The sequence below is a fragment of the Echeneis naucrates genome, chromosome 11 (genome assembly GCF_900963305.1).
Source record: "Echeneis naucrates chromosome 11, fEcheNa1.1, whole genome shotgun sequence".
Taxonomy (NCBI): domain Eukaryota; kingdom Metazoa; phylum Chordata; class Actinopteri; order Carangiformes; family Echeneidae; genus Echeneis; species Echeneis naucrates.
Window position 1 is genome coordinate 2,686,942 of NC_042521.1, and position 121,896 is coordinate 2,808,837.

Here is a 121,896-nt window from a genome sequence, read left to right on the forward strand (position 1 = left end):
AAAGCCTTTTCTGTCCCTCTTCACTCTTTTCTGAGGCGCATCCCGCAGACAGGGATCCACCCGTGACATGTGTTTGGTTCTCCTCCCCAAAGTCCGAGGCTGCAGGTAAATGAATGGAAATCCTATCAGTCAGGGACGTGGACACACTCACTGACACACACACAGACTCACACAGACACACACAGGCAGGTCAATGGGATTTCACCCTGGTCTTGAGTCGCGGGGTAAGCACACGTGGTCCAAAATCCGCCGCCCATCTGAACCCCGCATGGAGGAGGACAGACGCGTTGTATGAGCCATTGATCCCTTTAATACACCGATAATTCCCAATCAATAAATGGCTCAAACCATAATCACTTCATTGCTTTGCGCGTTTGGCCACATTTCTTCGGCACCAGGTTGATCATTTCTTACAAACCCTTCACTCTCTTTAAATTCAGCCTCAACTTCTCATTTAGTCGAATTCATTTTAAATGTCAGAATAGAATGAAATTATTGAAAATGTGTTTATTATTATAATAATAATAATTATTATTATTATTATTATATGTCCTTTAACGTCAGGCCTTCAGTTCTGCTGTTTTAGGGAACTTATTCTTTCACCCACGACGATCACTCAAAGTTTAATAGGCATGAAAGGGAGAATAAAAACTAAGATGATCAAAATAATTTCAATGCACTTTAATTATATTATCATCTTACATTTTGACAGTAGTTTGATTGTCGTGGAATCAATGGATCATGCAGAAACCAGCAGCAGCTGTTCTTTACGTTTCACTGACATATCAGGAAAAACCACATTATGATCAATTATCTACAGCAGCGTATTTTTATTCTAGTTTAGTGTAAATTCATGAGCTCTCTGAAGTCTGCTGATACGTCAAAGAAACACAATAATGCCCTTTTTCTTTTCTTTTGGAGCCATCGTGTTTTAAATTCTCACAAGTGTCTTAAAATGGTAATTTGAATGAATTAATATTTGAATGAATATTTTTCGTTTTGGATTTAAAAATTGTGCATACTTTTGTCAAATTTAAAGAAATTGTAAGAAGTACAATCTATATTCTACAAATTTAAATATGTTTGCTTATATGCAAATAAGCCACAGCGACCCAAAAGTGATAGTTTTTGTTTTCAGTAATTATAATGAATGACCTAAAACAATACTAATGCACACAGCAGCTATTCAGTCTGCAGGTATTTCAATTTCTATCATAAAGTTTTGATGTATGCATTTGATGTAAATGGCCTGATATCGACAGGCTGGAAGAAATGAAACAAACTAGATTTGTCACTTAAAAATATTCAAAATCTGGGAGAAAAATATTTTATAAAAAGCAGGAAAGTGAGTTTTAACGAAATCAAGTGTATGAATAAATTATCGAAACGAGATAAAAAAATATCCCGGAATGAAAGAAAAACAAAAATGATCTTCACATTTATGACAGCCTGTTTAGTTTCTTCTTTTTTTCTTTTTTTTTTTGCATGAATGAAAATGTAATTAAATGATATGCTATATATGTATATATATGTGTGTGTGTGTGTGTGTGTGTGTGTGTGTGTATAATATTATTTTAGGAATAAAATTTGAGACTGAAAATGATGCCACGATAAGAATATTTCTTCGAGTGGCAAAACTGAAAATGACCAAAGATCTCAAATGTCCATTTGTCATCGATCGATTTTCCATCCAAACCCCGACGGCTTGATTTCCATTTGAATTGATGAATAACAATAATAATAATGATAATAATAATAACCATGATATCCTGAGAGCAGGTGTTCCCTGGTGCTCACAACCATTTCCACAGCTTCCCAGATCAAATGATAAACGTTTTGTTGTCGTTTTAATATTGAGACATTATAACCTAAAACGGATTTTTGATTCTAGGGCCTCTAGATTTAGTTTTAATGTCTTAAAACGAAAAGAGGGGAAAATGCTGCAAGTGCATCTAATGTATGAATTTTAATTAAGAAACAAACAACATAATGATCGTATAATTGAATGATTGGAGCAGAACGCGATCATTCCCCGTGAAGATGTCACCTTATTGTTTGTTGGCGGTTTTGTTGCAGACTTTCGGCGTTTTTTGTGGCGCGTCTGCTTCTGCGACCCCAGCGCCGTGACCCCGGGGTCAAAGGTCAGCCGGCCACTCCGACATTAACGGACCGGACTGGGTTTTTAACTACAACCTCCCAGTTCAGCCCCCTTTATACTGAACCGACAGGAAACTTCATCGTTAGTTAGTTTTTTTTTTTATTAGTTTTTTTTATTTTTAGCTCTTATTAATCAGACGTTCACTTCCGGGAGAGGGACGGCGTCAGAAGTGCACGCGGCACGCGCCGTTGCTAAGCGACCCAGACGTCTGTCTAATATGTCGGAAGTGTTAGCGAACTGCGGCCAGTTCCTCTTATTTATTTATTTTGTTTATTGTTACTATTTTATCACAAAAACGACCAAGAAGTGCGGAAGAGCCGAGACTAAAAGCGCTTTGTCATCTCCGGTGTCAACTTGGTTAAGAAAATCAACACGTAAGTAAGCTAACAGCGGCCATTTTGTGAAGAATCACGCCGTCCAGGTGAAGTTATGCTAGTTTAGCTGCAGCCTGTAACAGTTATACTAAACGATGCTCTGTCGCTGTAAAACTGACTGAAATGCTAAGTTCACAGGTACAAGCCTAAACAAACAAACCCAGTCACTGGGAATTTCTAACTTTCCAGCTAACTTTAACAATCAATGCGCTAACATAATGTAATACAGTTTGCTGTTGGAAGGTTAAATTGAAGAAACACAATTTCATCATCTATAGTTTACATCACAGCAGGTTTCCTGTCCATGTATTTTCATTACTGTGCAATTCTTTCTAAATTATTGTTAAACCTGACCTTCTTTTTGATGATTGTATACATGACATTTTGGTATATCGGTTCAGTTTGCATGGCATGGAAGTTACATGGTCTCCAAAGCTGGCCATTTTCATTGATAATATATAAATGCGTGTCATAAGCTCAAGAAAATAATATTATCATCAATGAAAGAGTTGTGTAGTTGTGAAAATATTCAGCAGCAGTAAAGTTGTTTGTCAGTAGGATTCTTAATAATAGCTTCTCCATTGCTCCGTGGAAAATAAGGATCACGGCTGTCTAGTGACTGATAAGGAGGAAAAAAGCCCCTCATATACAGCACTGCTCCCACCCCCTGCTTCGCTGTACCTCAGTGAAACTCGGAAACAGCAAATGAATTCTTTCTAAATTTACTGCTAACTTCTGTAAATATAGTTTTCATTTCTTCTTGACAATTCATCAAATTGAAATTAAATGTGTTTAAACTGTTCACATTCAAATACAAAGAAAAAATAAGCAGAGGGCAGATAAATGACAAATCTGAAATAATTTCAATCCATGTGAGTAACTCCTACATAGCTGCCAGCTAATGTCAAATTTATGAACCTCAAAATGATTAACCACAATCATATTAGCCATCGCATATCGATTCTTGTTATTGCATGTATTGACATCTATGTAAACTTCACAATAGTCGGCATTTGAGCATTGCTCCTCAATAAATAGTGGAAATCAAGCTTAGGAGGTCAGGGAAACAGTAGCTCACTCAGATTGATTTCCAATAATCTGGTCATTGCCTGTCTGATCCACAGGATGCAGGCGACGGGGAATTGTCGGCTCATGTCCCGATGGTGTTGCCGTGGTGACTGGTGCGGAGATAATAGCGTTAATGAGATATTAACCTCGACTACAGAAGAAGACAGGAAGTGATGAGCTTTTGTGGCAAAGACTAAAGACGGGATTCAACAGCGGATGACCTCGCCGTGGTCAATATTGTTTTGTTATTCAACAACGGTAACAAGCAGCATGACCCTGTCCCTCTGAAACCAAGGAGGTAAATCCAATTTCTTGTATAGACACACACACACACACACACACACACACACGTTCAACCACATATGTTAAGACACACGTTTATTGCCATTAAAGCACACACATCACAAACACACACAATTTGAAAAAATATATAGGTGCACAGATGCACATGTGACTATACGCTTCTCCAAACAGATGCACATAAGCAGACAGAGATGTTTGGATGGCTGGCTCATTGTCCAGCTGGTTAGGATGCAAGCGGGAGAATATGCCCCGCTGGTCAAAGGTCAATTTCATCCCAGACGCCTGACCTCATCCGCCAAAGGTTGACCTCTCAGGGCCAGGACTGTGTGTTTGTGTTTGTGTGTGTGTGTGTGTGTGTGTGTGTGTGTGTGTGTGTGTGTAAGTGAGAGAGTGAAGAGAAGGAAGGAAACATTTTGTGCAAGACAAGGTGAAGAGACAAGTGAAATATCATATCAGTTGTTTTAATTTTAAAAATGGTTTGTGGGGGTTTAGCAAAGGGCAGACGACAGCAGGTGGGAGGAGCTTAAGATCGTAATAATTTTAATTTAAGAGAACTTCAATTTACTGTGTGTTAATTGTGTCATTACACATTTTTGTACCAAATGTGGTATTATAATCACACAGTCAAATTAAGACGCAATTTTTTAAAAATCTCCAACCCCTTGAAAGCAGGAGATGTGGGGACAAAAACCTTAACACCTAAATGTGGATTAAATAAAGATAGAAAAATTACAAAGATCAAACAAAATACAAGCTGAGCCAAACTGGCCAGAAGAGAACAACATATTGATGGGTAGTTGTAGGTTTTCTGTGAACAGCCTTCTGATCCTTTTTGCTGTCCCCTTGCCATAATTCCATTCCTCTTTTACTTTTTCCTCTCTCCTTCTGCTCGACTCTTCCTCCGTCTCTTCATCTCTTTGTGGCTTTCAGATGCATTATCACCTAACCTTGACTTGTGACCCCCTGTAGCACTGCAAGTACACATGTGCACACACACACACACACCCCCACCCACAAAGTCACACGAATGCACATTCAGGCATAACACACACAGGCTTACAGACTAGTACTGTGAAACGGTGCACATTCAAGTGAACATCCTGACACACGTTGCTGCCAGTTCTTCAACATGCAAAAAACATTTTTGTCATGAAGGAGTTTTGTGTCTTTTCATACTAACTCCAGAAAATGAGCCTTAAGATTAAATTTTGCATGATCACTGGAAATAATTTTCAAAGTTAAAGACAGCAAATGTCCACTATAATTTTTAAAGGGATTTCCTCCGATATTGTATGTCAAAAATCATTCAGTATGTTTAAATGCAAGCCTAGGCTCAGTTTTTCTGAACAATCAGAATGAGAAGTGTATAGAAGAAGAATATAGCTTTATATAAGCCAAATAACAGCAACAGCATTTGAGTCTTGAATGGTGGCCTACGGACAACACGAGAAAGCTTTTGATATTTTTTGTTTTTCTCTTCTATGAATTTTCCTTTGAATGCATGTAGTTTCAGATTATCCTCAAAGGAAAAAAAGCACTGTAGTTTGGACCAGTAGGTGAAAATTCAAAAAAGTCACTTAAAAGACTGAAGTAATTCAGGCTGCTTATTGACGTTACATTGACAAAGCCAGTGAATTAGTTTTAAAGCCAATTGTAGTCATCTGAGAACTGCCTTACTTCACTTATAATCTTACCAAAAACAATTACAGTAAATGTGTTTTCTTGTTTCACTGTTAGCATATTTGTGCTGTTTGTATATAATCTTTTCCTTGGGTGGCACTGGCTTTCTCGCATTTAACTCATTGCGTAATTAATTTTTTTAATGTCTGAATTCTCTGTTTAAAGTGAATGATTTTATATTTAAAAAGACATATAGTCCAAACATGTTCTGCACTACTCTATGTACAATCCCATACAATTCTTCACATTTTATAGATGGCAAAATTACAGTTACCTGACTGCATCTGTCAGTCAGTTATCACATATAAAGAAAATGATTTGTAAGAGTGTAAGAGCTGACTTCTTGCTCACAACCTGCTGAGTGGTGAACAAGTGAGCGATTTTTAACTTATCTTTTATTTAGTCTGTAAAAATCAAAATTCTTTCCTTTCCCTCTTTCATTGTGAATGAAAACTCTGACCACACAGATCAAGCCATGTCAATGGCCATCCTGAAAGAGAGGAAAGAGGAATTAAGTTCAAGGTTTCCACTTATTCTAACATTTTTTTTACAATGTTTTTACTCTTACTTGTGTTTGCAGCAAATAACTACAATCAAACCATAGTGCCAGAAAGCAGCCTCCTCCCGTGTATCTCAGAGTCCTTGCACACCAATCTCGTCATCCCAGAGGTTGAAAGATGAAGGTGAGTAGTTGGATGGAGGAGGAGGAAGGCAGAGGAGGGAATGGAGGATGAAAGCGGGGTGGAAATACGCCTGGCCGAGCACTTGTGTTTCCATCCCTCCCCATCACCCCTCCTCTCCTCCCCAAAAAACATTCTTTTCCTTCTTCCAGCTCTCGTTCACCCCCTAATCCCTTGCTGCTCCACTGCATATGTTTCCTAATCCGGAGTGTGTGTGGGAGGCCCCTGAACCTACCCCTCCCCACCCACTCACCCACCCATGCCTTTCTCTTGGCGACTATAGTTCTCTAACCTGCCTCCATTCCTCGTTCCTTTAGCCCGAGACACTCTCTCTGTCTTTCTGTCTGCAGCTCTTATCGTCAGACATCAGCGTGGAGGAGCCTGTCCCCACCCATCGCCGTCGTGTCTACACCCACTGATACTGTACTCGGTTTTGCGTTTTCTCTCACCACTTCCCCTCTTTTTAGCCAATCGTCTTTAAAATGATTCACAATTATATTTGGAAATGCATATATATATACAAAAATGGCAGAATCTGCACTACTCACCCAAATAATAACCCAAAAAAACTGTTGCCCTAAACTTCTATAGTGAAAGGATTATGAGGACTCTAATTATCAGATAAAAATGATTCCTATGCTTTCCTTTTCTTTGTGTGCCTTATTTTTGTGGGATATCAAATTAGTGTACCCACCCTTCTTCTCAACGCTTATTTTCCACTAGTTTCTTTGCTGCTCATTCATCCTTTTTTCCTCTAGCTGTCTTATTTTCTCTCAGGTGATTTTGTTCTCTCTCTTCTCCCTCATTTCAGTTGCAGTTGTAACACACACACACACACTGAGGCTTTTTGTCCAGCTTCTTCCCTTGCTTTACCCCATTACTGAATACTATTCCTGGACCCTTTTGTGGAGCCTTGTATAGGCACATGCCAAGTCAAGTTATTTCAGAGCAGTTTCAATGGAATTACCTCCCAAAATAATCTCCTTTTGCTCCCAAGAAAAAGTTGAAAAGGACAGAATAATAGAAGAGAACAATGTAAAATGAACCAGCACCCTTGACACAGTATAAGCTTGTAGTTCCACACTCGAGGAACATGAGAATATGAAAAGATCAGAGAGTCTACATGTTAACGAAGAAGCAAGGATTCCAGATATGAATTGTGGATAAAAGCAGAGGTGTAGTTCAGGGTAGAGCCACCTAAGCTCAGTTCACCCAGGTTTTTATGTAGAGATTACTCTCCTTTTTATTCTCCTTTTTAAATTTGTGCTGCATTGAACTGTTAGAGAGGTCTCATAGTGTCACACCAGGCACAGAACCATTTCATAAGATCACAGTTCATATTTGTCAGCACTTGTTTACTTGATAGCTTTTAACAACACTAACATCACAATTGAGGTATGGAGAGATAGAGACTTGAGTGGAATACATTGAAATTTCTGGTTCACCAAATTTTAGGGCTATTAGTAGCATGGAGGTCAAGGGTCAAAGTAGCAGCACCCACATAATACATGTAATGAAACTGAGTGATGGCTGTTTCGAATGATCCCTAAATAAACTGTGACAGCAGTACAGGGGTCAGTGCTTGTTGTGTCTCTTCTGAATGAAGCTACAATTCAAGTATGTTTTCATTCAGTCTTTGAGATGTTTCTCCAGAATTACAAGTACAAACTAAGAAAAAGTCAAACAAACTCTTTATAATGCATCTTTGTTTCTTTCACAAAACTGTTCTCTGTTATCTTGACTGTTACTTCATCGTAATGAAGACTTGCTTTTGTTGTTTCTTTGTTTTTTATTGTATTAGTTATAAACTAAATAATTTGGGGGAGCATCATCGTAGTTGATTGATGGATTTTCTACTGATTTAGTCATTTGTTCATGATAGTTGTATGGACGAGTGAAAAAAACTATTTTTTATGCTTTCAACTGAACAGTAAGACAGTTGTTTATGTCTTTATAAGCATCCATACTGTCCAGGTCTCCATGAGTGTACATTTATCCACAGTATATGTGTATGCTCAAGCATGTGTGTGCGCAATCCGCAACTATTCTTAGTGTGAGTTCACATGTGAGGAAGCGTGTGAGCCACCTGCAGGTCTTTATACATGTTTCCAAAGTGTGTGTGTTCATCAATACATATCCACGTGTGTGAGTGTGTGTCAGTGCCAAGTGTCATATCGATAGGTTAATAGCTGTGGTGTCAGATTCAGTAACTCTCTGATTAGTTGACAGTTCACTAATCCACACACCATCTTGAATTATTGGCCCGGCCCATTGATTTCCAGCCTGCCAGCCAAGCCAGGAGGAACTCAGGGGTCGTAAGAGAGCCTGCTGCTATTGATTGGCCCCAGATCAACCCCACCAACAGCTCCCCATAATGCACACACACACACACACACACACACTCCACACCAAGGCGCAGTCCTATGGCATGCAGCCCGATCATACCTTTAGATTGTTCCCTTCTGTTTGTACGGCTCTCTTCTTGCTACCTGTCCACCTTCTCACTTTCTAAGTGTGCCATTGGGTATATTTGTGTCATGTTGTAGTGTCGTCTCCATCAGTCATTTTTTAGAGAGAAATGCTTTTATTGACAGATTTTATGAGTTGCAGGAGGAATCTAACAAAACTGCCTCCATGGCTCCCTCTCCTTCGTCACCTGCTCTGCCCCGCTGCCAATTCTTTCACATCCTTTAATCTCTGTCAGCTCATTAAAGTGATACTTCACCCAAAATCTTTTGGGTATTGAAAACTTTCACCCTGTGCTGACTTGAAAGGTTGCTGCAAAACATTTGTTCCTTACAGAGAGAGCAGAGTGGGTTTAAATCACTGGCGTCAGTGGACTCAGGTGGTGTCAGGCTTCAAAGAGGAGAGAATTATATATTGTCATTATTTGAATTTAATGTCAGTCATAAGAATTCTGACTGGTAAGTCAGTTTTTACAGCCAAAAGATAGAAAAGTAGGATAAGGACAAGCTGGTCTCATGGTGGTCTGATCAGCCTTAGCCCCAAGAGGTAACATGGTGCTACTACCACATGGGTAGTGTAAAGACAAGGTGGAGCATTAAAATGTGTTGCATCAGGTCTCAATGAAAGCCAGATGCTTTGATGGATTGATCTGTGATGATGAAAACTGACTTTTGGGATGCGCAATATACCCATTCAGGAAGGATTGTGAGCACTGCTAAATGCTTCTTGGTGGACTCCCAACTGATTCTCTTTTTTCAGAGTTGTCCAAAGGGAAAGACCAGCCCAGATTATTGAGTGTGGGAAATACTAATGATCCCTGCCTGTCTGTTGCTGGACAGCGGCAGAAGAGGAGGCAAGCACCAAGACTCCTGTTTGATTTTGGTTCTCTCAGAGAATCAGCATGCAGGCATTTGGAGTGAGTCAGTGTGACCTATTGAACGTACTTCAGAAGAGTGGGTTTCCCTCTCTGAGTGGCTGTCAGTCCATGTGATCCCAACTAACTTAATGATGAGTGGGACAAAATAAATAAGGATCCGTGTTGGCTTGTCTTGGGGTCAACTGGCGAACCCACCATGTTTTGACTGCAAAGAAATTGATTGATGCCTGATTAACTGAATCTCATTTTAAACACAAAGCTGCAATAACCCTTGACGAGTCCATTTGATTAAAATCAATTTATTTCTAGTTTTTAATAGTGGCTCTGTACATTTCTCTCTGAATTTTATTCCTTGATCCTGGGACAAAAATGTCTTGGTCTTGAATGCAATGAAAACGTGATACTTGTCATACCTTTTACAAAGTGTTTTTAATTCACACCTAAACATCACTGTTACCTTCAGCTCCGTCTTCCCACCACCCGCTCCTATTTCTACACTCTCTTTTTCTTCCTTCCCTGTACTCCGTCCATCTCTCCTCAGCCTCTGTGTAAGCAATGGGGTGGGTGGGATGTGGAGGGGGGTTGTTAAACATTTTTCTTCCTTCTTAATTGTTTTGACTTGTGCCATTGGCATCCCGATTAGGCCCCATTGATTTCCCACTGCTAAGTGCATTGATTTCTACATTTCTCATTGATCCCCGCTTCTAAATCTGCCCCCCCCCCCATATACACACACACACACACACACACGCACAAACACACACGCACACGCACACAGTGTCTGTCTCTTTCTCTCTGTGAATACTACACAGGCTGAGCATGAACATGAGTGTGTGTGTCTCGGTATCGGTATATTTGTGTGTATGAGCAAGTGAGTGAAAGACGGAGAGAGATGTCGAGAGCAAAAAGATATTTAAGAGGCTAGTCGATGGTGTTTATGTTGCACAGAAGACAGGATTTTATCAAGTTTGTGTAAATAAACTGCACACATCAGAAAGGGTGTGTGTGTTTTGTCTTTCCATGGTGTCATGGACAAATTTTAGTTTTAAAAACAATCACTTGACACTTTTGGCTGTTTGAGGGTTAAGACGATTTTAGGGTTACCGTTAAAATCAGCTTTTCGCTTCCTGTCAGTTGTGGAGGTTAAGATCAGAATAAGAGGCGCAGGGATGAATTGAGGGAAAGAGACGTCAACACAACTACAGAGCAGTATGTGTCTGGCTTTCATTCATTGTTTGAAAAAGGTTTGATACAGACTAGCAGGTCAGAAAGAAACTCCTGATGGATTTTTACATGGATATACTTAAAATCTATTTTTTGTATTATGTATTTCATTGGAAAAATTAGATGCTCTTGCTTTAGAAATTTATTAAGTATGAATATTAAACTGGAGATGCATAAACTACTACTTCAGCAGCAAAATACTTCTGTTGGACGGCGTTTAAAATACCTTTTACCTATTTTTGTGGTATTTCTTGAAGCTACTTTATGTCATAGTGTTATTCTTGTGCACACACACAGCATTCCTCTTGATCATATTCCATGGTGTCCAGGAGCACGGGGTATGATCTTCTCAGTGTTTAAGGCTCTCATCTCCCCCCAACGTCTGCTACAGACACACACATAAGCACACACGCACACCTACACACTCAGGCGGCATGGGCTGGAAAGCCCCATCCATGTCATTGGCATTACCTCAAGCCTTGATGCTGCATTTGTGCTATGCTAAGCTGTTTGGGCCCCTCAGTGCACATGAACCAAAAGTGTGTGTATATCTGTGCATGTGTGTACTTTTAGTGCGTTCATGAATATTACGATGTTATTGCATGTATGTGAATATCTGGCACTGCTCTGTGATTTCTTGGATGCTACGGTGTGTTTTCATGTGTGTGCTTTTAAGCTTTTACATATATATCTTAGTTTGTGTGTATGTGTGCAGGATTGTGTGTGAACCTGATAGCAGGAATGACAGCATAAAGTGGTTATTGCAAACTGCACCCCTCCTCACCTCACTGCTGCCCTGCGTTTTACATTTTAAATCCATTACAACCAATCCAGGATGAAGTAGGATGCCGAACATGTGTGAAATGTGAACACTGAGAAGCTCACAGGAGGAAAAATATCTTCAAAGTCGGAATAAAATTATGCGTGGAACAAAAGAGAATATACATGAAAAAATCCCAGCCTATGAAGATAAGAACACGAGACATCCAGTAGGCTGGGGGGGCGCGGGGGGGGGGGTCATATTCACAAACACATTTTCACACTAACCGCGATTTCCAGCACATTCAAAGTCGACACGAGCTCATGAGCTGTAAGCAAAAGCATTGATCTGCCTCAATGATCGTATCAAGGTGGCGTATCGACAGCATCGTGTTTTACTCTTTTCTGTGTTTGTCCTCTGTGGCCTTAAGAGGAATAATGGATATGTAGGAGAAGTATTGGCAGGGCCCAGACCGGCCTATTGACAATCTGTCAGCATTGATTACTTAGTCAGGCTGCGAGAGCAAAGGCAGAGAGACATAGATAAAGAATGAGAGTGATGGAGAGAGAGAGATGCTGAAAATAGATAAAATGTCAGAAGCCAAAACTAATGTGTGTTCAGGGGTGTGTGTGTGTGTTTATTAGTCAGCCTTTCAAGAATGATTGTCTCTGCTTATGTGTGTGCAGGTGTGTGTGTCTGTGTTTGTTTATATTAATCCATGTAACACTGTAGCTATAATTCTCTGCTTCTGTGTGTGTGTGTGTGTGTGTGTGTGTGAGTGTGAGAGTGTGTTTGGCTGTGTGAATATTTTATAGTGTTTATTAAACCCCATGTTACAACAGGGTAATTATTCTTCCCTTTCATTTGCTATCTCTTGGTGTGTGTGTGTGTGTGTGTGTGTGCACGGTTACAGTGGTAGCAGAGGGGAAGGCAGTGATATAATTGTAAGTTGGTATTGATTGGCCCCCTCTTGTTATTGATGAGGGAGAATTTAATTCAACCAACTCGTTTGTCAACATGACACTGCCATTTAACAATGAACTCTCTCACACACACACACACACACACGCACACACACACACACAGCAGACAGATAGAGAGTAATAATCCAACTCTGGAACAGACTTTTTGCGGGGAAAAGAATGCAGATATTTCCATTTATTCTTTAAACAGAAAACCTTAAAGTCTTTTGACAAATAATTGTCAAATCCTGCCTGAAAAAGGAATGGGACATTAAGCATGTAGACTTTAGATGGAGACGGAGTGGACTGTGTCTCCTTACAAACCATAAATGAAGCAGCTGATTATCAATATTGTATAATTGTGTTTGAACCCCGTTGTGTTGGGCATTGAAGTTTAGTTCTGAGTTCAGAAACAACAGGTTTGCTTTGCAATGGGCAGAATGTATTTCAGCTTCCTGGCACACTGCTGTGTGTCTCCTTATGTGTGTGTCTGTGTGTGACTGATCAGAAGTCCACTATGGCCTATAAGTCCACAATGTCAGACAAAGCAGCCACGCAGCAGGTTGCAGAGTAGTTATAAAAGGACAGGTATTACAGAAGGGAAAAAGAACATATTGCTATTGATGAGGCCCGGCGTGCGCCATATTTTTCACCTCTCCTTCAAATCCACACACACCTCCCACCCCTCCTGCGATGGACGCACAAAACACACTATATTCTACAAGAAATAATTGCTTTTGTCTGGAAGGAGTTTGGATCGGGGCTCCTCTGCGCTCGCCTTCTTCTGGTGAGGGGGGCTCTTGAGGGACAACCGGTCGCTTCATTATATGGCTTCTCCTCTCCCTCCTCCTCCTTCTGTTGCCTTTTGGACACACGGATGTCATCTCTCAATGGGAAGTGGGCTTTTTTTTTTTTTTTTTTAATTTCACGGGGGACCTTCTTTTGTGATGTGACGTGTGTCCATGCATAGATGACATCAAAAGCTGTTGCAATTAACGGAAACACTGGGAGGGGATTAGGAGGAAGGATGAGGACTGTGTTAGGTGTCACAATAGCAGCAGTAATAACCAGAAGTAATACAAATTGAACTTGTAAAAGTGTCTGTAGTATCAGAGGAGCAGTAGTAGTTTTAAGTACTACTGCTGCAGTGGAAGCAGTCACAATATCAGGGCTTTTTAGTTGTAGTTGTTACGAGATTTGTAGCAGTCGTAGTAGTGGAAGATGGAGCAATGGAAATATATGTTTTTAAATCTAATATGATATGAATGATTACAAAGGGCAATAGGGTTAGATTCAGTAGTAATAGTATCAGTACTAATACAAATGTAGCCTACGGCAGCCATAGTAACAGTAGTACATCACTATATGTAATGGTACAAATTAAACTTTAAAAAGTAGTGTCAGTGGGAGCAGCATCAAGAATTAGACTGGAAGGTGTTGTACTTAAAGCATCTGATCACACACGGACAGTAACATGACTTATGTTAACACTAAGAGCATGTAGTAGTTGCTGTTGCAGTATCGGTGTACAAGAAACAATAGTAGGAGGAGTGAAAGAGGGGTCACTGCATTAACCGGAGAGGCCCCTGTAGCAGGGCCGCAGTGCACTGCAAAGAATAGTTCAGTGGCAACATCGGTGATTATATGAGTCTTTTTATGGAAGTCAGCAGCAGCAACAGTAGAGAGCCGTCTGTGATGCCACCAGCTGCAGCAGGACTGCTGGTACACAGAACAGCAGCTATAAAGTCTCTAATGTTTGATCCATAGAGCAGATAGTTTATGTTTGGCGCTTTCTTTCGCACCCTTCATTCACATTAGCATTTGCAAAGAGCCCGAGGCCTTTCCACGTATGAGGGCCATAATTGATCGATAACTTATTAACAGCTCAGTCCCACCTCGAAGTGTATACGGAGAGGGAGAGGGAGATGTGTGTGGTTTGGTCGATTTTCTTTTATTGACTGCGATATTTAGCGCATAGATTTTTCTATTTAAAAAATCCATGTTGGCGATAATCTGGAGTGTGAATGCACAGCGAGCTCCGGGCGGCGCGTCCTGCAGCCGGGCGGTGCACACCACAGTGAGGATGTGAGCAGAGGAGAGAGGTGATGGCCGGGAGGCACCTTTCCTCGGACTCACACTTACACTAACAGAACAACAGCTAAAGCGTTCTCACGTACGCAATTTAGATTCAGCTCGACCGACATTTTACGCACATTTTACGCACGCACGTGGCCTTCCCGAGCCCAAAATAATTATTTATTTAACACTCTGCAGGCTTTGATTATTCATCTCTGTTTGAGGGGAAAAAAAAAAAACATTGGTTGAGTGCTGCAGGTGACCTTGCTTAGGCCAAACCCACATAGATCTATACGAGAGAGGGGGTGAGGGGGGGAGGGAGCCACATGCTGAAATATACATCAAAGGTTCCCCCCTTTGAATCCATGTCCGCACATTGTGAAGAGCTGATCGATTTCTTGGAGACCGACGATGATGTGATTATTGGCTTCATTATAATGAAGTAATCAGAAGATCAATTGGCTGGATCTGCACCGGTCTTGTTCGGGATTATAGTGGTCAAAAAGAGAGCGAGAAACTGTATGTGTGAGGAAGTGTGTGAGGGGTGGAGGGGGCTATATTTTAACATGCTGGAAAGTCAGCATCTTGGAGAATAAATCATCACATCAGGTGGAATCAATTTAAATACTAGTCTATTCTGCCCAACATATGAAAATAGCTTTTACATTTAGGTTCACGTCAATATGAGCTGGAGGCTTCCCAGACAAGAATCAAAAAGTGCCGCAAAGATTCAAACCCCGCCGGAGGACGGGAAAAGTGCTAAGTGGGGTCGTGTGTGCTTTTAAGCACCTATGTTTATGTATGTGTGTAGCCTGTGTGTGTGTTGGGGTGATGGGGGTAGAGAGAGAAAGGGGGGGCAGAGAGGGGAGGGAAGGGAAAAGGGGTTAAAAAAAAAACCGGGGGGTTGGGTATCTGTGTCTGTCTCCCCAGTCGGAGCTCTTCGCCGTGCCAGAGTGCGTTCAGGCAGCGCGGCGTCGGACCGAAAACACCGGGGCTCTCAAAATAAACTGAGGGGACTCGGAAAGGAGCGCACACACACGGAGGATACTCGGAGAGAGAGGGGATACACACCGGCGGATGGCGGAGCGGAGCCAAAGAAAAGACACTCCAGCGTAAAAGGAAAGGGGCATCGCTTCCCCCCTCCCGTTTTTTCTTGATTTCGCATCATTGGAGAAGGAAACCAGAGGACAGGTGCACTTATTGATATGGATTTATTCATTTATTTATCTATCGATTTGGCTTTAATTAGTGACCCGAGGTAGAGAAAGAGAGAGAGAGACAGCGAGGGGAGGAGAGGGAGGAGCGAAAGTCAGACAGGAGGTGCCTGCGTAGCCTTACTTTATTATTTGATTATTTCTATCTATTACCAAATAATGGTTTTGCGTTTTATTATTGTGTCGCTTTGTGTGCATGTATTCTTCAGCAGACCAGCCAGCTACTAACCAAATCTTTTCGAGAATCAGAAAGAGGCAACTCCAGCATCACAAGGACAGTTTTTCCTATTTTTCCATACCGCGGATTCACCGGTGGACAGTGTGAGACTTTTCATGACACCGCAGGAGGACAAATCTGTCTTTCCCAACCTAAACCAAAGCAAAGCCGACCCGGAGAGGAAAGACACACACTGCGAACCACCGCGATCTTTACGCACAGCTGCCTGGACACAATAAATGGAGTGTAATTGTTTCTGTGTTACATCCAGCGGAGAGCAGCTGAGAAGGGAGCACCAACTGCAGTAGCTTCACATGGGTGCAACATAACAGATAACAGATATTATCCATTTGCCCAGTCACCTGCAGTCCGTATTAGCCTGCATGGATCATCACCGGTACCTTTAATTTATCTCTTCCAAAGCAAAACAGTCGCCTGTGCGCGCCCAGCTGTGTGCAGCGTGTGTGTGCCGGACGAGTTGACTCCGAAAAGACACGAGTAAGAGGACCCCGTTATCCATCTGAGTCCCAGGGCTTTAGACCCCCCCCCCCAAAAAAAAATAAATAAATAAAACAGAAATGTGAATCCGGAAGAAAAAGCCAAACAGCGATCCTCCGTTCTCCAAACCATCGTCCTCACCAACGGCTGTCCATAAACCTGGAAAGCAAACGAAGAAAGGCAAAAGAACGACGGGCAAGAGAGGAAGAAAAGTGAGACTAAAATAAAGCAAAGACAAAAAACAAACAAACAACGACCCCCAGGTCGACAGAGGACCATGTTTGTCCCCCTGCCGGTCCCCTTCGTCTTTCAGAGAACAGCGTCCGACTTCAGCGCCTGGAGACTCAAGTCCTCGCTGGCTCCGCGGTCCAGCCCCGGTAAGGCGCCGTTCACCTCCTCTCTCAGCACTGTGCACCAACACCAAGAATAAACCCGTTCATTAGCTTCACACCTGTCTCAAGCTGCAATCCATCACTCACAAAACCAGTAATTTCCTAATTTCATTCTCACCTTAAATTTGACTTAAAAACTAAAAGAGACGGCGTCCTTAGATCGGCCACTTTTTCCGACTTTCACCTTATGGAGCCGAGCATTACTTTCAATATGTGAATTTAAATTTAAATTTGCCATGTTATATAATAGCTTATGAAATCTAAAGATGTATTTTGTTGGGGAAAAATTGCCAAGGACTCAAAGTAGTTTTACCTTTCATGAAAATTCAAACTCCCTCCTCTTCTGAAGTAGTAATTATTTCCCTGTTTCTGAGCTGCCTGAAATTGAAGGAAAATTTGAACAGTGAATATCTTGTTCCAGAGCTGCATAGCATGTGCTTTCTTTCTTTTTTCTTTTTCTTATCCCCCACTCTTGTCTTTAACTCTGTATCTCTCTAAAAACATAATTGTGGATTTGTTACGCAAATAATACAGAGTTGAACTAGAATACTTACATGCATATAAATCCAAAATCTATAACGCACCTAAAATAGGATGCATGAATATATGACTAATGAGCATCCATCACAGTCTCATCCTCATCTTTTGCTCTTTCATTCATGGCAATCCATCCATCCATCCATCTCAAGCTCCATCCCATCTGTCTCCTCTCTCCTGTCTCCTCACTCCTCTCTTCTCAGTCTTTTCAGTCTTTCTCTGCCAGGTTAGGGGGGAATATTCATTGGCATTTATTGATTGGAGGGTATTGATCTCTGACAGGGGCCACATTGGGAAAACAGGAGGATCAAATCGGCTGAGGGAGAAACTTTGGCTACACAGGAGATGATCTGAGAAGAAAATAGAGTAACAAATTCTGCCAGAGCTAAATTCAAATGCTTGTCAGAATATTTTTTACTTATTTTTTTTTTTTTACTTTTTAAAAATGCCCTGGTTCTGTAATCTTCCTCTATTTGGTTTATCTCCGGAGGGACTTGCAGCTGGCTTGTCAATCAATAGTTACTTACGATAATGACCTTATCATGCACCATATGCTACACATTAATACCTCATGATCACCATAATATTGCTTTAGTGACTTGCTAAATGTGATCAATAATAGTATGGCAGTTTTTTCATCTCCTGTAGTATTACTATAATGTTGCTGTCATACCATTAAGGGCTGTGATATTCAAGCACCACAAATTAATCATAGTTATTACAAATGCCTTGGTAAAAGATTTATTTGTGTATACAAATTTAAATTTTTTGGAAGGCCCAATATGTTAAATTATCCTTCAAAAAAAAAAAAAAAAAAAAACGACAGAATGGGGAAAAAACATTCCAATTTGTTCTTTCCCTGCTGTGGTTATCATCAGAGGTCAAAGTTCAGTTCAGTTTCAGATAACTAATTTCACTGGTTTCTGCTTGTTTCACCACCTGTGGAGGTTTTAAAACTTCGCTATGTGTTGGTCGGTGATTGGACATAAACTGTGTGTGTGTGTGTGTGCTGAAGTGTGTGAACATATCCGAGCGGGTCTCCTAGAGGATGATGGTGCTGGTGGCTCCCCCCGTCCCCATCTCCACTGCCTTAATCCATTCAGGCGGAAATTTCAAATGACAGATGGGGGGGTAGGTGTGTATGGCGAGCTGTGCCGGGCCGTGCAGGGGTAATTCAGACTATCACCTTAAGCAGGTGTCAGGAGGAGAAAAACGGTTGAGGTTTTAATGAGAGCTGGTTCTGGTGGCTTTGACAGGCAACATATAACCGCTGGCCTCTGTTTGGGGGGGTCACTTTCTCTCTTGGTCCTTTAAGAAAATAAACTGAGAGACATGGTGAGAGAACAAGGTGAAGATGTAGAGACAGCGGGCAAGAGTGCATGAATGAGTGATTCAATAAATGCATAAATTAATAATAAAAGAACGACAAGGTTAAAGTATCAGTTAGAAAATTAACAGGTTGAAAGAATTAGTCAACTGAATGAACAGAAGCAAAAGGGAAAAAACACGACTACTGAATCACTCAACTGATCTTAAAAAGTAAATATCCATAAAAAAGCCAATGCCTTAATAATGAAGCATATGAATAGAATAATGATGCAATAAACAATCAATCTTTTAAATAAAAATGCAGTCTAAAGGATAAATAAATAAACATGATTGTGTGGATGAAGAAAGAAAGAAGTAAAATCATTTAACAAACAGATAAATAGGTGAAAAATCAAAGGGAATGTATGAAGGGCCGAATGAGCCAGCAGGTGTTGGCTGTCTCCCTCATGTTTTTCCTCATGTGAGAAAATGAACGTGCCAAAGTGCCTCTATGAGCTGTTTTCATTTTTTTATTTAAGAGTGTTGGTGTGATAAGCATCCAGTACACATGAGAGAAATAAACGAAGAGCAGAGGCCAACACTCATCTCTCCTTTTACCTTCTGTTTTTTTACCCTCTTTTCTCCGTCTTTCATCCTTAATCTCTTGAGAGAAAGAAAACTGGGGATTCGCTGTTTCCCTCTCTTTCTCTTTTTCATTTCTCTGAAGTATTCACTTGACACGAAAGCCTTTTCAGTAAAATGCAAACTCTCCTCTCTCTCGCTCCCTCCCTCCTCCCTCTCTCTGTATCGTTCCCTATGGTCAGAGAGGTTGTTGAATTGGATTTGCCTGGTGTGGTTCGGCTGGGCCCCATAAGCCACTTTAGCTAAGTCTGTTACCCACAATTCTCTGTCCCTCTCTGATCTGCGCCTTTGACCAAGGTGTGCATCAATACGATTACCTGCACCTGTAAGTGTGTGTGTGTGTGTGTTTGTGTGTGTGTGCGCACACACCTGGGTGTGTTTGCATTAGTGTGGGCAAAGACGGGGTGTCAAAAGTCTGAGATGAGGTGAGTGAGGTTCAGTGGAGAGGGAGAGGGAGAGATAGGTCCTAAACAGCAGACGCTAGCAGACAGTGGCTCTATAGTGGATCTAAACTGGGGGCTTATGGGTTTTTTGTCAGCTCGACTTTTAACACTACAGTGTTGAGACAGCTGGCCTCAGCTCAGCTGGGCCTAAGACACTTCACCACAGTAAATGCTATTCAAACAGTCAGATAACACTTTTTTCTTACACATTTCATCTTTTCATGTTGTTGTTTAATAACATCTCCACCTTTCCCAGCACTTATTAACACTGAAGAAAGCAGGTCAGGTAGTGTGTGTGTGTGTGTGTGTGTATATGTTTTTGGTTTTTTACACACACACACAACTTAAGCACTGTTGGGGAATGTCTCACCACATTAAGAAATTCAAGAAATTCTAGCTTGTTGGTACAAAGGCGAGGGGGAGTAAAGGCAACTAATGGCCAGAATCAAAAGTCTTCAAACCAGTAGCCATAAATGATGCATTCCACAGTTGCATTTGCAAAGAATACTGGATGTATTTTTTTTTTATTTTTATAACGCTAACGCTAACACAGACACTCTTGACTGAGAGAACCCAAATGTGAACATTTAAATATCTCACACTGTTGAGCAAAAAGGAGAACGGGGATGAAAATGAGTTTGCAGCAGGAAGAACAGAAAGGGAAGGATAATACTTAATATCTCACTCTCATTTGTTCATAAGTGTGCCATCTCCTTGAATTTTATCTTGTTTACTCATCATTAATACACATTTCGGTCATTGCTGATGAGCGGAAGCTGATATGTCTCAGCTCAATCTCAGCATCACAGCTTAGCCACAAAGACTCAAAAAGCCTGTCTTCTGTGCAGCTCAGAGATCTGACTAGACAGTCTCCCCTGCAGTGTGGTTTTCAGAGGGCAGGCAGGGCAGAGAGGGACCTGTAGCTGCCGCTGCTCTGTCCCTGCTCTGCACCATAACAAAGGAAATCTAAATGCTCTTTTATTTTATGTACAGTGCTGTAAAATCCTCCAGGGCCACTGTGGCCCATATAAAACTGAGAGCTATCAAATTCACAGAGAGAAGGCACATGTCGGGATTGAGAGGCATGGTTTATTTATGTTGGTCACTCCAAGAGGCCTCTTATCCCAGCTTTAGTTATTCAGCAGTGTTGGTTTTACTCTCCAGTCAAACCTGTTTGTTCTACTGCCTGCTCTTCTTCTTAGTTTATTTTTATGCACAGTAGTAAAACATTAGTATGAAAAGTCAAGGTGGCACAAGGGCCAACAAAATAAAGCGTAAAAATGTTTTTTGAAGTTTATTTATATATATACATCAAAGGAAAACAAACAAAAGTAAAGATCTCAACTTAAATTAAAATGAAAGGCAATGATATTCTTGTCAGTCCTGTTTTATTCTGTTATTTAACTGTTGTGTGGGAAACTTTTTTTTTTTTTTTTTTTGCAGAGTTCAAAGCACAGACCTTCAGTTCTGTGTGCGCACACATTCACACACATATAGACACACACAAAGTGCTGCTTGCTGCTCGATAACTACCTCCTCTCACAACCAGGATCCTCACCACGCAGTACCCAGTAGGGGGTTATGGTGTCTGGGCTGCACCAAACTGGGCCTAGGCGAAGGCCCCTGTGACTGGATTAATTGGCTTTGTCTGTGTGTGTCTGTGTGTTTGTGTATGTAGGTGTGTGTTGTGTGCAAGTATGTATAGGCAAGAATTTGTGTTTGAGCAGGGAAGGTCAGAGAATGCGCTCACATTAGAGCAGTATTTCTTTGTATCTGTGCTGATGTGGATGTATGTGCAGCAGGTCAGTGTGTTTCTGAAAAAGCATCTGACTAAAAGTACATGAAAGAGAAGAAGTCTCCACGAGAAGAACGTGTCTGTGGCTGTGGCTGCAGCAGTGTGCTGTTTGAGTTTATGAAGAGAGCAAACGGATGCGTTTTTGCTTTTTTGTGTGTATATATATATATGTATATGTGTGTGTGTGTGTGTGTGTGTGTGTGTGTGAGAGAGAGGACAGGGGATGTAGGGGAGGGGTCGGGGTGTAACTGGCCCTATGTGTTAGCAGGTAGACGATTCAATAATTGCACGTTGAGGTCGGTTATGGATCTTCCTGGCAAGCGTGGTTTATCTGGAAACCACAAGCTTCTCATAGCTGCCCATTGTGTGAGTGGTTTTAACCTTCCACCGCTATTGATTAGCCAGCATTGACTACTCTCCCGCCACCCTATTTGTGTGTGTGTGTGTGTGTGTGTGTGTGTGTGTTTACGTGAGAGTTTGTGGTTGCAACATGTGTGGGTGGATTGGACGTGTGCGGTGACATGAACGATTGCTGCAGATGTGTAGGAATGCAAGGAAGTGTGTGCATATTAGGAGTCCCGCTTCTGTGTTTGTGTGTGTGTGCGTGTGTGTATGGATCAGATTTTAAAGGGGGCAGCGTTGTCGGTAAGTCCCAGTGCTAACGTGATTGCGAATGACAAAGCGTCCAGGCAGGTTTGTTAGCTCCATAATGGGGAATCAATAGACACAACACAGATGTCAATACAACATGCTTTATTACGTTAAGCTGCTTCACCCCCACCATAGGCTCTACACACACACACACACACACACAGAAACTCTATCTGAGCATGTATCTGCTCTGTATTGGCTGTCTGAAGGAGATGAATTATGCAGATGTCACACACGTAAACGTACACACTGATTGTAAACCAGTTTGTTGATGCTGCTACCTCAACAAACATTTACACAGACACTTTACACCTGCAGTAATTATTTATGCAGCTCACCTTCACATGCATCAATACTTTTTATACAGTCTATGTCATGTTTCAGTGTTATGTTTTTAAGAAAGTAACATTTTTATTTTATGTCTCCTTGAAGTGTACAGCTTATATAATATTTTTTGGAATATTTTTTTATTTAAATCTTTATTTAGATTTTCAAAATTGAGTTGACCACTATATGATGTACTTTATTCCAAAGCATAAAACAAGTCAGTTCTTATACATAAGAGAAAAACCTGGAAACAAATTTGTCTTGTTCACGACATTGTGTGGCATGCCTCTCTGTAATACAGTTCTCAGAGTTCATTTCACAGAGAAAAATTGTTAGAGACAGTTATTCAGTTTATTTCCTGATGTTTATGATAACTCCAAGGAAGTTAATTTAAGATAATTATAATTTGCGAAAAAGAAGCAGTGAAAGCATCATGTTCTCTGGTCAGCAGATATTTTCCTGGAAATAAAATGACATGATTTCAGAAGTACATTTTAATGCCTTCATGCTCAGCTTCTGTCTGTATTTGACATATTTGTGGCAAGGTAACCATAAATGTTTTGTTGTTTTTCCACTCTCATCCTCCATACATGCACAACAGCAGTGAGCGCACATACACACACACACACACACACACACACACACACACACACACAAACAAACACATGCAGACCTTTTGTCTTTGTTGCACATAGATGATAATAGTCATTTCACTTCACAGACACTACCTGCTGTGCAGATGTGAAATAAAAATCCTCCCTCACACTCATGTTCAACCAAATATGGCCACCTGAACTCTGCTTCCCCTCTGCTGAGGGTATGTTGCTCCATTCCACCAACTCAAACTGTCATTGTTACTGTAGAAACATTCATAGGCCATTAGACACACATATAGAAGGAAAGGAATCAAGGTAAACACTATCCTCCTCCCCAACACACACACACTCCTCCTCCATTGGACAGTCATCTTCGTCGTGTGCTCTTGATGGTCACAAAGACCATTAAGGGCTAAATTGGCTGTACTCAGGCTATATTTGACTGCCCTGTGTGTCTCGCTGTCTTTGGGTATGTAATCAGCAATCATATGCTGGTGTGTGTTTCTGTCCATTTGTGAGTACATTTCCAGCATGTCTGTGCATGTAAACACAGGCACCTATGTGCTTACTGAGTACTTATTTCTGGTGTTTGTGGAAAATTGGTATGTCCCCTGATGGTTTGTCTCAGTACTTGTGTGTATGTGTATACAGGGCAGCGTCCATTTTACACTCCCGCTAAATAATGAATCCTGGGCACAGCAGGGGACCTTTTTGGTTTAACACCAATGCACACCCCTAATCGAACGCACTCAGCGTGTGCTGCCCCTTTGTCCGACAAGGCGTCCCTGATATGCTCTCTCCTCAGCGCACATAAATGCCATAAAGAGCCCCGTGCCTATTCATTCATCTCATAGCTCAAGTTCCTTCTCTTCACGCTCCCCTTTGTCTCTCCTTTCACTCTTTGCCTCACTCTAATTCCTAAGTCTTGGCCCAGCTGGCCACCGGGCGGTTTAGGCCCGGAGGAAGAGAAGGTGGAAAGAAAGAGGGAACATGAGGGCGAGAGTGAAAGAAAGGCCTGGAGTGAATGTTCTGGGGTCGAGGCTGCTGCTCACCTCCTAATTAAGCTGTGTAATTTGGTACCAAAGGAATCAGTGGTGTGAGTGTGTGTGGGTGTTAGAGGTAGATTGAACATATGAATGCTGTTATTAGCCCGAGTTAAATGCTGAAGTGTCTTCATTCAAACTGTAAGTTTAGTGACTGTGAAAATGAAACTCATTGAACCTGTTTAGCAGCTTTAGAGTGAAGACATCACAGATTAAAACACTTAACTTTCCATGTTTGTTGTTTGACTCCACTCGACTTTAAACCCGCTGCGTTTCACAGTCACTGAATAATAATGATAATCTTCTTGTGCTGCTGGCCTCCGATCCAGATCACCGGCGGTCTGTACGTGTGAAAGTGTTTTTGTTTCTGCACCATTTTGCTGCCACGATAACAAACCAGCTAACACACTAATGGGAAGGTGCTGTATTTTCCTCTGAGTAGGGGGAGTTTTTAAGGAAATGCGCAGTTCCTTCTAATGTGAGCTTATTTTGTTTATTTTTTCCAGCAGCCAAACTATTGTCATTATAATCAGAATGAGTTGTGTTTTCAAAGACACACGGGAAACCAAGTGTGTGTGTGTGTGTGTGTGTGTGTGTGTGTGTGTGTGTGTGTGTGTGTGTGTGTGTGCTGATCTGCTCACTTATGTCCATCACTGCCAGCTGCTGGTGTGTGTAATACAGAGGTGCTGGTCTTTTGTATGAACCTGAAGGCAGTGATCTTGTTCCCCTTGCTTGCATGAATAGAGAGAACAGGGCTTAGGAACGGCTTCTGTCCTCCTTCACAGGTCTCTGACATAATGAAGCCAGTGTGCGATCTGGCACAACACATTTGTGTGAGTGCGAGTAAGCTTGATACACACGTCTGCCATCTCAAAGCTGTAGGGCTTTTTTTTTTTTTTTTTTTGTATAAAGATTAAAATGACACAGCTGTGGATAACCAGAACGGTGTGTGTCCTGTGAGTGTGTGTTTTTCCATGTCAGTGTGTCTGAGTACACTTTCCCCTCTGAGTGTTTGCATGTTTATGTACGCAACTGTAATGTAATCTCACCACTCGCAGCACCGCGAGGACATTTTATGCTTGCCAACATAGTTTGTATCAAATAAACCACACACTGAGAGGAAACACTTGTCCTTTGTGTGGCCCTTTTGCATGTCTGCAACTATGTTCGTGTGTGTGTGTATGTGTGTGTTCCTAAGCAATGAGTCTCTAAAGCTAACAATGTGTTCCTTCCCATCGCTGATACATTTAGCTAATAAAGTCGGATGACAAAAGTGGGGTTAGTTAGATTGGATTCTACCTCTTTTGTCTCCCCTCTCCAACCGTCCGTCCCCTTGGCTGGTGGTCAGCACTGTTTTGGGGGGAAGAGGGGAGATTTAGACCCCCCAATTTAATTTAGCGGACAGGGGTTATGGTAATGAATGTGTGGGGAGAGAGAAGGGGGTGTGTGAGGAGAGGGGAAGTATGGAATCGGAAGGAGGGGTAGGGGTTCCTATTTACCTCAGGAACACCATGTCCTTCCTCTCTTTCCTCCCCCCACAATCCCTCCGTCCCTTCAGTCTTATTGAGGGAGCACTGGTGACTGTGAAGGGTTTTTAGTGAAAAACGTAATATCATGCAGGATGGGGGGGGGGGGGTCTGTATATATGCACAAAGAAAGAAGTAAAGTGACAACAATAGGGGATGGAAGGAGAAAGGAGGGTAGGGGGTGGACAGGCACTGGGTCCAGCCTTTTTTAATAAATCTGAGTGCTCTGGTTAGTGCTTCAATCTGCTATACTCAACTAACCCCCTACCCACATTACACACAAACACACTTTCAAATACATACATGCACTTAGTCTCTGTGACTCATTTTCACCTACATACGCCGTCACCAGACTACAAGCTCAAGGGCTTTGGGGTGCTTTCAGCGACCAGTTGTAATATTATTTAGAATTTCTTTTTTCTTCCTCTTTAGCTTTAGTTTTATCTTTGTTGATTATCTTCTTAGACAGCTTCTGCTGTCAAAACAATGCGTTAAAGGTAAAAAGTGTTATTCGAGATGCAAAATTACAAGAATCATGAAAACAGAGCAGGGCATGGGAGTGAGCTGTTTCCCACAAGTGCCTGGATGGGCTGGATGTCTGACATCTACTGCAGATGGATTCCAGTTTGGAGGCTTTTTGACTGCCCCGTAAGTTAAAACAAGCAAAAACAGCTGTTGTACATCACGTTTCTGTGTAAATTGAGTTGTTTGAAGGTTTTGTTTTCTTATTTGCCATAGATAATTGGCTCAATACAGATGGCATGATGTCAGGTAAATACATCTCCTGCAGCTACAGCGGAGTGTAATAGCATGAATCTTTCTGCTGTCTGAAACATGAACAGTCAATATCAGGTGCTCTGTTGGAAAGAGCAAAAGCTTCTTTGTACAACAGCTACAGGGAGAAACTATTGAAGAGTCCTCTATGTGAAGTCAAAAAACTTTTTCTTTTATTTTTACATACAATATTTAGGTCATTCTGGACTGAACTGCTGTCACTGCCTTTTTCACTGTTGCTGCTATGAAACATAAAACTGACCAACATATTGCTGATTTAAGGAGCAGTCAAAGAAAGGTGTGAAGTTTACACCACTTTATCAAAACCACAACCCCCGTTAGTCACATCTCAGCTGTCTGATATTTAGGAGTGTAAACAGTATTAGAGAGATGTTGTAAATGAAGTGAACCTAAAGTAGCTCACATGTGCAGCTGCTTGCTCTGTTTGGTGGGATACCTGTTCGACCATATCTGCTCTACAGCTCTTAAACGATAGATGAAAATATAATGGGAATATGGTGGCCGTCTGGTTTGGAAGGTAACCTAGCAACCAAAAGGTTACTGGTTCAATCTGGGCTTCCGACATTATAACAATACTTAAAGTTTATGAACAGCTTCAGAGCCGGAGAAGCCAACCTACATGACATGCTTTATTTCTAACATGTCCAACCTATCTGGAAAGAAGAAGCAGGAAAATCAAACTGAAAAAGATCAGAAAGAAATTATCAAAAACAAAACCCACATAGGAGAAACAAATATATTTTTGATGAAGATGTTGTTTTGTTAGTATGAAAAAAGAGACAGATTTGAAGAGTAAGCTCCAGAGCTGTAGTGTGTAGCTGCTTTTCCAGGAACTGTGCATGATTTAAAGCATCTTAGCCCAATCGTACAGGCCAGACATACTCACCAGCAGTTTTGAACACATAATCGTCTTCACACTCTGTGGCTCCAATCTTTCCTACATACACTACACACACATTTACTACATCAGATAACGGACGGAAAAAACTCCTTTTTCTTTACCCTTTTTCCCTCCTCCCAGCCTTTCTCCTTATCGCTGCCCCCTCCTCTTTTCTTTTTTATCCCCTTTTATTATCCTCTGCTTTTTTCCTTCAGCGGAGGAGTGCTCAGTCCAGAAATGAAATTAATCTGTTGTCCTTCCTCCCTCCTGCTCCTCTTCTTCCTCCCTGCTTTCCCTCCTCCTCCCGCATCTCAATCTCTTTCTCTCTTTGCTCTGTGGGGAGGATTGGACTCGTCACTTTAACCTCTTCATATTGGATATGAATCTGTTAGCCCGCCTGGCCCTCTCTCTAACACTCCCTCCGTCAATCCACATAGTTCATGCGCACACAGGGAGGTGCATGTCCGCAAATACACGCACAAAGGCACTGTCACACATATTTACACACATGCATGCACGCGCACATGCAAGCACTGTGGTGAACATAAGCAGTCACAGACACTAGACTCACATTTATATCATTTCACACGGGTATCTAAACAAATCTTTTGTCAAATCCCAATCCTCACACACAAACATAAACGAACGCACACACATTGACATCTCTGACAAACTATCCTCCGGCGGGTTTCTCCCGGTGCTTCAATCAAAGCCATTGATATGAATCTGAGCTGTTTTCTCCATGCTGGCAGCAGCAGCAGCAATATAGCAGCTGTACTTTTTAGCAACTGCACATCTTTCATCAGGACCTGTGCCTGGAAAATAGCTGTTTACTGCCATGCCCACCCCCTCTTTTATTCCTGCCACTTCTACATAGAGACAGGCGATATTGCTGGATTTTAGCTGTGGCCTTGGCTGAACCACCCTGCCTTATTAGTGGGGATATCGAATGAATAAGAGAGGCTTCATACTTCATATGAAAAAGGGGAGGCAGTGAGATGTGGGGCGGGTAGGGAAGCAGAAATGGGGGATGAGGGAGAGAAATGTGGGGAGTGAGCGAGGTTCTTCTTAATGGTTCCCCCTAGGGGTTTTAGCGGCTGTGTGAGCTGGTGCAGCCACATACAGTCATAGCAGTGAAATGGGACAGGTGAAGATCCTCTCCCTCCTCCTCCTCCTCCTCCTCCTATCTGAAGAGTGGTATGAATATGGTAAATCCGCTGTCCGCTTGGCGGCATGATTCTCTCCCAGAAAATGGGCCTGTGTCTGTATCCCTCGGGGGTATAAGCTAAGGAGATTCTGCATTTAGGCCCAGCACTCACTCCCTTTCTGCTCTCTGGGGGTTTGAAAGGGCCTCAGCCTGGCCCAATCCTCCTATCTATCTCACTGCCGCAGCAGCAGCAGCAGTGATAGGACACAACACAACAGCTCAGCTTAAACATGGTGGCTGGAGCTACACGGCTATCGCTATCTGGCTGCATGGCTTTTACACTCAGACACACACTAACACACACACACAGACCAGACACACGTAAAAAGTCTCTATCCATGTCAGTGTCTCACAGACTGAGTGAGGTACATTTAGCTAGTGTTCGCCCGAGGCGGTGAGGGATCACCGATGACCATCGTCATGTTCTGTTACACACACACACAGACACACACATACACAGCGTTGTTTTGTGATACCAGCTCTGCAGCTCTAAGTCTTGTCGGGGTCAGGGAACATGGTTGGATGGCAACTCATTCAGAGAGTCCGTCAGTCAACCATTACTGGAGAAGACAAAGCATTGCGTTTATTTGCTCTTTCTTGGCCTCCACAGTGGAGCTGGAAAATACTGACCCAAACATCCAGCATAATATTCATGACTCAGTACTTGGGTGTCAGTAATCATAGCTTATGGATAAGATTATTGGCTCTTTTGCACCATATTAAATCCAAACTGTGTATGAGTAATATGATCTCTGAGGGAGGAAAAAGATTAATAAAGTTTTATGGTCAAACATCTCATCACTTCAGCTTAACTGTAAAGCGGTCTGTGAGACTGGAAAAAGACAACACTGGAGCTGTATAATAATTATAATAACCACAATCCTGTAAAGTCATTACATCATGATAGCTCCATTAAAGTGATATATTTCCTCCTTGTACTCGACAGGTAATTAAGTTTTTCATGCAATATACAGCCTGTGTGTAAATCTTAATAACCCAGGCTTGTAAAATTAAACATTTATTAGGGTCAGGCTGAGGAGGGAGAGATATTTGGTATCTTGCCCAACGACACATGACCCACCAAAGGAATCAATCCCGTGAACTCCCAGATGAGGACAGTTTCACGAATCAACTGACAAATTCTAGGAGAAGGTGGAAATACAATGTGAACTGAATTCCACTGAAAAAGTGGAAAGCATTACTGGAAAATTAAAATAGATGTTTGTATACCTTGAAGTGTAAAGTATTTTTACGATGATTGAGCACCACGCAGGCTAATTTAATATAATTTGATAATGAACTAAGGATTCTCATTCGTCAGTTTTCCCTGTGTCCATCACAAATGTTGGCATTTGATTTTAGGCATGATAAAATATTGATGCTAATGACCTCAGTGTGTTCATTCATGTGAGTTGAGACCTGAGTGTGTGTATGTTTGTGTGCTTTCAAAAGAAATGGGCCGAAGTGTGCGTCCGAATGTTTTTGTCCTTCAGCTATGGCACATGTGAGCTTAAGTGTGTTTGCACAGTGCATCTGCCTGTGTGTGTGTGTGTGTGTGTGTGTCCATGCATAAATGTGTTTATGTGTGTTCATTTCCCAGCCCCCCACTCTCCCTCCTTTTTCCTGTTGGGGGGGGGCAGCAGGGGTCCGAGCGCCCAGTGCCCCGTGTCATCCAAAACCCCCTCCTCATCCCCTTTGTCTGCTTGTCGGTTGGGGAGCGGTCTGTGTGGGACCCGGGGAAGCGGGGGGTTGACCTTTACCCTTAACCCCGTAACCCCACCCCTCCCCTCTCCGTTGCTGCCGCGATTCATATGCAAGCGACCCATCACCCGCCTATTCTTCTCTTTCATCTGTCCACGCCTGGTCAGGCTGTTGTGTCACGTCTCAAGTTCAAGTCCCGGGACGGACCAGGCCATCCCGGGCCAGGCCAGGCCATAACAGACCAGACCTGGTAGCCAGCAGGGATCGGGGGAGGGAGGGGGAAGCAGTGTTTGGCTGCTCATTTTTTATCGGTGGTCAGTGAGAGATGGGGGCCCGGTGTTTGGGAGACGGGCCGGGGTCATATGCTGGGGTCAGCTTCTCTCTGACAAAAATGTGTACATATATATAATCTGTTATGGATCATCATCAGTCCAGCGTTTAACAGATCAGGTATTTAAAGGTGATATTGGCAAAACATAAACAAAACATAAACTGAATTTTCATGTATAATTTCTCCTCTTTATGTTTTAATTTTAATATTAGGGAGATTTCATGACTCTGTATATATAAAACTACTTACACCTGCCAGTATTCAGTTAGTTTAGTTTTATTTATTTTTAAAGTTACTCTGTGTAGGAGGCAGGGTCATGGTTCATTAAAACCAGTGCAGCAGTTTACCTTTCCAAATCCTAAATTGCTCACTTTTTGTCCGGAGGCTCCATTGTAGCTGTCAAGGGGCCTGCTGTGGGGGTAGCTGCTGCGGTCTCAGGGTCAGGGTCAGGGTCAAGGTGGGTGGGGCCCAGGTCAGCTAGCCAGACGAACGCACAGACGCTGGACTTGACATTGAGTGGATGAGTGGATTAACAGGATTGGGAGGATCCTTGTGTTTAAGTGTATTGTCATTGTAAAAGGCTTGAAAGTGATGGTTTTGGTGTGTAAGGGTTTTCTGGGAGGGTACTAAAAATTAATGTCCGTTATCCTGCTCTTGTTTTGGCCACAGGAGGTGACTAAATCTTTTATGAGTGTGGAGCTTGGAATTAATGATATCCTCACTATTATGATTTTTGTTGAGTAGACAAATGTGTAGTTTTCAGTTTTAAAGCAGTGAGAACTTAAAATATATTCCCACACACATCGACAGGCATGAGACAAAACCAACAGAAAGTGTCTTAATGGGATGAAGCTCTAATGATCCAAGTCTTTTCTGTAAAAGATGCTCTTTCTAATGGAAACACAGTGTATGATTCCCTGCTTTGTCATTTTGATGAAACCGTTGGGTGACCCCTCACGCTCTTCGTGTGTGGACATTGTTGTCCTGGAAGAGAACACTCATGTCAGTGTCAGAAAAACTTTGTATTGATCGGCAGTAACTCTCTTCCCTTCCAAGTCGAAAACCCAAACCACACCAACAACTCACGGCTTGTTCTGTCATACACCAGCACGCGTGTGGAGTGTATGCTGTGTGACCAAACCACTTTTGTCCACGACTGTAGATCAGTGCATCTGGTTATGACACCACTGAACTTTCAAACGTGCACCCATCCCTGTAATGAGAGGTTATGCACTGCAACCTTCCTATAATATCAGTTTTTATATAATTGTGGATCGGCTGCTCTTGCTGACGTAGTCAGGGCTGACATTTTCAGTCTCCTGTGGAAGATTTGCTCTCCCAGTTTTCTTTACCTTTCTCACTAAAGCACAACCATCATGGTTGAGTGTCAGCCACATTTTCCAGCCCTGATATTTTTCACATTGATCCAAATGCATATGTCATTTTGATCACCGGCCAACTGAGCATCTTTGTGACTGAGGCTCCCGCCATCCCTGCCCCAGCAACGATCTTTTCAAAGTCATCCATCTCTCCCTCCTTACACAAAATCATCTACTGGACCTGCTCAGTATTTTCATACATGCAGGGCACCTGTGTGGGAGTATCTGCATTTGTTAGTTTTCGCCATTTTTTTTTTTTTTTTAATTCTGTTTTTTTCCCGCTTTTATTTATTTTTTTTTTTGTCAATCCGTCTGTACACACACACACACACACACACACACACACACACACACACATACACACAGAGTCCTGTCCTTCAAATTGTGGTGAATGAATGCGACGAATGAACCATCTACTGACAATAACTATGCTTTCATTAAACTGAGAAATACCCTCCATTGTCCCTGTGCAACACTGCCTGCATACAGAGGGTGAACTGCGATGAATAAACACCCATTGAGTGTGAAGTAATAAAAAAAGAAATCTTGCCATTGTTCACTAAACATTCCACAAGCATTATCCAAATATGTTCTGTGTTTTTTTGGTTTTTTTTTCTCATGGAAAAGTAGCATTCCTTGAGGAGATGCACAGCTTCACAAAGTCCAAGGATACATTAAGAGGGAAGCCAATTTTTTCAGGCATCTGACATTTAACCTGCTGCTTGTGTTGTGGCATTCTTACTGATAATGGGCTGGAGTTTGTTTTGAAAGAATCCGATTGACAGTTGATTGAGCTGGCCTGAAGGTTATGTAGCAAATGGAGAATGACTTGCCCTCTAAGAGCCAGCTGGTAATGGTTGTTGTGAGACATAGGTAGTCACCGTACAGGCAAACATGATGCTTTTCTTATTTTTCAAATGATTGTATACGGTGTGCAGAGGATACAGAATCACTTTGACAGTAAAAATTAACAGACAAATACGACTTTATTTTCTAAGCAGGGTAAGTTGTGCTTGCCTTTCTGTGTGTAGTTTGTGCCCAAAGTTTTCAGTGTGTTGTCTGATACCTGTACCTAAAGGCACAGCTGGTGAGTCTACATTTAACACAGCAATGAGCCATTATTGGACACACACTGATAATCAAAGGTCAAACCTGAGTAGAAACATTGATCCGCTACGAGCTTGTCTGAATTACTTTGATTAGGTTTGTCACATTTTCTGCTGGAAATCTACACTTCCTGGTTTGCTTGTTTGACTGAGGTATGTCTGTGTCTAGTGCTTTTTCTCTCCATGTTTCTGTGTGCTGTAAATGAGTTCATTGGTGAAAAACCAAGCATAAGGACAGAAAGAAGTGCTCTCTCTCTTCAGTGAAAGCGCTTTTATTCACAAATTGTAATCGCACATCTGCTGAACTATTCCCTCAAAAATACACACTGTGTATGAACACTTCAACAATATAGGCTGTGTTAAAACTCAGCGACCAAAATCATGACCCATATCCTCGTGAAAAATACCCACATGCTGTCAAAAGATTTTGAGAAAAAAAAAAATTGATTCACTGCATTGTTAGATAGTGACACCAACATTACAATTGTCACATTTCTTAACTCCATCATGGGAATTTATAAAAGCTCTGTTATTTGGTAAATTGTACAGATTCTTTTTGACATATGCTTGATGTGAGGTATCATTTTTTTCTCCCACAATTGCTCTTTTTCTGCACTGTTTTAGCATTATCTTTATCTTTCCTCATCCTACACTGCCTGGGTGCAGATGTAGCTGATGGTTGGTGAGATTACAGGTTACAGTTATTTTGGAAGCACATATGTCACATATATGCAGTCAACTGGTGGTTTGAACTGATTGGGACACAGGAGGCAAAGAGGGTTCAGTTTATGTATTTGAAAAAATTGCACTGTTGCCTAGCGAAATCCATGTAACTGGTAATTTCGCCATTTTCCCTTTTTCGCTTGCTTGAACTGAAAGTTTGTTGTTTCTAAGTGAGATATATGAACCACCCGAACACCTGACATTACATTTTCACCCATCAGAAAATCTTTCTCTGATCCTGAAAATCACGCTTTTTGCAAAAACAGTTTTTTCCCCAACAACGATGATATGCAGTCAGCTCTGACAGAAGCATGCAACCTGTCATTGATGGCAATTGCCCCTTTCTTCTTGTGTCCCTGAGTGGTGAAATTACTATGTTCTAAGTTGACAGTTTTCTCTCCTCAGTACCATATTTTTTACCTTCATATCGATAAAATTACACTCAAAACATGTTATTATTTTCTTGAATATGTATACAATAAAAGAAAATACCTATTGGTTGAAACATGATTCTATGATTCCAGCTTATGTGGGAAAAAATCGCCAGAAGAAAAAAAAAAATGCATTTATTGTGTCTTCCTCACTTCACTCAACATTAGCCAGCATCAAATGTAGTGGTCACCAGTGGCTACTCTCAGGCTTAATAACAATCTGAAAAACAGGAAAAATTCAATAGGGCTCTGCTGCAGCTGTAGTTGAAGGTAAGACAGCGTGAAACGGCTCTCTGCTTTTACAACCAGAATTTGTGATACAGATGAAAAGACAAATTTCCTATGGTGGTTCAACGAAGTAATGATCAACTACTGTCTGTCAGGGCTTTTTAATGAGCTAATGACTTAATAAGACACTGCAAAGTTTGCCTCAAATATTGGCTTCCATTTCAAATCCCTCCACACACACACACACACACACACACACACACACATACATACATACATACATATCACTTCATCCACACCTGCTTCCTGACTTTTGACTACCCCCCATCCTTCCCTCAGGAAAAAAAAATTAGGGAAAGAAAAAAGGCGAGAGAGGAAAGGTGGTGGGTGGATTTGGTGAAAGGACAGAGGGAGAGCATTGGTCAGAGAATAAAGAAAGTGAGAGAGGGAGAAAGGGAAGACGGGATCAGAAGAGGTGGAGAGAAAGAGATGGCTCAAAGAATAAAAGGAGAGGAGGTGAAGATGAGTACTGAGAGAGAGAGAGAGAGAGAGAGAAAGAGGGAGAGAGGGCGGGTGGGCGACAGACAGACAGACAGGGAGGCATTAAAATTCATGGCTTTTTTTATTTTCCGTGCTGAAAATCAATACTGTCTACTATGGATGAGGTGAGATGTGGACAACAGCGGTTGCTGGCCAAAGCAGGAGGGGGGGAGAGAGAGAGAGAGAGAGAGAGAGAGAGATGGGTGGGGGGGGGTGTGGGGGGGGGTGTCGTCAATATTAGCAGTGACACAGCCACTGCAGGCCAAGGTAGTGTTGGAGAGGAGAGGAGCCATTGGGGGGATGGGTGGTGTATATAAATATATATATGTGTGTGTGTGTGTGATGGGGGGTAGGGTAAGGTTCATTACGTCTGACCAGCAGAGCTTTTGGCCAACGCAGCAGCAGCAGGTCTTTTGTCCGAGAGTCCAGACACACACACACACACACACACACACACACACACACAGATGGACTGATGGATATTATCCCTCTTTCCCATTGTAATTTACAACGCCCTCAGAAGCTCCATCATTTAGGCGATGGTGTGTTTGACTAATGTCTGGCAGATGTTCTAACGCTACACGCCAACTATTGTCACAGGGCCAGGGTCAGTTCTTGTCTAATTCAGGAAATGGAGATTCTTCTGCACTCAAAAACTATAAATCTTCCACCATGAAAAGGCTCATCCCCTTTAGGCTCTGTGGTTATTACATTAGTTTCATTTTAAAGTTTTACTGCATGCAGAGGACACCAAGCCTGTACTGTGCATGTCAACCCTCAGAACAATGTGGAGTGCATGAATTTTGTCTTTTATTTGAGTCAGAGAAAGGCAGGAAATGCAGAAAGGCTGTACTGTAGAGCCTTCTTTAGTTTGAATTATATTTTTTCTGTAATCTGTTTTATCCATTATGATGTTTGTGGAGCAGCTGAGCACCACAGAGATGAGTGGATTCTCAAGGGCTTTTTGGCTTTTTAGACAATGAAGTGTGCATACTATGTCTTAATGTCTTCTGAGTTTAGTATTCATACCACAGAATGGAAAATCGGCAGAACACCACAAAGATGGCCTTCTTTTTGGGGGAAGCCTGGGATGGCAGAACGAGACCCAGGTTCAATACCCCTTCAATGTATGATGATGTGTTAGAGGTGGCCAGGTTTAATTGTTGCCAAACAAACTTAGATTTGCAATAACTCACCCAATGAATTGTCCAGCAGTTACAGAGCAGCATTATCATTCATATGGATGTTATTTTTCAGAAGAAACACACAGTATTCTGTCTCTGAGCTCAGCTTTAGGTCTCGCCAACCCCTGACAGCAATATGTGACTCTGGAGCAGCTAAATTCTCCACTATGTCCAGCTCTACCTGTGCCTGTCTGCTGTTAGATGCTTGATGTAGAGCAGTTTCATCAGAGCACTAAAAACAGCTGCCTGCTGTTTAACAGCTTTGAAAACTGATATCGCACCCGATCCCAACGCAAGCTTGTTATGTCGGCCGTTTTCAGCAGCGACCTCATCACCATTTACTCTGTCTGAAAGGTCCCATGGAAACTCAGACTCTGTACTTCTGTGAAGACCCATGATTTGGTCTTTTTTTTTATATATATATAATGAAAGCCTTAAACTGAAGTGATTTTTAAAGAATAGGTGCTGTTTTTTTTACCCATCAGAAAGATATTTTCATGTAATATCTTTTATTGACTCTATGCCCACTATTAAAGCATAAGTCATAGAGCTAAAGTTTATGCCAACCCCTCATGAGCAGGATTACATTTTGGTGTTAATTTAAGACTCTTAAAAGAAAGGAAAACAAAGACAAATTCACTTCCTGCTTGTGTCATTTTCCATCAGTAAATTATTCTTGGATATATCAACTGAGTAGCTGAATTAACACTAAATTTCCTTCAAATTCTGCAACATCTTGGAAATGATCAGATATAATGACTAGTGGGTTTTTTTGTGTATTTGAATTCCTAGAGTTCTTTTCTTACAGTTTATATAAATATCAGAGTTCTGGCAGTTGTTCATTTATGTTATGATATGGTATGTGCAGAGCTTTATTGTATGTTTGTGTATGCACTAATGTAATGATGTATTTTAAGGACTAAGCAAACATTTCACTGAGGACTTTTCTGTATCTCTGGCAGTGTTGTATCTTGCATGTCAAGATAAAACTCAGCTTCCTATCAGGCAGAGAGAGACAGGAAGACAGAAAGGCGCTCACCAAAGAGTGAGCGTTTTGACGTGGACGTGATGCCCATATGACAGCCGCCACTATCGCTCAACAAACTTGTAAATTTAACAGCAAGATGAAAGTTGTGAAAACATTGGTAATCTTTTCCTCCGGTCTCCAGAGATGTTCATATATGAAGGTTAATATTATGTTGTGGTAATTCGCCGCTTGTCGAAGTTGTTTTGAACTTGCTGCGTGTTGTCACCCATCAAACCATCGGAAGGCCGCTGTCTCTTTCCCCTTATACACAGACAGTGTTTCTTGAGACCCGGGGCTCGTGGTTACTATGGGGATGAGGGAGGAGAGAGAGTTGGAGAGAGTGAGGTAGAGAGAGGCAGGCCATGGTTTTGAGGTGTAAAGCGTCATAAATAATGGAGGCTGCACCTCACATTGAAATGCAAAGGCTGGAGCTCAGGCCTGAGCAGGGGTAATGCTGGCTTTTTGAAATTTATTTTTCATAAGCGTGATCCCAGCACCCCCAATCACGCGCACACACAAACACACACACACACACTCTCACACACCCTTCCTTATATCCAAGGCAACTCTGAGTCATCCTCCAACCCCCCCCCGAAATCCCATACAGAAAACATACTTTAACATACACTTGCATCCCAAATTTCATCAAGTCTGCCAGACTAGATTGTACTTTATTGAATTCAGTTATTCATCAAATGCACGTCAGAAGCCATATCAAAGTGAGTCTAGTTACTGAGGTATCCTCATATCAATAGATCAGAGTATTTCATCTTTCTCCTCAGCAGAATGAAAATGTGATGCAGTAATAACATATCTGCATATCGTTTATGTGGGAGCAGTATTAAAATGTCTGAGTTGTGGGAATTAATTTTAGTTTATGACTTTTTGAGTTGAAGGTAATATTTGTTTTTTCCTGGTCACATTTCAACTCTGTGTGTTTCAGAGAAAGAAAGAGGATCGAGAACAGGTGTGCATTTACGTGTGTGTGCGTGAGCACGCGCACAAAGCTCTGTGTTGCATTGTGTCCACAGCAACATGCCAACATCAGCTGAAGAAAAAGGAGCCAGACATTCCGCCAGAATGTGGATGAGACTCCTAACTATATATGACTGACTGAGGCTACTCATATGTAGTGTGTTTGTGTGTGTGTGCGCGCGGAGAGAGGGAAGCAGGAAAGAGAGATATGGTCACCACAGTGGTTTTCACAGCAACATGCTGTTATCGGTTCCAGTCATGTCTTTAAAGGATTGTGGTAAGTGGAGCATGTAGATAGGGATTTTACACAAATGCAGCATCCCTGATTAGACATTATTCTTGATGCATAACGGAAAGCTTTCTTCAACTTCCCCTCCTAATCACTGCCGTTGGATGCGTGTTGAATGAATGAATAATATTTGCAATTTAGGATTTTAAAACCAACAAAATTTTCATTCATTCAACTTTTGTCAGAAAGGGTTCAGTAAAGTGTGAAATTTTGGAGTTAAAGATGTTATTTCCGCTGTCACTGTTGGCAGAAATACTGAGAAAAACACAGTATAACTGTATGCTGGTTCTACTTATCACACCTTCTGCTTCAGCTCCAGTCAGTCAGTCTTTTACTGCTCGACTGTACAATATTTAGTGTAGACCACAAATGTCTAAAAAAGCTTTTAAATAATAAATCATTACCCCAAGTTTTAGAGTTTAAATCAGCAAAATCAAAGACCAAAGATTAGGAATTGACGTCATTGATCAAGCATACTCTCCCCAGTATGTGTTTCTACTTCACTTCTAAAAACATAAAGTTTTTTTTTTTTTTTTTTTGGGATGGTGTATTAGTGTTTTTGCCTGCAGGGGAAGAACTTAAGCTTTTGTCCTAAAGCTCACCTCTTACATCCATAAACCGTTAGAAGCTGATTTGGGTATTAAATACCAATTAAAGTGAAACGCCTCCAGAACCTCAGGACAAACGACACCTCACTCATTGGGTCGACAGAAAAATACAAAGGCGGGGCTTGAATCAGCGCAGTCCCCAGCAAAGCCCTGTAACTGTTGTGGAGACGTCTCTTGTAACTTTCAGTGAATCTAAACAGACAAGGCCTCATGTGAAAGATGTTACAACATATTGTTACGTACACACCTGAATCTGTTTTCTTTATTTATGTATGTTTATACTTAAAACTTGATAAGATGGATGATTTTCATGCAAATTTGCCAAAAAGTTTTCAGTGAATGCCAAGGTGATATTATGTGATAGAGAAACGTATTATTTTCGTAACTTGTAGTGAAAGCATGAGAGCCAGCAGCTGAAATTAGAAAAATATAACTCAAACCGCTTCATTTTCTCTCACACAAACACACACACACACACACACACACACACACACACACACTGCTTGGAAACTCTAACCTGTGCCATGTTTTCCACCTGCCTCTGTCGTGTCTCTCCACACCATCTGTGTTAAGAAGCTTTCAGGGAGGTGTGCAACTATTCTGTATAATCAACATAGCAATCAGCACCGCTCTCCCCTGACTCCTACACACACACACACACACACACACACACACACACAGATCGTTGAGGCTAGCTGGCGTCAGGCCAGGGCATCAATAAAGCCAGTGTGCGTTTGAGAGGCATTTAAGGGCCATTTCGTCCCAGACCTACAATCCTCCATACTGCTCACTACAGCACCTTGGTGACCATCAGGCTGACCCTGTGGAAGGAGAGATATCAGGTGAGAAAAGTGGAGGGAAGAGGGGGAGAGGCAGGACTGAGAGTGGAATCGTGAATGAAAGCGGGATAGTGAAGGAAAGTAATTATGTGCAGACTCTAGTTTGTGTTGCGCTCTGAAGATATTATTCAACCAGCTGAAAGGTTGGAAGAATAAAAAGTACACAAGGTCATATACGTTTCCTTTAGCAGGATTTGACTCCCAGTTTGCCATTTCAGTTCTGCTTTCTCTCTTTTGTTTTTTTGACAAAGAGTTACAGTAGACTACAGCGGGGCCCGTTGACCCAGGACTGAATGCCGATGGTTCCTTTTCACAATGAAGACAAAAGCTATATGTGACTGAGCTTTCTGTCCAAAGAGAAAGGGGCTTTTATGAAACCGGTCCTGACTTTAGACCTGAAAGCAAAAATGTCAAAGTTGAATGTTTTGACCACAAGAAGTTAATGAGCTGTGAACCAATGAACAGAACATTTTCACAGAGGCACAAACACACGGCCTGTCCTGTCTATGATACGGTTTGAACTGAGCAGCTCATAAAGAGGCTCCATATCTGGAGGTATCTCAGATCTTGTATTGATATTTCATGTAACATACAACATATATTTTCAGCTGCAATGACCTTTATACGGGCACTTTTTAAATACCGATAAAGTCTGAAACGTGTTCAGGTGTCTCTTTGATCCAGATGTGTTTTTCTGGTATGCAAATGTAACGTGCACAAACACTTAACGCAGCTTATAACCCTGGACGTGGCTTCCTTTCACCACGGAGCGTCTGAGAATGATGTTAGTCACATACAACCAAACAACTGTCCTTGTTCCATCGCTCTGCTCATTCATCTCTTTCTTTGCCTTAGCCTCCACCCCCCTCCTCTCCTCTAGCATCCTTCCATCCTGCTCCGGACCTTGTCCTCGTCACTCTCCTGCCTCCTTGAATACATCTATCCACATCTGTACCGGATCTGTGTACTTATTGATCGCCTTCAAATGCTAAGTCATCAAATACCATTTCCATTAATACTTTTACCATCGTTGGTTAAATTCATCGACCTCCTCCTCCTCCTCCCACGCTCAGATTTCATGCCAGTCATCTCTTCCTCTTCCATCTCTCAATGTGCCCTCATCTTACTGTAATTCATTTTCTTTCTTTTTTTTGGTCCACTTATAATGTTCCACTTTCCATTCACTTTTTCATCTGTTGAGTCTTTCTTCAAACTCTCCACATCTCGTCTATCTCCCACTATCCCTCTTTCCTCTGCCCTACATCCCTTCCTCCCTCCCTCCTTATTGATCCAGCCATAGTTTTCTGTCTTCCCTGTGCTGGCTGGCTGGCTTTAATCAATATAGATAATTGTCTGCTTTCTCTTCATGCCAAACACGCTGTGTTTTTTCTCAATGAATCCAGGTCTTTCCCCTACGCAACCCGCCTGCCCCTCCTCCCTTTCCTCCACACGGGAATCCCTCCATTAATGACGGGAGATAACCTGCTTTCCTTACCGATTTTTTTTTTTTTTTCCCTCCCCCTTCCCCCGATTCCTCTCCCCCCATTCGTTCCCTTGTTCATCGATTACCGTGAGATATCGCCCCGCATGCCCCCGTCAACAAATGTAAACACAGCAGGCCATGCGGCTCGCCTGCGAGTACAAACACTGGCTGATATACAAATATTCAGATCCACAAATGTACACTAAGTTAGACCAACATGGTCAGGTAGCCACCAGAGAAAATGTCATATGACATTTGATCCAAACGTGGCCCTTTGGTTTGAGAATATGTCTTTCAACATAAGAGCAACTGAAATAGTTTTACAAATATCATCACTTACTGCAATCCATGTTTTCATTAACTGATACAGAACAACAGATTGATAACAGGTACCAAAACAAAAAACAGACATTTATGTTTTAAAGCTACAGAAAATCACTATAATCTTTGCTTTACACTTAAATTAGACCAAATTTTGGTTTTCTGTTGTGGTTATTACAGCAAATGTAGCATTTCCCACTTTACAGAGATGCTCAGGGAATGTGGGCATTGGTACAATGTACAATGGTGTAATTACAGGAAGCTCAGCAAAAATATTTATCTTTAAATTTTAGAGGGTGCATTAAATACAATGATTGTGTTTGTGCTCTGCCGCGGCCTCTGAGGAGCAGCACACAACACAGACGTAAAATGTTCAACTGGGAAACATCCTTTTAAAATTCCTTCCTCCTTAAACTTTTGTATTTTGAGAAATATTTTTGGAGTTGTGGCTTCACCAAAAGCAAACCACACTGAGCTGGGTGTTACATACAGATTACACACTACTGAAATTTTTATTAGCTGTGCAGTATTATTCTGCTAGTTTAAAAAGGCTTGTCTGCTTGGACTTTCATGATTTGAGCCCTAAATAATGTCAAACTTATACAGGCAGGCTGTAATTAATACGCTCAGTTTTAGAGGTGATGACTAAATGTTATTGTAGCTTTGGTGGATTTACTTTGTAGTGCTTTGGAATTACATTGCACCATACAAAGAACAGGTTTTAATGGATTGTTGTATTGGTATTAATGTTAGTAGAATACAAGAAAAACTTTTGATTTAATTCATTGTACACCTTTATTTATCACAGTCAGATGAACGCATTGCCTCGTTTAAAACCAAACCAACTCCTGTAAAGGCCAAATGGCGCCTCATTTGGCTGACTGGATTTTAAAACACTGACGGTTCTGTGACTCATTTTTTTCCACAGGTAGATGTGCCTTCCCAATTTAGAACTCAGGACCTGAAAAGATAATTCATGAGTCTTCTTTCTGTTCCCACTCCCCTGCCTGCGCGGATATTAGCACACCAGGCCCACACATGAAGGCAAACATCAGACATGTACACAATGAGACCGCTCACTAGCAGCATGCGGTCCTGGCATTCACGCAATTAGACTCTATAGGGGGGTATGGCAAAGCCACGCTGTAATTACATATCTCTATATGAAGCTGAGTGGGGAGGGGACGTGGGACACACAGGCTAGCATGCACTATGTACCGTGCCGCTTTGTGACCCTTGCTGCCGCGTTGAAAACGCGACTCACAATCGATCACGTTTCATCAGAATGAATAGAAAGGTGCACACAGAATATATATTGTACAAATTGGAAGTCATGGTATGCAGGGTCACATAAAATTGAACAGCTGTACACAAATAAACATACGTAGACGTAGACGTTTACGGGCAAAAGTAGCAATGCAGACTTAATTTCAGTCACATCTTTTTGTCCCAGGAGAATGGGATGAACACAGTAAGAAAAGAATGCACAGGACACAACCAATGCCGTGACATATAACGAGATCTGTACCAACGCCAACAACAAGATTGTGTAAAAGCAACGCCATGAAGGCCAGTGTGTGTTCTGTCGGGGTCTAATGTACATTCTATCCACAAATTGGAATTTTTGCAGGGAGATATTTTGGAAATTTTGTATTCTGACTCTGAATTTTTCTTCCTTTTCTTCATTTGGTAAAATTCTTCGGGAATCAAAACCTTCAAGCAGCAATTTACAAAATGTAACCAAAGTTTAGCACCTTCCTTATCTCACCTCTCCTCCTCGCTCTGCTTTGTAACTTTAGTCAACACTGAGACACTGACTCTAACCACAGCGTTTCGGCCATTTTGAGCTTGTTGTGTACGAGCGTGTATGTGTGTGTTTATATGTGTACTCGTGTTGTGCCTTGTGTGAAAGTGTTCTGGTGCAGAGAGAATGGACCCTTATCCAATTTGTACTGGTCAGTAGTGTGAAATGGTGGTAGGTCAGTCAGCCAGGCAGTGTGTGTTTGTGTGTGTCTGTGTGTGTGTGTTTATAAATAAATATATATACATATGTGTGTGTGATGTGTGTGTCTGTCTGAGAGTGGTCTTAGTTGCACATAACACTGATGGTCCAGCATGTGCCAGCAGGCTTTCATCTACAGTGAAGAAAGACCAATGGGTGTGCGCACACACACACGCACAAGTGGATAAAAAAGACATGATTATTGTACAAACAATAAAGGCACATAGTGTAAGGCATAATATTATAGTGAAAAATATAATGGCGTCATGCTGGCATCCCTGTTGTGAGTTACCGGCTAAATGCACACACACATTCCATCCATGAAAAAAATACACTTTTCCATTAAATTGGTTGTTATTATGTAGTCTACCCCCTATGGATCTGATCCATACAATGACACACACACACCAATTCTCGCTATGGTTGTTACAATTATCTCTGCTCTGGAAGGCTGTAATTGTGCATCTCTGTGTGTGTCTGTGTGTAGTGCACGTTTGTTACCTTAACCTCACTGATGTGATTATTTTCAGTCTCTCTCTCTCTTTTTTTATCTCACCTTTTTTTTTTTTTCTGAATTATCAGAGCAGCTTTACAGAATTTCAAACTCTCTGTTTTGAAATTTATTTTCTTAAGTATGGAAAGATAAAATCCCTCATAAAATAGTGGAAGAGTTTTGATGAAAAATGTTTATTTCAATCAACTGAAAGAAACAACCTTGATACACTCCCTTTTTTTTATCTCTTAACAGGAGTTAAAGTGATACTTGCATTTAAAATTTTCTTTGAAAATAAATTTGAAGCCCAACACTTCAGAGAAACATTTCTGATCCATCCGAACGCTGCGGAAAAAGCTCCTGATTAAAACCGTGGTCAAACAGCAGGGCAGCAGGTGATTTGCAGCTTCAGTAAAAGGTTGACCAGTGCACATACAGACTCATATAACACACACTCTCTTGATGACTTGCAGTGGCTTAGCAACACCGCAGCCATTGTCTGCATCTCTAATTGTGTGTGTTTCTATATATGTGTATGTTTGTGTGTCCATGTGTCATTTGGTGAGTGAACATAAGTGGGTCTGGGGCGGTCTGTTGATGGAAGGAGTGTAAAAATAGAGAGATAACAGCCACTCTGGAGCAAAAGAGTTGAGGAGGGGTGAGGGTCAGAGCACGGTGGCCTTGAGCACCCATTCTTCCCTCCAGTCGTCCATTCGTCCATCTCTCTCTATTTCTATCTGCCCCCCCCCTCTCCGTGGCTGGCTCGGTGATTCGTTCAGCCCACCTCAACAAAATGGAGTTTGTTAAGTGGAAGGCAGCGACGGCGGCCTGGAGGCTACAGAAGCAGACAGGCGACTAGAAAGTTGTGAGGCTTGAATCCGGGGTCGGGTGTGGAAGCCTTTAAGGAAAACATTTGTTACATTTTTCTAGTAATCTGCACTGATTGTGCTGTTTGCGCGTGGTCACAGAGAAAGGAGGCCATTTGGTCCCTGTACATTATGAAATCAGCATCCACCACACAAGATAATTCAACTAATATGTTCTTTGTTTCTCTCTGGGTGTCTGCATCCTTTTTATATCTATCACTGTCTGAGAAAAAAATGCAATTTCCTCTGTACTTGTGTCAGTAGATGCAACCGAAACCTCGTGGCACTTGTGTCGAGTTGAACAAGGTTCTTATCGTCTAAGGCTTCTCCCTGACCAGCTGCAGGCTCGACTCTCTCGCCTTTTTATATCACTCCGCACAAAACATCAGCCAAGCAAATGCATGTAAATGATTCCTCAATTTTTTTGGAGTCCAGGTTGAGTGCTAGTTGAAGTTAGAGATGTGAGTTACTGTACATACAGGAATCAAAGAGATTCCCATGTTTCCTAGCTGACCCTCTGCCCCTAGGAATGCTGAGACTGGCTCCTGGGTGCACAGCAGGGAGGCAGGGGGACCGCTAACCTTCCCTCTCTGGAACCCCCCTCTCATCGCTGACTCCATCCCAACCCTGCGGCCCTCAGGGTGATTTTAGAACCTGCATCCCCAACCCAACTTATCCTTAAATTTGGAATCTGCCCGGAGCGTCCTTATCCCAGCCTGCTGGAACTGAGGACAGTCACGCTCCCAGATTAGGGATTTCTGATGCAACTCTGCTCAGGACAGCAGCTCAGCCCTGCAGCCTGGGATTGTGTTTTGACGTCTGTGTGTGTCTATTTGTGTACCTGTGAGCTGCACGGACATATAAGTATATGTGAGTATTGCTGCTCCCAGCAAGTGTGTCTCACCTCCACTTGTGTGTGTTTGGGTGAAAAGCCTTTTGCAAGAGAGACCATGTTTTCATTCCCTCTCATTTAAAGACTGTTCTCACCGGGCTCTCTGTGTAGCGGTTGTGTTGATGTTGCATGCAGGTAAAAATAAAAGCCGCCACGTTTCATCTCTCAAAACAACAGAAGGAGGCCGCAATTTTGAAAATGAGAGAAAAAGAAGGAGCAGTAGAAGGAGAGAAGAGGCAAGGGGTATGTTTGGCAGGTGGGGCGAAGCAGGGGCAGTAGGCAGAAGTCGTCGGCCTGTGCGAAAGGGCCTCCAGTGTGCGTGGGTCTGGCTACCCCCTCTGCGGGGCCCCGATCGATACAAACTCAGAGCAATAAAGCTTTCCCCCTGTCATCCCCGCAGAATACAAAGCAGAGCGGGGAAGGGAGTGGGGGGTGGGCGGAGGGAGGGGAGCTGTTCCGCTAGCCACACCAATTTCCTAACCCCCTTTTTCACCTCCCTCTTCTTCTTTTTCTCTCCCCCATTCCCAACCTTAACCACAATCCACCTCAACCGCCACCTTTCCTTTAACTCCCAGTGCCCCCTTTCCCTCCTTCTCTTCTTCTTCTTCATCTCTTCTTTCTCCCTCCTTAGCTGCCTGTATTTTATAATTAATGCTGTTTGAATAAATACACTTAATAATTCATTGTTGTTATTTAAGGAGAGATTGATGGATTGACTGAGAGAAAGTGTAAGAGAGAAACAGAGCAAAGATCAGATCTGGGGAAAGGTGAGGAAAGGACGCAGAGAGGAAACAAATGCGGTGCTGTATGATGATAGAGAGAGAGGGGTTTAAATAGAGGGGGGTAGGTGCTGGTAACAGAGAACAGGGATGGGGTGGCGGCCGTAGACGAAGGGGGGAAGGGTGTAGAGGTATTACACTGAGCGAGAGATGGATGTGTCGATGGAAAGGAGCTCCGTGCTCGAGAGGTGGGAGAATAAGGAAGGGACGAGGTGGGGCAGGGGGATATTTAACGGGACAGGAAAGGAGAGGACAGGAAGGGGTAAAGAGGTCAAATAAGCGCTCTGTTTAATTGGGAGCCAATTTAAGTCGGGTCCAATCGATAAACCTGTAAACCTAACTATCTAACGGCTCGCAGCACCCACCGTAGATCACCGGGCGTCCGTGGCCGAAGGAGAGGACGGCGGGCTGCTTTCAACACACCTCATTCACTCATTCGTTTGTTTGCACTTGTAGAGCTTGACTAAACAAATTTAGCATTTTGCTGTTTCCTGCGGAGAAAAGGCAATGACACCATGACGAAATACGAGCAGGGATTTTATTTTTTGTCTTTGTTCTCGTTTTTTTCCGTGGATTTGTAGGCTTTATTTTTTCAGACACAGCACTGGGATTTTCTCTCTGAACCCAAATAGTCTGAACATTAATATCCCTGCAGTCGCATGACAAGCTCATAACTCCAAATTGAAGGATAATATGATCTTCTATGGGCGGAGAAAATTCTGCCATCCCTGGACTCATGAGATCCTTTCAGCCTCCATCGGATAAATGGTGATGGTCAAGCCGAAAAGGAGGCTGCAAGATTTTGACTCGGAATCACTAGTGAAACATCTTTACCACATATAGGAATAAAAACCAGTTCATTTTTATTATTTTATCATAATTGTTTGATACAAATATGTCCGAAAAAAAAATTATCAACATCAAAGGAATTAGTAAGAATTTTCAAATTTAGTCTGATTGGAGACAGAACAACAAACTTCTCTCGAATTTATCAAAGTAAAGTATTATTAGTGTGAAGTCTTTTACCCAGATATACATTGCGGTGAGAACACGCGTAGAACATACAGTGACAACACGTCCAGATTAGTCCGGTACATTTCACGATCCTCTGAGGCTTTTGTTGGACCTTTTCTTTCTTTCTTTTTCAAAGCGCCGTCTCATTTTTTGGTCATCTTTCTGTCCACCCCATCAGTTCATTTTGTCATTGACTCTGCTCCACACAATCTTCCCCCTCCCTCTTCATCCAATCACTCACACACACCATCAAGGCGAGGCTGTGTGTCTTTGTTAGTCCAATTGTCACTATCCTTTCCTTCCTGCTATTTCCTGTGAGGATGCTCTGTCACACCACAGTTCATTCTGCACCTTACATGCCCATTTTGTTTCTTTTATTTTCCAGTTCATTCTTTGTCTGTTTTCACTCAGTGTCTTCAGTTTTTCTCTCTCATTGTCGTTATCACCCATGTTCTAAATTTCTCTTTCCTTTTTTTTTTTTGTATCTTTGCTCATTTATTTCCTTTCCAGCTAAGCGCTGTTCCTCACTAGCTGTCCCAGCATCCCGCCACTCATCCATTCACTCTCTCCTGTTCTTTCTATCCACACTTGCCATTTTTTCTTTTCTTTTTTTTTTTCGTGAGGTCCCCCCCCACCCGTGTCTGATTCTCGTTTTCAGCACACCTCGTTATTTTTTCCACCATCAGCCATTATCCCCACATTTCTACATTTTTTGTTGGCTGTTTGTCATTTCATGTTTCATCTTCTTTTCTCATTTGTTTTTGGTTCCTCCTTTAATGTTTCGTCCCTACTGTCCCATCACCTTCCTTCTTGCGTTCTCTCCTTCACCCCCCATGGTGTCTTTACTTCCCTTGTTTCCTCTCTTTGAAACCATCCCTGTCATGTCTCTTGAAGTCTACCGTTATCCCCCCAAAATTCACCAAATTTAAAGCATATTTTTTGCTCATTTGTTTCCATCCAAGACACTGGAAAAAGGAAGTAACGCACAGTGGCCATTTCCTTCTTCCCCCTGTCCTACCTCCATTTATTTCTCCGTTTCCATCCCTCCATCCCTGCATTGTGTTCCTTGGGGAGGGCAGTAATAATGGTGGAGAGAAGGAGAGAGGGAGGGCAGTGCGATTATTGTCTTGTCGGGAGTCAGAGGAATCGATCGGCACAGAAATATGTGGTGCGAGAAAGAGGTACTGTATCGGATATAATAAACACTCTAGAGACATATTTGGAAGGCGTTTGCCTTCGTGCACGTTCACGTAAGCTCATGAACACACATGCGTGCAGAAAGACACACACTCATGTAATCACTCTCTGTCTCTGACTCACATTTGTAGACGAGGTACATGGATTCAGTACTTCTCCATTTGTGCATAAACTCACAGGAACACTGGCCGACATGAATCACAGAAGAATCATTGTCTACAAACGTTACTCATTCACTCTCAAGAGGCAGTTAGAATGCAGCCTCCTCTGAATAAAAATGCGTAAAAACCATTCACTTGTGAAAGTATCAGCTCTGAGTATTATCCAGCAGAAGAGTGTTGGTAAAACCAGAGTCGGCATGCTGAAATGCACAAGGCCCTTTTTGGAATAAGGAAGTTGTAGTACCTGAATATAATTAAGATTTTTGTCCTGACGTACAGCTGTAACCATGAAACATGTGATAAGTGATATTTCACTTTCAACGCCCTGTTGAAAGTGAAATATCCTGATCCATCCTCTCCTCTGCCGCCACTGAAACTGAAACACGTGCTCTTTGTTAATTCATGGGAAACGTGACTTCACTGTTTTCTTATCAGATAACGATGATGTGAAATTTAACCCCCTCGGCCCCTCAAAAAAAAAAAGAAAAAAGAAAAAAAAGGGCAGACTAATACTTGAATTGTGCTTTTTAAAGTGTAAACATGAGAGGACACATTAGCATGCAGCACTTTGTTTGCCTTACGCTGAAGCCTCAGCTACAGGCAGGGAAACATGTTTATTCTTAATGATTAACACTCTCACAGGTACACACACAAACATGTGAGCAGCAGGCATGCTCACACATACACTTGTGCACACATGTGGATACACACACACACACACAGTGATCTTTCATTGCTGTTGCTTGGCAACGGGTCTGTGTGTCCTGTGCTAGCAGAGCGCTGTCCAGTGGTGTCATGACCGCTGCTGCTGACCACTACTGAAGGGGAGAGAGGGAGGGAGGTGGAGCTGTGGCGAGGATGGAGGGACGAAGTGAGAGACAGATAAAGGCACGGAGGTAGACTGGTCCACAGACACCGTCTATTTTTGGTGGATGTGTAATGGCAGAACTTGCTAAATAGTACACAATAAAATATGTATTAAATGGATGAAATGAAATAATACACAGCAGAGGAAAAATGATACAAAGAAAACTAACCTTGCCACTTGGGGATCAATGTGCTTTTTTCCTCCTTTATTTTCTAGCTGCGAGTCCAAGTATAAGAAGAACTGAAGAAAGTTCAATTGACAGGGTGAACACTCGCTCTTGGCATAGCCACCCTCACCGAGTCTGCTGACCTTCAACATCACATTTGTCAGTTTCAGGTTTCCCAGAAAGTTCAACAAATGAAAATTATTTCTGCTGCTGTTTTTTTTAGATCGGGTCAGCAAATATTTGCATAGAACCCAGATTTATTGAAAGAAGGAGGAAGGAGTCAAAACGCCACAGACGATAAAGCCTAGAGCAGACAGATTAAATGACTGAGTTTGGAGAAAGAAGAGGGAGATGAGATGTTTGAGATCACGTTTGGCAGAGAGAGAGAAAGGTGAGGATGGAGGAATTAAGGGAGGGAAAACAGGTAGAAGGGTTTAGATAGCTTGGAGAGAAGTTCAAGTGAGATGACCACATTATAGCTAAGGGCGAAGAGGAAGAGAGGAAATGGGAGAGATCAGAATAAATCAAGGATGGACCGAGTGGAGGACAAAGAGAGGTGGGAGGTGAGGGACAATGTGCAGGTGGAGGGATACTAATAGGATGTGTGAAACTGGAGCTCCGGTTCTGTTACACCACATGTCAAGTCAGGCTGCAAAGAAAACTAGCACACTGAAGCTAACTCGTTAGCTTCCCCTGTCAACACCACAAACATAATCAGCTCCTTCAAATTTTCTGTGTTTTCACAGCCAAATATGTTCAACAACAACCCAAAAACACTTGGTTTATATTGGAAAGTGGCTGGCGAATATGTGTGCATCCCAGCAGTGTGTTTCTCTGCTGCAGGACTTATTAAACCAGGGTCGGACTTGAAATGGATCATTTTTCAGTAGGGGTGAAGGCGTAGGCAGCCAAGAGCAGATAATGGAGTTCTTCAACTGAAGGAAAAATCTCCAGGACTCAAATGAGGATCAGCAGTCTTATTTTCAAATTGAGGATGTTGTGGATTCAGTCAGCCACATCAATATCCAGCAACATGTGAATCCTGTTAATAGAGGCCATTACAGGAGAATAAAAAGAGGAGAACAATCAGGAGGGGATGCCATTTATTCTATAGTCTAATTCCTCATTTCCAGGATATTCAATGCTGGTACAGTCTACAGTCAAATTTCTGAAGTAGAATATATTCTTGTTGAATACATCCAAATATTTCCAGAGCTCTTTTTTTCAGGCAGACTAATGATTGTTAGATGGAAATGTAACGCACATCGTCCTTTTCTCAGATGTGTTGAAGCGAATGTTGAATTTCAACCAGCAGAGAAAGAGATGTGGTGACCTTGCTGCACTGAGTGTGACCAGTTCAGATACTGAAGACGTCAAACGCTGTGTGTTAATTAGGTTCACGTTAGCTTTCTATATTTATATTTTGTTGTCAGAAACGTTTCTTATGAGACTCGATGAAAAACTAGCTGCTTTTTTTATTGTAATGTTCTCAACCTGTATCTCAACTTTCTCAGAAGTTCTGCCAAGTGTATTTGACTAAAGGTCATTTTGGAGGTTTAATTGTCATTTCAGAAACAAATATCTTTTCCTCCATAGTCACTGCAGCTTTTTGGCTTCATCAAAGATCTTATAATGGACCAACTTATTATAGTTCAGTGTGTCCTGTCCCTCTGAGGCAGATTAGAGCAACTATTATTGGCTTTTTCATTCAATCTACTGAATTAATAATGGAGAAAAATAATCAGCAGATTGTATCATAATATTTATGATATGATATCATACATGATACAGCACCTTAGAAAATAAGATTTAAATTATGGAATAACTTCTGTCTTATATATTATATATATATTTTATTTATTTATTTATTTATTTATTTATAAATCTTTATCACTTATTTTAACAGCTAATTTTAAAGATCTTCTCATCAAATCAGATGCAGATTTGCTGGTTGACACTGTGTGCTTGTTTTGTAGCAAATGTGACAGGGGACAGGTGGAAAAGGCAGGCAGCTTTTGTGTGTGTGTGTGTGTGTGAGGTAACCAAGACCATGTGCCTGACCTTTGACATCCACACGCCAAACAGCGCTGGCAACCCCCCTTAAACACACACACACACACACACACACACATAAACCCACGCGCCGTCTGTCACCGGCCTCTGACAGGCGTGACCGTGGTGGGGAGGGGGGTCAAAAAGGGGGAAGAGTGAAGGGGAGGGGGTGAGTTTAGGACCCCTCCAGCCATTCTATCCCCCTGCCCCCCCCTCTCTCTCACTCATTCCCCCCTTTTCTAATTCCCTGACAGTGACCCTGCACCCCCACACCTCTCCCCTAACACACACACACAGGCAGGCAGGCTGGTCATGTCAACCCCAGAAGACAGATACATCATCTGCCCAGTGGCCTCTTTGCCTCTCTCTCTCTCCCTCTCTCTATGCTATTAGCACTGATAGGATGAGTAAAAAAAAAAAAAAAGGGGGGGGGGGCTGCCTTGCAATGAAGCGGCTGCTGTCAAACTGCCCCCGGGGCAGAGGAGTGTGTTGGGACAGTAGCCACTGTAACTTGCAAAAACATTTCACAGGAAAGCAGCTTGGTAAAATTCAAGGATTGTCATATTTACTGTGTCACCCAGTGTCGTGAAGGGAAATGTGGACTCACAATGTGTGTGTGTGTGTGTGTGTGTGTGTGAGCTTGGTCTAAAACCTGATCAGGGAAAATAACATTTAATGTGTTCTGGACATCTGTGACATTTGGGGTTTGGTGTGTTTGATTTGTTAGCATATATGAGATGGCTGGGATGGATGGGGGGTGGGGGTTAAAAGGCCCCATGGCCAGAGGGGTTAGGGGCAGTTGAGGCATTAAGGGGAAAGGAGGCAGGTGGGGGTGGAATGATAAAATGATTTTATGGGGTCCCTCTCTTCATATGCTGAGAGGATGAAGGAGCCTAGAATAATAACAAGGACGTGTGTGTGTATGTGTGTGTGTGTGTGCGCGCACTGAGGTGGTAATTTTGTTTGTTAATCTTAATCAGTGTACTGATTAAAATACCAATGACAGTAGTAACTGTAGTAACAGACGCAGTATGAACAATATTTCAGTAGTACGACTGACAGTCGTACTGACACTCGTACTGACTGAACTACTGACCGTGTCACTGACCGTAGCAGCACTGGTTGCAGTTGTCGGTGTAATGTTGGTGTGTGTGTTTCGAGTACAATCAGTGGCAGTGGTACGGGGATGAGTCGTAGTAATATTTTCTTGATGCACTTTGTATTTTAGCTGGATGTTTAGATCTGTATAAAAACTGTTTAGTTAATTCAGAATATGGATTTAAGCTCATTCCTGGAGATTCATAAATCTTCAGGTGTTTTTCTGTGTTTGTGTCCAAATATTGAAAGAATAATTGTGATAATGTGGTGCTGAAGGTCAAAGGAGTGAACTGTACCTTAAAGAAAGGAGACTCAAATGTAGTTAATGCCATTTTAAATTTATACAGACATTTTATTGGCCTGATTTATGAATAACACAGCTGAGAGGTTTATGTTTCCATGAATAGTTTTGAGGTTTGATTTATGTATCCGCCTGTCAATTTACTTATTTCCAAATGTTCACACCTCTGAATTATCCCTCTTTGACCAGTGACAACCAAAGACGCCCTTTCTGATGAATTGTTACCGTCCTCAGTATTTCCAAGAACGTGCTGCCACCATCTGGTTTCATCACGTAACTGCAAAGTTGCTCCTGAAAGGACAGGCCCTGAGAAATGTGTATCTTCCTTTAATTACATTCACATTGTCAAATTTTGACTATTGCATTTTGACGCCAGTGAATAAAAAAAAGACAATAAGACTAAAGTATTTACACATTTATTCATCGGTCAACATCGGACAACAAATCAAATGGACGAATGAGAGCTCACACATCAGCTGTTCTTACGTCCGTAACTGTGGAGATTAATTACATTGGAAGATAAAGCTGACAATATAATGAAGAAAAGAAGTTCTAACATAAGTCCTCGTTTTATTTTTCCTTCACACTACCTTTTTTATATAATTTATCTTCTCCTATTGCAGGGTTTGTTTTTTTCTGTCTCCTGCTCATTCATGCCCACCTCCTTCCTTCCTCCCTTCCCTCCTCTCATCACACCTCGAACTTGTCTGTGACCCTGATGATGAGATTACAGCTCACAGAAACAACACTCACACACACTCGCACAACACATTCACTCACATAAGGCTTGTATATAATTTCCAATAAGCCTTTCTCTTTGTTTGTTTTCAAGCATTTGTTATTTTCTTGTTCTACAAGATAAAACTTAAAATATGGACTCTGTGTGTGTTTCTATAAAGGAGGCAGTGGACAGTAGGACAGAAACTGGAGGAAGAAGAGGAGCAGGGTAGCAGATTTTGGCTCTGTGTTATGCAGTGTACTTTGATTATTTCCACACTTCAGCCCCCTGTCAGACACATGAAGCTCGTGTCAAAGACAGAATGTTCTCGCTGTGTCTCTATCGACACATCCTCCTCTCTGGATGAGCCGCTGCCACAGATTAACCGTTTATTGCAGAAGTCCTGGGCAGGAGAGGAAAGATTTATAAAAGCAGACAGACAGATTTTAAGAGCACAGAGCACGGGGTGAAGAAGGGTTTTATCCAAGATGGCGGCAGCGGCGGTGGTGCTGAGTAATGTCTGGTGCTCAGGTAAGCACTTCCTCTGGCGTTGCTCCTCCCGAACCAATTACTCCTGAAATACCCAGAAGTCTGCACAAACAGGCGGTTCAGTGGGGGTAGTTTGGATAATATCTGCCGCGCCGACCCCTGGGTGAATAGAGTTTACATCTAAACAACTAAATTAGAGCACAGTATCATCAGTTTTGGTGCACAAGGGCAAAGTTTCTGCTTAGCGACTGTTTGCAGGGGAAGTTAAATGAAAACAGGATGAAATCATCAGCAGGGGTAATTTTTTAAAGTCATCATTGTCTCAGCTGCTCTGCTGTGTCCACCCAACAGGAACATTTTTATTTCAAAAGCGTTCAATAACAAGGCTATCACTGAGCAGCAGCCACTTCATATTTTCAGTAACAGAAATTGATTCAAATGATTTGTCGGCGTCAGACCAAAATTTTTGCTTTAAATTCGTCGTCTTTCTGACAGCGTTGCTCCCTTCTGACTTTTGACCTGCAAAACAGGAAGCTGCTGACCTCTCGTTCAGGACGTTTGTATCATTTATGTGTTGCGTAGCTGCCTGGTAGAATAACACAGGGGAGAGATGCTACTTGTTTCGGTTGAACCAACATTATGCACCTTTAAAAAAAAAAAAAAAAAAAAGTGAGGGTTTTTTTTTTTTTTTTGTATAACACAAGAGCAGGAAATGTGTCACTTGGGTCAGTTTTCTTTTTTTCAGAGAGAAAAACATTTTAGACCAGGTGTACTGCAACATCTCCAACGCATACAAAGCCAGCCCTTTGCCTCATCTGGGTCTCTCCGACCATCTGTCCCTCTCCTTCATCCCTGCGTACAAACCACTGATCTGTAGACAAAAAACAGCTACAAAGACAGTCAAAGTCTGGACTGAGGAAGCCACCGCAGCCCTGCAAGACTGCTTTGAGGTCACAGATTGGGGAGTTTTTGCAGAGGGGACAGACCTGAATGGCCACACATCTGCAGTACTGGACTACATCAGCTTTTGTACTGAGAATGTGACAGAGAGCAAAACTGTTAAAGTGTTCCCCAACCAGAAACCGTGGCTCAACAGTGAAGTGAAGACCCTGCTCAAAGCACGTGACACTGCTTTTAGATCTGGGGATCCACAAAGCTACAAAGATGCACGGAAGAATCTGCGGAGAGGAATTATAAAGGCCAAGCGCAGTTACCAGCAGCGCATAGAGGCCCACTTTTACAGCAACAACTCCAGAGGCATGTGGCAGGGGATTAAGACACTGACTGGCTACAATAACAACACAACAGCCACAATCTCATCAGACAGCACCCTCCCAGATACACTGAACCAGTTCTTCGCTCGCTTCGACCGTCACAGCGAGAACTCAGACACCCTCCCTGTCCCACCAACCAACAAAGACCTGCTCCAGCTGCAGCCACACCAGGTCAGGGCCACCCTGCGCAGAGTCAACGTGAGGAAAGCACCCGGCCCAGATGGTGTCCCCGGGCGCGTACTCAAGGCCTGCGCGGACCAGCTCGCAGAGGTATTCACCACCATCTTCAACCTCTCGCTTCTGCAGTCTGTGGTTCCTGCCTGCCTCAAATCAGCCACCATTGTTCCTATACCAAAGAGGAACACAGTGAACTGCCTGAACGACTACCGCCCGGTTGCTCTCACCCCCATCATCACTAAATGTTTTGAGAGACTTATACTCCCCTTCATCAGATCTGCCATCCCTGCTGACCTCGACCAACATCAGTTTGCATACAGAGCAAACAGGTCGACAGAGGATGCGGTCATAATGGCGACCCACACAGCCCTCACTCACCTGGACCAGAGCAACACCTACGTGAGGATGCTGTTTGTGGACTTCAGCTCAGCATTTAATACAGTTATCCCCCAGAAACTAGTTATGAAACTGAGCAACTTGGGCATCGGCAGTTCACTGTGTGCATGGTTATTGGACTTCCTCAGAAACAGACCCCAACGTGTCAGGATGGGAGATCGCACCTCTTCCACGCTCATCCTGAACACTGGAACACCACAGGGGTGTGTCCTCAGCCCTCTCCTATTCTCACTCTTCACCCACGACTGCTCCCACATCCACCCCACAAACACCATTGTTAAGTTCGCGGACGACACCACCATTGTAGGACTGATTAAGAATAACAATGAGTCAGCCTACAGGGAGGAGGTCAAACACTTGACGGACTGGTGTTCCAATAACAACCTGGTCCTCAACACAGCCAAAACCAAGGAAATCATTTTGGATTTCAGGAAATCCAAAAAGACGGTGCTCCCCACCCTCTCCATTAAAGGAGAGGAGGTTGAGAGGGTGGAGAGCTTCAAGTTCCTTGGAGTACATATATCGGCCGACCTCACCTGGGCCGTCCACACTTCGTACCAGGTGAGGAAAGCCCACCAGCGTCTTTACTTCCTCAGGAAGCTAAAGCAGGCTCACCTCCCCCGCCCCCTGCTGGTTAACTTTTACAGGGCATCCATCGAGTCCATCCTGACCTACTGCTGTACAGTGTGGTCCACCAGCTGCACAGCCAAGGACAGGAAGGACCTGCAGCGGGTGGCGAGGACGGCGGAGACAATTATTGGGACCACACTTCCCCCCCTCAGAGACACTTACGCTGGCCGACTGAAAAAGAAGGCCAGAAACATCAGCACAGATCCCTTACACCCCGGTTATCCCCTATTCTGCCCCCTCCCCCATGGAAAGAGATACCGCTCTCTCAAAGCCAGAACTACAAGACTCATTAACAGCTTCTTCCCCCAGGCCGTCAAAGCCATCACCCCACCCCCACCCCCACCCAAAGACTGACAATGGCCACACTCACTACCAAGTGCAATATCCCTTCCCCCCCAAAGACACCTACCTGCTGTAAATAATGACATTGCCATAATGTAAACTCTTTTGCACTACAGTATACACTGTTTCCCGTATTTATCATACCCATTCCCATATTTATCATAACCATTCCCGTATTTATCATACCTTGGAAATACTTATTTTATATTTTATATTTTATATTTTATATTGTTTTTATTGAGATATCGCGCTTTTGTGTTTTTCTTGTTTTTCTTTCTCGCTGCCATGTGGAGCTGCTAAGCATATTTTCACAGTTAATGTTGGTGACAATGTGAACAGTGACAATAAAGGATTCTAATTCTAATTTTCACACATTAAAGACGAATAGAGACAAAAATTCCAGTATATTGTTGCTAAAAATATAAAATTTGATCTGAGCTGTAGTTTTTTTAAAATCAAAATTCTTCCTTCTGTTTAGCTGTTTTAACAAAATTAAAAATGCTGAAATAATCAGATATGAAACAAATACAGGGCACCGCAAATTCATTTTACATACAAATATTATATAGCAAGTTATGGTAATCAAATAATTTATTTGAGCATTTTAAGTATTTAAATATTTGAATCAGAAAGGTCTAAACATGACCACAGTTTCATATTATTAATTAATACCATTATTATTTTTCATATAACATTTATCCTTTTCATGAGTAATCACATCTTTCCTGTACCTCAGTAACCTCAGTCACACCTTCCTGGTGCATGAAACAGATAAATGTGCAGAGAAAAGTGTGTGTTAACTGCGGATTTGAACCAACAACCCTCCGTTTCTCTGATATGACGCTGATGGTCTGATGTGTATCTGCGTGTGTTTCCTGCAGATATCAGGATGTCTAAAGCAGCAGAGGAGGAGAAGCCTGGGGCTGACTATCCAGGGGACAGTTCAGGTACACACATTTACACACACACTCACAAGACTTTACTGACATGTCTAATCCTGCTCAATGAAGTTTCCTTTGATATTTCAATGGGTGAGTATTTGACCTAGGATGAGCATGAATAAATAAATTCCGCACACACACACACACACACAGAGCAGTCTAAAAATGAGTTCATGTGTTTTTTTGTGTGTTTCAGATTCTGACAGAAACAGCCCTGATGATCAGGTTGGTTTCAGGATTCATTCTGAATTCTCATTTTTTATTTTATTCAGTCTGTGGAGACAGCGACTCTGGTGACTTAGTGACTTAGTGAGATTAGATTTTACATTTATTAATTATTACAATATATTTAATAAATCTGTTAAAGCAGCAGCACCTGTATCGATATCTAATGTTAATGTTAATGTTAAACTCATCTGTTTAATATTGACATTTGAGCTTCCCGTTCCACACAGCAGTCATGTTTCTGGAAAAGTAGAAACCTCCCATCTTCCCAGTGTTTTCAGGTGGATCTCCAGTTTTGTTAGAAATGTGACTAAGACTGCTTATGTTGGCAGTAACTGTGTTGCATTGTGAAATTTCTGGTTACAGTTTCTTCTGATGTGTACAATATTTTTTAAATAATTTCATCTTTTGATTTGTCTGTTTTGATGTAGGTCCAGCAAATGAAGACCAGCCCCTTCAGCCTCTCCCCGACACCGGCTGGTAACAAGGTGTGACACCTCTTTAAAGACTGTTTTCCTTTATGTTTCATTTTATTTCATGTTTTTAAAATCTAACAGCAACAACAAACAACAATTTTACCTGAAAACATTCTTGTGCGTTTTGTCCGTGTCACAGCATGTACTGATTTGTTGTGTATGAATTTACATGTGTGGGCATGAATGAATCCAGCTGCCGTTTACAGGTGAAACTCTTGAAGGCGCCATCCAACATGTGGATCAGGTGACCTTGTCCACACCCACCAAGGTGCCTAGAGCACTGTGGGAAAAGGCAGGCGGTCAAAAGGATGCAGTAACAGTGAGTGATAGGCGTAAAGGTGTACCACAGTACAGAGGTGATGGATGGGTAATAACAGGGCTGTGAGCAGGTAACGACAGCTAGAGGTCAGAGGTCAGCAGCTTTGGAATTTTTCTGACACCGTGAAAACGAGGAGGACACTTCCTTCTGGTCAGATGACCGGCAAACACTTCAGCCTGTGAATCGAGGGTAAGCAGTGAGGCAGAGAGAGAAGCTGAAGTTCACAGCATCGAACAAAGAGAAACAAAAGCAGCTTCTTTTCATGCTTCTAGATTTTTAGAAGTCTGTTCTTGAACTTCTCTTTAAAACCATGAATGTTTGTGAGAATGTGAGTGTTTGAAAACACACAGCTACTGAGAAAGACAGAACAGTTCTTACATGATATTTTCATTCGGTGAAGCAAAAAGACGTGGCAGAAATCAGGTTTGATTGGTTTTCATGTGTACTCACACGGTTAGTGTTTTAAGACTACCTCCTCCAGTTTTCATTCATTAAATTAATCATTTGGAACAGACCAAGACATTAACAAAAAGAGGGGGCTTATTTTAAGGATTTAAACCTCCGCAGTCTGAATTATCTAATTTCTAATTACAACATTTTCTTTTCAGCATTTTGTTTGAGCAGTAAGCCAGACCTACAACAGCAGATTATAGCACTTATCATCTGTGTGTTTGTGTGAATATGATGCCGAATGTTGCCTCCCTGGATTAATGCAGTTTGAGCAAACGACTTCTGCTCATAGAAAATTTCTGTCTTTCTGGTTTAGGGAAAGAGCGAAGAGAGCTCTGAGATGACCCATAGCACTGTTCCTGTTCCTCCAGCACCTCCCTCCCAACAACAGCAGCAACAGACCCAACACCACCACACACAGCTGATGTTGGCCGGTAGTCAGTTAGCAGGGGTAAGAAACTCCAACACACACTCACAGTAAGCCATATGAACAGAAATGATGGTGTTGTGCGATTGTTGGATTTGAACCTCCTTTTGTGTCGATATCACTGCTATGATTCAGATAATAAGAAGCTTTGGAAATAAAAATTCTGGGTACAAAACAACACAACTCTTCCTCATAATAAAATCTGTCATTCAGATAATTTAATGAACAGCTCTGAAATGAATGAAGTTTAGAGTTAAATAAGCAGCTCCAAACATGCCTCAGCATGAACATTTGTTTAGTTCATGTGACCTCCCTGTCGTCTGTGAGAAAAAGTTCTTGTGAAAGTACAGTGCTGCCTTGAAGAACAAGAAAACACGTGCAAAATGTGTGTTAAGTGACCCAGAATACTGTAATTGCATTTGGGTGGAATACCTAAGCTGAAGATTCCTGAAGCTAAATGGGGGGCTTTTCTTTGCTGTCTTGCTCTGGCATGCTTTTACTGACAGAGAACAGATTCACCTCCACCGTTAATCCTTGAGGGTAACTGACGCCACCACTTCTGTTTGTTTTATTCTTTCTCCTCTCGTGCTTCATTTCCTCCATCCCTTTTTCCGTGGAATGTTTACATCTTCATGTTTTCGATCATCGTCCTCGTTGTCACCACCTCATCGTCCCCTCACTGTCCCCCAGCTCGCCGCTCTCCTCCCGGCCCAGCAGCAGCTGCTCCTCCAGCAGGCACAGGCTCAGCTCCTGGCAGCCGCCGTTCAGCAGTCCAACGCCGCCCACGCTGCTCACGCCGCCCACGCCGCCGCGCAGCAACAGGCCAACCAGCAGCAGCAGCAGAACCAATCACAGTCCCAGCAGCAACAGCAGCAGCAGCAACAGCCAATCAAACAGGAGCAAACGGTGCAAGCCCCGCCTCCACCACCACAGCTGGCTTTGTCGCAGCCAATCCAGCTCACCGCGCAGGTATGAGCACCCAGCACTTTAATCAGTCTGTCCCACTTATTCATTTTACTTTGAAAATTAAAGAATATAAAAAAACACACTACATTTAATATCCACAGACGTATTTCTGCTTATTGAACCTCATCTTCTGTATCCCAGAGATGTTTCCCAAATTACACTTTACACTGTGAAGATTCACACATTAAGATCATCATTTACAATTTACAATTTTTTGCATTTTCATACAATCATGACAGATTTTGTCGCATTCCTTTTATTGTTGTCGTAAACCTCAATAGTGAAACTTAAAGAGAAGGCAAAACAGTAGATGATGGATGGACAGTAAACTGGCCTTGTGTTATTTCTCATCTCTGGCTGTCAGTTTGTGATAATGTTTGATAAAGACCAAACCTCCTTATTCAACTGTGTTTTGTGTTCCAGGACATCCAGCAGTTGTTGCAGCTCCAGCAGCTGGTCTTGATGCCGGGCCATCCTCTCCAGTCTCCAGCCCAGTTTCTCCTGTCTCAGCCAGCACAGACACAGCAGCCGCAGCAAGGTGAGGAAATGAAGCAAACTAATAGCTATCACCTCCTTCTTATAACCAGACAGCAGCTAAATGACCAGTCAGGCACAATGAAACAGAACTTCTGTATTTTGGCAGAATATAATGTAGCTCTGTATTTTATTTTTCTATTTTTTGGTTGATTGATTGGTTTTTAATTTCACAGGTTTGCTCTCAACACCAAATCTGATCCAGCTACCTCAGCAAAGCCCAGGAGGACTACTGACAACACCGCCTCGCCTGGGACTTCAAGCACAGGTAGGACACGTGTGTGTGTGTGTGTGTTTAGTCCATTAGATGATAATCCCAAAGCTCACAGGATCACATTTCTACTTCTTCTATATGTCCTCTATAGTCAACTAAACACTTAAAAAAAAAAATCCTGCTGTTTAGAATAAATATTGTATAATTTGTCAAAACAGACACAGAAGTTTCTCAGTTATTTGTTTCACATGTAGTCACTGCCCAGTTTATTTCTGTTCCTAGAAAAGAGAAAACATACAGTATTTTCAGCGGCAGATTGTCCAACCAATACGTCCAGGACTGCGTCACGTTCGTTTATTTATTTGTCCTCCTGACGTTACAGAGGGAGAAGAGCAGTGATGTGGTCGGTGGAAGCAGCGGCGCCAGTGGCTCTATAGTTGCGACTGGCAGCAGCGGCGTCGGTGTTGTAACGTCAGTAGGAGCCACCTCTGCGTCCAGTAGTGCCATGGCTTCCTCACTGAGCTCCACCTTGACCCCCGGAGGCCACGGGGGCCACATGGGGGAGGAGCCAAGCGATCTGGAGGAGCTGGAGCAATTCGCTCGCACTTTCAAACAGCGGCGCATCAAGCTGGGATTCACACAGGTACAACACAGAGATAAACGGCCACAGGAGCGTGCGTGACTTTGTGCTCCTGACACCTTTTTGTGTATGTCCATCAGGGAGATGTCGGCGTGGCTATGGGCAAACTGTACGGCAACGATTTCAGCCAGACCACCATCTCCCGCTTTGAAGCTCTCAACCTGAGCTTTAAGAACATGTGCAAGCTGAAACCACTGCTGGAGAAGTGGCTGAGTGATGCAGGTGTGCACCTGGAAATGTTCAGTGTCCTTTACTCAGCTGTCAACACTGGTCTGTCATCAAGACTGAGATCTTTTTAAACAAAGCATCGCACATCATAACGCTCTGCTCCCTGCAATGATTCGTTCTGCAGGAGAGAAAATATTAACTATAGAGTTTAAAATCCTCCTTCAAATATTTATCACTATTATTCATTTACATCCATTTTGTTAGCAATTCTCAGATTTGCTGTGTAATGTAATCAAAATAATTTTTAAAAGTTAACATCACCATCATAAGTGGACAAACTGGGATTGCTGCTTGTCTTCATGTCTCTCTCCCTCACTCTGACAGAAACCATGGCGGTGGACAGCATGCTACCGAGCCCTTCCTCTATCTCCTCCCCAATGTTGGGGATCGAAGGGCTGCCCGGCCGACGCAGGAAGAAACGCACCAGCATTGAGACCAACGTGCGAGTGGTCTTAGAGCGCAACTTCAGCACGGTAGGAGGCTGTCGTGTCTACGAGCTGAATGGCTGTCTCTGTCGGCCTGCGCAGGGAAGCTGGCACACACCTGAAATACCATGGCTGTCAAAAAATCAACTCAGAACTCTGGCCAAGATCAGATCAGTGTGGGAAATTAAAACACATGCAGTAAAAAGTTTAGAGGCACTGAAAGCTGAACTGAAGTATATTAATGGGCATTTTATTAGGTACATTTGTGGTTGAATTAAAAAATGTGGTTTTCCATTGTATTCAGTTCTCCCTGCTCACATATTAATGAAGCTATGAAGGGTATGGTACACTGGTTATTATATGACATTGTTTTTATAAATTATTTTCTTTATTTAACTTTTTTTTTTATGATCAGCAATATTCTCCATCATCGAGGCCGATTGTCGCCTCATTTTTTATGAAGTAATGTGTTTTTGTGAGGAATAGCTTCGTTAACAGGCAGTCTGGTTTTCCCCCTCAGAACCAGAAGCCTACCTCGGAAGAGATCCTGCTGTTGGCGGAGCAGCTGAACATGGAGAAGGAGGTGATTCGTGTTTGGTTCTGTAACCGGCGGCAGAAAGAGAAACGCATCAACCCCTCCAGCAGCACCACCCCCCCCCTGCCCAGCCAAACCTCGCCTGTTGTGACGCACAAAGCTCCCTGCTACAGCCCGCACATGGTACGGTCCACCACGAGTCCACTAACTCTTCCCCACTTCACTGCTTTTTTTTGTCTGGTTGTAATTTCAGAGGTTGACCTGATATTTGTTTCCTAATTTCTTCCCCGACTCTCTCACCAGATTTCAAGTCAGGGTCTGTCCCAGGTCACCACCAGCCTCAGCACAACAGGTGAGCTGTAATTACTGTTTGCGCCTGTGTAGGGTTTGGTCAATGAATTATTAAAGGCTGGAGCAGAGCTTCTCAGTTGTGTTTTTGCCCAACGGTCGGTCACAGGATGATTAAACTGGCCCTGACATTATTTGGAGGAAGTTGATATTTCTGTTTTGTCAGAGCTCTTCGCTCGTTTGATGAAACACTTAAAAAAATGAAAACTTAAGAAATGATTTCTGTAAGAGAGAGACTGAAATAGAAAACAATGATGTTTTGTTGACAACAACATGGAAGCACCAGTCCCATCTTGAGTTGTTTACCTCCATGAGTCATGAGTCTTCCTTGTGATTTATGGGCCTTGACTACAATGTGAGCTATCCCAGGTTTCACGATATGATAGATGGCCTGACAGGTAACAAACACAGCTGGAAATTTATTGGCCCGTTGAGCCGAGGCTAATACTTTTCAGTCGCAAACTTCTCCCCCTAGTCTGAAGTTGAATGGAGTCAAAGAAGACACTCAGAAAGGTCAGGCTCTTTGCTGTTGATGAACGGTGTCACCAAAGTGGTGACTTCGTAATAACGCTGTAATTCATCTGCCAACAAACTTACTACATGGCATCAATATCACTCCTCTCCTTCCTCTCCAGCCCCCAGTCCGTCACCTTCAGCACCCTGCCCCGTGACTCCCGTGAGTTCAGCTGCAGTTGGCTCCACCTCTTCTTCTGTGACCCCGCCTCCTCATAGCACAGCCAGCCCCATCCCTCCCAGCCTCGGGGGTCATGGGCTCAACACTGGGTGAGCATAACGATCCATTAACATTCACGGACACATCGTTTATCTTCAGGGTGGAATGTACTGGACTGCTTACAGTTCATTAATTAAAAATATGAAGTGATCATGAAGAGAATAATCGGTTGCAGCCCTGAACATATTTACTGTATCTATATACATTTTATTCCAAAATGAAAAATCTGATCTCTCTCCTGTCTCTTCTATACTGAAGGGTTTTTTGTTTTGTGTCTGTTTGAGAGATTCTGAGTGTGAGGTGTATTTAAATGAGCCCAACCTCTTCAGCTCAACATATTTAGCTGTATTCACCTGTTCCATTGAAATTCCACATGTTCACACAGACAAAAAGAAAATAATGTTATGAGTCATAAAACTTTTAGTTATAACCAAGTTCAAAATCACAAATGCAACACAAGACAGCAACATCTGACACAGTCTGTGTCACTGAGAAATTAGTTTATGTTGATTAATCTGAGTGTGTGTGCGTGTTTGAATTTGCGGTCAATCCACATTTCAGGAACACAATGATGGGAGTAAGCACAGGGATGAACCAGGCTCTCATTGGCAACAATCCCCTGGCTACCATGCAAGGTGTGTGTGCATGAGTGCATGTATGTGTTGGTGCATGCAGGCCGTCCCCTCCAGCTCACCGCGTCTTCATGAGTCTGTATTTCTAAAGACCGCTTCCCATTTCACCCCTCATCCATTCTTGACCAAAATTAATTTTCCTTGCAAAGCCTCAGAGGACAACAGTAGCCAACAGCCAGCCCGGCGCACACTCTTCCACCTCAGCACAAACTTTTTGAATCACTCAGAATGATGAAAGATTCAATTTGAGTCTCATACAATGGCCTGCTATTATCACAAACTGACAAGAGGCCCTTATGGCAAAGCTTAGGAGGCCAAGTAGCTTACAGTAAACAGTTGAACAGACACAATCCCCTCCCTCTCAATATACCAAGGCCTGTTGGCTAAATAACTAGTTTCCACTCAAAATTCCCCTTTTTGAAAGAGATGATCTCCTGCCAAATCAATTAAGCATCACAAATAAGCTCATCTTTGAATTTGTCATGTGCTCCAACTCCCTATAGCGCCGATTCAGACCTTCCTCTATTCTCCTGCTCTGTTCAGCGTCATTCAGAGCCGGCCTCCTCGGGGCCATGCGCTGATGAGAAGGATACACTCTGTTATGGAAACTGCAGCTCAGGCACCGGCAGCTCTGATAGAGTTATGAGCTGAAGGAAGAAGAAAGAGGAGGCTCGATGAAAAGAGGGGCTTTAGATGAAGTGGTGATGAGAGAGGATTGCTGCTTTGATTCCCTCTGGGCCCACACGCTCTATGAATGTTTACTCACGCTGCTATAACGCAGCAGTGTTAGCTGTGACACCGAGGATCAGAAGTCAGCAGGTGTCACCGCCTGCTCGTCTCATGGTGGTGAGCTCCATTCAGAGTATCATGTAGTAATTAAAACGGCAACAGTTAGCCAGTTAATAGATAATTCAGTCAACTTTTTTTCCATAAATGAAAATAAGAAATAAAATAAGAATAATTTTATAGATTACCGAATTAAGGCATTAAGTGAGAAAATAACCAGCGTTGATGAACTAATAACACCAATAATTGTGTGATGTAGTTATCAGTCTATAGAACAGCTTTAAACAAGTGCTGAACATATTAAAACTACATTTAAAGTTGCTGAATGTTTTTTCCTGAACAGTGAGTCCACCTGCGGTCAATTTAAATTGCCGTATTTTTATTTGGTCATACATTGTTACATCAACATGTTCATGAGTCAGTTTGTCTGTGTATTTGTGTGAATGTGTATACAATGTGAACACACACCTCCATCTTCAGCCGCTGCTCGCTGTCATTTGTCTCCTTGCATAAACATTTCAGGTTAAATGTTTGGTATTATTGAGCGTTTTCTGATATTTGTTCAATTGCTTTGATTTAAGTGAAGTAATCTTTAAATTTCTACATCGACTATAAAACCTGTTTCTCTGCCCTTTATTTCTTATTTATATAACATATACAAACACTTACCTCTGCAGTCGCTCACCATCCAGGTCTGAAATGTGACTGACCTCTTTTTATTTCCTGTGTTTTTTCATCCACCACCTGCTTTCATTCATATTTTGTCCCCATATTTTCCTCCTCCTTTAATGACTCTCTCCATGTTTCTTCTAACCTCCTCCTCTGACGGTCTCCATTTTCTACTCTGCCCTCCTCATCCTCTTCACTGCCACCACATCTACATTTGTCCCGTTCTTTCTTTTTCCCTTTCTTCGGTCTCTTCATCACTTTGTCACTTTGTCCTCTACTTTCTCCATTTTTATACTTTTTTTTCTCTTGTTCTGTTTTCCTGTCACTTTTTTGTGTCTTTCTTTTCCTCTCATCTTCATCTTCCCCTCCTCCTCCTCCTCCTTGTTTCTTCCTGACCCCCCCCATCATCGTCTTCATGTCCTTCCTGCCCATCCCCGTTTCTGCTCTTCCCCACCAGCCCTGGCAGCCAGCAGTGGTCAGTTGCCCATCTCCAGTCTTGAGGGGGGAGCGGGTCACATGCTTCTGGGCAGTCCCGGGGGTCCCGCTGTCCCCCCTTCCCTCCGCCCCTCCCTCTTCCTCAACCGGCCCACCCTCCTCCCCATGGTGACCGGCTCCATGGTGACAGCCTCCACGCCTGCCATGGGGCTGGTCAGCAACAGCGGCGGCGGCCCGCGGCCTTCCTTCGCCCAGTCTCAGCTGCCCGGTGCCAGCGACCTTATGAGCCCGACCTCGTGCCCCGAGGAATCCGCCTCTCCCTGTTCAAGTCCCACCTCTTTCTGTTCCTTCAGTGAAGCCTCGCCGCCACCCCTGGGAGGGGCCATGGCCGAGTGATCCCTGATTGACAGCCAAAGTATCCTATCAGAGGAGAACAAGGAGGAGGATAAGGAGCAAACAGAGTGTTAAAGGAGCTTTAAAAATTTAAACTTACAACCTCGCCTTTCAACCAAAGCCATCTCTCTGTCTGATCCATATCTGCTTCATCTCTCTCGGTCTCCCCACTGAAGTCTTCTGAAGCCAAAAATATACACAGATGAATGAGGGGAGGAAGCCAAGAGAGGGAAAGTATGGAGAGGATAGAGAGAACTGCAGAACGGAGAGGAGAAATTTTAAACCAAATAATGATCTACCGCTGGAGAGGTGCACTGAGGAGTGTTTTTGCTTGGCATCGGGGAACGAGCACCATGCTTTTTATCGGCTGGACAAAAAAAAAAAAACTAAACTTGATGAGGGCAGGGATGAGAACTAAAATGTTTGTGAGAGATGGGAGGCAAAAAGAAAGGACTTGTCTAACAAGCTCAGAAGGTCAGGGAGGTGGCTGCAACCAAATTTAAAAAAAAAAAAAGAAAGAAAAGATGCTAGAGGAGAAACACACACCTACAAAGAGGAAAACCAAAATCTCCAAATACCAAAAACTCAATACCAAAAAGAAAAAGACAAAAAAAAAAAAAAAAAAAACAATAACCGGAGAGAAAAGCTTTAGTTAAAAAAGACTTTTACATTCTGATCTGTCCAGGATCAGTTCAGTAGTTCAACCTACATCATGCCAAACATTTTCCATTTCGCTTTAGATTTCTGTCATTTTTATTTTAGGTTAAAAATACATTTATTTTTCTATTATTTTGTATTAATGGTTGGTTATGAGATACATACAGTTTAATGTTTTACAGCTGATCCCACATGCAGGGTGTTTTCCTACCTCTCTCCTTACAGCGTTACCATGATGAATCTACCTTTCATTACAACACAGTGTTTGTTTTATTCATCCTGGAGTTGCAGGCGGGTGGAGTTTACTACTGTAATTACTATTGCATCAAGCAAGGTGCCAATCCATACACACTGCAGTATAAATACAACTCTCCTGTGAATGAATGCGCTCTCTGGAATCATTAAGTCCAACTATGTGGCAAAATCCACCCCTCTGAAATATGAATAGGATAAAACCAACTGTAGATGTTGGAAAATCCCATTAACTCCAAGACTGTTCAAACTTAAAACGACTATATTGGTAATTTGTAGTGAGTTTAGCTGTTAATGTCAACTTAAAAGCGTCACAGTGAATTTTTAGGATTATTAATGGTTTAATTTTTAGTTTGGAAAAAGCAGGATTGTCATCATCAGTACCGCCATATTGATATTCACATTTTATCGTTCGTGGGCGCTCAAACCAAAGTACACGTGCTGAACAGTGTTCATCCAGCTTACCGAGGATACACACACACCACAGACAGACGTGGACAAACGGTCTCTGGAGGGGTTTTTTGGGGGGGTTTTTGCCGTTATTTGCCTTCTTTTATTTATCATCACCCCATACCATCGTCATGCCATTTTCCAGACTGCTCATCCACCACCAGACAGTCACTCTTCGATACCAAAGCATCGCCTCTGGCAGCGTTGTCTCTGGATTCGCCCGGGAGACGAGTGTCCAGACAAAACCTCAGCAGTGTCAAAGGGAAAAGAACACACATACACACTCTACAAGCATTAGAACGAGTCCAAACCCAAAAAAAAAAAAGAACAAAAGAAAGAGGTGAAGCACCGGCGTTCCCCTTACTGCCCCCAAACCCCTGCCCTCCATCCCTCCCTCCCATCTGCCCCTCTCCTTTGTCTCCAAAGATCAGATCAAAGGGCCAAAAGAAAAGAGAAGAAGAAGAAAAGGAGGAGAAGTGGTCAGGAGCAGAGGAGCCAAAGGTTTGAAAAGCTGCAGGGGAAAGAAAGAGGAGGAGGAGGAGAAGTAAAAGGAGGAAGAGGAGCAGGAGGAGGTACGCTCAGAGCAGCGGACCAAAAAACCAAAAAGTAACCCAAAACCAAAAGCTACTACTACTGCTACTAGTAATGTATGAGTGACTGAACTGTAACTAAACCAAATACAAACAAAGAGGGGGAGGACCAGGGGAGAAAAGGGGGAGTAAGGCCCTGTCTGTCTGTGCGTCTTTAACTGTGATTGCTGTTCTTGTATCGACAGACGGAAATCGTTTCCTCCCTCCCTCTGCCGGAAACCTCGGCTTTGTTCTCACTTTGTTTTTCCTGGATGGATAAAATATGGAATAACCTCAACAAACTGACTTTGAGAATATATATATTTTTGTTTTTGCTTTCCATAGTGTGTCTGTTAATGATGTATGGATTTGTCTCATTGCTTTCTAGTTATTATGCGGCGTGAAGGAGGGAGGGGAGGGGGCGGGCGGGGAGGCTGTGGGCAGTTTTCATATCTTCTTGTCTCTTCGGTTGTGCTCTGGGTTTTATTTTTGTTTACATTTGGAATTAACTGTGAAAATGTAGCTTTCAAGACAAAAAAAAATTGTTTTAGTTGATCCAGAATGTCGTGAAAAAGCCAAAACTGAAAACCAAAAGCAAAACTTTTTAGACATTACAACCATACCAAATAGAACAACCAAACCAATGCACAAGACGAACGAGTGGCTCAGCTGAAGGGTGTGTGTGAGTGTGTGTGTGAGTGTGTGAGTGTGTGTATGAGCATGTGTTGGTATAAAGATAACTCTCTTGCATACAAACCAAACCGTGAAACACACGACGCGCTCTGTCTGTCACAGTGAGCAAAACAAAATCAGCTGATTGTCCTTTTTCTCCTGCACCTGTTTTCACACAGTTTCATCATTTACTCAGATTAAACACCTCGCATTTTGATTTGTAGTTAATAGAAAGACACCAGACGATTAAGTGTGATGGCTGTGACAGAAGAAAGAGGAGAAAACAGGCCCAGGGTGGAAACACACAGGCTTCAGCGTTGATGTAAACAGAAACAGGTACTGAAGGCAACCAGAGGAAGATGACATGGGGAGGGAAGGCTGGGGGGGAGGGGGAGGGGGTGGGGGGGCGTCAGAGACGGCTTAAAGGCTCTTAGCACCCACTTTTAGAGGGAATGTATCCGTTAGTTCTCATAGCTTTTGTAGGGGGAAATAATATATGTTCAACAGCTCTTACTTGTTGCTGATGTATAAAAAGGCTGGGACGATTATCCTCCACGAAGACGACTGAAGACGATGACTTGATCTAAGAACCAAAAGCTTTAAAACTCTTTATCTCTCACGGGCTCTTTGTTGGGAAAAAAAAGTATTTGTATTTATTGTAAGGGAGATGTGTGGTCTTTCTGGGGATGGGAAAAATGGTCCGTTTGTATTTTATGAACTTCTTTGTCTCTCACGTTGTTTATTTATTGGTTCCTTATTTATGTATTTATTGGATTCTATTTAAGTCTTTGTAATAGTTTGTCAGGGGTTGTTGTGAGGCTTGTTTTTGCAGAGAAGGGTGTTCTTGAGATCAAGACAAGAAGAGAAGATGCCAAACGAATGTTTCAAAGCAAAACCAAACTTTTGTGACCCGAGACAGAGAGAGAGAGAGAGAGCAGGGAAACTGTGACAGAGGAAAAGTACATTTAGGAGTTAGCTTTGGTGAAATCGTCTCTTAATTCCCAAAAATCACAGAACTTGGAGTGTTTGAGACTGTTTTATAATCTCCAGCCTGTCGGGTTTTCAAAAACGCTTTTCTAATATTTCATTTCTCCTTTTGGATCAGCTGGTGTCATCACAGCTTTTCATCACTAGCTCGAGCTTAGCGCAGCTCTAACAGAGAGATTAATACAGACGACAAGGTTGGCCCACACAAACTAGCTCTGACAGACAGATTGTTTAAGAAGAATGTGGACATTTTAAAATCTGAACTTTAACTCACAGTGACGTCAGAACGCAGGTTATCTTCATCAGATTTCATTCTAAACTCACAACAAACAGTGTATCACAGTTTATATACCGTACTCAGATCTGCACCCAATAATCTGAAATGGCAAAATGAAAACATGTTTTAGAAAGCTTTCAAAACCGAACTCTCTCATTTCCAAAAGTATTCAGACCTTTAATTCAGTTTTGTTTTTTTTTTTTTTTTTGTAGCAATTACAGCTTACAGTCTTGGTGGGTACGTCTGTGTTTGTGAAAATACATCCCATTCTTCCTGGCAGATCCTCGCTGGCTCTGGATGGGAAGCATCTGTGAACGGCCATTTTCAGGTCTCTCCAGCCACAGAAGCTCTTTCATTCTGGGCTGCGTTCATTTCACAATCATTGAGGCCTTTAGAGGCTTTTTTAAAGTCCCGTCCAGATCTACGCCTCATTGGTTTTATCACAGTCCCTTGGACCTCGTGTCTGGATTTTTGTGTGAATTGTGGGACCTTAACATAAGTCAATGCGCAACCACTCGCATTCTGGTACATCTCAAGGAGGATTAAAATCAATTAAAGCAGGATCTGAATACTTTCTTAATGAGGGAGTTCAGTTCTTCATTTTTCATACATTTGAAAGCGTTTCTTAAAAACAGTTTTCACTTTGTCATTAAATCTACAACTCAGTAAAACTTACAAAGAGTGAATGGCCTCAAGCTGCCACATCACCTGGCCACGGAAACCAACAAGCTGCTAAAGTTTTAAGTTTTTGATGATGCCACTGAATCCCTTTTCTAGTTTCTAATGCGCCTGCTGAGGAAGAATAAACACAGGGAACGGATGAGTTGTAGAGAAGCTGCTGCAGACCGAACATCACTTTGACCCAGCTCAGTTTCAAACACTCCAAACTGGTTAAACTGCTTTAGATGGCCTGATTCACTGTTTTTGCTGTGTGTTTTAGTTTCAATGCAACATTTCTGTTACATTCAGTGACTTTCCTCTGCTCTCTGAAAAGCTTTCCAACTCCCTCTGTCCCCCTTCAGGACGAGGGCTTTCACTCATACCTCTGATGCTCTGATGAAAACCAAATAGATATTCAAGCTTTAATGACAAAAGAAAGGAATTGAAGAAAAGATGTGACTTGTCTGAACTCAGGAGTGAGGGATGTGAAACTGGCCCTGGCAAGTTTGATGACGGGAAAACTAAGGTTTTCATAAAGCAGATGTTCTTGTGGCTTTAACCTGCAGGACACACCGCCATGTCTGCTCGTCACTGTGTGGACATCAGGCTGTGTTTTGTCGAGGGAGGTGTGTGTGTGTGTATTCAACACTGCTGTTGGACACAAACATTTTAACTCCAGGTTTAGTGTTTCTACTCAAAAAGACAAAGACACACGCGCTAGGCTACGTTTTTAGTGTTTTGCTTAACTCCCGCGGTGTTAAAAATCCACCGGCGAGCTAAAAAAGTGCATGGATGTCAAACTACAGGAAAAACTAAATTTATATTTTTGAGATTTTAGTTGTTTCTTGTTTCTTTTGGTTGGTTGTTTGTTGTTGTTGCTCCGACAGCAGTGCATCTCTGACTATATGTGTGCCTGTGGAGTCGGACTCAGCTGTGGTGGGCAGAGAATGATACCAAAGTTAAAACTACCACAGTGAGACACTACACTGCAAACAGACACACACACAGACACACACACTTACAGTGATTCCATGTGTATATAAACATTCAGGATTCTTGTTAGGGACTGTAACTGATAAAATAAAGGATATCCAGCGCCTGACGTTAATATGAAAACACTGTCAGATAATAAGAGCACTTCAGGCCTTGACAGTTTTTTTACTGTAGTACTTCTGTGGCTGTGAATGTTAATTTTACTACTCTGCTCAACTTTCCAAGTCCCCGTGAAATATAAGAGACTCTTTTTTTGGCCTTGAGAATACAAAATGTAATAACTAATAACAGATAGAGTGGGAAAAAAATGAGAAAATACCTTTAGTTGATATTGTTTGCCCCGTATTAATGTTAATTTATTTAGGAGAAATTTAAAAGAAGTTTTTTTTTTTCTTTCTATTTTTTCTACAATGCAGCTTAAATCCAAAGGTTAAGAGGACAGCAAAGATAGATTTTACTGCTAAAGAAAAAAAAACCTCAATAGTGAAAACCAAAGAGTTCCACTGTTTGTTCTCACCTTGATTTTCTTTTTTATCCGCATTTTACAACTCCCACGTTTTTATGATGGCTCCAAAAGTGTTCTTTACTGCAGCTGGATGATGATGATGATGATGATGATGATGGTAATGAACATAAAAGATGAAACAAACACTGCTCTGTAAAATTAAATATCTGTTTTGTTTTTGTTTTTTTGGTCCTTTTTCTGTTTTGAATTATGCTTACAATATGCTGTTTTTTGACCTCGAGGCTCTCTCTGTCTGAGTTGATTCTATAACTTGATTCTGTTGGAAACGTTTGGGTTTGAAACTGTTCTCTACTGTCCCTTAACTCATCGCTATCTGTGTGCCTGTTGTTTTGGGGGCCAGGGAAACGGGGACAAAACAAACCTGTAAGTGTTAGGAATAAAGTGCGAATTTAGACCAAAGTCACCTCCCCTGTCTTTGTCCGTGTTGTTTATTATTGATCATCTATTTTACTGCTGTTTTTGAAAGCAGACGGTTTTGAATAAAGGTTAAAATGCATGTTTAAAACACGAGTTAAAGCTGAAGGAGGACGTTGATCGATCTGATCACATGGAGGATAAGTTGTGACAAACCTGCACTTTAACCATGATGATGTCTGGACCAGAGAGCCGGCTCACTTGTTAACGGTGCAGATTAAACATATCGTGTTTAATTTTTGCTCTTTAGGTTGTTTTTTCTGCAACTGCCAACTCCTGAAGAACGACGTGTCCATCTCTGTGTTTCAGATTCAGCCCAGACGATGAGACGGGAGAGGCCGACACCCAAACACAGGACTTTTTGTCAGTAAATGGTAAATATGTTTGTATGATTTTCAGGTGTTTTCTGATTATTCTCAATCGAGAAGAATAACCCTGAAACTTCTTCAGCTAGGAAGGCAGAAAGATGGAGGAGAGACATTTTCAACACAAGACGAGCAGCACAAAAACCACGAAACAGGATGGGGACCAGGTTTGACAGATTTGCTGCTGTGAGAAGGTACGTCTGAGGTACTGTTGTTTGGTAAACAGACTGAAGCTGCACCAAGAAGAGTAAAAGGACTGATTTGTGCCGATAAAGCCACAGAGAATAATCATTTAAAAGTGAGAGACAACATTTAAAAACTTTCAGTTCTTGGTTTCGGTTTTCCCGCCCACTTCTTCATTGTTTTACTGTTTTCTAATCATTTCCCATCAACCTGGTTTCCACCATCAGGAGGCTGCTGTTTCTGAAACCAAAATGTCCCCCAGAATGACAATGAATTGAAATTATGATCAGCTGACCTTTTTTCATCATAACGACAACAATAAAAAAAAAAACATGGTCTCAGACACACAACTATGACTGTCGGTCTGACCTCTGACCTTTTCACTGCAACATTAAATGATAACAACTCTGCCACTTAACTGTCAACACATAAATATTAACGTTGGAACGACACTCGTTCTTCTCAGAGTTTTACAGCTTTTGTCATTCAACCATAAATTGAACACAGATGTAAAAGGACAGACAACAGTTCACTCAGACGTTCACATCTGTGTGGTGATGTTATATCAGGGTTGTATTTCCGCTGCACCGGGCCACAAAAAACCTACTACGCACCACTTTGGGGAATAACGGCACTACAAACTCAGAAAATACAGAACATACAACACACTCAGAGGCACAGACACATGAAGAAGCTCCTGAAATTAAAAATCTGATCACAGGAAAGAAACATTGTTGAGACTTTCAGTGACAGGACAAGATGAGGAGGTGTCTTTAAAAGAAGCTGAATATTCCCAGTTATATAAATATTCTCTCCAGCCAGAGTGACTGAAGAGTGACTCTTTTCTATTTCCTCTGGAAAATCAATATGTTCAAGTTTTTGTCAAACAGCGTCAGCAGATTTGTGTTGGAACAAGTTTTCACTAATATCTTTATGAGTCAGAAAATATCATATTTCACTCTCACACACGTTTGTCCTCTCGTGTTTTTCTTCTGTGAGGAGCTGCTGACAGCAGGATTTTATTTAATTTTTTTAAGCACGTGCACTTTTGCTTTATGTCCTTGCACTTGCACGTTCAGTGGCGCCATCAGAGAGAGGAGGCCCTAAATCATTCAGGGGGCCCAGGACAGGGGCCCTGCAGCCTACCAGGGGGTATCGATATTTAATGTGTTCGAGCTCTTGTTGAGCTCAGGGGGCAGGATGCACACATGCACAACTTATGGCTGCCCAGAAGCACCACAGTCCTCCACACAGCACAAGCTGGAGCTCAGAAGTCTGTTGTTGCTGTTGATCGAACTTGTTTTTACTCCCAGACTAACTAAGACCTTTTCTCAGCCAGTTTTTACTCCCCTCCACCTCCTCCTCCTTTTTTTTTTTTTTATGAGCTGGCTCCAGAGTCGTTCGCTGGTTTTTAATGTCACAGATCAGCCAAACCAGAATCCACACTGCTCCTCCCATCTCCAGGAAAGCAGACCAGTGCATCCAAGTCCACATCGAAATAACTTCTGGCTAAAAGAGACCATCGTCTCCACAGGGCTGAGATAGAGGATCAGATTTGTTACTTCCATCTGCACCAACAAAGTAACGCACTGTCTCATCTCAGAACTGCTGTTTACTTTGTGGCAAAATCAAGAATCAGTCCAGCTGTTTTGGTTTGTAATCTCAGAGAGCTTTTTGTGTCTGATCCTTTTGGTGAACGCCTGACACCTCAGATGTTTTGCGCTGTACAGTATTTAGTTTGACTGCGTCCCAGTCATATGAAACGTTTCCTGCCATCGGCTGCCAGCTGCGGCGAGATAAAAGGCAGAATGGCAGATACAAGGCTTCTCTGTGAGGCCGGCTCCCTCATGGACAGATCTCATGAAATAATGATACTGCTATTGGTTCTGGGTGGCCTGGACTCTGTGTGTTTCCAGTCATTCCCAGTCTCCCTTCTGGGAATGAACAAGTTCTAACCCACAGGTCCCCAAAGAGTGAAGGAAGAAGCGAAGCCTCCCTCTTTCTCTCTCTGTCTCTGACACACAAACACGTCCAAACTCGGTCTTCACTCTCCACGCTGTGTAAACCGTGAATGAACCTCTATGTTTGCTCCTTCACACACTCAGCGAGCCAAATGTTTGGAAATGAAATACCAGGTGTGAAATCAGCACATCTGACCACAGCACTGACATTGAGCGGCAGAAACGACCACAGCGACCGTTTCCACATTTCAACAATTAAAAAAAACTGTAATTAAATAAATAAATAATAAGAGACTATCATTGGCCTCGTCGGAAAATTTACAACAAATTTCAAAGTAGATTTGAGAATAAACAAATAAAATAATTCTGTAAGATGAGATTCAAAATAGTCATAGTAAAATCATTTAAAAATAGTTTAACTGGTTGAATTGAAAAAAAGTTTTTAAGCTTAGTTTTTGTCATCTGAAAGTTCTCATTTTAACATCTTAAAAATATTCATTCAAAATTCTCACAGTTTTATCAGAAGTTTATTAGAATTATTTCCATTTTTATGTCACATTTAGAGCTTTAACGTCCAGTCTGATCTTTATAAATGACTCTTAAATCTAAATGTGAACGGGCAGTCGATCAGGCCTGATGAGTTCAGGAGCAGTTCAATCTACAAACCACTAGGTGACGCTGTCTTACTATCAAACAGATCAATACTTCATCAGGCCCATGAAGGTGTCACCTGAGCGTGTCCTCTCCTGAGAGAGTGTTGTTTTTCTGTCGACTCTGCTCCGGCTGGAGGTGAAGTAGAAGAGGCGACGCACTGATTGTTTTCAGACCAAACCTCAGCTGAGACAGTGCTTCTGCTTCCTGTCTTCAGATTGAAGATGTGGCTGGCTCGCTCGCTGTTGTGTGATTCATGTAAATGAGTCTTCGCCCTCACTGGAACGGGACGGTCATTGCAGCATTGCTGTGTTTTGCTGCCCTTCACATGTAAATTCTGTCTCTGCAGTTAAACTATAACTGGTTCAAACATGTCACACTGGTTTGAGTTGCTTTGAATAAATATTAAAATTTCTGGGTAAACAGTTCTGGCTCCACACCCTCAGGACCCGAGACTGTTGATTTCTATTTGCCTGCTCGATTAAGTTTATTTATTCAGGTAACTCACATTTTTTGTGCTTCATTTGAATCCTCGGTTGATTGTTGACTCTTTGGGAAGCTGTGTGGTTGTTGGGTCGTATGTATCACCTTCAGTATTTTAGAGAATGAGCTCCTTTTCTTCAGTGAAAATACCAACTCGTTAATTTTAATAAAAGCCCTGAATTCAAAGCCAGTGACAAATAGTAGAATTTGAAGTCTAAGTGATGATGTTGGAGCTGGTGTTAGGTACTGCTGCTTTTTTTGATTTGATCTTTATACATCTATTGAGAGAAAACTTCAGTATTTCCCTCTGAAAAGTGGAGCAGAGGCACAAAGTATTGCGTTTCCCCCTCCGGTCCATTTGGATGTTATCTCAGATCAAGTTTCAGACGTTACAGAAAACTCTTCTTCTGCAGTTCAGACGGGGGTTTTCCCCTGCTCACTGTCAGGATGGATAAACTGGGTGTGGCCCGTCCTCCTCGTCGCCCCCCCAGCCTTCGTGTCTCTGCTTCGGAGCACATGGCTACAGGCCTAGCATGTGAACGACAACACATCTGCTTCTGACGTCCGGCTGTCTCTGTGAGGTTCTCTCATCCAGACACCTCCAGACACAACGTCCTCTGGTAACCGCGGTGATGCAGACAGTCGCGCCGTAGCTATAGAAACAAAACTGTATGGGCCGGGTGTGTGGTAGGTGGCCGGCTGCTCGCGGTTGGTTGGTTGGCGCGCCGTCAGGCTGGCTAATCACCGCAGCCCCGGTGTGATGTCTGTTGCCATCACACTGCTGGCATCAGCCAAAAAAGAGCGGGACTCCTGCATACTGCTGAGCCTATAGGCCACTTCGCTCCCCGCCAACCCCGGCGGCCCAGCCAAACCTACACAAACACAGTGCCAGCCAATCTCAACCCGTCTCAGACAAACTCAGTCTCAATCCAAACCCATCCAAGCGTAGCTGTGTGCAGCCAAGCCCACCACACTCCACCCTGATATTTTATCCTGGAGACGTCGCTCAGCCAGCGCTCTCCTCCAGAGCAACAGTGGAAGGAATCATCGTAATTGTCGATGGCAGGACGGTCTTGTGGGTAGAGGGAGCGTCTCGCAGCTCAAAGGTCACACACTTGATCATATCGACAACCAATTTGTCTGTCAGTCTGCTGTCAGAGTGTTTCATCGGGAATCGAAACCACAAACCACTCAGTCTGAGTTACTGTGGGTAAAATAGCAGCTGCAAGCCACAACCATAAGTCGCAAATTATTTCTAATCATTCAAATACAAATAACTTGAGAATCCTAGAAGGGTTTTGTTTTTGAGAAGAAGGAAAATTTCTCTGTGATGCAATTTTTCACTCTTATTTCTGAAAATTTCGTGGAAGAGGAACTGCTGAATGGGGAAGCACATGACACTCTGTCAAAACCAAACTAGAAAAATACTGAATTCATTCAGCCACAGCAGAAGAATCGCTGTCATTTGTCCTCAAGGTACACAAAAGTGTCGACATACAGCAGGCCTCGCGTGCCTGTTAGCAGAAGACAGCAGACTACACACATCAGACTTAACGTATACATTCTATCCAACAAGGCTGCTGAATCTCAGATGTTTTCCTGTCAGCGAGACGCAGAAAAGGAAGTGGGACAGGAGTGACGAAGACCAGGATCAGAGGGGGGAAAGGAGAAGACGTAGAAATGGAAGTGACAGAGGAGAGGAAAGGGGGGAGAACGAAAGTGAGACGCCGAGCGCCGATCCGCAAAGAAGAACAACAAACCGTCCCCAAATAAGAAAGCTAGAAAATTAGAGATGAGATTTGCAGCAGGAAAAACACACAAGCGAGTTCCACACTCCTGTCGTTTCACATCCAAACCACAGACATTTAGATCAACGCTGAACCAAATCTGAGCACCTGGTTAGTGTTTTCGTTGGCCTGTCGCTGAGCTAGCGCCGTCAACTTTCTCATGCTTTTCTGTCCCTGCTGTCAACAGACAGTAAAGTCGTATGAAAGAAGCACTGTGAGGAAAAGAGCCTGTTAGCATTGCTATCAATGCTAAATAAAATTTTACATTTAATGCAGTTAGCTGAGTCTGATTTACAGTCAGTCCTGGGCTTCGTTCAGCATCCGGCCTGGAGGCTGTTGAGGAAGCATTTCACCTCAAAATACATTTAACACTCACACAAATCTGCTGCTATTTTTTGTTCAGCTTCCTGATTACTGGATTTTTTATTTTAAATCTCCATTTATATCCCTGTTTAGTTCCTGTGTGGTGATCACTTACTAAGTCTTATTAATCCATTAGCCTGCAAAGAACTTTAGTTTGCAAAAATTAGTGTTAAATCAACTTTTCATTTCAAAACTACATATAAAAAACATTAACATTTAGATAAACACACATTAAAACTGTAATGATCCATGTGTGACCCCTGGGAGGCCAAAGAGTTTTAACAAGGTAGAAAACATTTGTCTCTTTACACAAACACAAAACAACACTATCACAACCACTGAGTGAAGGGCCCATTGTAAATAAAAGCAACAAGTGTTGTTCCCTGTTTGATGGTTGTAGCCGTGACAACCTCACGTCACCGTATATACAACTCTCCAGTACTTTTGTCATTTTAGCTTTAAGTTTCTTGCCGTAACTGACTTTGGCAGATTTTGTAGTAAATACAGAAACACTGTGTGAAACTGTGTCCGCAACAGGAAGTGCAGAGTGAATTAATCAGGACTGGTCAGGATCCAGAATCCCAAAGGAGTCTGTGGAGGCCAAAATGAGCTGAGATCCCAGTGAGATGGGACTTCTCTTCTCTTTTAGTGTCCCAAAGGGAACCGGTGGAGCTTTAAAAAGAAGCTCCTGCCGAAGTGTGTTTATTAAAATGTGTAACGAGCCACCTGAGTCAGCTCGACATGTTCAGACATGCTCCCTGGGGACGGGAGAGAGGCATTCTGGGAAATGTAGGGCAGAGACAGCAGGCCTTCCTTCAACATACATGCTGAGTGTTTCTATACTGACGGAGCTGACGGAGCAGTCTGAGCATTCAGGGAGTGAATGTAATCTGGGAGGAAGCGGCTCACTGTGCCAATTGGAAAAGGAAGAGGGAGTTCCTCCAAGACAGACAGAGCGGCCTGTTAACAGCAACACTGAGCTCCATATAGACTGACACCGTTCCTCACATACCTTCAGCTCCACCTCCACCAACACCTTCAGCTCTCCCACACTCCCCCTCCCTCTCCCTCCTTTTTTTCCATCTTGCCAACTCACACTTATCCCCAATGTCTTTGTTTCCCTAACTCATGTTGTTCCTCTCTCCCCCTCTCTCTTCCCCCTCTCTCCCCCCTCTCCCCCTCTCTCTCCTCTCTCTCCCTCTCTCTCCCTCTCTCTCCCTCTCTCCCTCTCTCTCTCTCTCTCTCCCCCTCTCTCCCTCTCTCTCTTCCTCTCTCTCCCTCTCTCTCCCCCACTCTCTCTCTCCTCTCTCCCCTCTCTCTCCCTCCCCTCTCCCCCTCCCTCTCTCTCCCCCCTCTCTCCCTCTCCCTCTCTCTCTCCCTCCTCTCCCTCCTCTCTCTCTCCCCTCTCTCTCCCTCTCTCTCCCTCTCTCTTCCCCCCTCTCTCTCCCTCTCTCCCCCCCTCTCTCTCCCCCTCTCTCTCCCCCAATCCTCCATTACAGACTTGGCTCATGGCCTCAAATAGGTCAAATATAACTCTCACATTCCTCTCTGCAGTCACTCTTCCTCTCCAAGGACTGAATGTGGCCTCACGCTATCTCTGCCCACATTAAAGGATTACTGACTGCGATCCCACCGTCTCTCTGCAGAGGAGAGTCGACTTGCTTCTAATTAAATACTTACGTTTTTCTCGTTCCCACCACTCGGCAAGTGTGTGATTCATTCTGCTGTGTTTCATTAACGACAAACCGATGAAGTGAGCACAAAACAAATTTAAGTGGTAATCACTCTGCAAGCATGGGACCACGTTGCAGCTTAGAGAGTGGTTCCTTTCTAAAATAGCTGCTTCACCCAGAAAACACACACACACACACACACCGTCTGACACATTTCAGCCACATGTCTAACAAACCAGTAACAGTGAAACAGTAATGGGACCCAGTGACTTACTCACATAAGAATGTACTTAGTATGGGGCAGTGAGAGCTGCTGTAACATCTCTGAGGGGTCACATATGCAAACACAAATGGAAGTGGACATAGACGTGACCTTGTGTGCTGCTCAGATAACACACTGAGTGTGTTTGCGCATGTTTGTCGGTGTGTGCAGACTCGCTGACACGATCAGATCAGATGACAAACTGAGGTCAGGGACACTTGTGGACCACTGCAGCCGAACCCTGAGGAACATCACTGATACCACCAACTGTGTCTCAGCATCGCTCTTCTGATTTTCATTTACACAGCAAAGCTTAGAGCAGGGAGACAAACAGTTCGTTTACTTCCATTCTTCTAAACACCATTACAGGTGAGTGATCAGGGTTTTGTATTCCTTTAACACTGTTGGCGCTGCTATTTGCTCAGAAATGATATTTCACTTGATGATGTGAGAAGAATTATGATGGTTTTATAGCATGTTCTGCTCTGTCTGCTGCTCCATCAGGTTGGTTGTTCATAATTCGGATGCTTGTTGCACCGAGTGTATGCAGATTGAGGTTGACGGGGGCCGTCCTCCCCGAAATTCGGTGAGCCTAAAATGTCCCGTCTTCCTTCCCGCAGCCTAATAACAAGCCTATTGAAACAGCTCTGCCACCCGTTTTTCTTTCCTCTGTACGTTTATTTTCCTATTCGGGAGTCTCTCCTCCCCCTCTGCCTTCCCCTTTTTAGCCCCCTCTCTGTTTCTTTCTCACTTCTCTCTTTCCTCCTCCCCCCCCCCCCCCCCACTTCTTCCATAGCCTCATCCTCCCTTCTCTCCGTTTCTGTCGTCTCCTCCTCGGCACAGGAGCGAGTTGATCCCATTACACGTGTGAATACCAGCTGGAGGAGAGAGGGACAGAAAATAGGGAGGCAGAGGGGGGAGAGGGGAATAAGAGAGTTTTTGTGTGACTGCAAACTATACAACTGTGTCTGCCTGATGCAAAATCCCCTAACGTAATGTAGTGAGCATTACGGTAACATCATTTGGTATAATGAGGTGTAATGTAGGAGTTTTTCAGTTTTCAGCTGTCGACACGTCGAAGAGAATTTCATCCTACAGGCCATAAGTGTTTGTAAGAACACGTTTTAAATTTCATTTCAAGATATTTATTGTTAGAAAAACTAACAAGTCAAACCTGCAGATCTTTTCATGTTAGGGTGGAGACACAAGGTTTCAACAACAAGACAAAATGCACAACACATATTAAGGATTTCTATTTAATGGAATAATGTTGCCATAAAAAAAAAGCTTCAGCTTTCAGTTGCACATTATGATCTTCATCTGTCAACAAAATCAGTCAATGTTTGAATGTCTTCAGTGTAAATATCACAGATAGACTGAGAACTTAAACACTGACCATTCAAGTTCCACTTTCTTACACTTAATGAAGGTAAGCAAAAAATAAAAAACACACCCAACTGAGTGTCACCCAGCAGAGAAACGTGTTTAAACTCTACTTGAACTTGGCTTTCTCTGTCTGCCTCCATCCGACTGCCCCGCACGTTGAGTCAGGTTTTGTTTGACCTGCTGAAATGTTTAAAACTATACGTTCCATGTTTTGGTTCTGACATTCTGCCACTGCCCTCTGTGATTCAGTGCCGGTTGCTGGGATGTCGGGGAGCCGGTGGGGACGCGAGCTAGACAGTGCAGACAGGCCCAATGTGGCTCCTGAAGAGTTCAAGCGCCAAGAAAATAAACAAGCCTTTTGATCACAAAGGGCCCATTCACTCCCTCTCACTCTCCGCCTCACTCTCTTTCTTCCTTTCTCTCCCTCACTCCCCCTCCCCCTCCTTCTACTTATCCTTGTCTCCTCTCCTGACCTCTACTTTTTCCATCCTTTTTCCTCATTTTAAATCCTCTACATGCGTTTCAACCTTCCCCTCTTTTCTCTTCTTCCTTCATTCTCCACTTTCCCCCCAACAGACAGGAGCAGCAGGGACACACGTCTCTGCAGACAGACAGACAGACAGACAGACATCATCTGACCAACCAGGGGGCAAACAGACAGACGGACAGACAGAAACAGAGACAAGGGCCTCCTTATTCCACAAACATACGCTCGTGGTGCAGAGCCGAAGAACACGACATGGAAAATGTATTCATCACTCCAACTGCAGTGCAAAACACGAGCAGGGACACAGGCAAACTTTCCCCTGCAGCCATTCAAACACTTTCCTTCTGCTGTCACGAACACATTCGTGCTCGTTTTGACTCTACTCCTACACTGTGTGTGTGTCTGTGTTTTCTTATGCATACAGATGGGCTGGTGTGAAAAGGCCTCTCCCATTACAGTTTTGTTGTCCACACTGAGTGCTGCTCGCTCTCGGGTGTGGCCCAGTTACCATTTGCCCCCCTCAGGCCTATTTTCCATTTTCAAAGCACACCAGATTTGCTGTGATAGAAAACACACTTACCTTTAAAAACACAAATAAAGACATGAGCAGAGCTCTTTGTGAAGCTTTACTGAAGGGACCAAACGTATGAACAGTCTGTATCCTCACATTGTCAAGCATTTATGTTAAATTCATATTATTCATTATTCATACATTTCATCTTTAGTCACAATACAAAGGAACTTTAGAGTTATTTTAGGGAGTGACAGACTGACAGGAAAGTTGGTGAAAAAGAGGGAACAACAGGAAACACCCCCCCCCCCCAACCCCGATACCACAGAGTCCACCAGGTGAGCCACTGTGACACCCCCCCGTGTACAGGTTCATTTAAATGTGTTTTCCTCAAGTCCTTCAACATGGAGCCAGTTTAGTTTAATACAGCGTCCATGACGTCACATTGTCATTATAATGTGTCTAAAAAGGGTTCAAAGCTCTATTTTAGGTGAATAATCCTCCAGTATTATCTTCAAAATCGACACTATCCAACGTAATCTTAGTGTCGTGTTGGTTCTACGTGGATCACACACGTTTGATCTAAAACCAAGCACTGTTTCCAAACGGCCTCTGATCAGAAGCCACCCTGACTCATTAACCCAGCGGTTCATTTACCAATCAGTGCTGATTGATTGGTGCTGTTTACTGATTAGGGTCATTACCACCTCAGTAATGAACTGAGAGTGACTCTGGTGATCAATTAGCCCCGATCACCCCGACAATTCACGCGTATGTAGCAGTCAGCACTCCTGCTGGGCTTTTGTTGCTGTTGCTTTCAGACGCAGCCGAGTCGGGGTCTGAATCCCCCGAGCAGACTGTCACTGCTGTCACTGCTGCATCGCCAAACCAGCAAATCTGTTTTAGTGTTAGGCTTTGTTCGCTCATTGTGTTGTTAAGTATAACTTCTGTATTTGTAATCAAGTCAGATTTCCCACAAATCTGTTTTGCTGTTGCTTTGAAGGGAAAAACTGCAGGTTTGCTTTCTGTGACATTTGAGTGAAATACCTGACGCCACAGAGATCACAACACGCCGGCATACATTTCATACACCGACATGTCAAGAGACTGTAAGCTCTTTAATGAGCTAACTTAATAAGCACAAACGTGGTGCAGTCACGCCATCTTCCATCGTACAGAAACTGAAAAACCGTAAGCAGTTATTTAAATACATTGTTGGTGAAGCAATGCTAATAACAGTTGTGTAATAATTTCCTGAGAGATACCGGTGTGACATTTTGAGCTGTGTTAGCTCAGGTGAAGCCCCCTTGTGCCTGAGCACTTTATCCCATCAAACACAGCTTGTGAAGAGGCCGACTCTGCACTTTTCCACAGACAAAAGTGTTTAAAGCATAGATTTGGTTCTCAGGGGTTTAAGTGCCATCTTGTTGAAGCAGCATTGGTGGAAAGATTTATTTTGATTCATACAGTTCTTTCTTTTCAGCGGCATCTCCCCACCTACACAAGTACAAGAATCTGCAACAGATCTTACCAACAAAATGAAAACCAGTTGAAATTTGCATTATATTATAATTCACTGCAGAAGTTTTCCAGTAAGCCAGTTTAATGTCATGTAAATCAAAATTTAGTCTCAGAAGAAAATCTTTGTGAATGTTTATTTGTTCCTCTCTGTGTGCGTCAGACATTCAAATATTTGACAGTGGAGATGAAATGTCTTTTTCTCACTAACACGTCGCTCTTTGTGATTTCAACAGGACGGCGCACTGAGACGCCGCCCGTCCTTCCAGAGGAGCGATGGGGACGAGACAGGAAACGAAAGAACACACACCAGAGCTCAGACGCTTTGTCAACAGGCCTTTTTCGCCTTGGCTCACGTTAACAGTGGCCTCATCTCGTTCCAGCTGTTGTTGACCAACACGGGTCCAAATGTTTTGTGTGGAAGACGATGACCTGTTGGCTGATTTGAACTTTTAATCCAAAAATTCAGTGCCTTGAATGTGACTTTTATCGTGTGACATTTTGGGATATACATTAACATACTTAAGATCAACCACAGAGAAATACCAACGCAAGGAGAAGGAGAAGAGCTCAGGTAGAGACGGGAGGACGGCAGGTGGGCGAAGAGCAAGAAAATTTTAAGGAGAAGATGTGGAGAGCACTTAGAGGAGAGGAGGACGCTTGAAGGAGGTGAGGTGTAGGCGAACAGATAGTGGGAGATAAAGTTCCAACCCTGAGGAGGATGAAGGGCAGAGCAGAGGAGTGTTAATGTAAGCAGAGACGTACTCAGGTAGAAGTACCAGGACATTAGTGTAAAAACAGAATCTGTTTTTGAGTAATTTCACCAGTTTGGATCTGAAGCGGCAATTTAGTTAAAGCCAGGTGAGAATTTTAACAGAGAAATGGACAGCGAGCGGAAAAGTAACAAGTAAGAAGGCAGGAGCTGGAATAGAGGGAGGAGGTGAGGCAGCTTCCTGTGGTATTGTTGATGTTATTGTGCCTCTGCGTTGTGTGCGTGTGGTTGTGTGGTTGTGACAGTGACAGCTGCATGAAATGCTTCACCCACTGACTGGCCTTCACTTCCTACACGCTGCCTGCCACTCACAGTAAACGAGCAGAGCAGAGGAGGGAGGTGGAGGGATGGAGGAGAAATCAGTGGGATGATGATTGGGAGGAAAGGAGGAGGAAGCAGAGGGCCACTACACACAATCCACACACTCCTCTGCTCCGAGCTCAGCCTGCTCCCTGCTCTCCAGTTCGTGCTCCTTTCTTTCACCCCCAAAAACGCTCTGCAGAGCTGCTGTAAGTGCTGAAGGGCCCTTCATTAGACAGGAAGAGAGAGAGTGTGTGTGTGTGTGTGTGTGTGTGTGTGTGTGTGTGTTGAGCCCATCATGCTAATAAGCTGATGTCCTCCTATGATTACCGTCTCCGTTCAGTCCTCCGGGACAGCTCACCTGTGGACCGGCCGCCTCTCTGTCGCAGCTTGCCGGTAAACACGGCGCCTCCATCACCCGCGGCGGTGACCGGTCTCCACGGCAACGCCGTGACGCGCCGACCGGGAGCGAGCGGGGCGACAAACGGGAGGCGGCGGCGGCGGCGGCGGCGACAGACCGGTCCCCGCCGAAGATCGTCTACTGCGGCGATGAGCCGCTCCTCCAGTGAAATAACATCGAAGAAAAGTTTATGTTCTCAACTCTGCCAGAAAATATGAAGCAGAGTGGCAGACAGCAGGAATTCACCTCTGTCAGGATGTTTGTGAAGAAAACCTGGAGTTAATGAGTTATTAATACACAAATATGTGTGTGTCTGAACATATACATATGTTAACGCAACAGGAAAACAAACCAACGCTTGTTTGCTGCATTGATACAAAAAAAGTAGTTATTTTATTTTTAGTATGGATTAATCTGAGGTTAAATTATGGGTTTACATAAAAATGTTTTTGTTTTTTAGTGTGTTTGTTGTATCGCTGATTGGCAGTGTGACAATTCCTGTAAAAAACAAATGAGGTTAGAAATGATCAGTTGGTGATAACAAAAGTATCACAACCAGATTTTGACACAGGGACCCTGATGATGATGAGCCCTGATAAAGGAGAGCCCTTCACAGCCTTCACACTTTAATTTAATCAGAACAACAAAGTTGACTAACTGTTTTGCTCCTCAGGACACTGAGCCCCCCCCCTTTGAGGATATTATCTTTGAGCTCAGGCACGGAAACTACAATGTGTTTTGTCTGTATTATATTTATTACTACTATTACACATTGACCTCCACCAAGCAGTTACATTAAAAATGTTATTTCGTTATATTTTTTTTATTTATATGGCATATATATATATATGTCTGTGTACATTTTTAGCTTTATTGTGTTGTTTTTGTGTCGTAATCAGCTGTGTGTTTGTGCCCGCCTTGGTTTTGTTTTTAGATATAACTTTATTAATCCTGAAGGAAACTCTTGTGCCGGTGAACTCCAATTTACAGCAACAGCAGGACAGACAAACTAAAACGAGTGTTTCTGAAAACAAACAAAAACAAAGTAAATCAACATCACGTCTTATCGTTTTGTTTCAGTGAATTGTCCCTCCGGCTCCCCGTAGCAGCGGTCCACAGACAGAGACGATCTTCGGCAACAAGTGGGCGTTGAGTTCCTCGCTCCCTCCCTCCCTCCGGAGGTCAGCGTGGGCGGCCCCGTGTGGCAGGAGGAGAGCGAAACACGACACCCCGCCGGAGGAAGGGGGGGCCGGACAAAACGAAGTGAGTGAGTGGAAAAAGAAAGTCTGCTCCGGAGAAAGAAGAAGAAGAAGAGGAGAGTTGGCTCCGGTACTTTTGTTCCCTTCAGAGGAGCCGCAGTTTGACTGTCGGTGATGAAGATGATGAAGATGATGATGGTGGAGAAGAAGGTGGTGATGATGATGATGATGATGTGGAGGAGGAATCGAACATGCGACGTCGTTGCTACAAACGGGATGAAAATTTAGACTCTCCGCGTTCCTCCGCTCCAGCACCGACCTGCGCCATTCAGCCCCCTCCCCTCCCGGTCCGCCTGCCCGCCGCCACCTCCAGAGAGTCGGGGCAACTTTTCTCCGCAGGAGCCCCCCCCCCCCCGCCCCCCGCTGAACAAAAACAAGCGCTCCGGTCCGAAAGTTTTTCTCCAGACAGAAAGAGGAAGCTCCTGAGAAGTTAGCAGACATTTTTTAATTTCATTTATTTATTACCGACCCCCACCCAGAGCCGAGCTCGTACCCGGGGCAGGTTCTTCAGGACCGAGCCTCTTGTGAGAACAACACCGGAGGAAGGAGGCGCTGCTAACGCGGCTAAAGCTAACCAACGTCTAAAGTTACCAGCCGACGGGGGAAAGTGACCGAAGGAGGCGAACCGAAGACGGCCACAAAGATGAAAACCCCGGCGGACACGGGTGAGCTGACGGCCAGACACACATTAAATATACTTCCCGTCTCTCCTTTCTCTCTTTTATTTTTCTCGTTCTCCAAAAAGAAAAACAACAGCGCCTGTAGCTTCGGCGGCTAACTCGCTAGCACGCTAACAAACTCCAGGGAAAGTGTGACAAAATTATGGCGCTCGTCTGGATCCGTCCGGGTCCCCCGTTGTTGTTTCAGCTCACCCGGAGGCTCTGTGCCGCTCAGGGGGCTTTGTTTTCCGACTACATTCAGCCAAATAAAGGGGGAATGTTTTATAAAACTTTATCTGGGTTATGTGTAACTTTTAGCGGAGCTTTACAGCCAGTTAGCTCTAATTTACCGGATCGGTTGAGGGCTAAAGAGCCGAAGCTGGAGCTTTGGAGATGAGATTTAAAGCTGCATCGGTAAGAAACGAGTTAAATTTGGTAGGAAAAGGTGGAATAAACCAGCTGGGATAGCGATGCACCCTGACTGGTCTGAAACCTGAAGAGGAAAAACAAAGTTATTGAGTTACGGCAGATGGCTCTACAGGATTTCACATTCTCCTGCAGGATAAACGCCAAAAATGTGTTTTTAAAAAGTTATTAGGAAGTAGATCAAATCCAGCTATAGATGTATTTCTTCAAGGAAGTGACACTGTATTGCGATGGGTCTGGTTGTGAAGGTCTCAGCCAACACACTTTTCCAGTAATCACTGCAGAGGAGAGCAGAAAGTGAGGGCATGATTGGATTGGAGACTCCTGACACAGTTAACCCCTCCTGAGAAAAAGGCTCATTTGTTGGTGAGAGAAACATATTTTGCCCCATTTATTCACACCCTTTGTTTCCTGTAAGTCATTGTGTGGCCAGACCTGTTTGACCCTTGACACCTGTAACAATGGGATCCAAGTGGATTGTTTTAGTGCAGTTAAACTCTGAACCGCTTCAAGAATTGAAGGAGATTTCAGTTCAGAAATCCCAAAGTTTCAGTGCTTTGAATTCTGTACGCTTCTAGTTTCGTTGAAGTTATTCTGGTTTTCCACCCTCACATCAGGATTTCTCCTCCATTGTGCTTTTAGGTGATTTGAAACTCAAAAGTTTAGTCGGGAGTGTTGTGTGGTAATCCTGGGCAGGCAAGGATCCAGTTCCCATAATGGATGTTTAAGAGGGGAATGCCACACCACAACACAACATCATAATTAGAAATATGGCCTCTAGATCTCTCTGCTGCCTGAGATATCTTTTTTATACACCAGACAATGCCAGGAAAAAAGAATGTATGCAGTACGATCTTTGCTCAAAGGCCTTGTTGCCACATGGATGTGGATGTTTTGTTTTCATTGTGCTTAAAGATGACATAGGTTTAAAAAAAACTAGCTACGACCCGAAACCCTCCTTTTGATCTTGACTACAGAGCACGTCATGCAGAAAATACTTGGAAGTCAATTATACATCCTTGATCTGCACTCAGTGCTTACACTGGGAATAGCTTGTTCTGTCATACAGTCACATAAAAGTTCTCCAGAGAATCAAATTAGTCAGGCCATGTCGCTGTTCTCTTTAGTTTTAAAAGTAGACCGCCTTGTTTTAACCGCGTGCCATGCAGCAGAGAATAGCTCCCTTTGCCTGTAGTTATCCTGTTAGGGTGCCACTCTTCCTAAAAGAGCTCGCATCCTTTGTGAATATGACATCATGGCTTCAAAATGAAAGCAGAGTGCAAATATTTGTTTTATGTAGTTCCTATTTTTCTGCCATTTATGTCATATAGACAAGCTTCCTTTAGTTTCTAGGGATTATAATGAGTTGGGTTTTTTTTTTTCTCTACTGAGTCACAGCTCTAAATGAAGCTGTATAATTTGCACAGTGACATCAGTGTGATGTAGGTCATTTTGGTTGATGAGATTTTTTTATGGAGCACCATGCTTATATTAAAGTGATCCCTATCCATACCACATTATGAACAGAGCTACACAAACTTTGTGTATTTCAGTGGTGCTCGTGTCTGACTACATGCATATGCATGCATATATATATATATATATATATATATATATATATATATGTGTATATACAGATAGATATATCTATAGATATATATGTGTGTATATATAGATATAGGTAGGTAGGTAGGTAGGTCAAACTCCACTTTCTTCCTATCAGGAAGTCAGCAGTCTGGCCCCACCAGTTCCAATTTTCCACTTGTGTTACTCCTTGTATCAACAACGCGCCACATGCAAGACGTCACAGCTGTAGCCAGCCTGGGCCAGCAAACCAGCACGCTTTGTTGCACTCTGTATGTTAGTACGGGGGCGTGTGTGTGCGTGTGTGGAGTGAAAGGAGCCATACATGAACAATTAGCTGGTGTTAAGTCTGGTGAGGGCTGCTGTTTATGACTGTGAATGTATTTATGTGTTTGTGAGCTTAAATGTGTGTGTGTGTGTGTGTGTGTGCGTGCGTGCATGTAAACACATTGGTATGTGTGTGCCCATATGTTTTTCACTACGCAGCTCTACCTGACATTGAAGTGGTCACAATAAAGTAAGGGACTTTTACCAGAAAGACCAAATTGCCCTTGAGGAAGACCATTTGGTTGTGGGTAGTTGACTCAGCCCATTGTAATTACAGGAAGAGCAACTAGACGTCTTTATGCAGATTCAAATAGCTCTAATAACACTGGTTTGACCAAAGCTAATGAACCGAGGGCCATGTTGTTAAAAAAAAAATGACGCTGTTAGTTTCCTTTGGGAAGGACTTTGTTGTGTTACTGTCTCACCACTATACTGAATTATGCTGTTGGCACCAGCAGCAGAGACGGGACAATTACACAACAAGTTGAGGCCAAGTTGTTTGTCTCAGGGAAAGTTTGAGAAGAGGTGCTGGCAGATGCAATGTGGTTTTGCAGTCACTGTGTTTTAGGACACCGTGTCTCTGTGTGATTAAATGAAGATGCCAGAGTGCCATGTGCTCCTTGTTCCCTGCCAATTGTGTAGCAAGTATGTCACGAAACATTAAAGGAAAATGGCCCTTGGTTGTATTTTGTGTCAGTCAGATTTTTTTTGTTGTTGCTTTTCAAGCTTTAAAATAATAACAATTAAAATCAGTTCTTGGGTTTTGCTTTTGAGCAGCAATTAGGTTCAGGCCATGGGTATGAGTGTAGGGGCTGGGTTCAGGACTCAGACTCACCTTTCCCAACTAATAATAAATCTTGGCAGACTCCATTTAGGAGGAAAACGCCATGACGAAAAAAATCCCTTAATGCCGTTGTTCCTCACAGGATGTGCACTTTCCTTGGTTTCGCTGCCATTATGTGGTTACTATGACCGATCAGGTCAAGGCGAAGGTTGACCTGATCACATTCCTGATTACCGCTGAGCCAAGTCTGGGCAAGCCGACCCTGGAAAAACTGCCGCAGAGTGACGTCAGCATTTCTCTGGTGTGTTGTCAAGTGGCAGTCCGGGTCAGTATTGCTATGATCATCTCTCGATGTTGCTGCGAGGCTCTCTTCCTGGAAGTGTGTATGTACGTTGGCTTCGGTGACCCATGCAAAGCTAAGAGAATAGACAACAGGCTGCATGAGCCGGGACATGCTGGCCAAACAAACACCAGGGCCTCACGTACAGGAAAGCCTCGCAGTCAGCCTGGGAGATGATCGTTGATAGACATCTATGCATGCAGATGAATTCTTCTGTTTTAATCTACAGGATCCACCTGTAAAAGTGGTGTAATTTACAGCAAATAAAAAGTGGCCGTGCCAGATTTAATTTAGCACTTTTCCTCGCTGTGCAATTGTGGGCTTGACTGAGGGGATGCTGTGTGTATGTAATTGTGGGATAAACCTTCACACGTGCAAAAAATAAAGTGTGTAGTGAAACACAGGAGCTCAAGATGTTTTAAGTTTCACACGTTCTTCATTTTAAATTTGGACATTAATTTCATTAACAAGGATGTTTTTAGCTAGGATTTCCTGTCCAGTCTCTCTTTACACCTTCTCTTACCTAACACATATTTTCACATATTCTTCAATTGGCTCACTTTTGAGGAGCCTATTCAGATTTGAGGATTTTGAATGTCTTGCCTAATGACACCATAGTGTTGTTTTGTAGCATTCTCTTGTTCCGTTAAACCAGGGATGTCAAACTCAAATACACACTGGGCCGAAATTAAAAAATTAAAGTCAAGGGCCAGATGGATTCAACATTTATTAAAAAATTATTCAAACAACCTTATTGTACACATTGAACCTGAAAGTAGCAAGGCCTACAGACGATTGCCTATAAAACAACATTAATTATGAAATAAAAGAAATAAAATCATGTAGTGGAGCTTTGTTTCATAGTGTCTTCTTATGTTGTATTCTTTCATTGCAGCCACACTGTCTCAACACAGCTTTTCTCTTCACATCCTTGAAAATATATTGTGCCTCCCACCTGTCGTGAAATGTTTTCAAAGTCCACCGTTCAGCAGTGCATTGTGGGGTTTGTTGTATTGTGGCGGTGCGTGCAATATACCAGTGGGCCAACTCTTATAGTGAACAGATTTTGTCATGCGGGCCAAAGATAATTAATTCACAGGCCCGATGTGCCCTGTGGGCCTTGAGTTTGACACATGTGCGTTAAACCATCAGGAATGATGGATTTGTAATGTTGCACTACAGTAGTTATATTTAATAAAGTGTGGTAATTGTCTTTTTTGTACATGCTTCATATCTACCCATCTCATCCGCTCTCACTGCAATTAGTGATTGCCTACAGTACCCGGATGACTCTTAACGGCACCCGTAGACCGTGTTTAAACCTGTTAAATTCAGCTGTGGGCTGTACATGCAGGTCAAAAAGCAGCAACCACAGTTTTTGTTTTTTTTTTTCCAGTGGAGAATTAATGAGCCTTGCACCTATTACTGTAATTATAATACATCCTGGGGCGATACTGTATGATGGTCTGCTCAGGCTACTGAGGGAGAAAGAGAAAGTTCTCTGTATCATCTGATGAATTTCTGTTTACATGGTTGTTGAACATCTGCTCTCCGACACAAGTTGTTGACACCAAAGCCTGATGAACATGCTGATGCTTTTGAAAGCTGCATCCCATTTTACCTTTGTGTCAAATGCCAATGTTTGGGGAGTTATACTATCAATGAGAAGGACACACCACCAATAGCTGTTTCCTGATACTTTTGAGTGTTCTTTTTTTTATGTGTGAGATGGTAACTCCTTCCTTTAAACTGAATCGTGGGAAATTCAGAGGGAGAACAATGTGAAGCCAGTCAGGCGTTCCTGAACTGTATCTCCATGTAATTTAGCTGCATGGAATTCACATTTAGAGGTCTCAAGATATTGGCCTGGCTTAGACAAAGCACAGGTTGCTTCTGTATCTATGCACTGTCATTTGTAGAGCACAGACAGTGTTTTGGGTTTTTTTGGAGGGGGGGTTTGTTTTTTGTTTTTTTACATTGAAGAATATGCTCATCAATTGAAATGTCTCTTGTCAGCTGGCCTGTTCGTTTAGTGTCTGTAAGCATTTATGACTGAGTGGATCTGTGTTGGCTCTCTGACAGTTGACCTCTAGCAAGGCACATGAAAGGACACAGCAGGTCAAGTGAAACCAACAACTCACTTCACTGAGCAGATAAGGAAAGCTTCTGCAGCCAGGCAGATATCATCACCAAAACACCTGACAGGATACTGAGTTTCCAGCTTAATGGATGTTTGCTCACACACTCCCTCTTGCATAAAGTTATTGGTTCTACAAAACCTCGATATATTCTGTTCAGCAAATATAAAAATAATTACCTGTGACGCTTCTAAAGCCCCTGGCTGTCATAAAGAGCAGACAGGCAGGCTTCTCCTTTAATGTATTTGTAAGTTTTAAAATCAAACCTCATCTGTGAGAATGCAGAAGGTGTAGAGGAAGGTTTGTCTTTGTCTCCGACTGTTTTGGCTGGTGCCATTCTAACTGAAAACGATGTGCTGGGCTGTGCTGTGTGTTATGGCTATTGTCTGTGGTTCGTGGAGAATGAGTGAGCGGTGGATGGAAGGCACTCAGGTTGGTTTGGCGCCGTTTCTTGCCAGAAGGATTTGAGGTAGGGCTCTACCAACATGTGGGCCTGACTTCCACACACTGAATAAAAAAAAGAAGAAGGGTACAGACTAGGTGTGGCCCTGTATGGCTCTCTGTAATACTGCCCACACTGCCACTGCCACTGCCAGGACTAAAGTAGTTACAACCAAGTTGCTGTCAGACCAGAAATATCCTCCAAATGCCATATGTTTTCGGGAGTCTGTTTTAGTGAGAGGAGGAGTGGTTAGCCGTAGCGTGCCAGGTTATATACTGGCAGTCAGTAGGTGGCAACATCTAGGTTATGATGTCTTTTTACAATGAAATGGGAGCATTGACACAGACTGAAATTAAGTGTAGCATTCATTGGCAGTGCAGCAGCAGTGGAAAGTCTTCGGCAAGGAAAAAAAACACGGCTAATTTAGAAACCATTTGTAAAATGATGCAAAATAAATTAGACTTTTTTTTTCTTTTTCTCAAAAGGGGCCACCTCAAGAGTCACTGAGGGATAGTTTGGTTTTGTGGTTGTTTGGACAGGGTTGATCCAACCCAGAGTTTTCCTCCCTATGCACTTGTTGGCCTTACACCTGCATTTTTACCCGTCGCTGCTTGATTGAAGGTGTGAGTTACCCAGCTTTGAGACGTGCCAAGCTGATTTATAATTCATAATCTTATAAATGGTAACCATGGTACTATTAGTTTTCTTTTACTTTATGAGACACATGCTTTTGGATATGCTGCCAGTTAAACAGGACTGAGGAAGTGAAGATTCAAAGTGTTTATTGTCATATGTCATAAAGGAACACATTTCCCTGTACAATTAAATTATTTTCAAAAAGGCTCAGCTGAAAACTAAATGGATATGAAGTTCATAAACCAGGTTCCACATTCGAGACAATGGTGTCAGTGTCTCTGTTCTGTGTGGTGCTTTCCAGGGTTCACTGGGACACCTTTTGTCCACATTATATTTGTTGCAGCTTCGTTTTCTGGTCACCCCCTAAATGCACTTTCAGTATGTTTGTTTTCACGCACTTTCTGCAATAATCTGATTGGCTATTATATCAACAAAAATCCATAATCTGAGTTGCCCAGGTAATACAGTTAGGTTTCTAAAGAAATTCAAAACGATTAATTTGGAAGACAAATAGACTCAAGTGTCAATGAGGCAGCAGTCTGCAGGCTAAAAGGAAGGATCAATCGTTGTAATGCTGTCCGTGGTTCCAAAGTAATGAAATCCAAAGCCAAGGCACATCTGGTCTGGACTTACTAGTGTCTGCAAGGCATATTTCTTAAATATAAAGGCCACACTTTCTTCGTGCAAATTTTTTTTAGCAACACATAACACAGTGGATCATCTCTTAACCACGAGGAGTGATCCTGAATGCAGACTTTTATAGCCATGACAAGAGGCAGCGACTTGCCTGTATGTTGGCACAGCAGCTACACGTGTGGGAAGGTTGGCAGGTTTATACAGAAACAGCTGTTAACATCATGAACCATGGATGTATTCAGAGACGCAAATTTTATTCTTTATGCTGCCAATTTATGAGTCATTTTTTGGCCACCCAGCACAAGTTATATAATTATATGACTACATTTTGACAACAAAATAGCGACAGTCCAGTTAACTGCTGTTAAAAAGCCCGGTGGTCCATGAATGTAAGACGCTACCTTTCAGCAGCACCTTACAGCTCTGAATTCCTTTGAGCCAGTTGACGCAGGGTCTCATTGATATACTGCACGCCCATTTTGACCACTGCTCGTGCTTAAATGCCAGGAATGAAAAAGAAATAAAGGTAAATGATATAATGTTTTGATTAAATAAAGTCTTCGAGGGCTGGGGAAGGTTTTCACTGCTGTTCCTCTCTTCTGTGGGAGTTAATAAAACCTGTCGGGGTCTGTGGAGGAAAAATATGGAGTGAGAGAAAGATTCAACAGAGCATGGCCTCTCTTGTCTGTTGTGTTTGTTTCAGTCATCAGTCTATCGGGATCCTGTGGTTTTCTCTCTCACGTCTGTCACTGTTTTTCCCGGACTATCAGTGTGTGGTGTGTTTTCTAACTGATATGACTGTGTGTGTGAGAGAGGCTGTTTGAAACCTAAAATAATAGGAAGTTTTTGTCAGAGACTAATTAAAGTCTGATTGCTTAACAGCTTCTAGTTTTCTCACCTCAGATCCACACAAATGCATGGAGACGGTAAAGACACTCTTTCTCTCTTAACACACCTCAACCTCTCACACACACGTGCACACAAACTCCCCATTTTCTCCATCTTAACCTCTCACACACACATTGTTCAACCCAGAGGTGACAGCAGCTATCTCACCTCTAGGCTGATCAAAGCAGGGCTGGTTGATGAGGAGAAGATAAGGCCCTGCGAACATTTTCATTTTTTAAAGATACAGTTTTATGCCACACCTTTTTTTTTATTTATTTTTTTTTTATTTCATCTCAGAGGTACGTTTCAAACTGCAGAACTCTAACAAGGATTTGTTTTACAAGTAGGGTTTTATTTACAGCTTCTCTGATAAGTGACCGCTTTCTGTCTTTTATATCGTTGTAAACTTGGTAAGACATCACCTGTGGCTGGGAGCAGATGTGTACCAAAAACAAATAATTAACCGATCATTCAAGCAAACAACCACATCATACATTAATCTGTAATAACCATTAATCTGAATAAAAAACAAAACAGAAGTGAGAGCTTGTTTTGCTTCTGTACATAATTATAATAAATTGTCAAGTGATTGCACCAATTTGGACTCATTCAAATCCTTTTGTACAGGTAATCCGACACTTCTGGCACTGATTGGCTTAAAGCAGCTGTAGAAACTGTTACAGCGCTACAGCGTTTGGCCTTGTCTTGTTAGCTGCTTCAAAGGTATGCCATAAATTATATTAGTGGTAAGAATGTCACCATTTGATCAGCTCAGCACCCATCAGCCACCATAAAGTTAATCCTGCCAATGCTCTGTGTCTGTCCTTTGTGACCCGCTCCACTCAAACTCTACTGAAATCTGATCATCGACTTAAAGTTGATTTCTTGAACAGTCTCTGCGATCTTCAAAATTTGTCTGCTCTTTCTGAGAAGACTTGATGAATGAGCCATTTGGAAGACGTGATCTAAACAAGAAAGAATGCAAAATTAACTGAAAATTTAAGGATAAGTTAACGTCTGACTGTGTTGAGTTCAAATATCTGTTCTTATTTATTTATGAAATCATTAGAAAAGTAGATTTGTGACCCATTTGCTGTCCCCTTGAGAGTCCCAGGCCAATGGCAGTGATGAATGAGCGGTGTCTCTGTTTTATTGGAACGTGAAAGTCAGTCAGAGCCTCAGACACTCGATCATCTTACCGGCTCCCAGCATGCACACTGTTTCAGGGGGCCCAGACCCCCCACATGCCAAGAAAATGGCTGATGTCTGTCTTACATTAACACACACACACACACACACAGACACACTCTTTTAATTTTCTCACTACAGCTAGCGAGCATGGCTTGCTCATTTGGGCTGCCATCTCCCTGTGGTGACGCCGTCGTGCCTCTGTCTTTAATGTTTTTACACAGGGAGCGAGCCACTCAGTCTACAGGCTGCAAGATCCAGCTTTAATGCAATAGACTGCAGAATGAAGACTGCGGTGGCTCTGCCAATGAGGAAAGACTGACTAACTCACCCAGCCGTCACACATGAAGAAAGTCCCTCGCTGGCTGTTTTACATTTTAAGGATTTGATGGACACCCTCATCCAGGACCAATTACTGCCACCATGATGATTCTTAGAGCTACAAGCAGTAGATCAACAACATTATGAGGCCAGAGTGGCAGTTCAGAGCCATAAACTTGTTCAATGTTCAAGAAACTGCAGAACAGCTCCTCTCTGATCAACCCTCAGCAGAGTTTGTGATCAGAGACGGCGTCTTTGATGGTTGATGTTCAGCAGCAGTTTGGTCTGGATTTTTTCCAAGTTCAGTCTTTAAGTTCAATTAACAACAATTCCCCCAGAGCGTGAGCCAACAGGTTGTCAATCAGGTTACTTGTCGGGCGTGATTAATGACAAATTCAAAGACTTATTATCTTAACAAATGAAGAGCACACGGACTACTAAAAAACTCAGCTATTCCCTGCATTGCTGCAAATAACTGTTACTTCCATTATCACCTCATCTGTCAGTTATTTTCTTGATTAGTCGATTGACCTTTTGAGTGAAAAATGTCTGTTTAAAATTATTTCATCCAGTTGTCCACATTAATCGCAATTTCTCCTACTGGGTTTTTATAACCTCAGAAAATCCATTTTTCCACAGCACAGCAGGCAGATTTCAAAATTGAGGCGAAAGAGTGAATGCAGTGATTACATTGGCAGTTGTGTTGGATTTGTGTCAGCAGACTTTGGGTATCAGAGTTAGTAGAAGGCAGGACAAGTTGTGATGGGGCAGCCCATGTTCACGCCTCATATGCTGTGTATCTCGCTCAGTTTTATTTTATTTATTTATTTATTTATTATTTTTTTTTTCATGTATCTGCTGTTAACTCAATTCAGTCTGCATAAGACAAACTGTGAATCTGTCAGTCCTTAAAAAGGGCCGTCTCCTCTGTTTTAAGTTTTGGGGTTTTTTATAGCTTATTTTCCACATTGAGGGTTAAGGCATTTTGATTTGTGGAAAGGCCTCTGAGAGAAATGTGTGATTTATTTATTTATTTTTTTAGTTCCTTGATTGACATAATGACTCACAGCGTCACAAAGTTTTACGACACAGAGTGTAGTAAAACTTTATCTGGTTAAATAAATAATGCAGTTGTTTGAATCCAGCTTTTAATCAGTGCACATTAATAAAAACTGCTGTGATTGGCCTGATCTTTATATGTTTCTCTCACATCTCTGGACTGAGCGGTTAACGTTGTCGAGCTGGTTGTCCTACTAGTTGTAATCAACAGTGGAATCTCTGTCCGTTTGGAAAGATGCTGAAAGGAAAGAGGCATTCTGTGAAAGAGGGAGGGGGGAGAGGTGAAAGCAGGAGATGAAATTTGATTGGCAGGGAGTACAAGAATGAGTCACTCATCTGCTCCATGGGCCTATTCTGGGCTGTGGCATTACTGGTCTTGCCAGTGCGTGTGTCTGTGTGTGTCTTTTCTATGGTTGCGTGGACACATTTTTGGTTGTGAGAGCAGTTAGCTGGTACCCACAACTTGAAAGGGTTGTTTGAGGTTGAAGACTCGGTTTCAGGATTAAGGTCAGAATGAGGTTGAGGTTTGGGGCACTACATTATGTCAGTGTTCATCCTCACAGCTATAGAAACATAAGCGTGTCTGTGTGTACGTGTGTCTTTGTGCTGAAGGAAAATAAAAGTGGTCTGGTGGTCAAACCACAACACAGAAGCCAGATTTAAACGCAGATATTCCTCTTCTGTCTACTGCTCTGAAGTTACACCATTACTCCATTTACACAGTTGCCTCTGATAGTTTAAGATAGCTTTTAAGTTATTTGCATGTGTTACTGTCCATTAGTAGACCGGAGAACAGTCTCTTAACAATAAAGTTAGTGGGCTGATTGCTGGATTCAGGACTTTGTTCAGGTGCGGGTACAGGACACGTTATCTGATTATGTAATTCGGTCCTGATGTAAGATGTCCTACTTTCTTGGGAAAACATATTGAAACAGCCTTTTTTTATTTTCCCCTCAGTGAGAAAGGATTTGTTTTTGTTCATGGTTAGATTCCCTCTTACCCAGATTCATTGGTTTTTCCCTTCCTCCTGAAACAGGCCCCTCTATATCGGCCTTAATTGCACCTCAGGAGGAATCGTGCCTCCTCTTGCAGCGATTCTGGCCAAAGCCTCCCAGTTAAAGGGTGGTCTCCTTGTTGGTTCTGCCACCTGGCTGCACAGTTTCATGTTATTAATCTGCAGAGGGGCTGTCGGCTGTGGAACTGGCTGGCTTGTTGAGCTTAACACTGGTTGACTTTCCACTGCAGAGTGTCAGCCTGATTTCCTGCAGACAATCAATCACAAACAATTACATGTGTGTATTTATGCACAGACGTGTGTTGCTGTGCCTCAGAAAAAGCGAATCTCTTCTGGCTCAATGCACCTCTTCATGAGACAGTATGTTATAACCCCCCCCGTCTTTCCTGTCCCTTCATTTCAGCCTGTTTGTTCCTCTTCTTACTTTCTGCTGTTCACAAAAAAACACTCGCACTCAAATGCAAACCAAACTCCACCCTGGCTGCAGGAAGTAATCTTGAGATCTCCAGTGAGACAGACAGGTAGCCAGGAGCTCATTAGAGCCGAATGTTTTACAGGGTTGTCATTTTCTTGAAGTAAAGCATGCTCAGACGAGTTTCAAAGCATGTGCATATGCATGCAAGTGTTCCTCCCTTTCTGAGAGTACAGGCATGAAGCTGGTCCCTCTCCAACATTGGCTGAGGCGCTGCTGATTAGGAGATAGAGGTTATGTTGCTCTAAGATGATAGAATTGTTTAGGCTGTTGTTTCTCATTAGCACAACAGTGATGATCTTTCTCTGAAGCGTGCCCTCCTTCCCATACTCAGGCGTTCACATTGAAGCCGCAAGTTCTGCCAAACCAAATGGACAAATGACAAGAGTGACTAGATTTTTACTTTTTTTTTTTTTTACCAGCAGTTTGACCTGGAATCCTTTCTGCATGCCTGTCACCGTGTAATAACTGGCTGTTGAGTGCACACACACAGACAGACACACACCAAACTGGCTGGCGTAATCACATCTTTGGCTGCCTCTAAGGTGCTGCGGACTTCTCCAGGACGCGACAGGTTTCTGTCTGGCGAGGTTTGGGCAGCCGCTGTGTCACAGATTAAAGTGTCTTAGCTGTCTCACTCGTAGCAGAGATGGTTTATAGACTTAAAGGCTTCGGTTTTCTGGCCAAGGCTTTAATGCTGTGGCGAACAGTCCAACTCTTAGCTTTCTACTGTGTCTTCGCTTAACTTCCCTGCATGCCTGAATACACAGCAGTGCAGCTCCCTGCGCTGTAATACTATTCATCCCACATGGTGAAACTTTGCTTAGTTTGGACTGTTCCAAGTCTACAGGAGGCTTCCTTAGCAGCATGAGTGATTTGAAAGATTTATTTGTCAGCGCTGAGATAGAAAGCAACCACATTGGCTGATTTAAGGCATGCGATGACTTTTCATTGATGCTTTTGTCAAGCTCCAGCAGTGTTCCCAAATCTGCCAACAAAGTGCAACTGTTATTAAGTCATCAATAATGTCGTCAATAAAATGACATGATCATCAAGTGGTGTATCTGGGCACGGTCTCCCTGCTGTTTCCACTGAGTAGGACATTGCAGTGATTCATTTTCTGTTATTTTATTGTGAGTTTTCGTCACATGACTTAAAACCGTATTTCTGGTCAACGTAGAAATAATGTCAGCCAGATCTTCATTCTGTCCTTCCTTCCTTCCTGTCTGTCTCCCCTCCTTCCTCTCCTTGTCTGTCTTTCAAGTCTCTTACATGCACCCGTCTGTTTCTAAGCTTTTGAGTAATGAAAGAATCATGTGAGAGCTGAGGTGAAAGTTTATGCGGTGCACCTGTGGATGGCCGTCCTCCTCTCTTTTTGATCTCTGCTGGAAAGTTGTTTCTTTCTGCCCCTCCTCTGCCCCCTCTTCCTCTTTTATTTTCCTCCTTCTTCTCTGCCCTTCCACCTGATTTCCTCCTCATCCCGTCTGTTTCTCTGACTCCTCCCAGCCGTTAAGCCACTGGCTCCTTGAATCTCAACTCCATCCTTTAAGGGTAATTATGAGATCACCTCAATGAGGAGCAGAGTGTTTTTAAACAGTAGTTTGCGGCTTAGGACTCCTCAATAAAGCAGTGTTAGATTGCCTGTTGTGACAGACAGGTACTATAAACAGCAAGGCAAAAATGGAAACCCAGATAACCATGTCTGATGAGTCGTGGTTCTTCATCTTCCACTTAAACTAAACAAATGCATTCCACTTAAAAGTTCAAATACAACAGGAACCTTTTCAGAATTTTTCCCTGTTTCCATGTTTTGTTTTGGTTTTTTATTATTATTATTATTGTGTGTGTGGGTTATAGTTATGTTTTGTTTTGTTTTTTTTCCTCACCAGAATTGGTCTTTCTGCATTTGCCAGCAACGTTGACGCCCAACAGAGATTCCCCATTTCCTAATCTGTACCCATTTATTTCCTGCCTTTCTGTGTTGTCCTGATCCCATCCCTGATAAACCCCATCCAGATTTCAGTAGCCATCCAGCCCCCGGCCATTTAGCCTGGCCTCTTACCTCTGTGTGTTGCTCTCAGGGCCCCTGAATCATTACCCCGTAGACAGACACAGACCGACCTTTCCAGTGACTAAATATAGACCTAACAAAGAATAGGAGGAAGGGAGGGAAAAATAAATGGGGGGATAGATGGAACAGCATGTTAAAGAAACTTGCTGAGGGAGAGCAAGAGAGGAGGAGGTCGTTTGTGTTTAGTCTCAGCGCCTGCAGGCCTTCTGGACAATACCCCACCGATGGCTATCACTTATTAGAGCTATATTCCAACTGTGGTGACGTCAGAGCGCCTGAGAAAAGTAGACCTGTGTGTTAAACCCCTTCATCCACTGATTGCTGCTGCACAGATCCTGTGTTTCTCTTGGACTGGAGAATGCAGGTGGCTTTGGACTGCAGGCTAATAGTAAATGAATTTTTGTACTCTGTACTTGGCTATATATAGAACCCAGTGAAGCCTGAAATTGTGCGTTTCACCTCCGCCTAACAATCAGAAATTCTTCCTGTCTGGAGTCGAGTTTGCCAGATAGTGCGAAGGCCTTTGGGTTCACTTTTCACTGACTTGCAGCTCTGCACACAGACTGTGCTGTCAGGGCCTTAGACTGATATGAAGAAGCTGAAAAACAAGCTGAATACGAGGCTGTCCACATTACATTTAACTGGCTGCCAGTAAGCACCGGTGAAGTGAGTTCCACTTCAATCTGTAAAAGCTCTGGAAGTTTGACTTGCTCCCATTATGCTGGAGCGGGATCTTCAGAAGTTCAATACAGTCCAATAGACCAAAATGATAATGCTCTATTCAACAGTTTTTACTTTTTTTTTTTTGTTTTACTAGCACACGTGCACATGCCAGAGGAGCTTTGCTACATATGTAAAAATAGTTGTGCATAAATTCAGTCCAACGCAGACAACTGCTCTGCCTCCCTGCCGTCTGTACAAGTTATTTCATAATTTTTTACAAAAAGGAAATTTATCTATTAAAAGTAGTAATTCCATATAACAAGCAAAATTTTGTTCCTTTGCTGTGTTTGTCACCCTCTGGCTCTCCACTATCTGTTCATCTCAGTTTTTACTCACATTTCATCAACCACCAGTGGAACCAGATGCACCTCCAACTGGACCCCTCAGTCTGCCACAACGTCAGGCCATCAGCCGAGCTGTCAGACCTTTCTGTATCCGACTGTCGAGGTGGTGCCTCTGACTCACTCCAACAATGAGAACTATGTTGTTAATGAATTGAGAAACAAAATATTACGATTTATTTTGTGTGTTTTGAAGCTGGTGGAAATGAAAGCTTGGTCTCTCAGTGTTTTCAGGACATGGCAGTCCGCGTGTTTCCGTTGTAAACACAGCGGGACAGCGAAGCGAGAGATCTCCACCGGTTAGACAGATCACACCCTCACATTGTAGGTCTCTGGATCTGAGCCCAAACCCCAAACTCTTTTGGCAAGTTTCTGTAATTGAATCATATTTTGTCTTGTTTGTCGTGACTCGGCCATTTATTTTTAGAGCTAAAAGCTTTTGTTGCTAGGAGACTGTATGTGTCTTAGGAGAGGCTGAGCGAGGGAGGGACAGAATGAAAGAGAAAAGAAAGAGATGGCAGTGGTGTTGAGGGGGAGAAAAGGCGGAATCTGTGAAAGCTGAACGACAAATGAACGAGATATGAGTCAGCAGGGACATCTGCAACACACACATGCGGTGGGCATGGTTGCTATTCTTGTGTTCTTTGTCTGTGTGCTCTGTGCACCCACGCATGAACCCACTTACCTCTCCCCACTAACCTGTGTTGTGTGTCTGTGTACTTTGTGTGTGAGAGTGATATTAGTTCGCCCACTTTGATTTAATACACTCCCTCAGTGTGTTGTGTGTTTCTGCATGTGTCCCAGCATGTGCGTGTATGGAAGGGTACTGCATGTACACATGAGTATTTTTCTGCAGCAGTCGCCAGTGTTACCCCGTCATGCAGCTGTGTTTTGTGTCTCGCACAACACCTAACCTGTCCCCAGTCACAAGAGCCTTATTGTCATGTGTATGAATCATATGCTGGTACCCCATTAGTAATCAGCCTTCAAATGGCTATTATCAACTGTCAGAGCCAGATTGTCTGCATGTTGGCTCAATCTCTGAGCTCCATAGGAGATCGGATAACAGCATGTGGTTTATTAGTCACCATGAGCAAGTCTGTTTTCTTGGCTTTTCTGCTCTTCCTTAGTGTGACTTCTGTAAGAGAATTTCTGACTTTGCTAGCTACCGCTATCAGGAAACTATTGGAAACTTGATTGGCGGTGAAACTTTTAAACGAGTCACCACGTTTGCACATTTTGGAGCTTTAGCATCGTGCGCACACAATTTTATTGTTTTATTTTAAACAATCAATGGTAAATTATATATTGCCTGAGTCACAGATGTTCTTAAAACGCAGCAAAGACAGTCCCGTTTGTCACATCTGTAACTTTGCATGCTCATCAAAACTCACATTTCTCAGCAATGATGCACCTATTTGTACGGATGAACACATTATAATAAAGTACACAGCTTCAGCTTTGTTTAGTCCTTAACCTAAAATCCGTAAATGTCTCAAATACCATTCTGTGACACATGCAAGCTTTTAACATACGACTATCTCTGAACCATTATCATAAATCGCAAACGACAAAGTGAAGGAACGGATCAGTATTTTTTTATATGTTGTCATCTGGGGAATTTTAAAAAAGGAAAGAGAGTTGAGGAATTCTGGCCTGCCAGCATTCTTGGAAAATTTGGCATCTGTTGGACATCAAAACATCCCAGCTTGAAACTCTTAAATCTACCCTAAAGGGGAAAGCAGATTAAAGCCGTTTAACTTGTGTGTGTCTCCGTTATTTAGCCAGACAATGATCACAAGGGAGTTTTCAGCAATGACAGGGGCAATGTGCCCGTGAAGTACTTGGAGCTTGGTTGATTGGTAAGTTTCAGTTCCAGTGGCAACATGGACAGTTTTTCATGCAATAAAAAAATCAGCAGAAATCTAATTTCAGTGCTGAGTCACTTGTACTGTGGAGACACTGGGTTGTAAACACTAGATTTTCTATTCCTAAGTGAATGTTTGTGGCTTCTTTCTCTATGTGTCTTTGTTTCCAAATTGTCATTCATTGTGGTCAGACTTTCCTTTTAGTTACTTGTGTGTTGCTACTACTGCTGCAGCTACGTGCTCTGCTAATAGCACAACAACTACTAATACTACTACTATTACGTATTATGAACATTTGCAGACACAGCTGTACACTAATAGTGGACTTTGGTTTCAATGTGCTCAACATGGTTAGTTTTTCCATGACTCACTTTGACTCTGTTTACACCTGCTATTAAAATGTGATCTGTATCTGGATAAGAGAAAACACATGCCAATTCCCAGGCAGGAAGTAAAATCAAACATCTTTGTGGTCAGAATTCAATTGAACATATCAGTGCATAGTGATTGATATCAGCAGACTCAGCTATTTGTAACAACTCCTCTTATTTTTCCTTTTTCTTTTTTTTTTTATTTGAGAAAGAACCACCCATGTGGGCAGGAATGTCGTGACTCACATCAGAGTTTGTGATCCACTCAACCTCACAAAAAGACTCCAGCACGATCCGTTTTCACAAGTTGTTTCTCCTTTCACTGATCTACTGCGAAGCACCAAAAGCAGCTCCAACACTTGCTGCAAAAAAATGACCAAATGGCAGCTGCGTTGCTTCTGACCCCCCCAAAAAAAAGAAAAAACTCTGTTCAAAGTAAATATCAGGTACACTGTATAATTTAAAATAAACTCACACCTGCTGCTTTTGTTTCGTTTACCTTACCCTTTCCCAGCCTCTTCATAAATGAGTCTAATCCCAGTAATTGATTTAATCACCATCTGGGCACGATATCCACATATAGTTTATTTTACACCGAAGTTTAGTTGCCAGGTGTGTCCTCTTTTCTTCCATCCACTTCTTTTACTTCATCTTATCTCTCTTCCATCTGGCCTTGTGTTCATCTGCATGAAACTGATGAGGCTACGAAATAACTGCAGAAAATAAACAACCACCTGTAATACGCCAGATTGTTGATTGCTTACATGTACACCTTCAGTGTGTGTGTCTTTGGACTGTGAGACCCAGATCGCTTGGAAAATAGTGCAATGGGTTTCATATTGTGTATGATTGTGTAATTCAGTCTCACCACCGTTGGTCCATCTAGGCTTCAACATATCACTGTTCACAGCTCGCTGCCTCTGTTATATCGATATGACTGGCTTTATGGAGTGTGGGAAACTGATTGTAACCTTGGTATTTAGGATTGTGTGTGTCTTTTACAGTTACATAAACACACACAGACAGAAAATTCAGCATTGTTGCATTGTGCCCATATGTTTCCCATCCTCAGCTTTCTCAGCCTGATTGCCAAGACACATCTGGTCCTAATGAGGTTGTGTGTATGTGTGTGTGTGTCACTATGCCTTTGGTATTCAGCCTTTCAGCATGGCCTTGTGTTGAAGTGGTGTTGAGTCTTTTACTGCCACCCACTGCTTTACAACACAAAGCCTATACTTTTAACTGTTGGATAATAGTGTGTGTTCTTGTGTGCCCTGATGGTTGGTTATAAAACCATAGCTTATATTTTGTCTGCTCATATCTCAAGGCCTGTTAATCTGTTATAACAGTGCTGATTTTCCAGCTTTGATGCTGATACCAGTGAAGTTTTGATATGACTGCGGTCTGTGGGAACAGATTTAGCCCAAATGCTCATCACCAGCTTTCCTGGAACCGATAGATCCACTTTGCAAAAAAAGCCGTAGACCCAAATGTGTTTTGGATTTAAATCTACATATTTCAATCCCAAGTTTGATCCCTGATTCTGTGGCTCCCAACAGTCTCGTGTTATGTATTCTTTCGCAAATTCTCATTCTCATCAGTCATTACTGTTTCTCTACAGCTTCACCCAAGCTGCCTCCTCTTCTTAAACCTGGAACATAAAACACAACCTTCAGATATCCGTGTCCTTCCTTTCTTTGAACTGCTCCTCACCTGAGCTCTGGTCTCTCCTTCTGCAGGGTTTGCCTTCCCAGAATGGGCCTACAAGCCCGAGTCGAGCCCGGGCTCCAGGCAGATCCAGCTGTGGCACTTCATCCTGGAGCTGCTGAGGAAAGAGGAGTACCACGACGTCATCGCCTGGCAGGGAGACTATGGAGAGTTTGTCATCAAGGACCCGGACGAGGTGGCCCGCTTGTGGGGAGCCAGGAAGTGTAAACCACAGATGAACTACGACAAGCTCAGCCGAGCACTCAGGTGAGACCATGTGCATTTGAAAGAATTTGACATTTTTACAGTAAAGCCCATATTATACTTTAAATGACAACCAATCAGTGATCAGATTTCAATTCTAAAATAAACAAGACTATGTCTTGAACAACACTTTGCTTTATCAGCCCTGTTTTTGAAAACTGTGTCAGAGATATTTGCATCTGAAAGTGAAAGTTTTATGTGTTGATAATGAAACCCCTGAAAACGGAGATTGACACATTTCCATCCAAAATATGTCTACAATGACAGATCTTGAGCTTGTTTTCAGACCTGTTCTTCACTGACGTTTAAATTTTAAAAACAGTACTCGTTCATGTTTAGGTACATTTGTCATTGAAAGAAGCTACACTTGGAACTGAAACTTACCGCAGATTTACCACAGGCCACCGTTTGGCTTATGGATTGACAGCCTGTTCATACTTTTCTCAGCTTCACCAGTGTCTGCATGGCCCTCTGAGCACGTCAACGTGTTTTACCTCTGATTTTTGGAGTGTCTGTGTGTGCGTGCGTTCTGGAATATAATCATAGTTTTAGACACCGACCATGAAATTTTGAACATTCGTCTCCCTCTCTTTTCATGTCTAATAAAAAACACTTTTGAAAAGATTGAATTAAGCATAGCTTCAGTATTACACACAGGTTTCTCTTCTACTGACTAAAATCTGTTTTGTTCAGCCTCTCTCACCAAAGCCCAGACCATCATCAGCTGGACCACAGAGCCTGGTTGTTCATCGTCTCTTGAACCTAAAAGGTCTTACCTGTTCTTTGTAAGGTCATAAGAATATTCAGATTCAGGTCAGGTGTCGCAGATGGGTATCAACATCAGACAGTGGCGGAGAGCCAACGTGGTTTCTTCGTGTCTATATTAAATTTCAGGATCTGGAGTCGTGTGTGTTTTGAACTCCAGGTGAACTGTGATAACGTTGCAGCTTAGAACCGATACGCATTTTGTTTAAGTATCAGCTAAAGAAAAATTAAAGGAAGGATGAGGGAAGCGTTTGGTAATTGTTATAGTGATATGCTAAAAAGATGGCAGCTTGTTCCATGTCAGTATTTGTCGCCCTGTGAAAGTACTCCATTTTCCTACAGAGGAAGGTCTCACATTTTGCTGCACCTGTCCAAGTGTCTTTATGGTCACGCTTACCGTGTCTGTCCTGCATGTTTAAGCCACTCCCCTCACTGCTGGCATCGTCTCACACCGATTCATTAGACATCGCCAAACCCCGTTGATGATTTATTGTGAATTGCTGAAACTCCAGGACGTCAGTCGATTGAGAAACACACACCTTCACCCTCCTCAGAGCACATGTGGGATGCTGCTGAGTTTTATTTAGCCGCCAGTCTGTTCTCTCATCGTCATGTACACAAACACACATGCACATCAACACAGCTAGTCATCAGTGTCGCTTCCTGTGTTGTAGGTTGGTGTGGGTTATAGTTTGCCATGATGATGACTACTTTGTGCTGCCTCGTCACCGCATACACACACACGAACACACACATTTAACACCTTGTTATATGTCAACCTCCATCCTCCAGCCCATCTGTGTCTTGTTTGTTGCTTTTTTCTTGCTTTTAGTTTATCATCATATGACTGAATATTTAAAGAAACACAACCTTTTCCTGAACCTTTAATGAAAAACTGATCAGATTATGAATTGGCTTTGCAGTATTGTTTATTCAATTGCGTTACAGATATCACAGTGTCAGAGGTAGAAACGTAAGGTGAAGACTGAACTGCTCGTGTCATCGGAGCATAGCTGTGCCAGTGTGAACGGTTAGTTGCAGAAAATAAAGGTATCAGAAATGGTGAAAAGTGAGACCAACATTACAGCGTCACTGAAAGCAAAACATAAGTACATGGAGGAAAGCATCCGGAAAGTGGGAAGGGCACATTGTGACAAATGAGAGCCAATCCTGGAGCCAATGTGGGTGTCCATCTCATAGCTTCTAAAAGTCTGTTTCTTTCTGGAAAGACTAAACACAACCTCTGAGTTTTTAAATGAAAAAAAGGCCCAGTTGCTTTTGCAGAAGTCTGTTTCAGGAGCTGAAACTCCTGAGCGGTGTGCTCAGCAGCTTTAAAGGCAGCAAAAGCTCGGCGTATTAAACCTGAAACTTATTAGCGTGGATGTAGCTACAGAAGCTGTTGCTTTCTTTGTGATCACAGTGAGTGTTTAACATCAAGGACCAGCTGGAGCCAAACTTTGTTGTGACTGTCTTTACTGTGGTTTTTACACCTTTTTATTGGAATGAAAGGCTGTTAATTAAGTGTGAAGCATTTGGAGGAAAGTTTTGCCTCTGTTAGATCTGAAGTCTTTGAATGATGCTTCTCAACGTCTTTGAAGTGCACATGCATTGGTACGCGTGTTCATTCATGCATATTATGTGCATGTGTGTCTTGTGAGCCAGCATTTCTTTACATCTACGTGTGTGTTGAACAGAAAGACGCTGAGTCTGCAGAGTCAAAGTGCTTTCTAGTTTATTTGAAGGCAGTTCAAATGGTCTTTCAAGTGCAGGAGGCCACGAGGAAGCCTGGACCCGGTGTGTGAGACTGGCTGTTGTATATTGAATCAATACTGTTTGAACGTGTGTGTGTGTGTGTGTGTTCCTTTCACATGTATGTACCCGGCCTTGTTCAAAGTACCATCCGTCCATCCACACATCTATGCACTTGTAAAACTGCAGAGACATAATGTTCTAGTGCATATACAGGCCTGATATTGTCAACTCCTACTCACCATACTGCTGTTTACCTCCTGGACTATCTGTGTGTGTGTGTGTGTGTGTGTGTGTGTAGTCTTACTGCATATTAACACTTTACAGAATTAATGCACACCTAAAAAGTAGCTTAGCTGGAGTTTTAACTAATTAACTATGCATAAATCAAAATGATCTCAGAAATTTGCATACTTCTAACAGGAAACACGAAATCTGTCCACAGACGGAGAGACATAAAATCACCTGCAAGAACAGAGTGAAAAAATCTTGTCTGCCGTTTTTTTTCCCAAAAAATACTGAAGTGGGGCTCAAGAGGGACCTGATTAAGATCTGGTGAATAAGCTGATCAAAGGCCTGTGTGCCTGCTCCGAGGCGTTTTTGTGTTCCTGTGTGTGTGTTACCTGTAACGCTGTGGGTGTGTGTAGTATTTGGCTCGGGGAGAAGAGGCCCTTCACTCATTGAATCATTCAGCAGTTGGACGAGCTCCTGGTCACACACTCCTGCTCTGCTTTGTTCTCCATTGTACCAAACTCCAGTGACTAATGCTCTGCTCATAGCGGAGCAAGGTACAGCCTCGTCATGACTAATATTTTACCCATGATCATGTTGTTTTTAAGACCCTAGTAAGACAGATTGTTTTATATTTACATCATCATTATTATTCAGGACTCACAGTTTATCATTTTGGCACTGAGAGGAACGAAAGACTTGTCTAAGTTAAATAACATTTAATACATGTTAATACAACATGTTTCACATGGAGGGAAGAGGGCCGGATTTTTAAAGTTATTGTGTTTGTACAAACATTGATCAGATCGGTTATGTAACACAGACGTTTATTTACCATTACAAATAATGAATAATGTCTATCACTCATGTGGCCGGGAAAAAAAACTTTGTTAGATGGATAGAGGAGAAAAAAAATAAGGCTGGATATTTAATTAACAGCAACATAAGCTGAAAGACTGTTTACTTGGTATGATTTCTACATTCAGCCTCCTCTGCTTGATGAAAAATAACTGACAGCAGGTGAAAACTTGTATTTCTCTACAAATTCAGCAGCTCCTCAGCTGGGAACAATGAGTAACATATTACATTTCTTAGAATGAAGTACACTCTCACAATTGAATGGGAGACAGTGATGTGGACGTTTTTGTGTTATGAAATATGAATGTGGTTTGTTCCTGAGGCCATTGGTGACTCACTGGGAGCCATTTTATCATTTCTTTAGTTGAACTGTCAGCGGCTCGCTATTCACTCTTTTACATCGCTCTGTGCATTGATGATGACTAATGCACTCAAACTAATGGAGCCGTCGGGGTAAGTCAGAACGGCTCCCTCACTTCCTCCTCTAATCAGGATGAAACTTTGAATGTGCAGCTTGTTTAATTGTGTGCTGTGCAATAAAATAATTCTGAGCGGTTTAGCTTTGAGCTGCCACATCATGATTTCTCATGATTCACTTTTGTCTTTGTAACGGCACCTTGTTTTGCGGCTTTGTTAGGCTTCAGCTCTTGAGCAAACCCAGATTCACCAACTCACTAATTCTGAGCGAGTTCAAAGCTGGTGACCTCATGTTGAAAACCTTAATCCTCTTCGTGTCCGTGGGGAAAAAAAAAAACCTTCACCTCTAAATGGAAGACCCGAAACTCTGTGATTGACTGACCTCTCATCTGATTTCACTTTTCATACACACTAATTACTGCACATTGATAAAGCAGTGGCTGTTGATGTCAATGGGCATAAAAGCCCCAAAACCCACCATTAAATGGCTAAATGTTGCATTTCTAGTTGTAAACAGGAAGGTAATGGGCTGCAGGGATTTGTTCTTCACTTTTTTTAGCTGCACTCTGAATGAAATGTTGCTGCTCAGCAGTGAGCATACATCAGCTGGGTTCTTATTTGTGCTAAATCCATTTATCCAGGGTTCGCACTTTAAACTCTGCCCATGATCAAAGGCTTCCCACATGTTGCTGCTGATGTGTTGAATATTTCAAAAGTAACATAAAGAAAGATAACACACTCTCCGTCTTCTCCGTTCTCTTCAGATACTACTACAACAAGAGGATCCTCCATAAGACCAAAGGCAAGAGATTCACATACAAGTTCAACTTCAACAAACTTGTACTGGTCAACTACCCCTTCATCGACATGGGCTCTGGTACGTAGACCAATGTGTCTTTTGTCCACATTTTCTAGTTGATAAATCCTTTAAATGCCCAAAACACGCCCCGACTTAAAATATCTTCATGTTTGTTGATGTTGAAGAGCTCAAGTGTCTCTGGAGAACTTTGTTCTAATTCACACGAGGTTGTGAAATAAGCATTTTTAATTGTTAGTCTGTTGTTGCACCAGTATTTAGGTTGTGTTGTGTTGACATCTGTGGACACAAAGTAATTTTTGATGTAAAGAGTAGAATTGCAGTTGGCAGACCAGAAGATTTTCGGCCTTCAGATGCTTGTTAATCTGACATACTCTAATGTAGTTCTGGACTTAAATATGCAGTTCAGCTGTAAACTATGACAAAAATGTCATCTTCCTGCCATCTTTACTTAGCTGTCTATCTTTGTCTTTGGAGGGATTAAAGGGTAATTAAAAAGTGTACATTCATGATTTTATCTGTTTGTGAGCTGACAGAGCTGTCCTAACAGTTCTCAGACTTCATGTTAAATATAGACATTCTTCACTTAGTTCATTTGTTTTATTATTTTTTTATTATTAGTTAATACCTCAATTTTTCTGATGCTTATTCCGACTCATATCTGAAGATATTATTAGAAATTAAAGTTTCAACATCTGTTGGAAGTGCTAACATTGTTCTTGTATCTTTACTGGTTTTCATTGATATCTTTAATTCTTTGGTTTTAAATTTCATGCTATGCGGCATTAAAAATGTCTTTCAGTGTTAAATTTGTCTTGGTAATTCAGCAGACAAAGCTCCTAAAGAGTAGGTGAAGTGTTTGAACGGATGAGAAAGTCTCCAGTGAATTTAGTGGGTGACGACTAATTTATTTGCAGACAAATGATACAAGCCGAGCAGCAGTTTGAGCTGAGCCGTGTTGGTCCATTAGTGGTGTTGTCACATTATGTTTGTGAGTTAATAAAAGATACATAAAATACCATCCAAGAAGAGATATATACTTATCATCACAAATAAAATATGAGTTGAGTGTGTGTGTCCTCCGAGACATCAGTGTGCCACGTCCCAGTTTATCCCTCTCCTCCCTCCTCTGAAGTCGTCTCTCGTTCTCGTCCCGGCCACCCAGTGTAAACACAGCCCATATGGAGCGTTGGATACGAGTGACATAAGTGCAGCACGAAACTTTAATTATAGCCTCTGTGTGATGTGGCCCACACACTGACATGTTGTGATATGATGGTTTCGTATGATGGTTTTACACACACACACACACACACACACACACACACACACACATGCCCACGTCAATCTGGATTGATGCACAAGCACACATGGTCACACATTTATACACTAGATAAACACACATGCACACAGTTTTTATCCACGTCTGTGACACACTGAAGTTGTGAGATGTGTGCCTTTTTAGTAAGACACACACGCACACACAAAAACTCGGCAGCACTGGAAAAAAACAAAGGAACCCAACCCATGTTTGTGATGGCAGTAAGAGCGACTTTTCCAATATTTAATTCTGGCACGTGCACGGATGCCAAGAATTTATTGCAGTGCCACAGTCTCCCTGGCAGAGAGAGAAGGGGGGTGAAAGAGGAGGGATCTTGTGGCTTTGTGTAACCCAGTATTTTCTTTGTGTTTTTCTTTTGACCCTCTGGGTAAAATAGTTTGTTATGGGAGACGTGACCTGCTCTCATTAGTTACCTTTCTCTTCCTCTTCTACGTAAAGGCAAATTTACGAAAGAAATACATTCTCTCGCTTAGTTTGGGAAGTCTTGAGCCACAAAGTTGTTTTTCACGCCCTTGAACAGCCTTCAGTTGTGGCCGGAGGCTTTATCTTTCCAGGTCCGACAGAGAATGAACACTGATGACGTCACCAACATGTTCATTCTGTGTAATCCACTGAAGTGTCGATCAGTTCATTTAAACTTGTTTTTTTTTTTTTTTTTTTTTTTTACTTCCTCACAGGTCGAGGAGTCCCTCAGAGTGCCCCTCCAGTGCCAACCGGAGGCACCCACTTCCGATTCCCCCCCTCCACCCCATCAGAGGTGCTCTCGTCCAGTGAGGAGCTCCGCAGTCCGGGCATGTTCAGCAGCGTGGCCCGCCGTATGGCCCGAGGCTCCGTCAGCGACTGCAGCGACGGCACCTCCACCAACTCAGAGCTGGAGGAGGGGGTGGGGGCCGACGAGCGAGGAGTGGGGCCGGAGAGGGCTTTCAGGGGTCTGCTCCCTCCCCGCCTGCCTCACGAGTCTCTATTCAGGGTCTACGGTGGGGCCCCCAACCCAGCAGGGCTCCCCAGACCTGCCCCCAGGGTCCACCCCGAGCCTCTGTCCCCATTCCCCGTCTCCCCCCTGCCTGGCCCCGGGGGTCTCCTGGCCCCAACTCTGTCTCCAGCCCTGTCCATGACTCCCACCCCCCACCTGCCCTACACCCCATCCCCCTCCCTGTCCTCTCCAATGATGGGCTCTCACTTTTCCTTCAACCCAGAGGATATGAAGCACTACCTGCAGGCCCACACCCAGTCTGTGTATAACTACCACCTCAGCCCCCGAGCTTTCCTCCACTACCCCAATATCGTCATCCCGCAGCCTCACCGCCCCACCCTGGAGAAACCGGCCACCCATCACCTCCACGGCCCGCCCCTGCCGCTCTCTCATTCGCTCAGCCAGCATCCGGGAGGCGGCGAGGACGGCCCGCAACACCCGTCTCCGTTCAAGTTCAAGCTGCAGCCTCCGCCGCTCGGCCGCAAACAAAGGGACTCGGGAAGCTCATTGGCTGCTTCTGCCTCCTCCTCTTCCTCCAGCCAGTCCTCTTCATTTACAGGGTCTGGGCAGATAACCAACTCTGTCCTTGCTGCAGGTCCTCCAAAGATCAAGGTGAGACCGTCACCATGTTTCCTCTCTGATGGCTTTTGGCTCAAAATATTCAGCCAGCATGTTGTAAAAATGTTCTTTCTCTCCAGGTGGAGCCCATATCAGACATCGAGTCGGAGGAGGAAGTGGAGGTGACTGACATCAGCGAGGAAGATGAGCTGAATCACAACGATGAGGATGATGGAGGTGACATCTTCGCCTCGACAGCTCGTCGTCACCATCACCATCAGCTCAACAACCATCACCAAGCTAACGGGAATGGCAGCAGCCCCTCCACTCCTCTTCCCCCGCATAGTAACCACGATGATGATCCTGACGATGACGAGGAGGTCTTCAAGACTCCGGCCACCCCTCCCATCGGCAGCGCCGCCCTGGCCTTCCCTCTCATTGGCCTGAAGAGCGAGCCGGGTCTGGCGACGCCCATCAGCCCCGGGGGCACGCGCTGCATCCCGCTCAAGCTCCGCTTCAAACGCCGCTGGAGCGAAGACCAGAAGATGGAGGCAGACGGAGAGAGAGACGAGGCGGAAGACAAGAAAGTCAGGGCTGAGGGTGAGGAGGATGTTGAGAGCAAGCCAGAAGAAGCGAGGAGGAGAGGAGGGGAGGTAGAAAATGGGGGAGGAAGAGCAGGAGGTGGTGTTATTTTGGGGTTGATGCTGCCACCACCTCCCACCCAGCGCAGAGCGAGCTCAGAGCTGCAGAGGGCCACGGCACAGCTGTCTCTGGAAAATACTGGCTGCTGAGTTTTACGCACGCACAGGGGATCCAGCTTGGAGTCAGACACACACCTCTGGGACGCTTGTTAACAGGTTTAATAGTTTTATGCAGACCATAATACCTTGTGGGTTCTTGTCTGCAGTTGTGACTGTAGAGAAAAATGGAAAGAGAACCGAAAGGTTATTCCACGAACACACTTTCATGTCGTTCACTTTCATTTGTTTCCGAACATGTACGTTCATCCTATGTAGGAAAAGAAATTGTGCAATAATTGAAGGAGTTGTCGGACACTCTTTACTGACCTCACAGCGCCGCAGCCTCCTTAAATTACTTAACACAGACACAATATTTTCCTACGTAGGCTCCATCTACATGTTCACGAGCAGGTGAACTCCTTCGGACGGTCAGTGCTGTCAGTCAGCAGCTAACAGGACTTATGATCTGTGTAAAGCCATCAGAGATGTGTCTGGACCCCCTCGTGCCCCTGGTACCTTATCACACATGAACACAGCAGCGTTGTGCTGTGACGACAACACTAAGAGATAACCAAACTTAGTCTGAATATTAACTTCTGTTCTCCTTCCAGCGCAGAGGGAGCTCATCTTTGTGTCTCTTAGGGATTGCACACTGCCTTCTTATTGCCCCCCCCACAGTGCCAGTTACCACATGTGTGCCCAGATTATGTCTTTAATGGGATTTAACGAGATTGTCTGTCTGGTACAGTGAAACAAATCACATCCTACTCTCTTCAAGGCAGCCTGAATTGTAGAGCAGGAGATAGAATGAATTTCTCACTCACATAAGGCTCATTTGAGTAACAGCGAGTCCTTTTCATGACTTCCTTCTTATCTTTTTGCTGATGTTACTAAAAACACTTTTAACAGCCCTGATAGAGATTACAGAAGTGCCTCTCTGTCTGCACCCATCACCATGCAGTCATTCAAGGTGGAGGGCAGTGAGCAACAAAAAAGAAAAGGAAAAAAAAAAAAAAAAGCTGAGATCTTGCACCGATGGATTTTAGAGACTGGAAGGGTTTTCTCCCTCTCAGTAGATGATTAGAAAGAACACCTCAGTCAGTCTTTTTCCAGGAGGCTGGCCGGACTGAGTGGACTCTCCATCCTCGGCTCGTTCACTACAGTGTATAAACCCAAACGAGGATGGACTTGTACATTTTGAGCGCAGACAAATGAAGCGTGACGACAAAGAGGAGGAGATTCCCGACGAACCGGCTCTCTCCTCTCAGCCTCTGACCTGACGGACGGACGGACGGACGGACGGATGGCGTCACGGGACGTTTGTCAGCTGGCGATCGGACGCGGTTCCCACTGTACAAAAAAAAAAAAAAAAAAAAGCCACACGGCTGTGAGAGGAAGGCGCCCGATCTTTCTGCCATTTTTCTCTCCATTTGTTGAGGAAGAACGAGGAAGCAGCTACAAAGCAAAGGCTGTAATTACGAACACACTTGTTTCTTAACGTGTGCGTGGACCCAGAGCTGGTGCACGAGCATCAGGCCGCGAGGACTTCGTGTCCCTGTGACTTCGCACAATCTCAAAGGGGTTTGGAGGTTGGAGGGCCCTCTTCTGCATTCCCCTTTTTATTTTCTAAAGACTGTTTTCTTTCTGTCAAAGATCACTTTTGCCTCCACAGGGCATGGACAGTATTTTAGGGCATTTGCAGTGATCTGAGGGCTCTCTGTATTGTGGAGACGATAGCTGAATCTGTTCATGTGATGTTTTGAGAAGCAACGTTTGAAGCAAACTGATTTGTCTAGGGGAGAGCGGGAACCATGTCATGAATGTCGAGTATCGAGGTTAACTCAGGCAAACCTTCACTGAGATATTGAGAAAACTTATTTTTATGATGTTCTATTCACATAGTTTAAAAAAAGACATTTTGCCCATTTTAATGAACAAACAATTTAAAATAAGTGTGCCTTTTTTCAAGCCAATGTGAGTTTTATCAAGTACCCCAGCAAAATATTTTATCTCACTGACACACACACACACACACACACACACACACCTTACCACCATGCCTTCTGTTTTTGTAAAAGAGAGATACAGAATAAGTAAATCTACACATATATATTTTATTCAAATATATATTGAATTCAAATATTATATTTCAATATGGTCATTTGATACAAATCAGGAAAATCCTACTATTTTTAATGGTAAAGACATGTATATATTCTAATGGGCATATTATTACCAGTATAATTCAGCCTTTGCCTTCTCACCCTTGCCTTCTCTTGACTGTTGAGCTGCAGTGACAAAGGCCACCGCCGTCAGAGTTTTATATTTATATCGTTAAAAAACACAGTTGGTGTGTTTCAGGGGACGAAGGTGTGATGGGACGGTCAATCGTATTGACCCACTTAGGCGTGTTTGTTTTATTGGGCCGAGCTTTCCTTTAGGCTCTTTGCTCTCTCTCGTCCCACTCAGTAAACCCCACCTGCCTCCGACTTAAACTCCTGAATCGTTTGCTGCCGCCGCTTGACCTGCATTTGATTTAAACCCACAGAGGCGCAGGTCGTAACAGACTGGCGTGTACCGAGGAGACGGATTCTGATTGGCCCACACGCATACGCAGCAGGATCTGAGTTAGCTCACTGCGGATATGACCAGACTTTGGACTGTGGACTCCAGCAGCTTTGTGTGTGAGCTGGTCCGAACCCTGCCCATACACACACAACCCGTCCTGGTTAGAGAGCTTTACTGTGGCTGAAATAAAGGGAAACATGACATCAGACGCCCCCGCAGTCTCTCAACAGTAGACGGCGTAACCATACAAACTACAACACACAACACACACACAGGAAATTACATCACAAAACCTCAGAGTGGAGTGGAGAGAGAGGGACTTCCCATAATCTGACTCGCCCATTCTGCTCAGTGTGTGCACCCGTGTCATTGTGTGCGTTAGAATGAGTGGTTATGCCATCTACACACACACTAAGCTATTCAACAGCCTAAAAAGCATCTCAGCTCCGGGTTATTTATTCCCGATTTTGGTGTTCAGACCGTCGAACCAGCTGCAGCCTCAGGTCTGGATCCACAGAGCCCACATTGTCATTTTGAAATGATTCTTCTTCCCCAGGCACAAAGAAACTTGAACGTCTGTCCTTCTGCATACTTGTTAACATTATCAGCATTCCTGCTTTCAAAAAAAAAAAAAAAAAAAAAAAAAAAAACGGGGTCAAAGCTCCGACTCGTTGGTGGAGATTTCTGAAAACATGCCTGCAGAAAATATTTCATTGGACGTCGGGACAGACGCAACGGTTGATGAGTGTCTGGTGAAGAAAGATTGACAGGCGCTGTACCTGAACGTTACACCTGTGCTGCCTTACCTGTCGCGGCTTCAAACACAAAGCAGGAGAGAGAAACTGTTTCCCCACCGATATCTGCACCCCTCAGTGTCATCGATGCTGTTATCATTTTCTTCTGTATGTTTTCTGACGTATTACTGTTACTCTTGTAATTATTACATTATTAACATGACTATTTTTGATTATTTTGTACCCTCTTGCCACGGCCCGGCCTCTTCTCCATGAATTCCTGGTTTTATGTGAGTTTTTGTTCCAGTTGCACTCTTTTCCATGAACTCAAACTAATCAACTTCAGTGCAGTCTTTTTTCTTTCTGTCTTTATCTTTTTGTTTTGTTTAGTTTTTTTACTCACTGATTTTGTAACCATGTTGCCATGGACAAGAGGAGGGTCACCTATTCCCCACATGATATACAGCGGGAGAAAGAAACAATTGTTTTAATTTTTTGATGTTGTGTATATATATTTTTTTCCATTGGAGGATTGTGTAAGAAAAAAGCATTGTACTGTTTAACCTTTGTATTATTTGAAACGCACCCCCTCCCGTCCTCTCTGCTCGTCTCAGCCTCTCCTCTCTGGTCCACCTCGGTGGTGAGATGTCACTCCAGAGGAGAGACACAGACTTTAGTTTTTATCACGGAGGAGCCACCTTTAATGTTTCTCTTCTATCTGTTCATCTTCATTTGTAATTAAACAATAATCAGGGTTCATTAAAAAAAAGGTTCAAAAACTGAGTCAGTTTCTGTGTTTTTCTTTCAGTCACAAAATGTTTGAAGGTCTATAAATCATTTTTGAATGTTGCTGAATAAAATCAGGTCGAATCCACCAATTGAGAATGATCAGAAACATTTTTAGGGCAAAA

The 121,896-nt window shown here is 42.9% G+C and overlaps 2 protein-coding genes across 3 annotated transcripts; both read left to right on the forward strand.

Annotated features, from left to right (window-relative positions):
- Positions 1-59,758: 59,758 nt before the first annotated feature.
- Positions 59,759-75,225, forward strand: pou2f2a (POU class 2 homeobox 2a). Its single transcript, XM_029514565.1, has 13 exons — positions 59,759-59,929; positions 60,507-60,641; positions 61,308-61,586; positions 62,007-62,121; positions 62,294-62,385; positions 62,714-62,974; positions 63,052-63,193; positions 63,524-63,672; positions 64,145-64,342; positions 64,463-64,511; positions 65,143-65,290; positions 74,922-74,986; positions 75,063-75,225. The coding sequence occupies exons 2-13, from the start codon at positions 60,531-60,533 to the stop codon at positions 75,179-75,181; spliced, it is 1,728 nt and encodes a 575-aa protein (XP_029370425.1). The 5' UTR covers positions 59,759-59,929; positions 60,507-60,530; the 3' UTR covers positions 75,182-75,225.
- A 13,716-nt stretch (positions 75,226-88,941) lies between these two features.
- erf (Ets2 repressor factor) lies at positions 88,942-120,901 on the forward strand. 2 transcript variants are annotated; one of them, XM_029514517.1, is made up of 6 exons: positions 88,942-89,638; positions 109,002-109,236; positions 114,018-114,130; positions 116,090-116,997; positions 117,084-117,204; positions 117,244-120,901. In XM_029514517.1, the coding sequence occupies exons 1-6, from the start codon at positions 89,617-89,619 to the stop codon at positions 117,732-117,734; spliced, it is 1,890 nt and encodes a 629-aa protein (XP_029370377.1). In that variant the 5' UTR covers positions 88,942-89,616; the 3' UTR covers positions 117,735-120,901. The 2 variants fall into 2 exon arrangements, with proteins under 2 accessions (XP_029370377.1, XP_029370376.1); XM_029514516.1 differs by having other exon boundaries at positions 117,084-120,901.
- The last annotated feature ends 995 nt before the right edge of the window (positions 120,902-121,896 follow it).

Bases quoted from the DNA above. Each gene is read 5' to 3' on its own strand.
- pou2f2a (XM_029514565.1), top strand. From the start codon at position 60,531: ATGACCCATAGCACTGTTCCTGTTCCTCCAGCACCTCCCTCCCAACAA. The intron at 62,975-63,051 runs GTACAACACAGA...TATGTCCATCAG, and splicing joins TCAAGCTGGGATTCACACAG to GGAGATGTCGGCGTGGCTAT. The intron at 63,673-64,144 runs GTAGGAGGCTGT...TTTCCCCCTCAG, and splicing joins TAGAGCGCAACTTCAGCACG to AACCAGAAGCCTACCTCGGA.
- erf (XM_029514516.1), top strand. From the start codon at position 89,617: ATGAAAACCCCGGCGGACACGG. The intron at 109,237-114,017 runs GTGAGACCATGT...CGTTCTCTTCAG, and splicing joins AAGCTCAGCCGAGCACTCAG to ATACTACTACAACAAGAGGA. The intron at 114,131-116,089 runs GTACGTAGACCA...ACTTCCTCACAG, and splicing joins CTTCATCGACATGGGCTCTG to GTCGAGGAGTCCCTCAGAGT.